The sequence below is a fragment of the Equus caballus genome, chromosome 2 (assembly GCF_041296265.1).
Source record: "Equus caballus isolate H_3958 breed thoroughbred chromosome 2, TB-T2T, whole genome shotgun sequence".
Taxonomy (NCBI): domain Eukaryota; kingdom Metazoa; phylum Chordata; class Mammalia; order Perissodactyla; family Equidae; genus Equus; species Equus caballus.
The window spans coordinates 46457136-46560767 of record NC_091685.1 but is presented as its reverse complement, the minus strand read 5'-3'; the positions used below and the strand labels follow the sequence as shown (position 1 = coordinate 46560767).

General features: G+C 57.5%; 3 protein-coding genes across 9 annotated transcripts; 2 read left to right on the top strand and 1 right to left on the bottom strand.

The window, feature by feature from the left end:
- Positions 1 to 4346: 4346 nt before the first annotated feature.
- Positions 4347 to 9043, top strand: TPRG1L (tumor protein p63 regulated 1 like). The gene is made up of 5 exons (XM_023635924.2): positions 4347 to 6362; positions 6475 to 6566; positions 6665 to 6841; positions 7703 to 7856; positions 8514 to 9043. Exons 1-5 carry the CDS (start codon positions 6156 to 6158, stop codon positions 8706 to 8708), a joined length of 825 nt encoding a protein of 274 aa, XP_023491692.1. The 5' UTR covers positions 4347 to 6155; the 3' UTR covers positions 8709 to 9043.
- A 1389-nt stretch (positions 9044 to 10432) lies between these two features.
- Positions 10433 to 38614, bottom strand: WRAP73 (WD repeat containing, antisense to TP73). The gene is given in 14 exon segments (XM_005607574.4): positions 10433 to 10690; positions 10693 to 10791; positions 11127 to 11318; positions 11875 to 12000; positions 13515 to 13620; positions 15271 to 15348; positions 15431 to 15565; positions 15911 to 15997; positions 16806 to 16909; positions 18758 to 18830; positions 31837 to 31953; positions 32718 to 32870; positions 35811 to 36147; positions 38432 to 38614. Coding segments are annotated over 13 exon segments (1539 nt in total). The 5' UTR covers positions 35880 to 36147; positions 38432 to 38614; the 3' UTR covers positions 10433 to 10490.
- TP73 (tumor protein p73) lies at positions 37079 to 102949 on the top strand. Of its 7 annotated transcripts, none has more exons than XM_070254514.1 (14): positions 37082 to 37336; positions 59647 to 59737; positions 60183 to 60303; positions 82843 to 83085; positions 95007 to 95193; positions 95551 to 95666; positions 97059 to 97168; positions 97496 to 97638; positions 97997 to 98085; positions 98858 to 98988; positions 99487 to 99635; positions 99916 to 100054; positions 100423 to 100516; positions 101755 to 102949. In XM_070254514.1, the coding sequence occupies exons 2-14, from the start codon at positions 59679 to 59681 to the stop codon at positions 102082 to 102084; spliced, it is 1911 nt and encodes a 636-aa protein (XP_070110615.1). In that variant the 5' UTR covers positions 37082 to 37336; positions 59647 to 59678; the 3' UTR covers positions 102085 to 102949. The 7 variants fall into 7 exon arrangements, with proteins under 7 accessions (XP_070110629.1, XP_070110615.1, XP_070110606.1 ...); XM_070254505.1 differs by lacking the exon at positions 37082 to 37336 and adding an exon at positions 38105 to 38569; XM_023635923.2 differs by lacking the exon at positions 37082 to 37336 and adding an exon at positions 52939 to 53483.
- The last annotated feature ends 683 nt before the right edge of the window (positions 102950 to 103632 follow it).

Sequence of the window (103632 nt, the reverse complement as noted above, 5' to 3'; positions counted from 1 at the left end):
CCCCAGACCCCTACTTCCACCAGAGACAGATGTCAAAGGTGGGACCCATTGATTCTGTAAATTGCTGAACCACAGCATCTGGAAGTTAGGATAAGGAATCCACACTTCCCAGCTGAGACTTGGCATCTTCTGCAGGAAGAGAAGATAAATAATGACTTCATCTCGGGCTTAAGTACACACAGCACTGTGCACTGTGCTCCAATTTGGAGGTCCCGTGTGGGTGACTCTGCCACCTGCTGATGGAAGTGGGAACAACCTTTCAAAAGCCCCAGGAAAGAAGTGTCTCAAACACAGGGGGACCCAGCCCAGGGAAACTTCACAGCCAGACCCGTCGCGAGCCAGCTTCCCTACCCTATGACCAAGGCGTGTGTATGGAGAGCAACGATTTCCATTTGAAACTTCTCATTGTTTGCACATATATTACCCATCTGTTAAGGGGAGGATTGTGTCCCCAAAAAGACATGCTCAAGTTCTAACCCCCAATATCGATGAATGTGGCCTTATTTGGAGATGGAGTCTTTGTAGAGGTAATCAGGCTAAGATGAGGGCATGAGGGTAGACCCTGGCCCAACACGACTGGTGACCTTATAAGAAGAGGAGACAGAGACAGGGAGAAGACAGCCATGTGATGACAAAGGCAGGGATTGGGCTGATGCAGCCACAAGCCAAGGAACGCCAAGGATGGCCTGCAACCACCAGAACCTGGAGGAGGCAAGGAAGGACTCTTCCCCAGAGCCTTGAGAGAGCATGGCCCTGGCGACACCTTGATCTTGGACTTCTGGCCTCCAGAACTGTGAAACACCAAATTTCTGTTGTTTGAAGCCCCCAGTTTGTGGTACTTTGGTATGGCAGCCCCAGGACATGAATATAGCATCAAATGCTGTGTATTGTCTAATACACACACAGTCATCTCCCTTATCACTTCTCAAATTTATGGACCTACAGATTATACCCCACATCCACTGCAGGCCCTGAAACCTGGGTCAGCATCTCACTGTCATGCCTACTCCTGCCAACATCTTGGGGACCTCAGGACCCATTCATCTACTAGTCCTGGGCCTCCGCTTGCCCAGAGTTCTTTATCCCATTCACTGAGGCATCCAGAATGCTCTCTCTCTCTCTGCGATATTTCCAATTCCAGCACCCCACTCACAGACCACAGCTTCTGGATATCCAGGTCTTTCCACCCTACAGCCATTCACTCCACCCAGGTCTCTGCTCTTCATCCCTCCATACTCTCCTAGTCACTAGTTCCTGTTAGATCTGCTGCTATCTCTAGCCAGATGGGAAGTCTGTAGTCAAGGTCCACCATGTTGACAATGTTGGGAGACACTCCTACACGTCCTGTTGGATGTGCCAGGAACACCATGCCCTGACACTTTTTCCTGGACCATTTCTCAGGCTTACGTTTGCAGAGAGAAATCTTGAGAGCGTAGGTAACATCTGTCTCTGGGACAAGGACCAAGCTTGCCCACAGGCCTGGGTTCCTGCCCTGTGTGCAGCACCCATGTAGGCACAGTGGCATCACCCCTGTGGGAGTTGCAGCTCCGGGAACCAGCACACCATGCTGACGGCTGTCCATTGGTTTTCCTGTGCATAAGAAGGTCTTTCATTTCTGACCCAGAGGTCTTGTGTCTTCTGCCAGCATCCGTGGAACTGTGGGAGGCCAGCCTGTTACCTCGAAAGTGGGGCAAAATTCCTGACCCCTCACAGTTCTTGGCAAATATTCCCTCACAGGATCTTGGCCTCTCCTTTGTCCTTTATCTCTAACCACAGCCACCCAGCAAACCCCCAGTCTAGACCAGTCCAGTTACTGGTTTCTCCCACTCCCACCAGCTGCTGGGTGGAAGGCGCCACTGCAAACCTCTCCAAGGTCTCCAGGCTGCTCAGTGATCCCCCCCCCCCACCGCCCCTACTCAGCTCCCTTGCTCATCACCACTCTTCCAAGCCACCTAGCTACCAAAATTGCCAGCTCCATCCCCGCCCCCATGAAGAAAATAGATGTCCTGAGACCTCCTCAATGCCCCCTCCCGCTGCATCCCCACCCTCACCTGTCCATACCAGCCTCACCTGTCCATACCAGCCTCACCTGTCCACACCACCTTCACCTGTCCATACCAGCCTCACCTGTCCATACCAGCCTCACCTATCCACGCCACCCTCACCTGTCCATTATCAGCCTCACCTGTCCACACCAGTCTCCTCTCTCTCCATCTTGTCCCCTGGCAGAGGGTGTCCTCCTGCCGTGAGCTAACACTGACCCCTGTGAGAGGCCCACGGGGCAGGGGACTGTGGGTGGCTTCTAGGCTCTGGTTTGCCAGCCCCGCCAGGATCTGGTTCCATTAATTGGGCCCTTGTCCTCCTGCAACTTCATTTTTGTCATTCACTCCACAGACACCCACTGAGCATCTCAAGGAGCCTGGCTGGGCAGGGGTATAAACACTGACTGAGAGCTAGTTCAGGCGGGTCCTCTCTCTCTACGTATTAGTGCATTTAAGCCTTGTGACAACCTGTGAGCTGGGTTTTATCGTCCCAATTTCTAGACACGGAAAGGGAAGCCGGAAGGTTAAGTAACCCCTTCAAGGTCAGCCACAGCTACGCAAGGATGAGCCGGAGCTGAGACCCAGAGCAGGCTGGGCCCTCAGGGACTGGTAGTCCTGTGAAAATGGCTCGGGTCCTCTTCCACCTCACCACTGCTGCCACCTCCCGGAAGCTCCTCCGGAGCACCAACGTCTCTGCTGTTGGCTTTCTACCCTCCCACCCTCAGCCTTGACCCCTGAACCTCGGTTCCCCTTCTCACGCCCTCCCCAGCTCGCTGAGATGACCCTGATCAAGGTCACCAGGAAGTCCTGCTGTCAAAGGAAACGCTGCCTTTCCCTCGTTCTCACGTTCGAGCATGTGTAAGTGTACTGTTTGTTGGTGACATGAAGCAAGCGGGGAGTGTGTCAGTGGAGGACGGGCTCTCTCCCCACGCCCCTCCTGGGAGCCCCAGCACAGGGAGCAGGGGCGGCTGCTGAGCACTGGCTCTGGGCTGAAGAAGGTCCCAGCTCTTTGTTGATGTGCCACGTTCACAAAGTGACCATCTCTCTGGGACTGTTTCCTCCTCGGTAAAGGGGGTCAGTATTGCCTCCCACCATGCACGTGTGTTTGGAGCAAAGGTAATATTTTCAACACATGTGGCACTTGGCAGAGGCTCAACGGCCAGCATCAACAACCGTGGACACCGAGATGGTTCTAACAGGGGCCAGGCAGGGTGCCGTGCACATCACAGGTATTAACGCATTTAATCCTCCCAGCAGCCACTGGAAGTAGGAACTATCACTATCTACACTAGCCATAAAAGGAAACTGAGGCACAGAGAGCTTAAGCATCCAAGTCTACCTGGGCAGGAGTAGAGCAGCCGGATTCAAGCGCAGGCAGTCGGGCTCCTGAGTGCGCACACCCAGCTGCCACCATGGATGGGCTGCTGGCTCTGCGCCGACTCCTCTCCAGGCCGAAGGGAGACTCAGGAGAGGGCTCAGTGGGCACCTCAAGCTCAAGCGCTCAGGCCGCCCCTCGGGGGCCTGATTCAGGCCCACCTGGCAGCGACTGGGCAGAGCACACTCAGCCCGGGCTTGGCTGCCTGCAAAGAGGGGCTCCCCGGCCCACAGAGGCAGCAGTCCCCGTCCCCCGAGCAGGCCGGGGGTCTAGAAGCACTCTGCTACCTGTATTTGCACAGTCACTTAGCACTCTTCAAGTTTTTTGTTTTTCCAGGAAGCAAGTGCAGAGCTATTTCAGCATCTGTGGTATTTCGGCGCCTCCCATTTCTGCTGATGTTGACATCTGAGTAGCAAGTGGCTGTTGAGGACCTACAGAGCCACAGCATTCTCCCTCGAGGCGGGTCCTGGGGAACAAAAGGCCAGGCCACCTTGAATCCTTCACAAACTGTGAGAGCACCTACGTCTGCACAACTCAGGAGAGATTTTGCTAATTGGCACAGCTGTGCCAGCCGTGAGGCTGCAGGCACGTGACAGAACTCTCCAAACCTGTTTCTTCAACAGTAGCAAGTACACGATAGCGTGCTTACATCCCTGGGCTGTTGCGAAATTCAAAGAACTATGGAAGTGTTTATAAACCCAAAGCGCCAATCACATGCAAGGGACTAGTTCCATCAAACTTTCCCAACAAGTGGTGCACACAGACACGCACACCCCAAAAGGACCCAGCACACAGAGTGAACTAGATACAGGACACACACACACACACAGCAGAATGACCCAGCATACATGGAGCAGATTATATATGATGCGGGCTTGGTGAGCCAAGGAGTCGAAAGAAAGATTTTTGGACTCTCAAGGTCTGGTGGTAGTGCTCCTTTATTCAGAGAATAGCATGGGGACAGGACCCCAGGGCAGTGAAAGGCTGCAATGTCTTGAGGGTAGGGCTAATTTTATAAGGCATGGGTACGTGACTTATTTTCTACTAGACAAAGGAAAGACGATGTAAAAAATCATTAAATGGTATCAGTGCAGGTGGGGTCTGGTTATTGCATGGCCGTATAACTTTAGACATGAATCGGGTCGTATAGATCGGCATGTAGGCCAGGACGCCTTGGGCTTCTCTTCCTGGGGCAGCCTTGATCCACATCAATATACAGGACACAGACACACACACAGTGGAATGACCCAGCACACATGGAGCGGATTATATACAGGGCACACACACGGCAGAATGGCCCGATACACACAGATCAGATTATTACATGAGAGCAAAGAACAAAACAGTGAGGGAGTCGTGGTAAATTCAATGTCTCCTGGGGAGGGTGGTCTTAAACCCGGTGTTGGAGCATGGACACACTAGGGGTGAGGCAAGAAGGAGTTCTGGGTGGGGAGCGTAAGGGGGTGGTGTGAGTAGAGGCAGCAGAAGTCCGAAGTGACCAACTGGGTGAGGATCACAGGTGCTTACATTTGGGAGGAACTGTAAACTGTCATGGATGCACAGCCCTTGGGTTCCAGGATGACGGTGCAAAGGGGATGGCGATGAGAGGGACTGTAAACTGTCATGGATGCACAGCCCTTGGGTTCCCAGGATGACAGTGCAAAGGGGATGGCGATGAGAGGGGCCTGTGGGGGCCAAGACCAGCAAGCTGAGGCCCCGTGGCAGGGATGGCAGATGCCCAGCGTGGCGCTAGCTCCTGGAGATCACTCACAGGGAGAACAGAAGCAATTCTAGTGCCCCCAAGACAAGAGCAGGGCCCGGAGACCTACCCAGAATGAATCCTGGCTCAGCCCTTGATGGAGTGATTGGGCAGGAGACCCCGCCCGGTGTCTGCGCGTCCCCTTCCTTGAAACAGGGGTCCTGGGAGCGACGCTTCCAGGGCGCAGTGAGGGCTGCCGGGACGCAGGCATTTAGCACAGCGCTGGGCCCGCCCTGGCTGCTCCACCCCTGAAGGCACCGGCCCAAGAGAGTGCCCTGCCTCGCGGCGGCTCCTCCGATCCTGGAAGCCCGCGCGGCCTCTGCCTTCGAGGGGACACTTCCGCGCGAAGCCCCGACCCCTCCAGGCTGAGGGCCGCGCCCAGGGAGAGGTCACCCCGGGGTCGTGGTCCGCGTCCAGGGGCCGTCACCCCGGGGCGGGTATCCGCGTCCATGGGGCGGTCACCTCGGGGCTAGGGTCCGCATCCAGGGGGTCGAGGCCCCTTCTCGGATGTCCGCCGCACCTCAGCAGGGACTGAAGAACAGAGGGACGTGGACGCCGTGTCGGAGGTCGGGGGTCCAGGCCGCCGCGCGCGGGAGGCGCGAGCATCCTGTTTAGCTGGCGAAGGGGCGCTCGGCTCCTGACACCCCTTCCCGCGGACCCTCCGCGTCTCCCTGGCAACCAGCCTCGTCCCCGCCCCTTCCGTCCCGTAAACAGGAAGTGGGCGTGCGCGCGGCGTGCGCTTCCTGGGCGGCGAAGGGCGGGAGCTATTGTGAACGGCGGCGAGCGGGGCCAATCGCGGAAGACGGCTGGGGAACAGCCAATCGCGAGGGCCGGCGGGCGGGGGCGGGGCCCAAGGCGGGGCTGGCGAGGCGGAGCCAATCGCGGCGGCCGCGAGGCGGGGCGGGGCCGGGCGGCGGCTACGGCGACAGCGGCCGTGTCGGGTCCAAGTCCGGGGTCGGGGTCTGCGGCTGGCGCAGCGATGCTGCAGTTACGGGACTCGGTGGACTCGGCGGGCACGAGCCCCACGGCGCTGCTGGCGGCCGGCGAGGAGGTCGGGGCGGGCGGCGACGGCGGCGCCGGCGCGGGGCGGCCGGGGGCGGGCACGCCGCTGCGACAGACGCTGTGGCCGCTCAGCGTCCACGACCCCACGCGCCGCGCCCGCGTCAAGGAGTACTTCGTGTTCCGGGTGAGGCTGGGGGCGGGGGGTGAGCGGAGGGGAAGGGGAGTGGGACAGACGGGGACGGGGAGGGGGACAGACGGGGAGGGACGCAGAGTGACCTCTGCCCTCGACCCCGCAGCCGGGCACCATCGAGCAGGCGGTGGAGGAGATCCGCATGGTTGTCCGGCCCGTGGAGGACGGCGACATCCAGGGGGTGTGGCTGCTGACCGAGTAAGCGGGGCGCGCGTCCTGCGGGGGGGAGGGCGACCCTGGCCCTGAGGCCCTGATCGCTCGCTGGCGCGGGGGTGACCCATCTCGTTCGCGGGCAGGGTTGATCACTGGAACAACGAGAAGGAGCGGCTGGTGCTCATCACCGACCAGGCGCTGCTCATCTGCAAATATGACTTCATCAGCCTGCAGTGCCAGCGGGTGGTCCGGATAGCCCTAAATGCCGTGGACACCATCTCCTACGGAGAGTTCCAGTTCCCCCCGAAATCGCTCAACAAGTGAGTGTTCAGCAGAGAGCCCAGCAGCAGAGCCTGGTAGCCGGCCTGTCTAAAGCTAGCCCCCAGGGGCTCTTGTGTCTGCCCTTAGAGAGAAACATGATGCCTCAGCTTCATAATCAATAGTTTCTTAGAGTGGAAGTGACTTCTGGGCAGCGGGTGCCTTGTAAGGAATCCTGGCACAAAGCGTAGCTGTTAGGCTTGTAGTCAGATGAATTCCAGATATACTGAAGTAGACCTGACACCGCCAGTTCACCTCCGTCACATGAAGTCCTGCTCTGGTTAGTTTTTAAAAGAAAGAAGTAACAGTCGCTTTAATTGGCAGATATCCCTGAGGGTTAACTTTGAAGATGTTTAAGGCCTAACTTTCAAGAGCTGATCTTCATTCTTTAGGGGAATTTTCTGAAATAGGAGAAACCTAGATATCAGTATAGTCAATTAAACAGTAAATTTTAGAGTTTTGGTCTAGAGATTTGAATAGGGAATTCAGGAGGCTAAGATGAGCTAAAAATTTTAACCAACAATAAAACATTCAGGAAAAAGGACTTAAAGTTATAAAACTGTCACTCATTTAGTTATCCTGTGTATAATATGTTCCTATTACCTCTTTTACTAATTGTGTGAAAATGAAGTTTAGTTTAACCAAATCAGTATATTCCGTTTGTCATGTTTAACAGTACTTAGAGCAGTTGTTGCTGGAGACTGCTGATACTGCTGAAGCCCACAAGCCCTTTTCTGTTGTGAAAGGTCGTAGGTCTTTAGCCACGGGACAGCTTGTTAACATCATACCCCGTGGGTGCCCAGGCTGGCGTGGGAGCGCTGTGGCCTGCTCTGGGGTCTGGCTCATGTCTTCTAACTCCACAGGCGAGAAGGTTTTGGGATTCGCATTCAGTGGGACAAGCAGAGCCGCCCTTCCTTCATAAACAGATGGAACCCCTGGTCTACCAATGTGCCCTACACCACCTTCATAGAGCACCCGATGGCCGGTGTGGATGAGAAGACGACCTCTCTGTGCCAAGTAAGGCAGGCCGTGACAGCAGCGCTGCGCAGTGGTGACAGAAACATAGGCCTGCACTGCCCAGTAGGGTGGGCACATGTGTCTGTTGAGCACTTGAACTGTGGCTAGTGAAACTGAGAAAATAAACTTTTAATTTTTAAAACTTTTAGTTACCTTAGATTTAAATAGCCCTGTGTGGTTAGTGGTTACTGGTCAGCATAGCTCTATAACGTGGCCCCTTGCAGCCATGATTGTCTTGCAGAAGGGCCCAGAAGGGCTTCAGGGTGACCCCAGCTTGTGCTAGAGCCAGGCAGTCCACATGCTCACCAGGAGAGGAGGCCTCCGGGCCAGTCATGAGCACGGCGCTGGGGCCTGGTGGTGGCTTCCCCACCTGCCAGCCGTGCGCTGTGGGCTGCTCACTAGTCTGGTGGTGGTGGTGAGGACTAGGTAGGTCACTATGGCAAACCCAAGGCCTGCAGGGAGCAAGGATCTGCGTGCACTGGCTGCTGCCAGTCACTGTGTGCAGAGGGGAGAGGTGACGTTTCTAGAGAGCCACAGCGAGGAGGGGAGCTGAGGGCCACCAGGCTGTGGCTGGAAGGCTGGGAGGGCTGACACGGATGAGTGGGGTCTTTCTTTGTATGCATCGCTGATTAAGCTCCATGTCTTCTCTCTTTAAAGTTGGAAAGCTTCAAAGCTCTGTTAATTCAAGCTGTCAAAAAAGCCCAGAAAGAGAGTCCCTTGCCGGGACAGGCCAACGGCGTGCTGGTCCTGGAGCGCCCCCTCCTCATCGAGACCTACGTGGGCCTGATGTCCTTCATCAACAACGAGGCCAAGCTGGGCTACTCCATGAGCAGAGGCAGAATTGGCTTTTAGACACGCACCCGGGGAGCTCCTCCTGGAGAAGGCCAGGCAGCCGCGGGGCTCCAGGGTCCGACTGGGGCAGCTCTGCGGCCGCTGCAGGCTCGGCCGCTTACCTTTAGGGATCTGAGTGCGATTAGAATAGTCAGGTGAATTATATTCTTCAACATCCAGCTGATGTGAGCTACAGACAAAAGCAAAATGCGTGTAGCTGTCACCGTGCTGGCTGGTGTCCCATTGTCCAGGACTTCAGTTCTCGTGTTCTTCCTGGAGTGTCTCCATGTGGCTTCTCGTGGTCCTTCCCACCCCAGCCTTGCAGCATGTTAATAAACGTCGTGATTCCACCAGAACACACCTGTTAGCACTTCAGCTGTGTAGTTTCTTACATCCGGGGAGGACCTCATACCCCAGTGCCTGTAGTTGCAAATATGTTTACACTTGGTGTCAAATTTTGTATTTTGAAATTTAATCCTTTTTTTTTTAAAGCTAAATACAAAAGAAGCCAGCAGACTGGTGAAGTAAGCAAGAGCCAGTCTGCCTCGTCAGCTCCGGAATGAACAGTTGCTTTTGTGTTAAATATGTTTGACCTAAAGTCACACTTTTTCTAAAATTAATCTATATTATGTTAATACTTATGGCATCTTTCCCAGGCCCGAAAAGGTTTGCAGAAAATCACTTTAGGACAGTTCATTAATTTGAGACAGTCACCTTGATAGTTCTTTGCACACAGTTTTGACAACTATATGTATTCTAAGTTTGTATTGTCATATTCGTATTTAAAGAGGGAACTGCGTGGTTTGCTTTCAAAGAATGCACTTCAAAGGAAGCATCTTAGATTCTCCTGAAGCAGCTGACACCCGCCTTGGTTACCGCAGCTCTCCGTAGAAACAGCTGTATCAGAGCCTCGCCCTGGACGTGCCTGGGCCGCCACACGCCGGGCGCGTTTCCACGTGGGGGCCCACGGCCGCGCCCCTGCACCCAGCCACAGCTACCTGGTTTGACTGGAAGCATCTGTTGATCAACCCAAGATGCTGGCTCGTGGGTTTCTTCCTCCTTTACAACTCTGGCGGGTGCAGCTCTAACTGGCATGGATGTAGTCTGAGTGCAGCAGCCTCTCCCAGTTGAAGGGCTGCCTCAGCCCCGCCTGGGCCTTGAGCCTCTGCTTTTTGTCTTGTAGTAAAGACATTAGAATTGAATGGTGGTGTTTCTTTCTTGAAATTGTAATTATTAAAGTAGGTGCAATCACCAAGAAAGTTCCCTCTTAAATGAGTGTATTTTAAAGCTTTTAACTGTTTCTGTAATAGCTTTGTAAACCTGTCAACTTGCTGTGCACGTACAGTCATGAGGATTCTAAGTGACTTACCCTGTACAGCTCTCTTTACAAAACACACCAGACAAGGTTTAGAGACGGCTGGAATCGTTCTGGGCAGCCAGCCAGGGTGGAGACACTACAACCAACTCAGCAGGTCGGGGACCCGACCCCGACCCTGCTGCCCCCTCTGTGGCACCACCTTCATGGCGCCCGGGCTCCCCGCCACACCCCAGAGCAGGCCCACGTGAAGCCCAAGCTGCGCTCCAGAAACCCTCAGTGACTGGCACGGCCGCTCTGGAGCGAGCCTGGGGGGTCGGAGGGCGCCGGCTGCTTGGGCCAGTCATGTTCCCCAAGACAGCGAATAAACTTAAACTAACCTAGAAGGGCTTCCGGTGACCCAAACCTTTCAAGAAAACAAGACTAGCTATTTTATGAATTACTGAATATTTATTTTAAGTAACAAAAATTACAGTTTTGTACCATCTCTATTTACAAAAAAGCCTTGCTGTAAAAAAATAAAAGTAAATCATTTCACGTGGACCACCACGGCTGGAGAACTTGCCCCAGAGAAGCTCCAATCCTCCCCTGCTGACACGGCCAAGGGGTCCTGCGTCCATCTCACACAGGCCGCTTACGCACAGGTCCGACCTGTGGCCGCCCAGCTGTCTGACGGCTGCACGGACCCCGCCTCAGTCTCCAGGAAACACAGGCAGAAGTGGTCCTTGCTGAGGAGGGCCAGGGAGTCCCCATTTAAATGCCAGCACAGAGAAAGCACCTGAAAGTCACCTGGAGAAAGACAGGTGGCCAGAGGGTCAAGAGTGGGAGATGTGAGGGTCCCCGGGCCAGCGAAGCCCCAGATCCCATGGGCGTGTGGGTGGGCCCAGAGTGACCTAGCTAGAGGCCCAAAGCCACCTCAGCTCCGGTGGGCCTCTGCCCAGCCTATAAAGCGTAGAGCAGCAGGCCCTGTGTCAGCTGTGCACATTGGGGCCTGGCCTTGAGGTTCACCCAGAGGCTGAAGTGACTTTCACTCTATGTTCCAGACAGTGCCCCGAACGAGCCATGGTGTGTGTCTGCTGAAAGGCGCTCGTTTGCTAGGGTTCCACCGAGGGGGCAGTGCTCACCTTCCCCGGGCACCTGCACTGACACGCAGCCTGCCGGCGACCACAGGTACACCTTGCTGCCTCCCGTGCAGATGGCCAGCCGCGGCTGCTGCGGGTCCCACTGGAAGGAGCGCACTGGGGACAGCTGCTCCAGCACCACGAAGAGCCTCAGCTTTTGTATGTCCCAGATCCAGATGGCGTTCGGGACATTGTCTGAGGACGGAGGATGCAGACAGGCCCGGGGCTCGTCACTCCTCGCTGCCTGTTTCAGCACCCCCCCTTGGGGTCTACCGCTGAAGACAGACTGAGGAGGCAGACCACGGGCATGTGGTGCAGCACTGGCCTCTGCACCAGGCTCTGTGGTGGACCTTGGTGCTCCAGTGTCTGCCAGGGGTGGACCGTCCCTACCTTAGATTTTTGGCCACACACACGTTTTGGGTTTTTTTTTATACCCTTTAAAAATGTAAAAATCCTTCTTATATAAACCAGGCCCACAGCTGCAGCTGGGCCTGGAGCCCTGTTTACCTCACACAGAGGAAGAAGAGCAGAGAGGCGGGGCACGGAGGTGGAACGGGGACCCGCTGCTGCTCTGACAAAGATGCAGCCCGACTCCTCTGCGGAGCCGCCGTGACAGAACGTCCGCCGGCAGCAGGAGGACGGGAGGCCGTGCGGAGGGCCGTCACCTGATCCTCCTCTCAGCCCGTCTGCATGCCTGGGCACCCAAGGAAACTGAGTGGACACAACACAGCATGGGCCCTCGGCCACTGACCGTTCCTCGTCGCCAGGAAGTAGCTGTCGGGACTGAAGGCCAGCGCGCCTATGCCAATTTTAGGGTTCGCTCTGTCAGCAACAGGTTTCAAAGTCTGTAAGGCAACTGGCACCGAGGTGATCTCGTCTAGAATATCAAAAGGGAGGAGACTCCGTCACAGTCTCAGCACAGGGCCTGCATGTCTAAGACCCACCATGGTCTGGGATCCGGCCCCACGGCCAGGAAGAGAGCCGCTACCCTCGTCTGCTCAGTTCAGATGGCAGGAAAAGACGACTTGACACTAAAAGCATTGGGGCAAAATTTTATCGAAAAAAGGGCTTAATGGGAACCTGGCTGTAGTGGTCAGAGGCCCACTGTAGGCCCCCTCACCGCCACGCCCTGCCCATGGGGCACGCCCCGCAGCCTCAGGAGCACAGCAGCGCCGGGCCAGCAGGGAAGGGGTAGGGACGTTCCAGAACCACCTGCCCCAGCTACGGTCTCAGCAGCGCAAACACCCTGGCATTTCTCGTCTTCTCTCCACTTCTGGCATCTATTTACAATCTGCTTCAATCTCACCTTCAATATTCTGTTTTTAGACTTTTCAGATGTAGCAAAAGCCTCATAGAGCACAGAGGATTTCTAGGGCAGTGAGGATGCTCCGTGTGGTGTTAGTGATACAAAAGTGTCAACACAGGGTCATTGGCTGTAACAAATGTCCCATCTGTGGGGATGATGACAGTTGGGGTGGGTGTGAGTGTGTCAGGGCAGGGGGCATGTGGGAACTCTCTGTACCTTCCACTCAATTTTGTTGTAAACCTAAAACTGCTCTAAAAAAAATAAAGTCTTGGGGCCAGCCCCGTGGCACGGTGGTTAAGTTCTGCACGCTCTGCTTCAGTGGCCTGGGTTCACAGGTTCACATCCTGGGCAAGGACCTACACCACTTGTCAGCCATGCTGTGGCACCGTCCCACATATAAAGTAGAGGAAGCTGGGTGCAGATGTTAGCTCAGGGCGAATCTTCCTCAGCAAAAAAAAATATAAAAAATATAAAGTCTTAAAAGAGAATAAAAACATTATAAAACCCAAAGCAGCAGGTTGTAAAATGACAATGATAAAGCTCACATAAGTAGACGCACTTCCTGTGTCCAGGGCACTCCCTGTCCCTGTGTGTTTACTGAGCCCTGTGACAGGCAGGCAACCTTCTAAGACCTCGTGGCTGTTCCTACATTTCTTCTCTCTTAAAGCTCATTTGATGCCCTAATTATGCCCCTTTTACAGGCGAGGAAACTGAAGCATGAGTAAGCTGCCACACGGCCAGGATCCAGAACCAGCTCCGAGCTCCAGTGCGAGCCCTTTACCACTGCCTGCCTCCTGACCCCTTCTGGCTCATCCACGGAAATTTTATCATTCATTAAAAAATCTGGCCCTCAGAGCACCAGCTGTCAGCTGGATTTCCAGAGCTTGTGTTCAATCCACAAAAACAGTGCCCGGGGGGTCCCTAACTGATGGGGTAAGAAAGACTCTGGCTATGAGCATCACCAGGAAGGAGAAACGAATTGAAAAAAAAAAAAAGACCATGTGAAATCTACCTGGACAAAGAGGACTCTATTTCATAAAAAAAAGAAAAGGAAAACCAGCAAATGCCCGCCCTCGGTTGCTCACATTTGCTCTCCGTGCTGGCAAGGGGGCTGGCCGCTGCTCTGGGCGGAGGGAAGGCAAGGCTGCCCAGTGCCAGGCGTGGGCTCTTCTCGGCTTCCTTATACACCACCTGGAAGACACGACAGGCCCCGCCACCGCTCAGGACCGGCCGCGAGCGCTCGGTGACAGCAAGGCCTAGCCTAAACACAAGAAGCTGCCGTTGCTGGTAGGGGACGAGGAACCGTGGCCCCCACGTACGGCTCCTCATGGGCATTCTCAGTGTGGCCCCACCCCCAGGCCTGCTCCCTAAGAAAGGAGGACGACGTCTGGTAGCTGTACGTTTACACACCGCCCACCCTCCCATCACGCGGCCGGTCCCTAGGCCAGTGAGCATGTCAGTGGTGACAAGTGACAGAGACAGGCCAAGGGAATGAGGGGGCATCTGTGACCTGAAGCCTGACAGGCAAAAGGTGAGCTGCCCAGGCTGGGTCAAAGGCTGGCAGGCCACACCAAGGCATTGAGAAAGGGCCATCATCTGCCCTACATCTTTAGAACACTCTCGGGCTGTGGGTGGAAGGGGCTGGAGCAAACCCTTCAAGGCCAGTGGGGTCAGCCCCCGCTACTCCTGCGATTCTATCCCTTGCTCGCCTGTGCCTCCGCTGGCCCTCCAGTCACCATAAGTGGACCCTATCTGACTCACAGACCCCAGATGCCCACTGGGCCCCTCCCCTCCTCTGCCCTTACTCAAACATCACAGCTCCCAGGCCACCTGCCCTCAGACCCTTCTCGCAGCCCCACTGCACGTGCTCACTCTCCTCACCCAACCTGCCATGTCCTTGACTCAGGTCTCATCTGTGGGCAAACTCACCAACGCTGGGGTGTCTGTCTGCATCCCTACTGTCCCCCCGAGGCTGGGGTTTCTGTCCATGTTCCTGCTGTCCCCCCAAGGCCGGGGTTTCTGTGTCCATGCTGTCCCCCCAAGGCTGGGGTTTCTGTGTGCCTGCTGTCCCTCTGAGGCTGGGGTTTCTGTGTCCCTGCTGTCCCCCCGAGGCCAGGGTTTCTGTGTCCCTGCTCTCCCCCCGAGGCCAGGGTTTCTGTGTCCCTGCTCTCCCCGAGGCCGGGGTTTCTGCGTCCCTGCTGTCCCCCCGAGGCCAGGGTTTCTGTGTCCATGCTGTCCCCCCGAGGCTGGGGTTTCCGTCCATGTCCCTGTTGTCCCCCTGAGGCTGGGGTTTCTGTCTGCATCCCTGCTGTCCCCCAGCACTGGGACCAGCTCATGCTGAGTGAAGGGATGCACACACCCAGCTCAGGGCCTTTGCACTTCCTGTTCCCACTGCCTGAAATACTCTTCGCCGGATCCTGCATCACTGCCTCCCGGCATCTGCCCCAGTGACCCCTCCAAGGGCAGCTGTCCCTGCCCGTCCCAGGGAGACACCCAGCCCCACCCCCACTCCCCAGGGGCAGGGGTCTGCCTGCTCTTTCCCACCATGGCCCAGAGCACAGTGCCCAGCCTGGCCACAGATACTCAGTGCCTCCAGGCAGGAGACCCTAGTTACTGTGCAGAGGCAGGAGCAGATCGGAGAATGAGCCCTCTGGGGAGGGGTGTGAAGGGGCAGGGCAAGGACACAGCATCTGATCCTTCAGGAAAGCAAAGGCCACGGGCAGAGTCCGACACAGGAAGTGTCACAGTGACAGGCTCATGGTGCTGGAGGCGCCTGGGTCACAGCAAGCAGCTTTCTACCTCCTTCCCCAAACATCCAACAGAAACACAGTCCAGACTTACTATTTTGGGATTAGTAATGGTTGCAGGATGCTCGAAGTCTGTGATCATTTTCCAAGTCACATGATTAAGGATGCGCACCTGAGGAGAGACCGTGCAGGTGAGAGCCGCCCTGGCCGGTGCTGGGCTGTGGGGTCTCTCCGCGTGCACTGCTGTTGCTCACCTTCCCATCATAGCTCCCGACTGCCAGGAACTGACTGCTGGGGCTCCAGGCCACGGACTTGATGCCCAGGGACCACTCGTAAGCACAGTACGCTGACAAGAGCCGGCCGTCCAAGGAGTACAGCAGAACCTTATACTGCAGGTGAGACATTCCAATTGGTGTGACAGGTCAGTTAACCTGGGGTGGGTAAGTGGCACAGCCCCGCCAGAGCGAGTGGGCCTCGGAGAGACAACGCGGAGTCGAGGAGGCACAGCGCCCTCCCCCGGTCGGGGACGGGGACGGGAGCTGGATGGGAGATGTGACTGAAGAGTGACAACGTTGTGGGAGAGGGGGAACCAGGGTGTGACGCTAATGACTTGCAGATGAAAGCTCTTCAAGTCAACACCTGAGAGCGAGCGTTCCGTCCCGCAGCGCAGAGCCTCAGACACACACAGGCAACGGGCTTCGGAGAGAAAGGGGCGGCTGGCTCCTTCCTCATACCTCCAGGCAGGTGTCCCACACCGCCAGCACACAGCCGTTCGGGGCCCATTCAATGCCGGCCAGGTCCTGGGTGTCCGTATCAAAGTGCTGCAAAGGGAGGTGGAGAACAGATCAAACCAAGATACTGTCTTTAACAAACATACATTTATCTTATAATTGATGTTCCTAAACGTTTAGCATCTAACTTCCCCATATAGAAATGGACAAAAACGTCCACAACTCTATCCTTCTCTGCCGTTAAAATGCTGCTGAGTGCTGAGGAGGCTCAGGGCCCGCCCGGCCCCGGTGGAGCCGGTGCCCGGCAGTCCTGGGCCTGGGCCCGCGCCTGGGGTCTGGTTGAAACGCAGCTCACGCTGAGGCCCTGCCCGACACACCACTCTCCTCTTTCCTTTTCTTGCCTAAGTCTCACCCCTTTAAGACCCAGCTCAAACAAGACCCTTCCAGGACGCTCTCCTGCCCTGGGTTGACAAGGCTTCTTCTGCGCTCTGACAGCATTCCGGAGATTTCTCTGCCTCAGCCCTGTGTCTCAGTGTTGCCCCGCCTTCAGACGTGAACCCGGCCAGGGCAGGGCATGGTGCCCAGGCCCTCGGCACCTTGAAGTCTTGCCCAGCGCAGGCACTGGGTCAGCGCTACATACAAGTTCTCTCCTCCCAACATACCAGACAAACGCAAATACCAGGAAACTGAGAAGAAAAGGAAAGTGGCTCGCATCTGAGGGCACAGTAACTTTGAATTGACTTGAAGTTACACGCAACCCCCTTGCCCTCTGGAAATACGAAATCACGTTGCTCTGCGCTATACTGAAGACCCCTTGGACTCCTAGAGCACACTGCTCCTGCAGTCCCTCCCCACTGAACAGGGTGCCTTCACTGCCAGGTGGGAGAGGATGTCTCACCCGCAGGAGCTGCCAGTCGCTGCACACAAAGACGCTCACGTAGTCTTTACAGTCCCGTCTCTCAGCCAGCGCCATGTAGCGGCCATCCCTGGTAAAGGTTATTCCTGCCGGGAAGAGGACAGGCCCAGACGTCGAGAAGCAGCCAAATGGGAGGAAGCACACTGCTCATTTTGCAGGAAAAACAAGAACAAGAAAGCAGCGGTCCAAAGAAGGGGACACACAGGGACTGGCCCGGTGGTGTAGTAGTTAAGTTTGCGTGCTCTGCTTCGGCGGCCCAGGGTTCACCGGTTCAGATCCTGGGTGTGGACCCACTCACTGCTCATCAAGCCAGGCTGTGGCAGCCTCCCACATGGCACAACCGTAAGGATTTACAACTAGGATATATCATGTACTGGGGCTTTGGGGAGAAAAACAAGAAAACAAAAAAAGGGGACACGGGACCCAGGACACAAGACCACGTGTTTCCCTAGACAAGGAATGCATGTGTTCCCACGGGAGGAAACACAGCGAGTGCGGCCTGCACCGTGGGGTGGCCGGGCTCCCACACTCACACGTCCACGATTTGCCAGGGATGTGTGAAAGATACAGTAACCTGATCCCTGATGAGTCACAAAAAACTGAAAAACGCAGCACCTCATGGAGCAGAGCGTCAGGCTCCTCGAAGGGCAGCGGCAGGGGAGACAGCTCCTCACTGCCCTTCTTACTTTTACTTTTGAATTTAATTACTTGGAAGAAGTAAATCTAACGTAAGACTCGGAAATACCCTTTCACTTCTTTCTTTTACTTTTGAATTTAATTACTTGGAAGAAGTAAATTTAACATAAGGTTTGGAAATACCCTTTGGTTGAAATGTATATTTTCCAGTTTCATATTAGCTTAAAATGCCCTCGGCCACATTTTATACTTCCTGAGTCAAAAGAACACCTGCATGATGTAACTGTTGTTTCCACTCAAGAAATGTGTCTGTCGGGGGCGGCCCAGTGGCGCAGCGGTTAAGTGCGCACGTTCTGCTTCTCGGAGGCCTGGGGTGCACTGGTTCGGATCCCGGGTGCAGACATAGCACCACTCGGTAAAAGCCCTGCTGTGGTAGGCGTCCCACGTATAAAGCAGAGGAAGATGAGCATGGATGTTAGCTCAGGGCCAGTCTTCCTCGGCAAAAAGAGGAAGATTGGTGGTAGTTAGCTCAGGGCTGATCTTCCTCAAAAAAAAAAAAAAAATGAAAGAAATGTGTCTGTCATCTGGAGGGACACTAACATTCAAACTATAAAAATAAATGTACAATTGTACTTCATTCAAACGCAAGTTTGCTGATGGCAACAAAATAATGGGAAAAACATTCAAATCAAGTCATGCTTTGTTCGTTTGTTAAATGAAAGGTCCATCACTGCGACCTCATGATTCAAGAGTGGGCGTCGGCTAGCTCTCGGGGGGCCAATTAAATTGGGCAGTGGCGCTGCGTCCCCTCTCCCAGACGGCTCAGAGGATACTTGTCACTTCTCCCTCCTCTGGGACGTCCAGGTGGGACAGGTGACTGTTTCCCCTCCACAGAGATGGCAGAGAGAGTCAACAGAAGCCTTCAGGATTTCGAGTTCAGAATTCAGTGCAGGAGGTGGGGTCCCGGGACAGACGTCACCTGCAGGGATCTGAATACCAGGTCGTCACCGGGTGCAGGGGCTCCAGGAAAGCCCCGCCTCCTCCACGTCCTTTAGACCCTCTCTAGTACCCGTGATTGTGTCAAGGGGAGTCACACGTGGAAACACCGACAGACGAAGGATGAGGGGGCTGCGACAGGCTTTAAGATCATCGGGGGAGGGTAGAGCAAAGAGTGGCTGTCAGCTGACACACTGTTGAGGCTACTTCTGCCTGTGTTTGAAATTTCCCAGGATAAAAGATCAAGAAAACCCCAAAACAACTATAAAGAAATGGCTTTCGAGTAGCTTTGACTGACTCACCCTGCTGACAAGCTTTAGGATATTTGATGTAAGAGACGGATTTTGTGCACAAGGACCAGACAGTTATCCGCAGCTGTCAGGGAAAAAAGGGAGAAGAGAAGGGAAACAGCACACATTAGCATTTTCAGAGAGAGCTGCAGCAGGAGGAGCCGTCCAGCTGCGGGGCGTCTCCGCGGCGGCCACACCCACAGCTACTGGGGCTCAACTCCGCGCTCTCGGGGTCGTGTTTGCAACACTACTTGAGTGACACAAAGTTAAATATAAGGGCATTTTAGTGCACGAACAGTTTTCATATTACAGTAAACCTAGCAAGTTATGCAGTGAGAGAAACATCCTCCTGCAGGAAAGCCACGCAGGCTGCCTGCCGGGCTCCCGCGCAGCCGAGTCCGCTACGAGTCGCGGTGGTCCCTCCCCTGCGGGCGCGTCCGGAAACGCAGGCGCAGGACGGCAGCCTCGCTGTGCCGCTGCCCCTGCAGCCCCGGTGGGCGCGCCGCCCTCCTCCCTCCCCGTGCCTCACGCAGGGGGCTGAGGGCTGACCGGCGCGCGCACACGAGGCCGGAAAAGACGGCGTCCTGACGAGGGACCAGGGCGAGCCCGCCCGGCGGACACGGACACGGACTGTGCTCAGGCGCAAGCACCCGGGCCCGGGCCTCCCGCCGCCCCCCGCGCCCGGAGGCCCGCCGCGCACCCGCCGCCATCTGCACGCGATCCGGCGGTGCACGACCAGCCCCGACCCCCTGCGGGGCCCCTGAGCGAATAACCAGCCCCGACCGCAATTTCCCAAAATTTGCTTCTGAGAGCCGTCTGCACGCCCCTCCCGCCGGCTGCGGCGGCGCTTCCCGCTCCACGGGTCCGCCAGGCGCACGGACACCGCCCCTCCGGCCCGGGAGCGGAGCCGGACCCCGCGCCGGGCGGGCTTCCCGGGCCGCGGGGTGGGGGGAGCGGAGCGTGGGTCCGCACGTGTACCCCGGGGGGATTCCTGCAAACGGGGCCATCTGTGTTTAGTTTGGGAGGATAAGCAGTGAGTTAACTGCATTTCCCCCACATCGCCTTTCTCGGAAGAGGAAAGAACCTCGGCTGTCCCACTCCTCTCCGACCGCCCCGCCGGCGCGCACCGCACCGAGGCCGCCGCTCCGGGCCGCGCTCCCGGGCGCAGAGGGCGCAGCGCGGCTGCCGCTGCACCGGCTTGATTCCCACGTCTGTCCTTCCGCGGGACGGCGGCCCAGGGCGCCCGAGGCCCCGCCCAGGAGCGCGGCCACTCTGGGGACGGCGCCTGCTTCCCTGGACCCCGGCGTCTCGGGTGACGGAGGAGAAGCGCGCAACTCCCACCCCGCCGCTCCGGGCCTTAAACCCCACCTGTGACCCTGCGACCACCGGGTCTGGCGGCCTCCTGCTGACCTTCCAAGTGTCCCTGTCGGTCACACCTGCCCTCAGGGCGGCCCTGCTGATCGGATGAGGAGCCGACAGCAGGCAGAATGCCTCGTACATTCCCCAAAACACATTGGGGTTTTCGAGAAACAGCGTCCGCGCCTTGTGCAGACAGGACCAGCGCTGGGAGGATTCTGACGGCAGAAAAAACGCACAGACAGCCCTTCAAGCCTCATCTTTACCCTCCATCCCCCGTAAAAAACAAAAATTAAAAAAAAAAGGTCTAAAAAACCAAAAAACTAACAACTGTTTATAGCTTTAAAAATCCAATAGGAACAAAAGAGTTAGTTAATAGACACCCCCGCCAGCTCTGCTAAGGGCCGCAGCACAGCCGGGGAAGCAGCTCCGGGCCGCCGGCCTCCAGCTCACCGCACAAGACGAACCCAGGGGGGCCGAGGGCTCCTGGGGCTGACCGCACCCCACCTCCATCCGCACTCCCACATGCCCCCCACCCCACATCCTTGGTCAAAGGCAGGCACAACCCTGCACAGCCAAGGCGTTCTGCTCACAGGGGATGAACCCACAGGCCTGCCGCGTAGGATTTCAGTCCTGTCCAACTCTCTTCACAAGGGTCGGTCTTTCAGGAGGACTTCACTGTATCTTTCCTGGTCATATTGCACTTCCAAGCATTTCCACATTTAGGTGTACACCGAAATGCTCATTGCAAGAGAGCATTCACTTCTGAAATGAGTTAATTTTCTCATCTCCTTTCCCATAATACTTTCACGTTTTCTTGACATAAGAAATAAGCACATTTTTATTACTATATCATTTGCTGCTGGCAAACTGGAAAACCCTAGTACCAAAGCAAAAATACTCAAAATAACCTTTTCCAACTGAGAAATTGTTTGGAAAATTAACATAAACACAGCAAATTGATGGCAGCTCATCTGAGTTCTTCGTGAGTATGAGAAAGGCTGTGTTTCCCTATTTTGTGACAAGTGGGATATGCTGAGAGAGCAAATACCTCCGTGTTCAGATGTGTAACCCTGAGGGACATTCCAGAGCCAACACAGCTCTTCTCTTGCACCAGTGCAACTAGTCAAGAGCTGATAAAACAAAACTTACAATTTAGGAATAAATTTTATAAAATATGTGCAAGACCTATACAACAAAAACATTGCTTAGAAAAATTCAGAAAGACTTAAATAAACAGAAAAATATCCCATGTTCATGGATCCACAGACTCAGTCTTGTTAAGATGGCAGTCGTCCCCAAATTGGTCTACAGAGTCAATGCAATCTCAATTTAAAAATCTTAGCAGGATATTTTTTTTAAAGAAATTGACAAATTTATTCTAAAATTGATATGGAAATGAAATGGACCCAAAAATGGCCAAAATGACTTTGAAAAAGGACAAAATTGGAAAACTCACACTGATTTGGGTTTGCAGACTTCCTAGAGTAATGAGGAGAGTGTAGCATTGATACAAAGACAGATCAAGGGAATAGGACGACGTCCAGAAATAGACCCACACACGCACAGGGCAAAGTGGAAAAAGGACAAAATGCAAAATAGGTCACACCTCTGAACTGAGGAGTTAAAGCCAGAAATTCTGGAAGAAACAGAAGAGACTCTGTGTGCTCTTGGGTGGGTGGGGAATTCTTTAAATACAAAACGCACAAATCATGGAAGAAAAAATGGATCATTAGACTCCATCAAAATGAAAACCTTCTGCTCTTTAAGACAAACCGTTAACAAAATGAAAAGCAAGCCGTAGACCAGGAGAAAATATCTGCCAAATCTGCACCTGACAGAAGACTTGTAACCAGAATATCCCTCTAAACACCTGACAGCTCAATCATGCAACAAACAACCTAATAAAGAAATGGACAGAAGATATCGTTACAAGAGAAATAATAGGCCAAAAATGGAGTCATTTGCCCCACGACAGCAAACCAAGCCTTGATTGCAGTTTCAACCTCCCCCAGGAATGTGACCTTTCTAACAGTCAATCTGAAACTTCCTGATCAGCACCAGTGAGGTCATCTGCATGATGAAACTCTGTGGTCCTTTCCCCCTAAAAGACATCTGGCCTGAAACAATCCTTTCTTTTCTTCTGCTAATGAATAACTTCCTTGCCCCTTCTGCCTATAAAAACCTTCCATTTTGTACAACTCCTGGAGAGCCCTTCTATTTGCTGGATGGGATGGTGCCCAATTCATGAATCGTTTAATAAAGCCAATGACACGTTCGAATTTACTCAGTCGCATTTTGTTTTTTAACAATATAAAGTTAAAAATTATATGATGGCAAGCGCACGAAAGATGCTTGACATCATTAGTCATAAGGAAAATGTAAATTAAAACCACAATGTAACACCATTACATAGTGGATTGACTAACAGAAGAAAGGCTGTCATCACAAGTGTTCTCGAGAAGGTGGAGCAACTGGAGCTCTCACGCGCTGGGGGGAATGCAGAATGGCAGCGCCACTTTAGGAGCCAGTGGGCAGTTTCTTAAAATGTTAACCCCCCTCCAGCAATCCTACCCCAGGTATTTACCCAAGAGAAATGAAAACACATGTCCACAGATAGACTCACATGTAAATATTCTTAACAGCTCTGTTCATAATACCCCCACACTGGAAACAGCTTGCGTGCAGATAAAAAAACGTGGTCTATCCATGCGAGGGAGATACTCAGCTATAGGGAACCAGCTGCCGATTCTCATGACAACACAGATGAATCTCAAAAACAGCATGATGCCAAGGACAGAAGCCAAATGCAGAACTCTGCATGCCATGTGGTTCCATTTATATGGAATTCTTAAAGGTAACACTATAGCGACAGGAAGCAGGTCAGTGTTGTCTGGGGCCAGAGGTGAGGAGAGGAACTGACTACAGCGTACGAGGTGCCCACTCCGGTGATGTAAATGGTCTCAGTCTTTACCGTGGTGGTGGTTATATTCGTCACAAACCACAGAACTGCACCCTGAAAGGGGGTGAATCTTATAAGATGTTTTAATTGGATTTATTGAGATATAAGAAAAAGGTTTTAAATTTGGGTGTATTTTTTTAAGCCAACCACAGGTGATTTACAACATATATATTAAAAGTTACGGATATGAAGAGGTTGAAAGTAAAGGGAGAGGAAAAGATATGCCATAAAAAGCCTAATCAAGGAAGGATGGGATTGCTATGCTAACATCCAATGAAACAGATTTCCCAATAAAAAGAACAAGACATGGAGAAGAACAGTTTATAATAAAAGGGTCAATTCAGCACGAAAATCTAACAGTTCTAAATTGGTACACAGCTAATAACACAGCCCCAAAAATACATCAAAGAGAGTGACATCAGCATCATGGTGGAGTGAGTTGTTCCCTTTGTCTCCCTTCTAAGTTACAACTAAATGGACATGCATTAACCAGCAGAGGGTTCCCTACACAGCACAATAGGGTGCCTGAGAGATCCACGCAGCCATGCATCTGAAGGTGGGTGGACTGGGCCCCTGGGAAGCAGGGGAACTAGGTGAGCGCACCCCGACCCCTCCCCGGGAGCAGTGATGCAGGCCGCGGGTCCTCACGCAGCGGCTGGAGCAACTGTAAGAGGAGGCAGGGGCAGCCTGCACACAAACACTTCTGGAGTGGTGGCCCGGTCTGCAGGAAGGGTCTGCTGTGGCACAGTGGCCCCACCCATAGGAGTGCTCCCTGCTGAGTGGTGGCAGCTCAGCCCCACCAAAGGAGCCCTGCCCACCAAGCACAACAGCTCAGCCAAACCGCCTGCCAAGGAAGAGCTGGCCTGTGCGTGAAAGAAGGCGCCCCTCCCCTCTCACCTAGCACAGCAGCTGAGCCAGTCCCTTGCTGAGCGCAGCAGTCCCACTTGCAGGACAGCGACTGGCCGGCAGAGCACAGAGGCCACACCTGCGTGTGCACGCGTGACCCACCAAGCAGCTGCGGCCAGCATGCAAACGCAGAGCAGCTGTACCTGCACAACTTCCAGCAGACGGGGCAGGATCAGAAACACAGCTCCTGCCCCCACCTCAGCAGTAGCAGGTGGAACCAAAACCTGATCCTACTACAAACATGCTGGCAAAGGGTCAGTTCATCGAACACCATGAAGAATGACAGTAACAATTCAGAGCAGGAGGAAAATGACAAGTCTCCAGAAACCAATCCTGAACTCACAGAAATTTACAATCTAAACGACAGAGAATTCAAAACACTTGTCACAAAGAAACTCAATGAGTTACAAGAAAACTCAGAAAGACAGTTCAATGAGCTCAGGAATAAAACTTATGAGCGGAAGGACTATTTCACCAAAGAGATTGAAGCTCTAAAAAAAAAAAAACAACAGAAATTCTGGATAAGAAGAACACAATTAATGAGATAAAAAATAATCTAGAATCCAAAAAAAATAGAGCTGATTCAATGGAGGACAGAATTAGTGATTTAGAGGATAGAAATCTAGAAATGCTTCAGGTAGAGAAGAAGGGAGAATTAAGGTTTTAAAAAAATGAAGAAATTCTTTGAGAACTATCCAACTCAATTAGGAAAAGCAACATAAGGATTATAGGTATTCCAGAAGGGGAGGAGAGGGAAAAAGGAGCAGAGAGCTTGTCCGAAGAAATTACAGCTGAGAACTTCCCAAACCTGGGGAAAGAATTGGACTTACAAGTATGTGAAGCCAATAGAACTCCTAATTACATCAATCCAAAAAGACCTTCTCCAAGGCATATAATATTAAAACTGCCAAAAATCAAGGACAAAGAAAGAATATTAAGGGTAGCAAGGCAGATGAAAATAACCTACAAAAGAACCCCTATCAGGCTTTCAGAGGACTTCTCAGCAGAAATCCTACATGCTAGGAGAGAACGGAATGATGTATTCGAAATAGTGAAAGACAAAAACTTTCAGCCAAGAATACTCTGTCCAGCGAAGCTACGCTTCCGATATGATGGAGTAATAAAAGGTTTCCAAGATAAACAAAAGCTGAGGGAGTTCATCACCACTAGGCCACAACATTACAAGAAACATTGAAAGGAGCCCTCCCATCTGAAACTAAAAAGCAAAGGTTTACAAAACCTTGAGCAAGGAGATAAATAGACAGGATCAGAAGATTTCAGCTCTACATCAGAATAGGTTAGTAAACACTTAATTATAACATAAAAGACAGAGGCAAGGAAAGTATCAAAAGTAACTATAAACACTTGAATTTAGTCACAAACTCACAACACAGAAAAGAACAATTTGTAACAACAATAACTCAGAAGGGGAAGAGGAAAAGGATAGAACCTGCTTAGGCTAATGGAGAAAAGAGGCTATGAAAAAATGGACTATCTCATCTGTGAGATCTTTTATATAAACCTCATGGTAACCACTAAAGAAAAAAATCATAAATAAAGAGAAAACTGAGAAAACCATCACAGAAAACCACCAAACTGAAATGGCAGTCAGAAACACAAGGGAAAAGAAATAGTGGAAATGTAGAACCACCAGGAAACAAGAGATAAAATGGCAGCATTAAGCCCTCATGTATCAATAATCACTCTAAATGTCAATGGATTGAATTCTTCAATCAAAAGACACAGAGTGGCTGAATGGATTAAAAAACAAGACCCAGCAATATACTGCCCCCAGGAAACACATCTCAGATCTAAAGACAAACAGAGGCTCAGAGTGAAGGGATGGAAGGTGATACTCCAAGCAAATGGCAAGCAAAAGAAAGCAGGTGTTGCCATACTTATATCAGACAGAGGAGATTTCAAGATAAAAACGTCAATGAGAGACAAAGAGGGTCAGTATATAATGATAAAAGGGACAAACACTTATGAATATGTATGCACCTAACACTGGAGCACCAAAGTATATAAAATCACTACTAACAAATCTAAAGGAAGAAAGTGACAGCAACAAATAATAGTAGGGGACCTCAACATGCCACCTACATCAATTGATAGGTCATCCAGACAGAGAGTCAACAAGGAAACAGTAGCCCTAAATGAAATACTATACCAGATGGACTTAATAGACATATATGGAACAATCCATCCAAAACCAGCAGAAAACACATTTTCTCAAATGCACATGGAACATTCTCAAAGACAGACCACATGCTGGGAAACAAAGCAAGCCTCAATACATTTAAGAAGACTGAAATCATATGAGGCATCTTTTCCACCCACAATGCTAAGAAACTAGAAATCAACTACAAGAAAAAGGCTGGGAAAGTTACAAACATGTGGAGACTAAACAACATGCTACTGAACAACAACTGGATCAATGAAGAAATCAAAGGAGAAATAAAAAACCACTTGGAGACAAATGAAAATGAAAACACAACACACCAACTCTTAGGGGATGCAGCAAAAGCAGTACTAAGAGGGAAATTTATAGCAACACAGGCCTACCCCAACAAATAAGAAAAATGTCAACTAAGTAATCTTAAACTACACCTAACAGAATTAGAAAAAGAAGGAAAAGAAAATCCCAAAGTCAGCAGAAGGAGGGAAATAATAAAAATCAGAGCAGAAATAAATGAAATAGAGACTAAAAAACCCAGAAACAATCAATGAAACTAAGAGCTGCTTCTTTAAGAAGATAAACAAAATTGATAAACCCTTAGCCAGACTCACTAAGAAAAAAAGAGAGAAGCTCAAATAAATAAAATTAAAAATGAAAGAGGAGAAACTACAAGAAATACAAAGGATTATAAGAAAATACTATAAAAACTATATGCCAACAAATTGGACAACCTAGAAGAAATGGATATTCTTAGAGTCACACAACCTCCCAAAATTGACTCAAGAAGAAATAGAGAATGTGAATAGACCAGTCATAAGTAAAGAGATTGAAACAGTAATCAAAACCTCCCCAAAAAAACAAAAGTCCAGGACCAGATGGCTTCTCAGGAGAATCCTACCAAACATTCAAAGAAGATTTAATACCTATCCTTCTCAAACTATTCCAAAAAGTTGAAGAAGACAGATTGAAGAAGACAGAACACTTCCTAACTCATTCTATGAGGCCAACATCACCCTGACACCAAAACCAGACAAGGACAACACAAAGAAGGAAAATTACAGGCCAGTATTGCTGATGAACATAGATGCAAAAATCCTTAACAAAATACTGACAAATTTGATACAACAATACATTAAAAGGATCATACACCACGATCAAGTGGGGTTTATACCAGGGACACAGGATGGTTCAACATCTGCATATCAATCAATGTGATACTACACCACATCAACAAAATGAGGAATAAAAATCACATGATCATCTCAATAGATGCTGAGAAAGCATTTGATGAGATCCAACATCCATTTACAATAAAAACTCTCATAAAATGGGTATAGAAAGAAAGTATCTCAACATATTATTAAACCCACATATGACAAACCCACAGCCAACATCACACTCAGTGGGGAAAAACTGAAAGCCATCCCTCTGAGAACAGGAACAAGACAAGGGTGCCCACTCTCACCATTCCTGTTCAACACAGTACTGGAGGTTTTGGCCAGAGCAATTAGGCAAGAAAAAGAAATACAAAGAATCCAAATTGGAAAGAAAAAAGTAAAACTCTATTTGCGGACAATGTGACTCTCTATATAGAAAACTCTAAAGAATCCAGCAGAAAGCTACTAGAAATAATCAACAACTACAGCAAAGTTTCAGGATACAAAATCAACTTTCAAAAATGAGTTGCATTTCTATACGCTAATAACAAACTAGTAGACAGAGAAGTCAAGAACATAATCCCACTTACAATCACAAGAAAAAGAATAAAATATCTAGGAATAAATTTAACCAAGGAGGTGAAAGACCTATACACTGAAAACTATAAGACATTATTGAAAGAAATCAAAGAATACATAAAGAAACAGAAAGATATTCCATGCTCTGATTAGAGGAATAAACATAGTTAAAATGTCCACATTACCTAAAGCAATCTACAGATTCAATGCAATCCCAATTAGAATCCCAATGACATTCTTCACGGAAATAGAACAAAGAATCCTAAAATTTACAGGGAATAACAAAAGACTCTGAATAGCCAAAGCAATCCTGAGAAACAAGAACAAAGCTGGAGATATCACAATCCCTGACTTCAAAATATACTACAAAGCTATAGTAATCAAATCAGCACAGTAATAGCACAAAAACAGACACACAGATCACTGGAACAGAATCAAAAGTCCAGAAATAAAAACACACATCTATGGACAGCTAATCTTCGACAAAGGAGCCAACAACATACAATGGAGAAAGGAAAGTCTCTTCAATAAATGGCGCTGGGAAAACTGGACAGCCACATGCAAAAGAATGATGTAGACCTCTGTCTTACACTGTACACAAAAATTAACTCAAAATGGATCAAAGACTTGAAGGTAAGACATGAAACCATAAAACTCCTACAAGAAAATATAGGCAGTATGCTCTTTCACATCGATCTTAGCAGCATCTTTTCGAATACCATGTCTTCTCAGGTAAGGGAAACAAAAGAAAAAATAGACAAATGGGACTACGTTAAAGTAAAAAGCTTCCACAAGGCAAAGGAAATCCCGAATAAAACAAAAAGACAACCCACCAACTAGGAGAAAATATTTGCAAATCATATATCTGACAAGGGGTTAATTTCCAAAATATATAAAGAACTCATACAACTCAACAACAAAAAGACAAAAAATCTGATCAAAAAATATGATATACAGATGGCCAACAGACACATGAAAAGATGTTCAACATCACTAATTATCAGGGAAATGCAAATCCAAACTACAATGAGATATCACCTCACACCCATCAGAATGGCTACAATTAACAAGACAAGAAATAACAGGTGTTGGAGAGGATGTGGAGAGAAGGGAGCTCTCATACTCTGCTGGTGGGAGTGCAAACTGGTGCAGCCACTATGGAAACCAGCATGGAGACTTCTCAAAAAATTAAACATAGAAATACCATATGCTCCAGCTATCCTACTACTGGGTGTTGATCCAAAGAACATTAAATAAACAATACAAAGATTTCTATGCACCCCTATGTTCACTGAAGCATTATTCACAATAGTCAAGATGTGGAAACAACTCAAGTGCCCATCAATTGATGAATGGATAAAGAAGATGTGATATATATATACAACAGACTACTACTCAGCCATAAAAAAGACAAAATCATTCCATTTGCAACAACATGGATGGACCTTGAGGATATTATGTTAAGTGAAATAAGCCAGACAGAGAAAGACAAACACTGTATGATTTCACTCATATGTGGAAGATAAACAAACACGTGGATAAAGAGAACAGATTAGTGGTTACCAGAGGGGAAGGGTGTTGAGGGGTGGGTGAAAGGGGTAAAGGGGCACATAGGTATGGTGACATAAAAACTAGACTATTGCTGGTGAGCATAATGCAGTCTATACAGAAACTGATAATATAATAATGTACACCTGAAATCACACAATGTTATAAACCAATATGACCTCAATAAAATTTTATAAAAAATTAAAAAACTGGCAGACCACCAGGGCAACGAAGAGGGACCAGCCCTGTTAGATCCTAACATAGAAGAAAACCCTGCTAATGTAAGCAGAGTGGTATCAGTGGACCTGCAATGGAACAGAACGAAAAACCAGAAATGATACTGTCAGTATAAAGAAGTTTAGCTCTTGATACAGGTGGTAAAGATGGATTTTACCAACAAATGTTGTTGAGAATAGATAAAAATTGACTCCTACCTCACACCACACACCATTATAAACTCCACATGAACCTACTAAAAAATTTCAACTGTGTGTGCGTGTGTGTGTGTAAAACAAGACAGGAAAGCACTCAAGCTACTAATAATTAGGGAAATGAAAATTAAGACCAAATGCAACACACTGTTTCTACTGGAGTGGCAATCACTTTAAAATCCTGACACATACGCCCTCTCCTATAACCAGGCAATCCCCCCAGGTCACATCCCGGGAGGTCATCTCGAGGTGGGTGGTAGGAGACACGCAAAATACATTCTTGGTAACGTGGGTCATAACAACACAAATGCCCAGCAGCAGTAGAATGGCTAAGTAAATCGAGGCCTGATTTTTCTTACAAGGAATGAAGGACCAGCCATACCTTCAACATGCAAGAATCTCAAAAATAATGTCGGAGAGAGAAAGAAACCCCAGAGAACACATACAGCACAGTTCATCTAAGTAAACCTTCAACAAACGCACACCAAATGGTACAGCGTCTACACACACACACTCGACCCTCAAGAAAAGGAAGGAGGGCCCAGCCCTGTGGCCAAGTGGTTGGGCTCGCACACCACTGCAGCAGCCCAGGGTTTTGCTGGTTGGGATCCTGGGCGCAGACATGGCATCGCTCATCAAGCCATGCTGAGGCGGCGTCCCACATGCCACAACTAGAAGGACCCACAACTAAAAATATCTGACTATGTACTGGGGGGCTTTGGGGAAAAAAAGGAAAAATTTTTTTACAAGTCTTTAAAAAAAAAGGAAGGAGATGATGAACACAGGCAGGATAAGGGGCCCTCTGGCTGCGGCCTGACGGGGAGCATGCTATTACTCACCGAACCGTGTCCAAAGGGCACACGGTTTCTCTTCCACGTTGACATACGGGGGACAGGAACTCCATGCCATGTGTCCATCCAGAGGCTGGAATTTGGTCCGAAGAATTATACACACCAAGACTGTTAGTAGAGGCTATATGAAAAGCTCAGATTACCTCTGAACCCTGATTGTAAGCACCTTTCAAACGCCGACACGTACAGTGCTAAGAAACCAGGCAGCCCTTCGCTGCCGGCCTCGCTGCCCAACAGCCTCTTAGCAGACGTCAGATTAAAGATGTTTGAATATCGCAGCAGCAACATGTGAAGCCACACAGCTGTCTGAAGCAGTTAATTTAGCCATCCTCTCACGGGTGGACACAGAATTTATCCCTGGCGATGACAACTTGGAAAAGCCGAGTGAGATCCTGGCCGAGAACAAACAGTGGCCCCAGTCATGCGCGCACGCTGTCACCTATGCAGAGTCTGCGGCCCCCTGAGCCGGGGGTGAGGCTACGGCAAGGCGTCCGGCAGCCCAGACCGCGGGACACGCTCAGCGGATTTAGGCCCAAATGCTGGGTTATAATACCCCCTCAAAAAAGCACATTATTAAAGCAATTCACGCATTTTTCTATATTTAAAAAAAACACTGCTGACACCAAAGATCTTATACCAAAACACCTTATATACGCCAAACTCCCTAATTTGATATATTTATGAGATATACTCATACTACCCAAGCTATCTCAGATTTCAAACGCTCATCTTCGCACTCAGAGCCCCAGCGCAGTGCCGGTGGGCCGGGCCAGCCCAGCGTTCAAAGGACCAATGAATGAAGTGGTCATCGACATCCACAGATCACACGTCTTACAGGAAAGATTTAAATTAGCTCATATTGAAGTTCATTTTCCATTGTTGAATTAAAGGAACTCTTTAATTCCTTAAAAATGTAATTTAAGATTCTTTTTAGAAACCTGCTTTATTTTTCCTTAAAACTGGGCAAAAAAGTTATATAACACCACTGATGCGCTCATAATGCTTGATGACTTAAGATACACCTCCTTCTCCATAAGTCACCCGATTCCATGCTCTCAAGCCATTTCAGGAGGAGGGGTGTAAGGAGGCACCCTCGTTTGATTAACGGGGCTTCACACTTACATGGAATTCAGTTGTGTTGAGAATGTGGCGCCCATCTGGGCTCCAACAAGAAGCCACCAGCCCAGCTGAACCCTCGTCTATTCTGCAGTGCCATTCTGGCTGTTCCAGCGACCACACCTAGACTCAGGAGAGAAACGCAGATCACAAACTAGTCATGCACTAATTAAGCTTAAAAACAACTGGATGTCAGGGCTGGCCAGGTAGTGCAGTGGTTAAGTTCACACACTCCGCTTCAGTGGCCTGGGGTTCACAGGTTTGGATCCCAGGTGCTGACCTAGCACCACTCATCAAGCCACGCTGTGGCAGGTGTCCCACATACAAAATAGAGGAAGATGGGCACGGATGTTAGCTCAGGGCCAGTCTTCCTCACACACACACAAAAAAAACCCCAAAAAACACAACTGGATGAAAACTGCAGAGGCAAAGCACAGGGTATCTTTCAAAACCTTTCACTGTTACGAAGCGCTGGTTCTAGTTTGCACCAACATATAAGCCATACCTCCTGGTGATTTCACTTTGTTGTAGTTTTAAACAGTTTACTCACTTTGCCATCCCTCAGCCCTGACTGAGCTCAGCTTAGGTCTGCAAGCAAACACCACTTCTTAGCGCTTCCCCACACGCGTGCTTCCAAGCAGCTAGACGGCCATCTGTAACACTTCGGGGATGAGTTATAGCTGCTTACAGATTAAGAATATTTAAGTGTTTTCTGGTTTTAAAAGTACTTAAACTACTAGAGAACTACTATAATTTTAGAAGAAAACTAGCTTTGAGCTGCACTGCACGGCCTTGTTTTCCAAACTAGAAGGGCACAGGAAAAGACCATTCCGTCCAGGCTGGGACCTTGGGCAGGCTCCTTGGCTCTGCCCCTGCGGGCACCGTACCTGCACTAGCCCTCGTTTATACATGGCACACAGGATGAAGAGCGAGTCGGCCGACCACTCGATGTGCTGGATCTGGTCCAGGCAGGTGTACAGCTGAAGGATCTGAAGGGTGTTCACGTCCCGGACCACTAACCGATACTGGACACAGGAAGCCTACAAATGGAAAAGACAGCCCTGATGCTCTGCTCTCTCCAGGAAGGCGGCTTTCAGGAAGTCAATGCCCCCCATTCAGGAACTGTTTCCTTCTCTCCTTTCAACATGCTTTCTATCTAGATGGTCTCATGTTTATCATCAATTATATAGCCCATTCCAAAAATGGGTTAATTAAAAGATAAAGTTGAAATATACAAACTGGGTATTAAAACTGCTATATTCCAGTACTAAGTGTTATTTTAAAGCTCTGCTTGAGTCATTTTCCACTCTAATCATATGTTAAAAACGAAACTTAAGTAGGAAATAGCACTGGGAGAAAGTTCTTATGTGAACTAACCAAATTCTCGCCTAGTTTTATCACTTGCAGACAATTTATGAGGAGTAAGAATTGAGGCCTCACATGCTGACAAGAATGACTACAGAAGCCAGAGTTCCCTTTGTACAAGGCCGAACTCTGAGCCAAACCAACAGAAAGTCAATATATGTGTTTTAACTTGTGCAAATGTAAGGACGCTTCATAATTGCTCATTTACCTACCATGAGATAATAGAAAATATATATTGGCCTCTGCTCCTGGGTGCTGACACAGGTCTCCTGGAACCCGTGCAATTTCCTGGGTGACAGGAGCATCTCTTGGTCTAATGAGGCGACTCTGGGTAGGCTCCTGGATGGGGCTGGTCACCAGAAAGACCAAGCCATAACTAGAAGCTTGGAATTTTCAGGCCCACTCCCCATTCTCTTGAGAAGGGCTGAAAATGAAGTTAATAACTGATCACACCTATGTGAGGAAGGCTCCTAAAACCCCAACAGTACGGGGTTCAGAGAGCTTCCAGGCTGGCAACACATCCACACTGGGAGAGTGATGCACCCCAGTTCCACGGGGACAGAAACGCCTGCCCTTGGGACCCTCCCAGTCCTGGCCCCATCTCTTCATCTGGCTCTTCACCAGCATCCTTAATCACACCCTTTAATAAAGTGGTAAATGTAAGCGTTTCCCTGAGTTCTGTGAGCTGCTCTAACAAATTAACTGAGCGCGAGGAGGGGGGTGTGGGAACCCCTGATTTTTAGCCAAGTTGGAGGTGGCCTGGGGACCCCATATTGAGCACCTGAAGTGAGGGGGGTAGCCTTGTGGGACTGAGCCCTTAACCTGCGGGATCTGACACAATCTCCAAGCGGACGGTGTCAGAATTGAGTTAATTTGTAGGACACCCAGCTAGTGTCATGGATAATTACTTGGTGTGGGGGAAAACTCCCCCACATTTGGTGTCAGAAGTGTTGTGAGCATGGTAGCAGTGTGAGTAAAGGAGACTCAAGGGAGGGAAAAACGGGTGGATTTTCTTACATACCTACATTAACATACTGACTATGAAAGTGTTTAAGAGATGCTGTTTTCTTAAAAATACGGTTCATGTCCATATTTGTCAATAATATCCATATCTAAGCAAATAATTTCTATGTTTGAATGTACTTAGCTACTGATTGTTAATTATATTAGTTTTAAAATCAAAAACTGATTTTTATATGTTAATTGCTTCTTTTTGGTACTTTTCAAGGTCAAACTAGATTATTAGTTTGTGTTTTATGGATTCCCATTAAATCAAAGCCACATAAGTTTTCCATAGAAAAGGGGGAGAGGGAGGGTGACTGCAGATTAGAACAAACATGTGTCACGAGGCTGATTTTTTCACACCACAGCTTTGAAAACTGCTCAGTTACAACGAATTCCTTATGAAGTGGAACATTTGTATCAACACCTGGAAAAATCACTTCAAATCTGTTGCGAGATATTAAAAATGGCAACACGGACCTACTTTCTTCAGTATTTAGGATAGAGCTTCGAAGAACACGATACCAGCAACATTATTACCAAGTGTTCACAATATCGACCAGTGTAAAAAGCAAAAAAGTACCAAAATTAAGCAAGGAAATATAACCTTTCTCTTTATAATTTGCTGGAATTTTCACAAATGACTTTTAAAAAACTAATTTGGGGGGGGCACTTTGAAAAATACACCAAGGTTTTTCGGGATGCCATTTAAACTAAAGATATTTTGCATTTTGCAGCTGAATACATTTTATGTGATTTAGAATAACACTTTCATAAAAATAAGCAGACACATAACTTGAGTTATATTTTCAAAGACCAAGAACAAAAAGAATATTAATAAAGGCTGAAACTGAAAAAGAACCATGAAGCATCAGTCAGTTAATAGACAGCAAAAGAAACTAAGTACACTTTTTATAATGCATCATTTTTTTTTCCTGAATGGCTTTCCAATGCCAATCATCTCCCACCCACCGCATCCCCTCCCCCAGATTCTGAGGATAAACACTGGTTATATTGGCATATTTCAAAACTTCAGTTTTGTGTGCAGACTAGCTCAGCGATTTAAGCAGCATTCTGCCACCCATGGAAGGAACAGCCCAAATCCCCGGAGTGCGGACAACTCTCTTTATCTAGAGATAGAACGCTACTTATTTAAACCATTTATATGGCACCTGCTAGACACCAGGGAAAACGGCTGAAAAAGACGACAGAGACTAGCTACACCATTGCACCAGTTTACAGCCAATAGAATCACGTATTTGCCTTTTTGTGACAAAACAACAACGAGCTGATATCTCCTGTGTCCTCAAGTGTGTGAAGACGGCAATGCTTTTGCTTGCCTTTGACAGATGTAAACCCAGGTGCAGGGAGGCTGGTACCTGTCCGGGTCACCTGTCTGCGGCCCGTGCCTGAGTCCCCTGCCCGGGTCCTCTGTCTGCAGCATCTGCCCAGGTCACCCGTCTGCGGCACCTGCCCGGGGAACCGGCCCAGGTCCCGTGCCCAGGTCTCCTGACCGAGCTGCCTGCACCCCGGGCCCCGCGGCCGCCCGCTGCTCCCCGACCCGGGGTCCCCGCGGAGGACCCGCCCTCGGCCCAGGCTCCGCGGGCGCTCACCAGGTACTTGCCGTCCGGGGAGAACTTGCAGAGCAGGCCGGAGAGCTTGAACACCTCGGAGAAGTTCATGGCTGCCGCCGGACCTCGCGCCCGGGACCCCAAGCCCGCAGCCCCGCGCCCCTGCACCGTGCGCGGAGCCGGGACCGCCGCAACCGCCGCCTCCGCGGCCGGAAGTGATGGAAGGCGGGAAGCGCACCGGAGCCTATCAGGGCTCCGGACGACCGCGCGGCATTGTGGGGCTTGTAGTTCGCGCTAAAGGAACCGCCCCGGTTCTTCCGACGCGGGATTCCGCGATGCTGGAGGGTGGGAGGCCTCCGGGTCCGGTCCAGATAGGTTGCTAAGGAAAGGCAGGAGGGGCGCTGAAGTTGAATTTCAGATAAACAACGAATCCTTTCTAGGATAAATGTGTTCCCAAATACTGCATGGGGCATATTTATGCTAGAGAACTACATGCTTATCTGAAATTTAAATGTAACTGGGCGTCCTGTGTACTTATGTTTATATATGTATTATACTTATATGTAAATATATTCACACATAAATATGTAATAGTTTATATACATATGTTATATTTTATACATGGTGTATAAATAAATACTCGTTTGCGTTTGTTTTTTGGCTAAACCGGGCAGCCTGCCTGCAGCGAGACCCTCCCTCACTCTCGGAGCTGCTGGCATCTGGGGGAGAACGAATCCGACCCTCACTCCGCGGGGAGAGCGCCTGGGTCGCGCGCACCCGCCGGTTCCTCGCCGCGTTCGTCTGCGCTCAGACCCGCGCGGAGCCGAGGGACCTCGCTGGGGCCCGGACCCGGCGCGCAGCCGCAGCCTGCCCTCGGCTCGGATGGGAGAGAGCACCTGCGTCCGCGCTGGCTTTGCCCATTGTGCTGTCTTCCCAGCGCGTGCCGGTCCTCTCGCCCACTCAGGACCCGTAGTCCTCTTCCTCAGCCAGCCGCCTTCCCCACGCCCCCGCTGGGCCCCCCAGCGCCTCTGCAGCCCACGAGATCGCGCGGACCCGGACACCCGCGCCCGACCCTGAGTTCTGAGAGCAGAGACCAGGCATGGGTCCTCCTCGCTTCTCCGCGCGCCCAGCCCCAGGCCTGCTCCCTGCGGACGCCTGCCAACTTCCCAGAACCAAGGGGTAGGGGATGGGTGCACCCGTACTGCTCAGCAGTGCCGGCCTTTTCTGTGCCTGGGCAGATCAAATCCTGTGTGTGATTCGTCTCTGTGTCTCCACCTCCCGCGCCTCGCAAACAGTAGGTGAGCAATAAAGGTGTGTAGAAGGCTGCCAGGCGCGCTGGGTGAGGTGTGGATTCCGTGCGGCCAGAGAACCCGGTCTGCACCAGCCGGCTCGCGCGCGGTTCCGTGGGGACACTGACTCGAAGGTCCCCCTAGCCTGGGGGCATCGGTTCGGAGGCAGATAACGGGTCCCCTGAGCAGGAGAAGGCAGCGCACCGCAGGTCCCCGTCGCCAAGAGCCGCTCGAAACTCATCCTGTGTCGGATTCTTCAGCCGAGGCCCTGCGTATGGGGTGGGTGCCCTGGAAGACCCCGCCTGCCCTACGGGGGTAGGGGGATGGCCCATGGAGCTGCAAGTGTCGCGGGCCCGAGGGAAGCCTCGGCCTCAGGCTGGTCTCTGTGCGTGGAGAGCAAGTTTTAGTGCTCGACACACGTGTCGCCGCAGACACCCGCGCGTACCTGCGAAAACGCGGAACAGAATCCAGCACCCGGGGCCAGGAGGCGGTGCTGGGGGAGGGAGTAGGGTGCGGGCTGCGACCCGGGAGTGTTTGCGTCCCGAGTTCTCCCTCGAGGCCTTCGGGCACAACCTCCGCCCTGGAAGAGAGCGGGCTGGGGCCGAGAGAATCGCGCCCGGAGGGTCCCCGCCGATCCGCAATGCTGGGCGGGGTCGAGGCGCGACCGTGACCTCAGCTCCTCCTTCTGGGCCGGCCGAGGAGTCCCGCTGGAGCCACCTGGACGCGAACGGCTCCATCTCACTCTCGGTCCTGGGGCTGCGACCCTTATCCCGGTCCCCCGTAGGCCACAGCCAGTGCGGACACTGCAGACCAGGATGGCAGCGCCACTACCATACGCGGCTCTTCTGCTGCCCTTCGGATTCCAAGCGCCCGGCGCGCGGAGTGGCCCAGCGCCGGTGGGGGTGGAGGGCATAGGACTGGGTGACGGGGAAGATGGGGCGTCTGGGGGAAAGGAAGGCGTCGGGACGCGGAGTCTGCATCTCTGACCCCCACCCCCACCCCCGCTCCCGCGCGCCCTTGCCCGCGCCCCCGAGTCGGCTGAAGGTCGCAGTCTTGTCTCGACAGTAGGACGGCCTCGCCGGGGCTCGGCAGGGGCGACGCGCGCCAAAAGACGGCGGGAAGGAAGCGGGGCGGAGCGCGCCGGCGACCCCGACTCGGACGCGGCCAGCTGCGGGGGCGGAGCGCCGGGCTGCAACCTTGGTCCCGGCCTGGCCCCGCCGCCCCGCGCTCCTCCCGCCACGCCTGAGCGGCCCGCGCTGCCTTCCCGCCCAGCGGGCTGCGGAAGGCGCTAACGCCCGCGGCCGCCCCCTTCCCCGCGGCGCCTCCCCGCCCCGCGGCCATATAACCCGCCTCGGGCCCCGCCGCCCGCCCTACCTTCCGGCCCGCGGCCGCCCAGGCGCAGCCGCCTCGCGGCCCGCGCCTGCCGCGCGCCCACGAAGGGGTTACGCGGCGAAGCTGGGGCCAGCGCCCGGCCGGCTCGGGCATCGATGCCCGGGGCTCCGACGGCACCAGGTAGGCAGCGCGGGGGCCCGGCGCGACGAGGGCCTAGGCGGGGCTGGGTTCCGCCTGCGGGGGCGGGAGTCCAGGGCAGCAGGCGCACGAGCTTGCAGCCCCGAAACAGAGAGGGGAGGCGGTGCACGAGCTAGGAGAGTGGGTGACATGAGGTCTACCCTGGAGCCAGACAGGCTACTGGAACGTGGCGTGGGGGACAGGGAGCCGGCCCAAGTTGAGCCGAGGAGGAGATGCGGAGTCCTGCCCAGCCGTGCGGCGGCCTCTGGGGCCTGGAGCAGCCTTACTGGGATTCCCAGAGGCCCTTCCTTCCACGAACCCCTCCCCACCCCAGCTTCCGAGGAACGGTTCGGAATGTGATCCCGGGAGAGGGTCTTGGGGTGCAGATGCGGGTGGAAGTTGAGAGAAGCGTTTGTCGCTGAGGAGCTCCTCCCCGCCACGGCCAACTTGCTCTGCACCCGTGAGGGCTGTACCAATCCGGAGGCATTAGCCCCCCACCCTGGCAAGGCTGCGTGAGACCCAGGTCCTCCCCTGCGCCAGGAGAACTGGGCGGGACCACTAAGCTGGACCCATGCGGTCGGTTACTAAGGAGCTAGGTTCCAGAGGTGGCTGGGAGTTGCTTGGCCAGGGGCCTGTCTCCCTGGTCTGTTTCAGGTAGAGGAACGAGGAGGCAAAGTCACTCTTTCCTGCTCCCTTCCCGCCTGGCTCTCCTTGCCTTGCTGCCACAATCCTTTCAGCCTTTGGACTGGGGGCAGCTATTATTACCTCCTTACTCAGCTTGTATTTTTGTCTGGTCCCTCAGCCGATATGCACAAAGTATGCACATGTCTACATAAATAGATGGGTGACAGGTAGACTACTGTCAACCAGCAACAGGGTTAACTTCTGACCAGAGGTCAGTTGGTCCAAATGCACCGTGGTCTGTTTAGTAAATAGCTGAACATTTGGGAGCCATTAGCGCAATGGTTTTGTTTTGTTTTGTTTTGTTTGCTGTCATTGTTGCTGTTTCTTTGTTTAGCCCTAATAATTAGCTTTCGGGGAAAATGAGTAAACTGAAATAAAATGCATTGCCCCTTTGATATTTACCAAGAGCCCAGCCACCTATCTTTTGATTTACTCATGAAAAGATGAAAAAGCATTACATCGAGAACGGAAGGACAGAGTGTCTGAAATTTTGCAACATATGAATTTATGGACTATGCATGTAATTTAAAAAATAAGATAAACAATTGGGCACCAGAAGCTGAAAAAGTAACCTCCTCGTCAGTGTGTCAGGGCTGCCCGAGGTGAGCTCCAGGGAGACCTGGCTATGGGTGCTTGTGGGATGACCCCAGGATGCTCAGCCCCATCTTGTGGTCCTCCTGGTGAAGGCTCTGGAGCCCGGCGCGGCTGTCTTCAAACTCTGAAGGGCGCCCCGTGGAAAAGGCAGTCTAGAGCAGTGATTAATGGGGTAGATTGGAAGTCAGAATGCTGGAGTTCAAATCTCCTCTTCTCCGCTGACTAGGCATGGACCTCGAGCAAGCTACTTACCCACTCTGAGCCTCAGTTTACCCATCTGTAAAGAAGGGCAATGAGAGTCCCTGACCCAGAGAGTTGGAAGAACAGTAAACAAAATGCCATATCTAAAGTGCTCAGAACAGTGCCTGGCACCCACTAAGTGGCCCGAAAGTGATGGCTGCTGGTCCCAGGTGCTGCTCCAGAGTCCAGAACCAGGAGCCATGACGGGGAGGGCGGGGCGAAGTGCAGTTCCCTGGTAGCCAGCAGGTCTCCCCAGGGGGAATGGAATGGCTGGTGGCGAGGCAGGAATGTGCCTAGGCTCAGGCGGAGCTGATGGTGTCTGTCAGGGGTACTGTAGCAAGGAGGCCTCAGTTTAGTACTTATTTATAGAGTATGCCACACCCACATCCAAGAATGAATTTATAATGTTGAACACATGCAAACGACACAGCTAAAACAGAGATGAAAAGGAGAGGCCAGGGCCTTAGCTGAATAATTCATACGTTTATTTTTCCCATAGCCTTCACAACAGCCCACTGAAGTAGGTGGTATAATTATGCCCATTTACAGATGGAGAGACTGAGCTTTCACTAGGTTATGCAACTTGCCCAGGGTTGCCCAGGTGCAAAGTGCAGGAGTAGACGCTCCGATGCAGATGGTAAAGCCAGACCAGAGCTGCTGGACAGTCCTCTTGCCATCGCCTGGCGTAAATACAGACACAGTCCCCAGACCGCCCCCCACCCCAGTACCAAGGAACGTCCAGGCTGGAAGGGCTCTTCAAGACCACCTAAGCCAGAAGTGTGGAATTCAGGGGTACTTATTTCAGCATTTCCCTTCAGTTATGAAGGTGGGCACCAAACTGCGGCAGTTTTAGCAGTACCTGACTCTCTTCCCAATAGGAATCACTGGTATTTTCGTTGTGCATGACAGTTGCTGCAGAACTTTCAGAATTTCATTGTGCTTGTCACCAGGTTGAAACGATGAGTTGTCAGACCTGCTACAAGAGGCTAGTTAGTGCATAAATAAAGAAGCAGATGCGTTACTCTGTCACAAGGTAGCTTTGAAACTGTTACGATAACTGTGTCAGTTTCCTGGGCCTGCCGTAATGAATGACCACAAACTACCTCGCTTAAAAGAGCAGAAACTTACTCTCTCACAGGCTGGAGGCTGGAAGTCCCAGACGAAGGTGTGGGCGCGGTGGTTCCCTTTGGAGGTGCTGAGGGAGGGTCCCTCCGGTGCCTCTCTCCCAGCTTCTGGTGGCTGCAGGCGATCCTTGGTGTTCCTTGGCTTGTAGACACGTCACCCCATCTCTGCCTCCGTGTTCACATGGACTTCTCTCTGTGTCTCTGTGTCGTCTCCTTTTCTCTCTCTTATAAGGATACTTGTCATTGGGTTTAGGGCCCGCTCTAATCCAGGATAATCTCACCCTTAGATCTTTGTCTTATACATCTGCAAAGGCCCTAATTCCAAATAAGGTCATGTTCTGAGGTTCTGGGTGGACATATCATTTTTGGGGGTGGGGGGTGCCATTCAACCCACTAGAATAACCATAATTCAATATAATTGGTTTCCTTTGTAATCTTTTGTATTTTGCTTTATGCATTTGGGATATTCCTCTGAGAAGGGGTCCACGACCTTCCCCAGGCTTTCAGAGAGTCATGGCACAAAAGGTGGAGAAGCTTGGTCTAAGCCACATCCCTCTTTTCTGGAAGAGGAGCGGGAGACACCCTTGCCCTGTTCCAAGCACGGCTGAGGGTGGGGGGAGATTCCTCGCTCAGCTTACTGCCTCTTCCCAGCCCCATCGCGCCTGGCCCCCACGTTCACAGCCTCTGCATCCTGCAAGACAGGCTGCTCCCAAACTCCAGCATCCCTTTCCTTGGGGACCTTTTGAGCCACCACAGCTCCCAGAGTTCAGGAGAGAGAGCAGACAAGTGGAGGGGCTGTCGGTGCTGTAGAGGTGCTTAGTTATGGGCGGGGACTTCAGCCCGGGCTGCTGGGCTGCAGGGGTCAGGGGAGGCACCCCTGAGGGAGCGAGGGAGCGGGGCAGAGAGGGAACAGCAATCAGGAGACACCAAGCAGCAGGAAGGGCTCTGCTGGGGACAGAGAGAGATGAGGCCACTAAAGGCAGGTGTCAGGGCCCCGGAGTGGACACCAGGGCCGGGCACTCGAGGGTCAGTGGCTGGGACCCTCTGTGGGCCTTAGAGATGGAATCAGATTCCCCAAAGAGCAAGCCCTAGGATGGAAGCAGCGGAGTTGCCCCAGGACAGACCTGGGAGGGTGCAGGCGTGGGGGCTTCGCAGCAAGAGCAGCGCGCTCCTGGTGCTCCCAGCTCCCGCCCCTTCTGTTCTCCCCTCTGTGTTTTGGGTGCAAGCATGAGTTATTACGGTGACAGTAGACATTCGTACGTGCCGCCTCTGATGTACCTGCTTACAGATCAGTGCTTCTGGGTGTTTACCCCCACTTAGAGGTGGGCACCTAAGCCAGAAAGTTCAGACAATGTGACTAAGATCAGAGGCAGGCATCAGTCTGGCTGCCCGCCCCCGGCACACCGGGGCAGAGCGCACAGCAGGCAGGGCCCTGGGCTGGTGGTCCAGATCCTGGCTCTTCCACAGCCTTGGTAAGTCCCAGGCTCTTCATCCTTACGGAGGGAGTTGTGGGCCCACCCGTCTGCCTCCTATGTTGTAGAGCCCATGCCCGTGAGCTCCCTCTGAGTGGCCCGTGGGGATGTACCTGAGAACCCTCGAGGGCAGACGCAAGGTGCCCAGGAAAGGCTGGTGCAGCCCATTCCTCTCCAACAGGCAGGTACGAGCGCCTGGGCGTCACCCATCCTGCCCTCCCGACAGCCAGGGTGCAGGGGCCCCGAGCAGGCAGGGCCAGGCAGGATGACCTGGACAGCCCAGGCGTCTCTCCTTTGTGATCCTGCTCAGGGTGGCTGCTTGGGGGAAGGACCTGTCCCGATGTGTCCCTGCCCAGCGCCAGCTGGCGAATCACTCCCTGAGGCCCTGGGTGCCTGTGGGGAGGGGGCAGGGGCCTCTAATTGTTCACCTGCTGCTCTGAGTGCCAGGCCCTGGGGGCTGGCACTTGGGGAAGGCTCTGGCTAATTGGGTAGGTGGCTTCTCCTGGGGGCAGCGATGCCTGGGTTGCAGTGGGTCCTTCAAAGTGGGCAGGGCAGATAGCCCCAGCCCTCCCGCCCGATTTCCTGGAATGTTAGAGGTGACTTCTGAGCTACGTTTTCTCCATTGGGCTGAAACACGGGAGCAAGACTCAGGGGTTTCTCTTTTGCAGCCTCCTGGCCTCGTGGGGCTCGCCTGGGCGGTACCCACCTGCCAGACAGAGGCTGTTCCTGTGCCCTCGGGCACTTCTTGGCTCCTTGGGGCTGTCGGGGGCACAAGCCAGTGTGGGGATGAGAAGGGCAGCCCGAGTTCCAGTGAGGGTCCTGCCTTCCTGCGAAGTGATGTGGGGGTGTGGTGGCTTGAAGAGTCTCTGGCGGCCCCGGGGAGGGGTCTCACGCAGCAGCCCCCCATGGGTGCCCTCGGGGCTACCAGAGGGAGAGGTGGACTAAACAAATCAAATTGCCCCCGGGTCACCAGGCTGCCAGTCTCTCTGAGCTCCTCGGTCAGTCGTTTGCACTATGCGCAATGCAAATTTGGAGTCAGTTCCCAGAATTACAGACCCAGGGCCGCTAGTCTTTAGTATGCAAATCCGAGCAGGAAGATTTCAGGAGCTGCGATCGGGATGCGCCGATTAAACCCTTCTCGATCTCCTTTTTACTTTCACATTCTCTGCTTCCCGCAGTCAGTCGATGACTACCGACAAAACCCTCGTAATTAAGAGTCTCCTGTCAATTTTTTTCTTTCGGAGTAAGGCATGCTCCAACTTGCTTCTGGGTTCTTAATTTTTGATCAGAGACGCTCCTTGACTAATTACTTGGCAGTAATGAGGGAGGAGAAATCAAGTTGTGAAAGTTTCCCTGAGCTTTTAGAGTGAAGCTGCAAATTAAAAAATGAGGTATTGGTAAACAGGATGCTAATTGGATTAATATGAAAATAATGAATTCTGATAAAAATAGCAAAATTGACAATTGGAAGATTGAGGTCAAGATAATTCCAAGAACACCACCGAATCTTCATCTGGTTGACGTGGTTTTTAAAAGTATTGGGATAATAGAAAGAGGCAGTTCGCTAGAGTAAAACGTGCAGGCTAAGTAATTTTCGGAAAACGCATTTTGAAACGAGACCGACTTGGTGTGCGCTGAATGTGTGTAAATCGTTCGTAATCCTGGCAGGCTGTTTGTTCAGAGTTTCGGGACAATCTGACCCAGTGTCATTTTGAGTGAGCAACAGAACCTGAGGTCACCGACTTCTTCTTTCTTTTCTCTGTTGTAGTCAAATTCCTCCGTTTCCTTAACTCCCGACAAACCCCCTTCTCAATCGACGTGATGGCAGCTGTACCCTGGGGACGGGAGCCGAGGTCTGGGGATGGCCCGGGTGGGAGCAAGACCTGCTTTGCCCTCTCGGAAACTTTTTGCACACTTTGACTTTTGTGCCGTTCGATGGCGTTTCGTTGACGAGAATCCTCGGAGGGAGAAGGTGACAGAAGTCGCCGCGGTAGGGTGGTCGACTTGGGAATCAGCCAGAAGTGGGCTCCAGGCCACCCCAGATCTGCCACTTATCTGCGTGGTCTTTCCAAGCTTGGCTTTTGTAAGATCAGGGGAAAACAACACCTTGCTGTGAGGAGAAGGTGCTGGAAGGCAGAGAGCTCTGCACACGGGGGTCCCAGGGAGCGGCCCCACTGCCCACATCCCGCTCTCCTGGAGCTGGACCATGGGGCTCATCAGGACTTACAAAGAGTCCATGGTGCCTCTCAAAGGGGATGTGCTTTGCCCTACCTTATGGTCCACCACCCCATATCCCATGCCCCTGGGCTCCTGATGTTTCAGAATTCGGATTTTTAAAAAATTTTATTTTAGAAAAGTAACACAGTACCTGAATCCTATATTTTATACACCACCAAGGGGTCTGACAGAAACACCCACCATCAAGCTCATCCTTGTTTCTGCAACAACACACACGGATATTTACCCTCACTGGAATGAGGACCATGAAGAGCCTTGCGTGCCCCCGAGAGGAGTCAGCCCCAATTGTACAGAAAGACTGGTTTTCTGGGCTTTTAGGATAAGTGACTTATTCTCTCTGTGCCTCAGTTTCCTCATCTGCAAAATGGAGATAATAGTTTTTCTCCTGGAGTTGATGTGATCATTGGATGATTAATCTATGTAAAATGCTTAAAATGGTGGCCAGGTGCATAGTAAGCCATTCCTTAGGTATAAAACATTCGCTGTGTGTTCCCTGAGATGTGTCTGCTGTTTGACTTCCAAACGTGTTTTTGGGAACTTGTCGTTGTGCAAGGAGAGGCTACTGGTAAATACTGAAGATGGAGCAAGGAAGGATAATCCACCAATGAAAGATCGGATGCGAGGATGTCTTAACTGTCCCCTCTGTGGCCCTTCCCCACCTGCCCACCTCACCTACCCTTGGCTGTAAGCCAGGCTGACCTCTGACCTCTGAGAGGCGTGTTCCCTGGTTGACTGAGCAGGACTGGGGCTGCCCCAGGAAGCCCATCAGCCTCCGAGATGACTAAGTGTTGACCGTTCATCGCACAATCTGCGCACCAGTGTGAAGCAGGGGTTTCTGCTTAGAGGCCCAGAGCGGCTTTAGCTGAACCCCGGCACAGAGAGCTCACAGACGTGTCTTTGAATGAAGGACATTTAGAGAAGGCAAAATAATGGCTCCCCAAAGGCATACACATCCTCATCCCCAGAGCCTATGGCTGTCTTATTTCACATGGTGAAAAGGACTGTGATTCAGTCAAGGACCTTGACGGAGCGATGATCCTGGAGTGGCTGGTGGGCCCAATGTCATCACAAAGGTCCTTATAAGAGGGAGGCAGGAGGGTCGGAGTCAGAGAGACCTGAGGTGGACGCAGGGGCGGAGCCGTGCGCTTTGTAGATGGGACAAGGGGCTGCCAGCCGAGGAATGTGGCGGCCTCCAGATGCTAGAAAAGGCAAGGGAGTCGATGTCGTCCCAGAGCCTCTAGAAGGAACAAGCCTGCCAACACCTTGAATTCAGCCCCGCAAGACTCATTTCGGACTTCTGACCTCCAGAACTGTAAGAGAACGAAGTTGTGTTTTTCAGCTGCCACGCGGTCCTCTGTTACAGCAGTGACAGGAAACTAGGACAAGGCTCGTGTCTGCGTGGTCGGCCATTCAGCTCTCATCCTGATGGAGACAAGCAGAGGCCTCGCCTTGTGGCTCACACCTGGGCCTCCCAGTTCAAACCCGGGCAAGCGTGTCTTCAGAAGCTTTCTAACCGTGTCTTACGGTGAATGCCCCACCCAGAGCTGCTGGCCCTTCTTTGTGTCAACTGCTCTTTGGCCAGAGGTCTGGCTGCCATCATCAGTCAAGGGCCACCCGCCCACCTTTTGTCTCTGACAGGTTGTCAGAGGCCGTGCTGGGGAAGTTTGGGGCTGTGTCTCCACCATCCCAGCTTCGAAACCCAGACACCAGCCTCCCTGAGCTCAGGCCTTTCCTCTCACTGTGGGGGAGGGGGAGCTGCCAGGGGGTCACCCCCACAGGAGCCCAGGATGGTGAGCTGCGTCCATCTAAGCTTGGGAATGGGCAGTGGGGACCCCTCCCAGAGTCACCTGGCTTCAATGGGGGACCACCTCCCAGAGGCTCGGGTCCCCGGACCTGCCTGCTGCAGCCACAGCTGCCTGAGGATGGCTTGGCAGTGCCAGGGTGGGGGCGGGGGCACCCACAGCATCCCACTGCCTTCTTTGCCTCTTTTCCAAGGATCAGGAAACACCTACCTCCCAGCACCGCACACTCGCTGTGCAGTCATAACGCCTCACACCTGCACGTGTGCATTGCCACCTTCATGCACACCATACAGGTGCATGTGCACCTGCCATCCCCCACCAGCACCCCCCCACACTGGTGCAGCCTCATTCCACGCATGCACACACGGACCGCACACAGACACGGGCTGCCCTGCAGAGACAGGTCTGCTTTCCCTGGGAGTCGGGGACCCCAAAGCTGCTTCTTGACACTTTCACAGCCACAGAGCGAGAGCCACTTTCCCCAGGTGACCGGCCCAGACGCTGGCCTCGCCCTGCCTGCCCCAGGGAGTCGAGGGGCAAGCGCCAGATGTCCCTGCCAGCATCCCTCAGAAGCGTGTGTGTGTGTGTGTGTGTGTGACATCCCTGAGGGGCGAGGGGTTCAACTCCAGTGATGGCAGCATCCAGTGGGGGATGTCATCCTGCAAAGCATCTCGCTTCCCAAGGGTTTCTTCTCAATCGCTCCCAGGAGAGGTTGGAACCACCGCAAATGGTGTTTCCCAAACTTGTGTTGTGTGCACTGCATTAGTTTTCTATCGCTGCTGTAACAAATCACCACTGATTTAGTGGCTTAAAACAACATAGATTTATTTTCTTATAGCTCTGGAGGGCGGATGGCTGAAGTGACACTCACCAGAGTGAAGTCCAGGTGCTGGCAGGGCTGCTCCGTCTGCACGCTCCAGGGGAGAATCCATTTCTTGCCTTTTCCGGCTTCTGGAGGGGCCTCATTCCTTGGCTTGTGGCCCCATCCTCCCTCTGCAAAGCCAGCAGCACCGCACCTCTCTCCTCCCTGACCTCCTGCCTCCCTCTCTGAGGGTGCCTGTTGATAAGCCGGGATGCTCCCATCTCCAGATCCTTAATTCCATCTGCAATGTCCCTTTCGCCGTGTCCACGCGGAGCTCTCAGTGCAGCTGCCATGCTGGGGGAAGGAAGGGACAGTGCACGCTGACACAGACTCGTCTCCCAAATCTGGAGGGCCCTCCTCAAAGTCCTTCTGACCAGCAGTTAAAACAGGGGCCTGGAAACTCCGCAGGTGGTATTATGGCTGCAGATTTCATAGGATTATCTGAACTTGCTCCGTGTGTGTGTGTGTGTGTGTGTGTGTGTAGACCAAAAACAATTGAATATCAGCAATTTCTTGATTGGACCTAATGTTGCAGAAGATGGGTTCTTTTCTGTTAGGAACACCTGCTCACATACGGCACGTGAAATAATATAATCTGTAGAATTTGCTACAGCCAGAGGGCAGACTGATGTTGAGGCCGGGCAACAGATTCGTGGGTTCATTGCCCCGTTTTCTCTACTTCTGTGTGTGTGTGGACATTTCTACAATGAGGAGTGCAAGAGAAGCGTGCGAACACAGGTGGAGACAGGGGCACCAATCCCGGCTCCCCGCCTCCTGCTCTGGCTCCCTGTGAGCGGGGACCTGTGCGAGTCAGTGTGCGGAGGGCCCGGCTCAGACTGAGCGCAGGCTGGGCCCACCAGCCCCAGGGCTCCCAGCCACGCTCCGCCCCGGCCTGCCCCAGGCTTCAAGCCGCTACGCGGCTGCTTCCGTGGCTCCAATGTCATCGCCTAGGAGACCGGACGCTGCTGCCACCGCGGCCACCACCAGCCTGCGGAGCCACAAGCGGAGGGCCTCCCAGCTGCCTCCCCTCCGCACCGACCCTGAGGTAGGCTCAGGTTCAGCCTGGCCCTCAGCTCTCAGGCTCGAGCGCAGGGTCCTGTCACTGCCCTCTGTGCATCGGCTCCTCAGGGCCACCCCAGGTGCAGAGCTCCCTCCCCACTGCCTCCTCTCGGGCGCCTGGGCACGGGGTGTGCTGGGGGCAGGGGCGCAGTCAGGTGGGCTGGTGGCCAGGCCAGTGAGAGGAGGCTGTGCTGGGGTCCCGGTCTGGGTTCCCCTGATGGGAGGATGGAGCTGCTGCTGCGGGGCACTCTGGAGTGCCAGCCGGCGGGGTGACTAGCATGGCCCCGGGGCACGGGGTCAGACTGGGCAGGGGCAGAAGCCACTCTAGTGCTGCCATCTCCATCCCTTGGACCGCTGGGAACTCTCCACTTCCTGCCAAGGAGGCATGGAGCAGCGCAGCTGCCATGGCCCTGCCCCGGCCGGCACTTCCAGGGGCTTGCCTGGCTGGGGGCCAGCCCACAACCCGCCAGCTTTCCCGGAACCTGCCCTGGCACTCAGCAGGCTGCCTCCAAGACATCACTGAGACCTGGGCAGCTGGAGTCCAGCTCCTCTGCCTGGGCCACCTGCCACTGCTTCGGCTTATGTGGCTGGACCCCTAAGGCCAGGGAATCCTCAGGGTTGCCTCAAACTTGAGGGAAGGGCTTGGAGTGGGGGATTCACTGTGATGAGGTCAGAGTGTGTGTGCTTGTGTATGTGTGCATGTGTGAGTGCACATGTGTAGGAGTGTGCATGTGCACACGTGCATGTATGAGCACACTGTGTGCATGTATGCACACACGTGTAGGAGTATGCATGTATGAGCACACTGTGTGCATGTATGATGCACACACATGTGTAGGAGTGTGCTGTGCGGGCATTGTATGTATGTGAGCACATGTATACATGTCTGTACACATGTGTAGGAATGTGCATGTGTGAGCTATGGTACACACATGTGTAGGAGTGGGTATGTGCATGTGTGCACGTACATGTGCAGGAGTGTGTGTGTGAGTGCACATGTGCAGGAGTGTGCATGTGTGCATGCCGTTGTTGGTGGTGAGAGGGTGAGTGGGGAACCTGAGTGACCGGCTCTCCTCCCCTTGTGATGCTGGTCAGGATGCAGCCCTCAGGGAGCTTGAGGAGAGCGGAGGGGCGAGGACTCACCGAGCGATGCCTAACTCGCAGATGTGTGTGTGGTCCCAGCAGTTACACAGGAAGCCACACTGTGTGCCCCTGAGACACCCAGGGAGCCTGCTAGATGCTTTCATACAGATCCACCCTGGTGGGAGGAGTCACCATCCCTGATCTTCAGACGGGAGGATGGAGGCCCCCAAATGTGCACACGGCTGGTCTGTGGCTGAAGGCGCCTGAAGTCGAAAGTGCATTAACTAGCGTGAGTTGGCTTGCAAGGGGGTCCCAGGGCAGGATGCACGTCCTCATCCCTTCCTGGCTCTCCTGCATCCCCAGCTCCATCCCTTTGGCCCATGGACCCGACCTCACCTGACCCTCAAGGCCTGCCTCACTGACCTCCGGCCTCTGGGTTCACCAGAGGGTGACTTTCCCCACAAAAATCCCACTGTGACCTTCCAGGAGCCGAACCGCTCCTCCCTGCCCTCAGCCCTCAGGCTCAGGTCATGGGCCTTCCTGTGGCCGAAACCTCGGGGGGCCCTGTCCACTCTCCAGCGCTATTCCTGTCCCCTCCTGACCTGAAGAGCTGTCCAGGGCCTTCCTCAGCTGAGCTCCACTCCATTGGTGCCCCCCCCACCCCTCGTCCCCCAAGCTCTCCATCAGCTTGTGAGACCCACTAATGACAAACCGCCATGGGCCTTCAAGTACTCTTGGACTGACCCTAGCCCATACCCTTTTAGGGTGCCCTTCAAACTCGGGGGTGAAGCCTGGTTTGCTTGTCTGTCCCCCAAGGGAAGGGGCTTCCCAGAGGATGGGGCTGCCTCGTGGGAAAGGGTTAGGTGGAACCCAACCAGAGTAGACTGAAACCCAGCCTTGGTACTTTTGAGCTGTGTGGCCCCAGACAAGTGGCCCGCCCTCTCTGTGCTTCTGTAAGGACATCTAGAGAGTAGAGACCCGGCAGTGCCTTCCTCCTGGGGTTGATTTGAGGATTGAGAGCAATCACTGCAGAGGATTCCAGGCTGGGGCTGGCACAGAGTGTTTGGGAACAACCGTTCAGGGCATGCTTGAAGGAGCACAAGAACTTGTCTAGGGGGAGAGAAGATTCCGGAGGACTGAGCAGGCACCTCCAACCATGGCGCGCTGGCATGTAGAAGGAGTGACATGTCCAGCATGAGGCCTTGGGACAGAAGGGGGCCTGGGAGGCAGGATTGGAGGAGACGGACAGAAAGAGCAGGGGTGCCTGGCAGCCTGGCGGGTGAGGGGTGGCATCTGGTCACGTGAGGCTCCATGGCAGTCCCCTTCCAGGTGGTCCCTGAGGTCGTGGCTCCTCCAGTGAGGGCAGCTATCTGCCCTGCCTGGGCCCGTGCCAGTCCCCTAAACACATGGTGTTGGTCCCACTTGTTCTGCATGTGCCTTGTTTCCAGAGAGCCCACTGGAGGGGCAGTGCTCTGCAGAGGAACGCGGCATGGGGGCAGGTTTTAGTCGAGCAGTGCAGGAGTGAGCCCGGCTGGGTCTGGTGGGAGGGCAGTCAGGCACGCACGGCCCCGAGGCCAGCTTGGCGCTCCTTCAGCGGAGTGCCAGTAAGGCTGGTGTCACAAACTGCTGGAGAGGCGGGAGATGTGGAGAGCGAGCGGGCCCTGGGGGCTTCCCGGGCCAGAAAAACTCCTCTGACTCAGTTCTGGCTGAGATAAGAGCCGAAGGGTCCAGAGGGATGGGGGACATGGTCCCACCTATGTCCCTCGCTGTGTTGGGAACATCAAGCGAAGCAGAAGCAGGGGGACCAGCAAAGAGGCTGCTGCAGTCACGTAGGGGGACCTGAGGGGCCTGGGACCCGCGTGGCCCTGCGTTGGGAGCACAGGGTTCTAGATAGATGTGGAGGGTGGGGTTGGATGTGGGCAGTGTGACAGAGGAGTCCAGGTTGACCAAGCTGCCGTCCACTCCTCAGCCCTCACCCGACGTGCACCCGAGCAGGAGGCTCAAACTCAGTAGCCACTCTGACCAAAAGCTTCTCTTTGTCTCCAGCCTCAAGAGACTCCCAGCCCTGTAGCCGCCCCTCCTCCCGGGTGGGTCCCCTTCCTGTCCCCCATGCTGGTCTGAACCTGCGTCACCAACACCCACACCTCTGCTCCCACCCCCCAGCTGGGGGCTCCACCCCCTCCTCCAACAGGTGGCTGGTTCTGCTGTGGAAACGCCCCGCCATGGTACAGGGGGCTCATGGCACGTCACATCTCCAAGCTCAGGGGTGCAGTGTCAGCCACCCTTGACCTGTCCCTGCTCTGTCCCCTTCCTGGGCCTAGGACCCCCACACACACCAGCATTACGCCCCTGCCCCCCCCCCCCCACTGCCCCCTTCTTAGAGGAAGTTTACCCCCTCAGGCCCCTCATGCCTCTGACTCCCCCTTGAACTCACCTGCTCCCCATTTCCTCCAGGCCCCATCTCCCACCCTGCGGCAGGGGCTTGGGTCAGGACCTCTCTTCCGCTCGACCTCCCCTCCTAGTGTCAGCCTCTGGAGCCCGAGCAGGTGTAAGTTATTTTGCCTCTGGCAGCGGGTTATCTACCACCCGCCTTGGCCGGCTCCCGGATGGCGCACTGGGTTTCCACTGCAATGGGGTGTTGGTTCTACTCATTTTGAAGGTGCCTCGTTCCTGAGGAGGCCAGTGATGGGGAGCCCTCTGCAAATGAACAGGGACAGGGCAGCGACCAGACCCGACCTCTCTGCCGTCTGCCCTGCCCTCCGCCCGCCTTGGGACCAGGCCGGGTTGATTCTTCCTCCATGCTCCCACCTGATGCTAAGAACGTCAAGCATGCGACCCTCTCCTGCTGATGGAGCTCCTACTATGTGCCTGTATCCACGCCCTGCTCAGGGCTTTTGCTTTTTCCATGCATCGTGGGAAACAGGCTCGGAACGGGCAAGCCCCCTGTCCAGGGTCACACAGCTGCAGAGCAGCAGAGGGGCCCAGGCGTGTGCTGAGCAGGGCAGAGCAGGAAACCGAGGGACAGGCACCGTGTGTCTTGGCATGACCTGCATACTGGGGCGGGGGGAGGAAGACTGTGAGCAGGTCAGCGGACGGCAGAGTGGGCCCCGGATGTGGGTAGGGCCTCGAAGAAAGAGAGGGGCAAGGGACTTCCCAGCCAGGGGCGTGGTTGGCCATGCGGGTGGGAATGCAGGCTGGGGCGCCTCCTTTGCTCGCCTGTGGGAGGACAAGCTGGGGTTAGGAGCAAGGACGCCGGAGCCTGACTGCTGGGTTTGACTCACCGCCCGACCAGCTGTGTGCCCTTGGTGGGGTGACATAACTGCTCTGCGCACGTTTCCACGACAGTCAGTGAAATGAGCCATGCTCCTCACTGGCCGTCACGGGGGTGGCAAGGCTTCGGTGTCTCTTTGTTCCGAGTGGCTGCCCGCGTGCTGCTCTACCAGGAGCCGGTCTGCGGCAACCCTCTCCCAGCAGAGGCCTGTGGGAACCCCGGGCCCTGCCGTGCTGTGAAGCTCGGTTAATGTTTTTTGCTTCCAGAAGTGCGTGAAGCCCACGTGGCCTCAGGGCTGCCACCAGACTCCCTGCCTCACGTGGGTGCTAAGCCAACCTTTAGATTCAAACAGAAACTGCCGGCAGCCTTGCAGTGCTCCAGATGGGGCCCGGGCGCTGAGGGAGGCCACCCCGTCCCTGGCCTGGCTGTGGGAAGGCGCCGTGTGCCGAGGCGGAGGCCGGTGGCCGTGAAGGGGGCTGGAGTACAGGGTAAGAGGCTGCTGGGGCTAGAAGCAGCGGGGCTGGGGGATTCCTGGGGCCGCACCCAGAGTCTGCCCCACCGCCTGCCGACGGGCCCTGGCCCGGGAGGGAGAGAGGGCAGCTTAATCGGGCACCTCCAGCTGTTTTCATATTTCACAAGTGCACCCTGCCCCAGGGTGGGGAGGCTAAATTCGTCCCTGAGTGCAGTGCTTGGTCTCGCTGGAGCAGGGCCGAGGGGGAGCAGGGTGCCATCCCCAGGTGACATAAGGCTCTTAGCCAGGCCCTCCTTGCCAGGCCCTGCAGGACCTGCTCTTTCTGCAAGAGGTCCAGGGCGCAGTGCTGGCCAGCCCTGGCTGAGGGTCCTGTCCTGACCTCACCCCGCCCCACCCCACCCTGCTTGGCGAGTGGGGACAGAGGGCGGCCCAGCGCTCCTGTGGCCACGTGGTCCAGGCCGCCAGCGGGAGGGGTGGGCGAAGATGGCCACGGCCCTCGCTCCCTGAGGAGCCTGTGTCCTGGCCTTCATTCAAGGTGGGACCCCTGGCCGGCCCCACCCTGCCGGGCGAGGGCAGACCCTGTTCTGGGGGTGGCTGGGCCAGCAGAGGCCTCTCCTTACTGAGGGCCCTGGAAGGCTGGGCTCTGGGTGTCCTGCTGGAATCGGGCTGGGCGGTGGCCAGCCCTTGGAGGAACGCCGTTTTCTAGCTGGGCTGCCTGCTTCCCTTCTCCCCCGTGTGACAGCCGTGTGACGGCCGCCTGACACTTCTGCCCAGGTAGGGGGACTTCCGGGCACTGGGCCATCCTGCAGTCCCCTGGAGACGGCACCTCGGGGGTGGTTGGAAGGGGCCATGGAGGCCTGGGCATCCGGCCTACAATGGTCTGGGTTTAGCCGTCATGTCAGGTTTCAGCCCATCCAGCTTTCCTGAAATAAAAAGTAGAATAAATGGTGGGAAGGGAACCACTGGCACAACCGCCGTGTGACTAAGAATAATGGAGACGGATCGTTGGGGTGTGGGGTGGCACGTGGAGGTCTTGGGTCTTTTCTTTGCTGAACTGAAGGAAAGCCAGTGTCCCAGAGTTTGGTGTGCTCTCCACGTTGTCCGTCCCTGCGCTCAGGCCAAATGTCGCCGCCCTGCCTGGGAGCTCTGTGGGGGGCAGTAGGAGCCCCTGTGACCAGGGCCCTGGCAGGTGGGAGGGGCTGTCCCCACAGACCAGGTGCCACTTCTGGGGGCACACAGGGACCTCAATTTACGGGAACTGGTTTTGGAGCTCTGGGCAGGGGCGGGCGGAGGGGCCAGGGGACAGGAGGGCGCTGCAATCCTGCCCGACCAACAGGGCTGTCCATGCAGGCCACACAGCTGGAGGGTCTGTGCTCTGCCGCCTGCCAGGTGATGTGGCAGGATGAGGGGGAGCCCTGACTCGGGGTCAGGTGGGCCGATGACCGCCTAGAGCAGGCCGAGTCTGGGCGGGCCTGGAAGGAGAAGGTGGGGGCGGGGGGCAGGCTGAGCACAGAGGCAGCTCCCAGCTGGGGTACAGGGGGACAGAGAGGACACGGGACAGTGCAGGGGGTCCAGGGGAGGCTGGAAGCCCTGGAAGACAAGGTCGGCGGAGGGTTGGGCGGAGCGCATGAAGCATGAGCTTCAGGTCCCTCAGGGCCTTTGACTCCCGCCGGCCTAGAGCAGAGGGGACCACGCAGGGTCAGGTCCCAGCCAGGACCCTTGGTATCTTGGGGTGAGTTCCCCAGGCCTCTGAGCCACCTGCTCATCCCCGACCTGGGCTGGTGGTTGATACGTGACCAGTGGTGTGAGAGCCAGGAGGCCCTGCCCGGGGCTCTGCCAGCACTAGCACCAGCCTGAAGAAGCAGCACAGCTCAGAGGTCCCCTGCGGCATTCGACCTCTGGTCTAGAACGTTCTATGCTGTAGGGGCTGCAGTGCATCATAGGATGTTGAGCAGCGTCCCATCCCCCATCAGCAGTAACAATTGAAAATGTCGGCAGATGTGGCCCATGGCCCCACCTGGAAACCGTTGGGTGGAACCCGTGAGTCACACCGAGAAGTCAGTGAGGCGTGGAGTTGAGTCTCCCTCAAGGGAGCTTGGGCCGAGGGCTCGGAGCTGTACCGCTCGCCCGCCCCCAGCCTGAGCTCTGCGGGTCCTGGGCCCCGGGGCACTGCAGGCGGGGAGGGCCTGTTGGGCTGCAGACCCCATCCCAGGCCCAGCTGCCAGCACCGGGGCCCTCTCTGTCCCTCCTGAGTCACAAATACTTGGGGAAATTCCTTGAGGTGAAGCAGGTTTAGGGGCCCCAGCCCACGGAGCCTTGGGGCAGGCCAGCTTCTGTCAGAATGGGGACACACACAATGCCCTTCTCAGGCTGCAGCCCAGGAAGGGCGAATGCACGCTGACTGGGAGTCAGCAATTCCACCAGAGTCAGCCCACAGACCCGTCTCGTAGTTCTCACACCCACGCGAGGCCGGCTGGACACATGCCGTGTGCTCCCGGCACGTTCCAGAAGGCGTGTTCTTTCCAGGCACCTCCATCTTCCTTGAAAAACCTACGCTGCCGACCGTGAACTTGCACCTCATGACTTCGTTATAACCTCCTGGAAGCATTTCATCAGAGGTCTCTTCCCCCTACACACACATGATTTTTTAAATGATTTGTGGCATTTGCTAAAGCAATTTCCATTTTTCAGAGAGCCTCCTTTCCATTGCGAACATGGGTCCAAATTTAAAATGCAGCTCGTTGGGGAAATTGGATAGAATTTACAGAAGGTGGTTTTGGAGTTCCTTTTTGTGTCGCCTCTGTAATCCTTGGCCAAAATGCAGCTGATGGGTGATGTCCCTGCCCTGGAGGGAAGAGGACTGGGGCCCATGGGGCCCCAGGGGTCCGGATGAGGGGCTGAGTCTCTGCACAGCACCGTCTTTGGCAAACATCAGCATTTCCTCTTCCTCATGCCCCGAGCTCCTGCTGAGCTGGCAGGTGCTCCCTGATGCCTGCAGGGACCAGGTCTGCTGCTCTGTCACTCGTGACTCGCGGCTTTGGGGGACCTGGGTTCGGTGCAACCAGCTCTTGAGAGTTTCCCAGGGAAGCTGGAATCCCACAGTGCGTGGCTTCCTGGTTCAAGTCCCACAGTACCCTCTAGGCGGCTTTCTGGACCCTTGTTTTGCCCATGAAGGACCTGAGTGGAAGCCACTAGTGGAGGCTGATGGCCATCCTCAGGTGGGCAGCTGAAGGGGCCCCACGTGGTGGGCGAGGTCAGTCTGTGTGATGCTCTGCGCCCCCCAGGGGTGCACCTCATGGTGAGTCCTCCCCGGATGCTGGTTAAAGATGCAGATGCCTGGGTCCCCAAAATGGAGCCCCTCAGGGTGGGGCCCTGGAATACCCATCTGACTGGTGTTTCTGCAGCTGGAGACCTGCTGCCGAAGTCTGGGGGTGAGCTTGGGAGGCGCATGTCCTTGCCCAGAGGAAGCCCCTTCCCGGCCCCATGCAGGCCTGCCTCCCCCTGCGGCACCCGGAGCTGCTCCTGGTGGTCGCAGCTAGGTATGTGTGCGTGGCTGAGTGTGGCCGTGGGACGGGCAGGGATGCTCAGACAGGAAGGGACGCCTTTCTTAGTTTGAGGTTCCGTGGGAAGGACGGGTGTGACGTAAGAAGACAAACGGGAGTGAAAAGTGATGTCCCCTTAAACGTACGGCTGATGCCCAGGTTCAGCACTTGGTCAGAGCCGCAATTCACTGACGAGCTGCCTGCGGGCCCTGCACGGAGGGGCGCCTGTCCACGTTCCTGCACCGACCCCGCGTGCTGAGCACTTGCACTGAGCCCGCCTCAGCTGGGGCCAGCGGGGTGTGGTCGGGCGAGCGCCTGCTGTCTCTGTCTCTGTCTCTGTGTACTTCTCTCTCTGTCTCTCCGTCTCTCTCCTTAGAGTCTGGGGGAGATGATTCTCAGGGGCAGATAATGAGCAAGGTGTTGTTGGAGAGCCATAGGAGGTAGGAGAAAGTGGGGCAGGTTGTAGGCTGGACGCCGGGACGGCCTCTGGGAAGGGGCCTTCGGGGCCTGGGGCAAGGGGACGTGTCTGCAGCCGAGGAGCGAGGAGCATGGTGTAGAGGTTTGGGGCTGGAGGAGCCCCTGGGGGCCGAGGGGGCGGGGGTGGTCTCCAGCCCAGGGCCTGGAGGCCACAGTCAGGCAGCTGGGGCTTCCCCCGAGCTTGGGGCACGGCCTGCTGGGGGCTTTAGCCTGGGAGGTGACAGGTCTGAGGTCCTGCGGGGCCAGGGTAGAGGCAGGGAGAGCCTGGGCCGGGCGCCGGGTGGTGGGTGAGCAGTGGACCAGGAGCCCCGGGTTTGGCGGTGTATTTGGGGGCAGAAGTAGCAGGACCTGCTGATGGCCTTGGAGTTTGGTGGCCCCAGCCCGCCCATCCTCCCTGCCCTCGCCAGGGCCCCGGGGACTCCGTGTCACCTAGCTTTGTGCGCTGCACTTGCTGCCTGCCAGGGAGGCTGAGGCGTCTCCGTCTGCCCGTTCTGGCGGTGAGTGCCAGGGGGGACCCCTGCTCCCTCTCTCTGCTTCCCCAGAGGGCCGGCCCTGCAGGCCTCTCCCCGAGCCACAGCCAGCCTGGCGGGGTGCAGGGCTTCTGAGACCAGCAGCCCGGGGGAAGCAGGGGAGTATGTGGAAGTGGGAGGCGCTGATTGAGGCCCTCGCCTCCCACCTCCCAGCTTTTCCTGTGGGAGGCTCTGCGGGAACCGGGGAGGAGAGGGGGCATCGGGCCCTCAGCCCCCCGGGAGATTCCCAGTGCTGACTGTCTCCTCAAATGCTGGGTGGTGGTCAGCGCTTCATTCCTTCGTATTCTGTTGCATGGGCTGACTACGATGTGTGTGTCCGTTGTTCCCTGGTGCACCTTTGGGCCGTTCCCACCTTTTGGCTATTGTGAATGGTGCTGCCACGAAAGAGACAGGATCTTGTCATTCACTTGCTGTATGATGTTAGCCAGGTTGTTTTCCATCTCTGGACTTAGATAGTCCATCAGCAAAATGAAGGGAGTGGATTAAATGGCCCGGCCTATTGAGTCTCGTGTTGGCACCCCAATAAGCGGCCCTGACTGACGCCTGCTCACCCAAAAAGAACCGGCCATGGGGAACGCGTGAGGACAGGTGTCTGCCCAGCCAGGCAGCCCGTGTTATTCTGCTTCTTACCAAGTTCACCCCATTCTGAATTACCAAGTGGCCAGCTCCATGCCCAACACTCGGCTCCACTGGGTTTTGCACAGCCCAGCCCATGATGGGAGTGACCTCCCTAGCACAGGAGGTATGCAAGTGAACACTGGCCAGCGCCTTGTTAGAACCCTTGTGGATTGTGTTGGGGTGGCAGCAACTAAGTTAATTTCCAATTCTGAGAAAACCGTTTAGTCATTCCTGCACTTGTAGCTGCACTGTGTGACCCCAGCAGGTCACTTAACCTCTCTGAGCCTCAGTCTCCTGAAAAGTGAGTGGAGTGGTCTATGAGCCTGCAAGAGAATTGGTTTGTGGTGAGTGCTTTCTAAGCTGCTTGTCTCAGGCCATCCTCGCTTGGCCCCACCTTTGCCCTTGGGCCTCCCTTCGCCCATACCCTGCCCAGCTCCTGCGGTGGCCCTCCCTGCTCGAGCCACTGCTCCAGGGATGGGCAGCATGGCACGTGGCGGCCCCGGGAGAGTGTCACAGGCCTCTGTCAGTGCCGGCCTGCCTGGGGAGAGACAAAGCGACAGATTGCGGGCGCGCCCTCCCTCCCCGACAGCCGTGGGCAGGTCCGGGCCTGCCCGCTTGGGCACTGCCAGGCGGTGGCCAAGCTGATTCCCACAGCCTTGCGCCAAGGACGCGGAGGCGGGCCCAGGGGAGACGTCACCTCCGCCTGCGTGGGGCAGTGGTCTCCCTGGCCCTCCCTCCACGGTGGGACGGCCTGGTCACTGCCCCCGAGCCTGGATCAGAAGCCAGGCTTGCCGTCTGCAAGGCCTGCTCCTGCCCACCCACCAGGGCCTCAGTTTCCCGCCTGGGAACCGGCAGGATGAAATGAGGGGGCGCATGAAGGGCGAGCGCCTGCCGGTGCTCCGGGATGTCCCCACATGGTCATCGGGGGTCGGCCCTGCCCGCCCCCCGGGATGCTGGAGGAGCACGGAGCACCCCTTCCCAAAGCACTCATGTTGCCCTTTCCTCCTGGCAGAGCCAGCTGCCGCCGGGCCGGGTGTGGGGAAGATGTCCCAGTCCACCGCCACCGACGAGGGGGCCACGTTCGAGCACCTCTGGAGCTCTCTGTGAGTATTTCCTCTGAGCAGCCCAGGCTGGCCTTGGGCTAGCCTCGGCCACCTCACCTGCCCAGCTCAGGGGCAGGGGTAGGCGAGAGGGGTAGGCAGGGGGAGCTGCTGCCTTGGGCCTTCCCCTGGGGACCTGGGGCCCAAAGTCTGAGCTGTTTCCACTGGCCAGCCTTCCAGAGGGCCAGGGCCCAGGACAGGTCCAGGGGCCAGAGCCCACATGTGGCCACAACTCCCTGGTGCTCACCCAGCCCTGGAGAGTCCAGCAGAGGAGGAGGGGGAGGCGGGAGGATGTGGGAGCTGAGGGTCAGCAGGAAGGGGCAGAGGATACAAAGGACCCAAGGACTCCTTGGGGGCAGGAGAGGTAGGCCCCCACAGGAGCCATGGCCCCACCCCGAGCTCTGGGCCAGGGCAGCCTGGGGCTGACGGCTCTGTCCCCTCTTCCCAGGGAGCCAGACAGCACCTACTTTGACCTTCCCCAGTCGAGCCGGGGGAGCCGTGAGGTGGTGGGTGGCACAGAGGCCAGCATGGATGTCTTCCACCTGCAGGGCATGACCACATCTGTCATGGTAAGTGGGGCTGCCGTTTGCGGAGGACTCAGGGTGGAGGCAGTAAATGTGGACTGTCCTGTCTTGGGACTCCACAGAACCAGAAACAGGGTCTCAGATGTACAGCTTCCTCTGTGGGTTTTGTCTGGACATTTCAAATTGCAAAGTAGAAAATGTATCGGCTCGTGGATTCAGGCATCTCTGGATCCAGGTATAGGAAGGCCTTTAGGCATGGCTGGATCTAGGTGTTCCAGTGGCTGCCTCTCTGTCTTTTGCCCTGCTTTCCCCATGGTGGCTTTGTCTTAGGCACCCTCTCCTTTTGTGGTGAAGGGTAAAGGCTCCACCAGCACCTCCCTCCCTGTGGGGCTGGACCCCTCATTGGTCTGAATGTGGTCATGTGCCCATCTCTGAGCCTCTGATCAGCCTGGGTCCCCTGGAACAGGGTCAGGATGGAATGGAGTGGAGTGGGCTCTGTGCACCACAGGGACTGAGTCATGCAGAAGACGGCCCCAAAGGAAGATCAAGATGCTGTTCCCAGAAGGAGGGGACTGGATGGGGGCATGCAGGGGCAATTGAGGCCCCCGACACCCTGCCAGCCCTGTGGGGTCTCAGGTCCTGACACACTGGACATTCCTCTTGGCAAGAAGGCAGGGCTGTGGTAACTGGGTGGCAGCTGTGTCCTGGCCTTTCTCTCTGGACAACTATTGCCAGGTCCTGGTGTGCCAGGAGGCGGGTGGCAGGTGGGACACAAGAAGGGGGTGTGAGGACCCAGCAATGCCTGCTGTCCTCAGCGCCCCCACCCTGCGGTCACCTCCTTGGGACACCCCCCGCCGGACCCCCGGGCTGCTCGGTCCCTCCTATGAGACTTGCTGCCCAGGGCTCCCTCAGGTGGGGCTCCTGGAGGGAACTTCGCTAGGCACGTGAGGGGACATGTCGGAAATGGCGGTCCCGTCGGGGCACTGGCTTTGCTGGCTCTCGGCTCAGCAGCTGTGCCGGCTGCTGGCCTCCCCCTGCACCGGGCTGAGAGCATCTCGTCTCCAGGCCGGGGGCTGGGGGGCCGGGGGTGATGGTGCTGGCAACTCTGGAGGCCAAGAGGGCACTGAGCCCGGCCCCCTCCCTACAGCACCCCCTCCAGAAGTTGGAGCCCTCACCCAGCACCCACCTGTCTGAGGCACCTTGAGCATCCAGAGAATTGTGGGCCCGTGGGGCTCGAGTCTGTGAATGAGCCAGGTGAAGCGGGGTTGAGGGGAGGCAGGAGGGTCTCCGTCTCCTCCGTTCGGTCTCCATCTCGGATGCTGGGCTGGTGCAGGACCCGCCAGCCCATGTGGGACTAGGGGAGAGCATCTGCTTGTGCAGTCACAGCCCTGAGTGGGGTGAGGGTCTGGTGGGCAGTGAGCTCCCCGTGATGTCCGCTCCTCTGAGGAGCCCCTGAGACTGGATCTGAGGCATCAGACTGCCTGGCCCTGGCCTCCTGCCTCTGCTCAGGAGACTGTCACAGTGGACACAGTCCGCCTGCATTTAGCACCTGTAATATCCCCACTTTACAGGTGGGGAAACTGAGGCAGGTGCTGGGACAGGGCTGGACAGTGTCATCCTCTCCCTTTAGAATGTTCTCTGTTCTGCCAACTGCTCCCCAGGGGCCATCAGTCCCAACCTCTCACCTTTCAGGCCCCCCTCCTGGACTTCAGTGTCCCCCACTGTCCTGAGTTGGTCTCAGCCTATGACAGTGATGCTGTTGGCTGGGAACGCCTCACCGGGGCCCAGACTACCTGCAGGAGCCGCGCTGCAGCCCGACCGGCCCTTGTGGTTCTTATTGTGGTTGCAGGACGCCCAGCAACACCCAGCGGGGAACTTTGAGGAACGAGGTTTTTACTCACAGGTCCTGGGGGCACGTGGCACACCTGGGGCCACACAGCGAGGTCGCGGGTAGAGAGAGAGAGTGCACACACGGACCTGGGGTTCTGGCTCTGTTGGGGTCGGGGTAGGGGGCCTAGGGTTTCTCGGGTTCATCTTTATTGATGGATTTAAAACATAAGAGGGAAACTAAATCTCGGAGGGAAAAGCAGAGTCGCTGGAGCCGTCAGTTATCTGGGTCGCCCAGCGCTTGCTAGAGGGGAACCTCGTGGGGCGGGCGGCCTGGCTCCCTATCTGGTTGTTTTGCTAGTAGCTGTGTCATCCAGCTGGCAACATGTTTGTTGAGATGGATACCTGTGAAATGGACACCCGGATGACCAAAAGCTTCATGTCAGGCGTTTACATTACCACCAAAAATTTAATTGTCTCAGGCTCTCACAAACTCTCTGTGGAGGGTCCGGAGCTGCTTCCAGGCTCCAGGGAGAGGATCCCTGAGTACCGTCTCTAAGAGGTCTGTCTTTGGAGTTCCGGAAGCCACTGCCCAGCTTACTTCCCCCCACCCCCCAGGGCTGAGGGCCTCGGAGACCCCACAGACCCAGGGTCCAGAGTGGGTCCTGGGCGCCGGGAGGCAGAGGGTCCAGTCCCAGGTTCCTGCAGGGTGCAATGGGCTCCCACTGGGAGGATGCCCAGTGCTGAGCATGTCTGGGCTGGGGATGGGGGTACACGTCTCTCACCAGCCGTGGGGTAATGAGGGTGGATCCTCCCACGTCTGTAGACAACAAGAGAGCTGAATCTGTCAGGTAACAACCCGCCTCCTAGTAAAAGTCATGCATGAAATACCTGAGTGCAAAGCTCAGTTCTCGGAGGTGGGAATTCCCTGGAACCACGCTGGTCTCGGCGGGGGGGTAGGGGGACCGGGCCCCCTGGCTGGGCACCATGCGGTGAGCTTGCCCGTAGGCCACCCCTAACCCTCACGCAGGTGGACAGAGCCCAGGGCCAGAGACAGAGGCTCAGAGAACATCTCGGGCAGCTGGCTGCAGAGCCCCAGTGCCCAGCTGCCTTGCACAAGGGCCTCTGCCCACTGAGTCGAGGCCTGGAGCCCGGGGTGCAGGCACGGAGGCTCCCAGAGCTGAGCTGGGCGCCCCTCCGGCCAGGAGGCAGCCCCTGGAGGAGGCTGTACTGCTGAGGGTGGGGACCTGGGCCCGGCTTGGTGGTGATGCCGGGGGGCTTCTGAGTGCCTCGTCCTCCACCCCCATGGCCACCGGCACGTCCACGTCACTCAGGGAGAGCCTCAGGCTCGGGGGCAGTGGGCTCCAGGTTCCCAGGTCCGGCCTCGGTCAAGAAAGCAGTTGTGGAGTCGAATGTTCTCAGGATCCACCAGCCCTGTGGGCCTGACTCAGGATGCAGGCCCGGGTATCAAGGCTGGCACACAGGTGCGCCCCATCGCGCACTCTCCTGCAGGTGCCCACTGTGCTCGGTGCTCGCCCTGGCCGGCTCTTTCTCTGCTGATGGGTGCCTGTCCCCCACCCCCAGGCTCTGGGCACCCCCCGCTCCCGTTACTGTTGTGGGGCTCCAGTTTAAGAAAGCTGTTCCCTCAGGGACTGGAACAGGGGGGTCAAGGAAGGACCTGACGCCCCAGGCCCACCCTGGGGGTCCTGCGGGTGGAGCTCTCACACTGGGTGGTAGCCTGGGTTCTGGTGGTCCCTGCAGACCCCTGGGGTCTCACACACACACAGGACCTCTAAAATAGGCCCCCTACCTCCTGTAAGAGGAGAGCTGAGAGAAGCCTGCCGGTCACTGGCCTCAGGAGGTCTCCCCTGGCCCTGGAGGCCCCCGCTGTCCGCTGTCCGGGAGGAGCGTGGACAGGATGCAGCCCTCCATCACGAGCGGTCGTGGTGTCGCGGCAGGCAGGGGGACCATGCCTCAGAGGCAGGAATGCTTCCCGCCCATCTCCCATCCCCGCGCTGGGCCTGGCTTTGGGCCACGGTGTCCTCTCTGAGTCTGGGTGTCTCCTGTGACAAGAGGAGGGCAGGGCTTTTCGAGGGAGCCCCTCCCAGCTCTGACGATGCGAGAAAAGGGGAGACGATGTGAGAAAAGGGGAGACAGCAGGCGTTGCCAGGCCGGCTCTCCTCCCTCCGCCACGCCTCCCCAGTCTCCCCTGCGGAGTCTGTGGGGCTCCCTCCCATTGGTCCTGCAAGGGTCTGAAACCTTCCTGCTGGTCCTGGCAGCCGGCGCCTCCCCCCTCCCTCCTTGAGCCCTTTCCCGCCTCTGCTGGCGCCTTTCTCTGACGACAGCTGTGGTGGGCAGGTGGGCCACGGGGGTGGGGGAGGGGGGAGGGTGGTGGGAGGGCTGTAGCAGGCAGGGGTGGCAGGTGGGGCTGATCCACTCCCGCCCCCACCGCCCCCTCCTCAGGTGCCCACAGTGAACTGCGCAGAGGGACAGACGCCTGGGGTTAGAAGCTGGCGACACCTGGGGCTCCAGACCCCTGTGGTCACCTAGGGCAGGCTTTCCGGCTGGGGAGGAGACATTTCTCCACAGGGCCAGGAGAAGGGAGGGCATGGTATATACACTCCCCAGAATAGGAATTATCAGGGAACGGGGCCAGCCCCCAGGAGGGGACAGGTGGGCAGAGGGAGGGAAAGGACCCTCCCTCCTTCCAAGGAGGGTCTGCAGCCCCTGGGAAGGTGGGAGTGGAGCTCAGGAGCAGGGAGTGGGCTCAGTCCCATGGTCAGCTCTGGGACCCCCAGCCCGCCCACCTCCAGGAGTGAGCCCCCACCAGCCCTTCCCTCCACAGGCGTCAGGGGGCAGGGCCTCTGGGGTGGACAGAGCGGAGCCCCAGCCAGCCACCAGGTCCCAGAACGGCCTCCGTGGGGTGGGACAGAGCCACCTGCCTATGGATGGTCGGGACGGGTGTGAGGAGTGTGGCCCTGAGCTGGCACATCACGGGTGCCTTTCTGGGGCATCGTCCCTTCCTGTGCAGGTGGGAGAAAAGAAACGTCCCACCTGGTCCCTCCCACCACAAGTCCTGCGGAAGGTGGTCTGTGAGGCGCAATCCCCGTGAGTTAGTTAGAACAGGTGCCCAGGGCCCCGTGGGGCTGCCTGGGAGGCCACCTGGAGGAAGCAGCAGGGCCGAGCGAGGAGAAGGCCCAGTTCCTGGGGACAGAGGCCCCCGTGCCCCCGTCCCTGTCCCCCGGATGGCCGGGATTTTGGATAAGTGCACAGGAAGTGGGGGACGCTCTGGCACTTTTAGAGTTGGAACCCGGCTCTCAGTCACGCTGGGCATCCCAGCCTGGCTCAGGCTCATGAGGTGGGGACAGTGCAGGCTCTCAGGCCCAGGTGTCCCGAGCCTCTTCAGGGGGCCCCACAGTGTGGGCGGGGCGTGACCCCTCTGCCCTGGACCCTCTGCCTTCAGTGCTTCCCCAGGGGCTCCCGAGAGGAGGCCTACCTGATTCTGCCTCCCGCTGGGCAGCTTCCAGACCGGGGCACACGTGTGGCCAGCTCCTCCTGGGGCCCAGCCTTGTGTCCTGCAGGCCTGAGCCCTGGAGCCCAGAGGGAGGGCAAGGCCACCTGTGGGCCATCTCTGGCCCCAGGTCCCACAGAGCCCTGGCCTCCTTCCTCCCAAGGCCTTTGCTTGACTCCCTATTCTCCTGGTGAATTAGCCGTTCCTATGTACCAGTCACCGCAAACTTGAAACAGCTCCCGGTTATTATCTCACGGTTCCTGTGGTTCAGGAGTCCTGATGTTTCCACTGGGTCCTCTGCTCAGGGTCTCACCAGGCTGCAGGCAAAGTGTCGGCCAGGACCACGGTCTTATCTGAGGCTGAGGGGCCTCTTCCAGGCTCTGTTCCTTGGCAGAATTCAGTTCCTTGCAGATGTAGAACTGAGATTTCTTCTTTCTTGGTGGCGGTTCACCGAGGGCCCACTGTTCTCAGCTCCTAGAGGCCACCCGCCATCCCCTGCCACGTGGCCCCTCCACAACCTGACAGTTTGCTCCTCAAGGCCATCAGGAGGGTGTCTCCCTGACCTCTTTGAAGGGCTCACCTAATTAGGCCAAGCCCACCTGGGTAATCTCCCTTTAGATCAACTCAAAGTCAATTGGTTCATAACCTGTGACTACACAGGTGATGTCATCACATTCGCAGCCCCGCCTACAGGAGGGGGTGTGCAGGGCATGTACCTGGGAAGCACCTTGGGATTGAGGCCCCATCCCTGGGTCTCTCCTTTGTGTTACCCTTTGCCCATCCTGGTGTCTTTCACCTCAAATTCTTCTTCCCTTTGCCCTCCCCTTTCGGCTATTTATAAAACTGGTTCAATTAAGAAGATGCCCAGCCTTCCACAGCCTCCCTGAGCCAGGCCCTATGCCCGGAGCTTCGGCTGGCGCTCTTTTCCAGCAGGTCCTCCCTTGACAGGTCAGGACACCCGGCTGCAGGACGTCGGGCACTTTGCCCACCTTCCCACAATGCCCTATGGGGGTGGGGGTTCAAACCCAGGCCCCCCTCCTCTCCAGCTGGCTCTCGTGTCCCTCCGTCCAGCCCTCCTGCCCATCCCAAGAGGCGCCCCACCCCAGGCCCTCTTTGCTGCAAGGCCCAGCCACATCCTGCAGGAACCTCGCTGAACAGCAGACCCTCCGGGATGGGCGCGGGGGCTCCCTGCCCCAGGCCTTCCCTTCTGCGAGCGTCTTGGGCAAGGAAGGCTCTCGGCTACTGCCTCTGGCCAGAACTCCCGACCTGGGCCCCGCTGCAGGCCCCCTTCCTGAGCAGCTGTGTGCCCCGCAGACCTCTCTTTTCCCCAATTATCTCATTGCGAGGGAGGGAGGCCTGTGCTTTGGGAACTACAGCCACCGCCATGCAGAGTCACGGGAGTCCAGCCCTGGTTGGCTGCGTGTGCCAGGTCATGCCTCTGGCTGCTCCCGCCAAGGTCCCTGGAGCCTGAGCTGGGGGCTCCCCACCCAGCGCCTTGGTGGGCAGCATCTGGCTGCCCGGCCCCACCCAGACTCCCCTTCCCATTAGCCGGAGGAGCGGGCGGCTGGAGCAGCGGCAGGCTCCGTGGTGGACAGCGGCCCAGCCTCCCTCTGCCTGACCCGGCTGCTCTCAGCTCCCCGGGGAGCCCGAAGGTGGTGGGAGACGTGGCAAGAGCAGGCTGAAGACGAGGACCTCGGTGACACCTTCCCGGCACCCTGGGCGCTTGTAAGCCTTTGTTGGGAGGTGGATGCAGCTGATTGGGGGGCAGGGGGGTGGTGCTTGGAAGCATCTTAGGCACGTCCACCTTCTCAGGATTTATTTGTGTGTAACTGATGCCCTGCCTGCCTCCATGGGCAATTCTGGCCTCTGCCAAGTCTGGCAAGGGCAACTTTGTGCCAAAGATGGTTAAATTAGAATGGAAATTCAGACGCCTCTGCAAAGGTGGTGGCAGTGGCCCTCGAAAAGGCCCGGGCTAGACGGGCCACCATCACAGGGACCCGGCGGTTTCGAGGGCTGTCGGTGCACTGTCATGGCTGGGGCCCCAGGAGTCTCCCTTCTGGGCCACGTCCTGTTTCTGGGGGCTCCACGCCGGCAGGGACAAGGCTGGTGGCAGCAGGGCCTGGAGCGGCTGGCTCTGGGTTCTCTGACTCCATCTGCTGCTTTGGGCCACGCCCGGGCCGCTGGTTCTGTCACCAGACTCCCTGTGGGATCTAGGGGTGCCTCTCCTCCCCGATCAGCCCTTTGGGGTGGCCCTGGTGGACCACTTACCTTCCCCAGGCAGGAGGGAGATTCACTCCACCCTGGGCGCAGGGGCTGCGGCCACCATCTCTTCCCTTTGGAGGGGGGCCCGGCCTTGCCTACTGAGGTCTCAAGGGCCCAGACTGGCCCCCTCATGCTCAGAGGTGGAAGCCTGTGGCCCCCGGGGCCTCCGGCGGGCAGTGGCTCAGGAGCAGCCTGGTGCGGCTTAATTATGGAGCCGGCCAGTGGCCCGGCGCGCTGCGCCCTCCCCTCGCAGCCTCCTTGGTGTGGTCCGACACAGCAGTGGGCAAGCTGGGGCCTGCCCTGGACTTGATGAATAGTCATGAGGAATAAAGGGGCGGGCCGCCAGTTTTGTTGTTGGATGCAGCTCGTTGACAGAACTAAGGGAGATGGAGAGATCGCAAATGCCAGCAGACAGCCCACATGTACCCGAGCATCCTCGCGCCCTGCTTCCCTAGCCGCGGCGCCTCTCTGCCTGGGCCCACCCTGCCAGGTGGCCACCTCCCTGACCCCTGACCCCCAGCCACCCAGACCCATGCCTTGCCCCGCGGCGCGCCAACTCCCCGGCGTGTGCAGACCCCCGCGCACCCACCATGCTGTGCGGCAGTGACCCCATGCAGCCCTTCACCACGGTAGGTGTGCCCCATGTGCCCTTTGGATCTATTCGGGGACCCCGTCTCTGTCCTTCTTGGGGGCCTGGTTGGGGCTTTCATCATGGTGGAGGGGTCAGAGGGGCGTTCTCTTGTCTGTCCCCCTGGTGGGGTCCCTGCTGCTGGTTAGGGTGCTGCCATTCGGGGTGCACAGAGGCAGGCAGGAGGGGCTGAGGGGCTGGGAGGAGGTCCCAGTCATAGAGGCAGACACCTGCCTGTCCTGGAGAAGCTCTGAGGACCAGCGCCCACTGGCCGGGCAGGACCAACAGCCAGGGAGGGGCAGGGGTGTCTGGTCACGGCCGGGCGGCTGCCTCTCTCTCCATGTGGGGTTTCTGATGCTGCCTGGCTTTGGGCTGGTGGCTCTGTCCTAGGCTTGGTTCTTGAGCTGCCCTGCCCTCCTCCCAGCTATCAGGAGCTCAGTGTACCCCGGAGGTTATCTTTGCTCCCAGGGCTCTGGCTGTGAGGTTGACACCACCTTCTCCCAGGCCGCGAGCATCCTCACCTGGGAATCTGCCCACTTGGTAGCAGCGACAGGAGTGTTTCGCTGGCCGAGGGCCGGCTCAGTGCAGGTCTGAGCTCCAGGTCAGGGACTTGCAGCAGGCTGGCCTCGAGGTGGAGGTGTCCTGTTGCCCCTCACGGAGGGGCAGCCAGCCTGGCAGAGGCAAAGGAAGGGACTGCAGCTTGTGCTTGGCCCCTGTGGCCTGAGCCCTGGGGACCTGGGCTCATTTCCAGACTTGCCAGGTCCCCAAGGCCAGGCAGGCACCAGGCTGCTAATTGAGCAGGTCGAGGGTGGGGCGCAGGTGATCCACGCAGGGCCCTTTCTGCTGCCAGGGAGGCAGATAGAGTGGGGGCCATTGGTACCGTGTGCCCTGTGGGAAACCCAGCAGTGGACGGAGGGACAGCATGGACAGTTGGACAGAGTCCAGGTGTCCCCAAGCTCTGCAGGCAGAGGACAGGATCTGTGGATGCCGAGCCACAGAGACCGGGGGGGTACAGTAGCCTCTGGAGACCTGCGGGCTCTCGGCAGTATGCATGCACAGGTGTGTTTAGGTGTGTGTACACACACGTGTGTTTATGTGCGTGAGGGTGTCTTCAGCATGGACATGCATGTGAATGAGAATGTGTGTGTGTGGGTGTGTGCATTGTGTATTGGGACAGGTACATGACTGGGGGTGCCTGTGGGTGTGTGTTACCAGGCAAGGCCATGGGAAGAGTGACAGTGTGCATGTGGGCCAGGAGGGGTGAAGGACGTGGGAGACCCGTCTACGTGGCCTGACCCAGGCGCTGGCTCCTCGCACTCGAGTCTGGAAACTCCATGGCATCTCCACCCCCACCCCCCCACGAACTTTTTCTCTGAAACTCAGCCCTGGGAAAGGAAGTGGCTGTCCCCGAGTGGGCCAGTGCTGGGGCGGGGAGGAGGCATCCTTCCCCCGCATCCCTCTATCTCTGACTCCTTCACCGATTCATTTATGCGCCACACACATCACTGGGCTCACACGGCAGGCCGGGGTCCCGCGGGGAGCAGCCTCGTCCCCCAGACTCTCCGTGCAGGTGGAGTGTGAGCCAGGAGGGCTGTCTCGCTGCTGCAGGGGTGTCTGGTTGTCACTTGTGGAACCCAAGACGCAGCCAGAAGGCCCCGGGTCCTGGAGGCCGGTGTCCCTGCCCAGCCAGCCGTTCAGCCCTGAGGACTCGAGGGACTGTGGTGTCACCTTTTCTTGAATGAAGTGGGTGTCGCCGTCTAAGTCAGCCCCGGCTGAGCTTCGCAGCTTTGCGGCGCCTTTCCTGGGTTGAGGGTGGGGCAGAGACCTGCTGCCCTGAGCCCTGGAGCATCGCCTCCCACGTGAGCTGTGGGCAGCAGGGAGCCGCTGGCGTCCACCTGCTGCTGCCGCCTGGGCCCTGGGGACCAGCAGTGGCCAGCCCTGCCATCGCTAGGCTTCTCTGTGGACCAAGAATGACCGTGCCCCTTCGTTTGTCTGTTGGTTCGGTCAGCGTGTCTGTCAAGCGGCGCCAATGCCCCCCAGCCTGGCCCAGGGAGAAGGCAGAGCCTCTTCCCCAGCAGGTGGGCTGTGCTGTGTCGTGCTGATTTGTGAAAGTGTCTGTGTCCTGTTTCTGTCCCAGAAGGAGAGTATTCCAGACCCACCGTATGCAAATGTTATGGGTCTGTCGCCTTCATTGTTGCTGAGTGCCCGCTGGGCCGCCTGGCCAGGAAGGAAGCGTGGGGCTGCAGATGCTGTCGGAGCACCTGGCGGGGCTTCCTGCACGACCACCTTGCTGAGCCCCGGTTCCTAGCTGAGAGCAGGATGGTGCTACCCACGATGCCTGCTGGATGCCTGCTCCTCCGGTGCTGAGCTGGGGCTCGCGGGGCCAGGCGGCTCTGATCCTGCTGGCTTAGCTGCACTCTGGGTTTGCTTTGCCAACTGTCCTTCCCCGTGAGGGCTGAACACCCACCCGCTTACTGGGGTCCTTCAGCTGCCGCCAAAGCAGGGCTCAGGGCGCATGGGGACCAGGCGCTGACTGCACAGGAAGGAGCCAAGGATGCGCTCAAGGGGCCCTTCTCAGATGACAAGCCCTCTCAGATCTGGCTTGGCCCCTGGGTCTCCCCAACTTTTCCCTGTCAGAAACCTCGCGATTTCCTCTGTACCACTCTTTCGGGTGAGTGGCTTGTGACCCCACCCAGCCTCCTCTGGGCCGTTATTTCACTGTTCGTCAGTCCAAAGATGAACAAGGGCAGCATCAGACATCTCTGGCTCTTCCTGCGCCCATCTCTGTTGATGGGGGCCCGGCCTGTCTGGGCTGCAGGGTCCTCACGAGCCGGATCCAGAGCGACTGGGCCTGCGTGGTGTGTGCTGTGCGAACCCGGTCACCTCTGTGCCAGAGCAGCGTGGCTCAGGGTCACCCTCTGGTCCTACGGACAGTGCAGCCTCTGGGCAGGAAGCGCCCCAGGTGGGAAAAGCCAATCAGAGCATCAAGATATATTTACTAAGCACCTATTACCTACAAGGGTATACAGAGCTGCAAGGGACCTGATCTCACAGGGTTCCACACGGGCCTCTGCTGCAGTGCTGAGAGCAGACCACAGGAGGGCAGGGCCGAGGCTGGGAGCCGACTGGAGGCTCCCGGAATAATCCAGGGAGAGCCGCTGGCGCCTCGGGCCAGGTGGGAACAGGGGAGGTGGAAACGGCGGTTCTGGATGGGATTTGCTGATGGGCTGGGTGTGAGGCTAGGGGTGACCTGAGGTTTGGACCTAGGTGATTGGGTGAAGGGAGGGGCCATTTATTCAGATGGGCAACTGCGGAAGGGGGATTTGGAGTGAAAAGTAAGTGTTCTGCTTCAACTGTGCTGTGTGTGAGATGCTCATCAGCCATGCGCAGGTGAGAAGGAGCAGTGGGCAGGGAGGAGAGGAGGAGCGAGAGGAAGAGGAGAAGAGGGGAGGGGGAGGGGAAGGAGGGAGAGCAGGTGAGTGTGGAGTTCCTGAAGTCACTCACGCGAGGGAGGGAGGGGGCGGGAGGGGATGTCCGGGTGAAGCAGGATGGACCTGAGGAGCATCCTGGAGCAGAGGCATCAGGGAGGTGGTGGGACGCAGGCAGATTAGAGTTTGAAGATGACCTTCGGAGTAAGGGCAGGAGAAGAATCAAAGAAAATGTCGAGGTTTTGATTTGAGCCTTGCAGGTGGGAGGGCAGGGTGGGGAGTCTGGGCCATGTTGGCTGGACCCAAGCGGCCGCTTGGACACTCTGCGGCAGGTGTCAGGCGGGCAGGAGGGCGTGGGTGGAGATGACCAGGGGAGAGTCCCAGCATGGGGGTTACTGTCAGGGTTGGGTGGGGGCTGCATGGAGGGACAGTAACCGGAGAGGAGACAGCAGGCCTGGGGCCTGACACCCGCCTCCCTGAGGCGGAGATGAACAGAGGGAGAGACACCGCACAGGAGAGGAGGGGGCAGCTTGGAAAGCCAGGGGAGGGTGCGGAGGAGACGGGGAGGGGCAGTGGGGGATCCCGCCTGAGAGGTGGGAGGCGGCGAGGACAGAAAAGAGACGGGGACCACTGGGACCCCTGCAGGAGAGGACAGAGCTGAACTGAGAGTGGCCAAGGGAGACTGGGCTGAGGAATGGGGGGGCGTCACAAGGCACCCCAACCGTGGGCTGCGAGGGCGTGAGGCTCTCCGGGGCCTGGGGAGGGACTGACTGTTCAGAAGGGAGAAACCAGAGCCTGAGTTGGAGGGATAGAGGGGACCCCATTCACCGGGCTCGCTGCACCTGCTCAGGCTCCTGCCCGCTCAGCCAGGTTCTGCGTCTACCCCGTAGTCCCAGTGCCCGCCCAGCCTGCCCCGAGGGCCAGCCGCCTCTCCCCATCCCCACGTGGATGTCTTGTGGGACCTCAGCTTACCAGCCCGAGCGGAGCTCCCACCTTCCCCGTGGGGGATGCATCCCGTCCCAGCTGGTGGGAAATCCCCTCTTCCTCCATGAGGCCGAACCCTGGAGCTATTCTTGACGCCCCCTTCCTGCAGCACCCAACACCCCAATTTATGGAGCTGTCAGTGTGACCTCCGAATGTACCAGGCCCCCATGCTGCCCTGACACAACCACAGGTCTCTCCATCACGGCCTTTGACTCGGGCCAGAGGGACCCCTGTCTGAGTGACATCCGTCCTCGGCTCACCCTCCATGGGCACCTGCCTCTTTCCCCTCCCGTGGGGAGGGCCATGCTCCTCTGACCAGAGTCCTGCACTCGCCTTGCCCCTGGCCCTTGCTTCAGCTGCAGGCCGTCTGCCCGCTGCTCTTCCCCGCCTGTCCAGGACCCTGTGGCATCGTTCCCTTCCTGAGGGGCTCTGCTAAGTGCTGCCTTTGCCTGTGGAGCCCCCTGGCCTGGGCGCCCCTGCCCAGCTGCCTGTTTTGAAGCTCCGAGCCCCCTACTCGCTCGCTTCCTGGTTTGTTTGCTGGGAGATGAGCTCGGGGAGGGCGTGGGCCTCTGCATCCTGCCTCTCCCAGTGCCTGGGACGGTGTTGAAGGAATGTGCCACCCTCACCTGCCAGGAAGCTGGTCCCGGTCACTGAGCTGGTGGGAGGGGCTGTCCCCACCAGAGCCCTGAACTGGGGAGGGAATGAGTGAACCAGGGCTCAACGATTCCCCGAGTGAGTGCGTGGCTCCCTCCGCCTGGACTGCCCTCCCCCCAGCTCTCTGCTGTTCCTCTGTCTTTGGGCCCACCCCCCGCCCCCGCTGGTCGCTTGGAGGGCCATCCACAGTGGCACACCCGTGACACCTGCCTCGCCCTCCCTGTGACCTTCGTTGCACTGGTCACAATCCAAATTCTCCTGTTCGTTCTTGTTCTCCCCAACTAGGGAGGGCAGCGACCCTGCCACGATACCTGGTGTGTGTGGGGGGGCCTGATTAGCATCTGTAGGACAGACAGACAGAGGATGCATAGATGCACACAGGATGTCAGGGCCGACACCTGGGCCAGGCTCCTGGGCTGCAGGCGGGTCCACTGCCTCCAGCGGTGCTCAGGGAGGAGGGGGAGCAGTACAAGAACGCCCCACCTTCATTCCAGGCTCTTGGCATCCTAGGAGGTCGGGCCTGGACTGGGTCCATTTCCTGTGGGTTAAATAAAGTCTGTGCCTCCCGTGGGCCACCTGGCTGCTCACAGGCAGTTCCGCAGAGCCTGGCAGGCTGCAGCCCAGAGACCCCACGGGCCCCGCGGATGCTCCATGGTCCAGGCTGCCCACCCGCGCATGTCCCAGCAGCACTGTCTGCAGGTGGAGGCGGCTCTGGGCCTCACGGTCCTGCAGACACACGCCTCGGCAGCCGAGCGGGGCTTCTGGGGGCACGTTTCTCCGGCGTGAGGTGTGGAAAGTTCCATATGGCCCTGGTGTAGGATTGGGCAAGGCCTTGCCCCAGCCCTGTGAGAGGAGAGAGTGTGTGTGCATATTTTCAGGAGGAGAGGGAGCCTTTCCCCCCCAAACACAAGTCGAATCTTGTTGGCATTTCCATCCGTTTAATCACAGACTCCAGGAGATAGTGTGGGAAATACCAGCGGGATGGAGGTCTTGCTCCGAATGGGATGGGTTCGCTCCACACTGCAGCCCGGCGTGCATGTCAGTCGCTCACCTCTGGGTGAGGTTGCAGCCAAGCCCAGACATGCCTGCAAGAGAAGATCAGGGAGTTTGAAGTTTCAGACTCTATAAAAAAATGCCTGGTCTTGGTATTCTCCTGGGAGCATGAGGGCACAGGGGGTCAGAGCAGACACCTGCCTGGGGGTAGAGAGAGAGAGACCCCAGGGAGAGGGTGCCTGGCTAGCCCTCCCCACGACGCTCCAGGCAGACTCCTCTGAGATCAGTCCCCAGGGCCTCAAAGCCGGGGCTAGTGCCCGCCCTGGACCACACAGTAGCGACAGTGGTGATAACACAGATGGGTGTCTGCCCCCTCAGAGCTCCTCTTCCAGTGGGGGGAGTCCAGTGAAGAGCAAGGTAGAACAAGGTAGCAACAAGGTAGAAGCCAGGGGCTGGGGCGCTGGGTACCGGCAGTGGGGAGTGCTGGGCTGGGCCTCACCCCAGGGGGTGAAGGAGGCAGCTCAGCAGAGATCTAGGGAGGTGTGTGTCTGGGCCCAGCAGTATCCCTGTGCTGGTCACCACAGAGGCCCTTGCCGTCAGCCCCTCTCCGATTCGGACCCACACTCTGGTCCCATGAGGAAGCCACTGCCGACACTCTTCACCCGGTTTTCCAGAGAGGGGAGCACGTGGCCAGGCCGTGGTGAAGCTGAGGCTGGGACCCCAGTCTCCTGATTCCCCTGCCAAGCCCAGGGCCTCGTGACGTGTTTCCCACAATACAAGCTTGCCGACCTGACCTGGGAGGGACAGATCTGAGCACCGTGCCTTTTGGGCTCAGCTCCAGCCCCTGGCCAGGAGGGGCCAGCCAGGCCAGGCTGCTGGAGGGGGCATCCAGGGAGGTGGGCTCTGAGCAGGCCTGGAGGCTGGAGGCGGAGTCTAGCTGGGGGGTGGGGAGGGGCTGGGGGGAGTGAGGGGAAGGCCTGGGCACCTATCATGTCAAAGGCTGCAGGGCGTGGCTGTTCCCCAGGAGAGGCCTTGTCCTGGGCCAGTGGCAGGTGCGTACAGGGGAGGGGAGCCTCGAAGACTGATTACTTGGGGCTGTGAAGGGAGAGGTGTTTGTGGGGCAGAGAGGGAGGAAGGGAGGGAGGAGAGAAGGAGGCAAGGAGGGATTTTCACTGTGAAGCCTCGGGCCCCCATGGGTCACCACCTTCCCCCTCTAGGAAGGTCACTGGCAGATTTTCCTGGGAGATGCTTTCGCGCCCCTGGTTTTCTTCGGAAAGGTTTTGGAGATGTCCTCACTCCCCATCGTCCCTCCCGCGTCTGGGGAAGGGCTGGAGGACTCTGATCTGACCAACTCAGCAGCCAGGCCTCCCCTTCTGGGCCCTCCGGGTCTTGGGAGGGGTGCTGTGTGAGACTATGTCATCCTGACCAGACCTTGAAAGAACAGTATAAACCTTACAAGCCTGAAACCTCCATTTCTGCCATAAACACAAATGAATGCAGGAGGAGCGAGCTGGCCTGCCTGTGGTTTATAAAAGACACAGACTTTAAAAAACAATTTATTTTCCATCTACACCCCAAAATCATTTGAGATGGTTTGCAAATTTTAAATGATAAACACATAAAGTAGGATTTGTATAAAATGGCGAAATCCAGCTTACAATGAAAGGACCGACCCCCTGGAGCGGGAAGGGCTGTATTCCCGGAGAATTCACCAGTGGGTGATCTGGTGTGGGGAGGTCAGAAACAGGTGCAGGGGAGACGGCCGCCTGCCCTCACGGAGAGCTGGCCTGGCCCTGGGTCACTGGCCGGGCTTGGGCCTGGCTGGCCTGGATGATGGTCGGTGCACTTAGTGGCCACTCCCACCAGGGGCTCCTGGAAGGGTTGCCTTGGGCTGGAGCTGCCTTTGAGCACAAAGTGTGCACAGAGCAGGAGTGGGCGTGGTGGGCCTGCAGGAGTGCCGGGGTCTGTTTGTGAGTTCCAGGATCTGTTTCATTCAACCCGGTTTCTGAGGGTCCAGTCCGGCAACAAGTGTGACGTGACAGGTGGGAACTGACCTCCCTGGGGCACGAGGGTCTCTTGGTTACCCCATCCCTGTGCCTGGTGCTGGGCGACCATGCCCTGAGTGAGTGAATGAGGGTCTGGGTGCCCCCTCTGCTCCTCAGCGTGGCCAGCCCGGCCTCAGTTTCCTCATCTGCAGCCCTTGTCTTGTTGGGCTTTTCTGTGGATGAGGATCCCTATGGCTGTCCTCCAAGTGTGCCTTGACTTCATCCCCACTTTGCAGAGGAGAAAACTGAGGCCTCAGGAGGTGGAATCATGCTCTGGGTCAATAGTGGGGCTGGGACTCGGCCCCTGGGTCTCCTGCCTTCAATGCCCTGCTCTGCCCTCCTGGACCGGGGAGGGCCCTCCTTCCTAATCTCCTCCTGCCCCCAGGACACGTCCTTGTGGGTGCTGCCCACCCTGGACCTGGATGGGCAGAGAGGCCTGCTCCTGAGAGTGGTGGGGTGGGCAGTAGGATGCCCAGGAGAGCCCCCCGTCCTGGGACAGCCAGCCAGGGCCTCCATCTCCTGCCACCTCTGGGGATCCCCACCCAGCTTGGCTGACAAAGGGCACTGGAGGCTTGGGCTGGGATGCCCAGCCTGTGGAGCAGGGGCCGCAGGGCAGGGCTGAGTTCAGGCTCCCGGGCAGGCAGACCAGTGGGCAGGCAGGACCCTCAGCTGCCTCGAGGGTATGGCACAGGGCCTGGCCCTGGATCTGGGAACCTGGTTCGCATGCAGCCTCTGCATCCCTAGCCCCTATTCTTTGCTAAGGTCACATCCCGGCATGCCTCCCCAGGGTGGGGCCTGGGGAGGACCAAAGGCAACAAGGTCTGGGAATGGGGCTGGAACCTCCCATTTTTGAGCCAGCACACCACCTGCTGTCCCCAGCTCGCTATCCCCAGCCAGGTGCTAACCATGAGCACATGTGTGCCTGGAAGGCCCACAGCAGATCTGCAGGGACTGGAGAGGAGGCCCCCCCAAGGCTGAGGATGTGGTGGGGTGGGGTGGGGTGGGAGCTAGAACTGGATCCCACCCAGGCTGGCCCCCTCTGGCCTCTCCCTGCCTCGGAGAATCCTCAATGCCTTGGGACTCCAGGAGTCCTGGGCAGAGGCTGGCTACCTTCCCAGAGGAGTGGGTGCCCAGACACAGTTTAGGACATCCTTCCAGGGACAGGACCTCTGCTTACTCCCTCCCCATCCGGCAGCCTCCTCCCTCTGCAGACAGATGGGTGGCCACAGCCTGAGGTCTAAGCATCCTTGTCTGTGTTCTGGGCCCTGTGTGTGAGCACGCATGTGCACGTGGCCCTGAGGGAGACAGCCCATGTGTGCCCTTGCCTGACAGAGCAGAAATAGGCCACCGTGGGATTCTGGTCCAAGAAGCGCTGACCTAGAAGCAAGCCTGGCTACCCTGTGGCAACTGAGATGTGGACCGGGGAGCACGGTGCACAGACTGCCCACGCCCTGAGGGCAGGTCTGACACCCTCCGCCCCTGCCCAGCATCCACATGGGCAGAGAGCGTCAGAATGCATGTTTGCGGAGCAAATGCACAGGGATGGTCGTGGAGGGGCCTGCCTGGTCCTCGTGGGAGAGGTTCCCAGGGCACCGTCCTGCTCTGCTGGACACACTGAGGATCTGAGAGGGGTGCGCTCTCCCAGGCTGGCCCCAACCCCCTTCCAGAGCTCCAGCCGCCGCCCAGCAGGCCTTGGGTGGGGCCTCAGAAACAGGCCCATCGGATACCTGGACGCTGGAGGCGAGGCCACCCGCTGGCTCCCTCACTCCCGCTGGCTCGCTGGGCCCTCCTTGGGTCGGGCCCAGGAGCCCTGCACGTGCATGTAGACACATGTGGGCCGCCTCGGGCCGGGCGTGTCCTAATTAGCCCACTCTCTTGGGAGTTCTTATTGAAAGCAAAACAAACCAAAAATGTCCTGGTTTTGCCCAGGTTCCTCCCTGCTGCCAAGTGGGTCTCGCCTTGGCTTCCGGGGCCGCTGGTTCTGGAGGAATCCCCCCTAAGGCTTCCGTGCAGCCGTGTTGGGCCTCTGACATGAGCCTGGCCTCTGCCCGGGGTCCAGCCTGCCTTGGTCGCAGGTGAGGCAGCTGGCAAAGCTCCCCAGCCGTTTGAGGAAAGAAATGCAAAGGACTTTCCCAGGGTCAGGAAGGAGGGCCCCTGGGGAGCCACACAGTGACCCCACACTTCCTCATCGGCGGGGTCCCCTGCTGCACTCAGAGCCACAGTGTGGGAAGCAGACGGGAGGGAAACTCTGCCGTCTCCTGGGGAAGCGAGACCAGAGAAGGGGCAGCCCCAACGGCGTCCACTCAGACAGCGTCCCCTGGGCATGAGCCGCTATGGTCCGGCTCCCTGGGGAAGAGGGAGCTTCAGAGGCACTGAAGTGGAAAACGCCACTGAGCCTGACATCTCAGAGGGCCAGCAGGAGGAGGATCCACAGAGGAGAGCGTGGACCCTCCCCCCTCACTGGCTCCCTCCGAGGGCAGGGGCGGACACTCTGTGTTGAGAGGCTGCAGGTCGTAGAGCGGCTTCTTCGCATGTCATTAGGACCCTGGCCCACACAGGCCCTGCCCGCTGGAGGCCCCGGTTCCCTCCTGCTATGGCTGCTGGGCCCAGAGATCCTATCGGCCCTGTTCCTTTTGGTTCAGTGACTAATTCCCTGGCACCTGCCTCCGATGGTAAAGAATGTGGACAAGTTAAAATCTGAACAGTGTTGTCGCGGGGCTGCCTCCTGAGCCTCCTGAACAGGGAGGCAGGAGCTATCTGCCCCACTGGCCTGGGCCGTCCTCCTGTCGGGGATGGAGCGGGGAGGGCATACCTGGAACCCCGCCTGGGCTGTCCTCGATTTTGAGGCCAGGATGGAGGCAAGCTCCCTGCAGCCCTCGGGCAGGCAGCTCAGGGCCCAACCTGGAGAGGGACTCTGGGCAGTGGGCAGGCTGGGTCTCCCTCCCCACCCCAGGGCCCACCAGGCTCTCAGCCTCTGCCGGCGGGAGGGGCAGGCTCACGTCTGGACCACATTCCTGGGCATCCGTTATACTGGGGGAGCTGTCCTGCCGCCGGACACACCTGCCTTCATCATTCATTCATTCATTCATTCATTTGTTCGTCTGCTGGTCTCCTTGTGCAGCAAACCTCTTGGGTGACCACTCCGTAATGAGAATCCCATGACACCCTGCAAAGGGAGCGCTAATTATAATAAGACGGTAATCGCAGCTGCGAGTCCTTCTTGGCCCGGTGGACACTGATTGAGGGTCCAGTCCGGCGGCGTCCAGGAGAATGGAATTTGAGCCACATATGCAATTTTGCGTTTTCTAGTAGCCACATTAAAAAAGATGAAAAGAAGCCGGTGGGAGTAATGTAGTAATTTATTTTATTTATCCCAAACTGTGCTCGTTTCAGTACATAATCACGATGAAATTGCGAATGAGATTTTATTTTAGGATCTTCTCTTGGCCCTGAGTCTTTGGAATCGGGGAGCCTTGCCGCCCACAGCACGGCTCAGCTTGCACTCGCCACGTTCCACATCTGTGGTCACTGGCTGCCGTATCGGACGGTTCCACGCGTAGGGGCGCATCCCTAACCCATAGGACGCCTGTCCTTGTAGGGCCCGCAGCCCAGCCTGGGAGACTGAAACTGCGGGCTCACACAGCATGCACCCTCGGGAGCAGCGCTGATGGTCCAGGGGGCGTGAGAAAGCGCTTGGGGGTCCCCCGCCCAGCCCCGCCCCCCACCCGGCCCAGGGATGGCTTGTTCTGTCTCCTTATCTTCTCGGGGCTGCGGCTGTGCCTTCCCACCTCCCTTCACTTCCCACCTCCCTTCACAACAGCCTGGGGCCAGGAGAGATGAGGGTGTCCCTTTCTTGTTTTATTTTAAACATGTAGCTTTACAGACTTCTCATTTACATACCACACAACTCACCTATTTTAGGTATATGGTTCAGCGGTTTTTACACTAAATTCACAGATAGATGCACCCGTCATCACCGTCAAGTTTAGAACAGTTCTGTTGCCTTAAAGGAAACCCTGCATCCCTCAGCTCTTGGCCTCCAGCCCCCTGGCCCCAGGGCCACCCGTGTCCGTCTGTCCCTGTGTCTCTAATTCTCGGGACTCTTGTAGAAATGGAGCCGCATGATGAGGAAGCTCTCGCATCAGCTTCTCTCACTCAGCACGTCCTCGCGTTTCCTCCAGGTTGTAGTGCGTGCGTATCAGGATTTCATTTCTTCTCCGTGGCAGAGTAATGAGCTCGCGCTGTAAGGACTGCAGTGTGTTCCTGCCCTCCCGTCTGACACGGGAGGGACGGCTCTGACCACTGACATCTGTGCGAGTAGCAGTTAACTTCTGGGGCTGGAGCAGGGAGGAAAGCTCCAGGAGCGCAGGGCTGTGGCGTCGGTGAGGACCCGCCGCCTGTCACCTGTCGCCTCCCTCCCTCTCGGCCCGTCCCCTGTGCTGAGCTTCTCCCAGGCTGGGCAGCCTTCAGCAGAGGATTGTCCCTACTGAGAATCCCCCTCCTCAGGCCGGGAGGGGGCTGGGGCGCTCTGAGGACCCTTGTCACGGACACACCAGGAATGTGTGCCCTCAGTGTGCTGAGCTGGAGGGGGCCCAACCCCTCGGATAGAGACCAAGACTGGGGTGCGAAAGAGGCTGAGCCGGGGTCACCCGTGGTCCTGGGAGAGACCCGGGAATGTGCTGTTTTGTTTTTCAACCTGGAGGAGGCAGGCTGTTGGCGGGGAGGGCGGTGCCCCGCTGAAGAGTGTGCAGGGCAAGGGACCCTGGTCTCGCGGCCGCCCGCCTCTGCCCTGTGTGGGGACCTGGGCCTTCTGCCCACCAGATAGAAGCCCCCAGTTCACCATCCCACCTGGGGTTCCCAGGGCCTCTGCCCCTTGGATGGTTGGTCTCCTGTGTCGTCTGCCAGACCCACCATAATACCCTGGACAAAGTCACTCCTCACCCTGTGCCTCAGTTTCCTCACCTGTAGACCGAGGATAATAGCACCTCGGGCCTGTGGAGCAGATTTTTTTGGGTGTGTATGAGGAAGACTGGCCCAGAGCTAACATCTGTGGCCATCTTCCTCTATTTTATGTGGGTCGCTGCCGCAGCATGGCTTGACGAGCGGTGCTAGGTCCATGTCTGGGGTCCGAGCCTGTCAACCCCGGCCGCTGAAGCACAGTACGAACTTAACCACTACGCCACAGGGGCCAGCCCCCCTGTGGAGCAGATTAAATTAAACCTCGGAGCCGTCCTGGCACCGAGAAAGAGCCGTTTAAGCATTTGCGGTTAGAGGCCTTTCTGGCCAATGTCAGCTATTCTGTTACCCTCTGAACCCGAACCTGCCTCCCACCTGAAGCCTCCAGACTGGGGAGGGGTCTCCCTGGCGGGCCCTGCAGGTGGGATCTGATCTGCCTGGGTCAGAGGTATGAGGCCAGCACCCCTTCCCTCCCTCGCTGGGGCCTCCCTTAACTCCTGGAGGGGGCTGATCCATCTCGGGGTCCCAGGGCCCCACAGAGGGTGACCCAGGGGACACACCCACACTGGACAGCTCAGAGTTTCTATTCCTTTGGTGTGTGGCCCTGGGGGAGAGGCCGGGTTGCCAGGGCCCATGCCTGGGGTAGGGGCAGAGAGTGTGGACCACACAGAACTCTTCCAGCAGGAGGGAAATGTGTGGGGTGGAGGAGGAGGCGGGCAGCATTCTGATGCAGATGGCGGCAGCCCTATTGAAGGGGCCCTTTGAAAGCCACTGACCTTCGGCACCCACCCCCACCCCACCACCTAGAGGGCCAGACCTACGGGCCAGATCTGGTCCCCCACGGCCTCCTGGGCATCCTCTGCACCAGAGCCCAGGGTGAACCCACTGCCTGGCTCCCTGGGGCTGGGGTCTCCCCACTTTGAGTGGTAACGGGGAGACTGGAGGCAAGGATGTCCAGGCTCCGATGCTGCCCCTGCAGAATGCAGTCGGAGCCCAGGAGAGTGTCCAGGGGCTGGGAGCTGCCCGCCCCCACAGGCAGCTCCCTCCAGGTGTGCTTGGTGGAGCCCCAGAAACCCTGGCACCAGGGAGCTTGATGGAGAGGGGAGGGCGAGGTGAATGTCAGTTTATCCCAACACAAGTAGTGACCTGTCGGGTGGGGGGGCACCGAGGGAATATTTGGGATGACTGAGCCGCTGGCCCTTTAAGGCTCCTGTAACAGGACACCTCCCGCCCGGCGCTTCCACTCTCCAGCCTGACTGTGTGTCTCCCCCTCCCTCCTCCCCCTTCCCGCGCCAGTCCCAGTTCAATTTGCTGAGCAGCACCATGGACCAGATGAGCAGCCGCGCGGCCTCGGCCAGCCCCTACACCCCGGAGCACGCCGCCAGCGTGCCCACCCACTCACCCTACGCGCAGCCCAGCTCCACCTTCGACACCATGTCGCCGGCGCCGGTCATCCCCTCCAACACCGACTACCCGGGCCCCCACCACTTTGATGTCACCTTCCAGCAGTCGAGCACGGCCAAGTCGGCCACCTGGACGGTGAGTTGCACCCCTGCTCCCAGCGGGCATCTGTGGGGCACAGGGTGTGGAGAGCGTGGCCGGGTCCCGGGCACCGAAGGTGGGTGGAGCGTGCCCAGCTGTCCGCACAGGGTTCCCGCCTGGCCTGGGAGGCCGTCCAGGAGGAGTGTCGGGCAGGAGGCGGGTCTTGGGGCTGGGCAGTCTGGGCGTACCCACTCCTCAGACCATGGCCAGAGCCGGCCAGCCTCCCTCAGGCCCCAGAGGGGATGGGCGTGGCCCCCCAGCGAGGTCCGTGGGGCAGAGGCAGACCGTCCTCCCCAAGTCTGTCTGGCTGACGGCAGTCGGTGCGTGCAGCTGGGAGCTGGGGGCTCCGGGTGAAACCCTGTCCTGGGCGGGCAAGAGGCGCGGGCTGCCTGGAGCCATCTGAGGCTGGCCCGGGGTCCCTGAGGATGCTTCCTCCAGGCATCGCGGAGTCAACAAGGAGCGTCTGGTGGTCCGAGGGTCTGGGCTTTGCCAGCAGGGTCTCTGGTCTGTCATTTCTAAGCACAGGTGTGAGACAGGGAAGCTGGGGTAGAACCTTGGTGCTATGGGCTCGGGTCGTGCCACTGCCACCGTGCCCTTGGGAGCATTCTGGCCCCCATCGGCATTTTGCCAACTTTGATAACATCCCGTGGACCCACGGCTGCTCCCTGAAAGCTAGACATCCTCATGAGTGCTTTGAGTTTGTGTTACCTCTTGAGCCCGCCCTGCAACCCACAGGGTGGAATCTGTTATTGCCCTATTTTACAGCCAAGGAAACTGAGGCATGGAGAGGGAAAGTAGCTTGCTCAGAGTTTGCGGATAGTGAGCAGGGGTTCTGGTGTGGGAAGCCGGTGGCTGGGCTCCTGCAGCTGTGTTCCTAACCACTGGGATGCTCTGTCCTTACTGCAGCTGGGAGAGCAAGGGGCTGCCAGACGTGTCTGCTGGGGCACGGTAAAGGCTGCAGGGAGGCCGAGACCCCCAGAGAGACGGCAGGCTCACCTCCGAGTGTAGGGTAGGGCACTGAGCAGGAAAGGCAGCCCCATGGGCCCTCTGGGTCTCCTGCCCCCAGCAGGAGGGGGGAGTGGGCCTTGCCCTGCGCTCGCCCCATGGACACCTGGCAGGTCCTGGCCATGGGGCAGCAGCACTTCCTCCAGGGAGCAGCAGCTCTGTGCTCACCCCTGCTCCCTAGAAATGAGACCCTGGAGCAGAGAAGCAGGGTGGCCACATCCCCACCCCACAGGAGCACTGAGCAGGTGACCCCAAGGCTCTGTCGCTTTAAGACCCCGGTCCCACGGTCCCCACTGCCCTGTGCTGGAGGTGGGGTGGAGCCTCAGGTAGCCGGTCAGGCTCTGCAGGGGCCAACTGGGGTCAGGGTTCCTGTCCACGGCCCCCTGCGGCTGTCTCTGGTTCTCGCTTGCTGTAGGCCCCTCAAGCTGCTGGCCTGTTGCTGATTAAGGCTCAGCCTGACTCCAGGGCTTCCACTGGCCGAGAGGGGCACCTGGGCCAGAGACCCCGCCCTGTCAGTGCCTGGTTTTCCTCTTTTGTGAATTTTTACTCCCATGTTCCTTCTTGGTGGTGGTGATGATAGGTTTAAATGAGATGATGCCTGTGGAGCACAGGGCTTAGCACAGTAGGAGCTGGCGTGTTGTCTTTATTATTGCCTTGGTGGGCAGAGGTGGCAATGGAGTGTCATGGAGCCTGGTCCTTCTGGATGAGTCGTTCAGCAGCAGCTGCACCTGCCAGAGGGTTCTCTTGGTTCTTTATTTCCTGTGGGGTCCTGGGCTCCCCACCCTAGCTTTGAGATCCAGCTGGGTGACCAGAAGCCAGGTCAGGAGGCCTCTGTAGCATCCCCACACTTGCGCACCTCTGGTGACAAGAGGCTCACTACTGATCCTATTCCATGTTCAGACTTGTTTCCTAAGCACTTTCTTTCCCCTCTAAGAGGGTGGGTCCCAGTCCCCCTGCACTGACGTTCTGTCATCAGGGCCTGAGCGTCTGGTCCCCTAGGAATCCTGGCGGGCACTGTGGGGGTCCTGGCTTCCTTCCTCTCCACTGTTTGAGGATGCTGGTGCAGTCTCTGCAGTGTCTGGGGAGCTTGGAGCTCCTTGGATGCTCTGAGCTGGTCCTCAGGGAAGGCTGGGAGCTGCCCCGCTGCCGGCTGCCTCCTCCACCTGGGGGCCCTCTGCCATTTTCCCGGTTCCCTCCACCACCACCTGCCAGGTGTGTGGCCTCAGGGATGAAAGGGCTCATGGCTTGGGCTCATACTTCAGGGCTGGAGTGGTCTACCCTGGCCAGCCTCTCCGGGGAGCAGGAGAAGGCTCACCTGTGCCCAGCAGCTCTGCCTCAGAGCTCCCCTCCCGCTCCCCCATGCCTGAGCAGCAGCGCCTCCCCCCCCCCCACCCCCGCCTGGGCCCTCTGATGCTCTGGATGCTCTCCTGGGGCTGCGTTGAGGAGGAGGAGCTGTTGTCATCATCCATGCTTCCCCCTCCCCAGCCCTTATCGGTGCAGGGGGTGGAGGTGGGACAAACATTGATAATGAGATTTTTGGCACCTCAGCTCTCTGGGAGCAGACCCCCTGCAGGTTCCTTTCCTTGTCCAGGGAGGAGGTGGGCAGGCAGTGGCTCGCGGTGCAGGAAGGGGACTGCCGGGCAGCCCGCCTGCTCACAGCTCGGGGGGTCTGACCGCGTGGGTGCTGCCCAGACTTGCTGTCCAGGCCCCTGCGCCATGCTGTGCGCAGCCCCGCCACGCCAGCCGGCTGGTAACTGATAGATAATTCATATTTTTCTCAAGTACAATTCCAAATTGACTGCTGCCTTCACTCCTTTCCGTGCTCAGGAAACACCCTCACCAGCCCCAAGTGTCCACAGCTGTTAAGGGGGTGTTTGGCTTCTGTCTGGCCCAGGCCCCTGCGGGTCGCCCCAGCCCTGGGTGGTTCAGCTGCCGTGACCAGCTTCCTTTGGACCTCACATCACCCGCCTGTTCTCCTTGGGCACTGAGGGTCTGGAACCCTCAGCTCACAGACCTGTGTGTGCACGCACACGTGCATGCATGCACACTCACACACCTGCAAAACCACACACTCAGGTGGACACAAAAGCAGACATGCACAGATGTGCATGCACAGCACACATACACACATGTGCACGGTGCACATGCATACACACACATGCATGCACACGTACACACATAGTTGCACACACATGCAGCCTCCTCCAGGTCGCTACCCAGGGTCTAAGGACCCCTCCCCTCCCACAGAAGGCCAGGAGGAGGTGGGTCCCAGGTCACTGAGCAGCCAGAGGAGGGATTAGTGCTCTTCCTTGAGAGAGCCTGTAAACCAGGGACCAGGGCAAGATGGGAGTTTGCCTGGCAGGGTCACTGTGCGGCCAGAGGGGCTGGAGTGCCCCCCAACATTTGCTGCTTGCCAGCATCCTGGCTGAGGCTGTCCACTTCAGGGCCCAGCTGGGCTTTGGGGAGAGATAGATCCAGTGAAAGATCACGATTTCAAATGAGGGCTGGCACCCTTGGGCACTGATGCTCTCTGGACTGGTGGGTGAGTGGAACTGGGGCAAGGACGGCAGCACCTGGTGCCTTTGTTCCTGTTCCACACCCTCCCCAGGACACTGTGGGTGTCGGAGCATGGGCAGGGCCCTCGGCAGGACCTGGCCTGGCCTTTGGGCCCTGATGGCCACTCTCATCCCGGGGCCTCCCATGGGTTGGTAATGATGGACACAGCTGGTGACAGGAGTCCTGAGGAGCAGAGAGGGGCAGTAGCCTGGTGGTGGAGGCGGGGGCCTCTGGACACTGTCCAGCCCAGCTCAGCCTCATCCTACTCTCAGGCTTGGCCTCACCAGGGAAGGGGCTGTCCTTGATGTTCAGGAGGTTTTGAGAGGGGACTCTGAGGTCAGGAAGGAAGGCTTGGTAGGTTGGAGCCCTAGCCCAGCCTGGCACCTGTGGGCACCTGGGGGCCGGGGGGCTGAGTCTTACTGCCCACGCGGGCAGCCATGGGGCGTGACGGTGAGGGTGTGCACGGTGCAGTGGCACAGCCCATCACTGGGGGCCTCTGGACCACCTGCCAGCCTGGACCTCCAGCTGCCCCCAGACCCAGGCGGGTGTGTATGTGTTCCTCCGTCCCTCCTAGGGGCAAGCTGGCCCACATGGTGTGAGCGCCGCCCCTCCTGCCCCCAGGAGGAACATGTGGAAGGTGCTACACGGGATTCCTGGGTAGAATGCGGCTGAGTCAACACTAATGGGTTCGGGAGAAAACTTTCCAGCCCCTCGGAGGTTTGCAAGCAGGAAAATAATAGTGGAGGTGCCCCAACACGATCTTGGTATCAATTGCGTTATCCTAAAAGTTTATGGAATGCATAAGTGGAATTAATACCTGTTACTGGCCCCAGAGCAATTACACGTATTTAAAGCCAAGGGAAGAGTTCTAACACTGTTTATTGTGGGGATGAAACAGGGATTATTAAGGGGAAACGAGAGCACTCAGGGAGAAATTGCGGCAATTGCTTGCATTGTGGGAAGCTCTGTGGGGCGGAGGTGAGCTTCCCGCGGTCTGGGCCTGGCTGGGGTCGGTGCCCCAGGTTCACGGCCTCAGGTGGGGTCACCTCTTCTCCCCCCATCTTCTCCAGCAGCTGGGAAGCCCCAGGGCCTGGAGGTCACAAAACTTGGCCTTAGGGACCCTTAGTCGCCAGGTCCTGGCTCGTCCAGCCTGGATGATCCCAGGGGCTTAGGGATGCCCCCAAGGCGGCCCCCGCCCCACACCCCCTGGCTTCTTGTGGGGGACACAAAGGAAAGCCCCTTGGGGACAGGAGTCAGTTCCACAGGTTTGGGGCTGTGCATGACGCATGACACAATTGGTGTTTTAGGAAGAATCGTCTATTTTCTGGGACTTGTTTACAGAACGGAGATGTGCATGGACTCTGAGCGTCTGGTTAGCAGTATTGACCGTAACATCCAGAGCTCCTCCTGGCAGGCCCCTCAGAGCACGCTGGGTGCCTGACCAAGCGTCTCCCTCCCAGCAGCCGTGTCATAGGCGCTCATGTTCTCCCCGCTTTACAGATGAGGAAACCGAGGCTCGTAGAGGTTAGGTCCCTGCTCAGAGTCACTCGTCAGCAAAGGGCAGAGTGGGGACCTCTACCCCGGCAGCCTGACCCCCAGCTTTCATCACGCAGCTTGTCGGGGGAGCAGCCTGTGCACCCCCAGGACCCCAGTGAGCCAGTGGTAAGGGGGACTGACCCCACAGAGGTCCAGGGCCTGCCCCTGGGGGAGGGAGCACCCGGGTCCCAGCGAGCTTCAATGACTGTTTGTCAATGAGTGAGTGACAGCTGCGTCCACCTTGGCTGCCTGTTTTTTGTGACAAACAAAATTCCTCAAGAATTTATAATCAGAACGCTCCCAGGCTGACCAGCCTCAGAGGTGAAGGTGGCGACGTGCTGGAGGGGCCCGGGAGGAGGCCAGCTGGGCCTGGGACCGCTCCTCCTTGCCCCGTTCCACACTCTCCCAGGCCTGCTGCCCCCACACCCCCACTTCCATTCGCCCCCTTTATAGGTGGGAAAGTGGGGACTGGAGGGGACATCCTTCCCTGGCTTCTCCTGGAGCCAGTGCTGAAGGCTCGATGCTGTCCTGGACCCTGGGCTTTGGGACTCTGGGGGAGGGTCACGGCTGAGCAGTGAGTGGGGACTGAGCTGGTTGGTTGTGGGGAAAATCCACTTTGGGATTTTTCTGAGATGCCAAGCTCAAGTCCATGGACCTCAGCCCCCAGAATTCCACTGGCCGCGACTCTGGGGGCCCTGGCACAGAGGCCTGCTGGTCCAGCCTCCTCCTAGGTGGAGAAGCCCCTCACCACATCCAGGCATTCTGTCCATTTGCCCAAGCAGTCTCAGGATGAGGGGAGGAGGATAAATCCTAGGGTGTCAGAGCTGGAATGAAAAGTGCCTGCCCTGAGGAGGTGGCAGGTCGGGCTGTGCACACAAGCTAGGGCTTGGTGGTGGTGGGGGGAGGGCTCCTGGGCTCCAACGGCCGCAGGGGCTCTGAGGGGGCAGCTCATGAGGGCAGGAAAGCGCCCGTGGAAACATGAGTGCTCTCTGGGCTTCCGTGAGGTGGAAGGAGGTTCGGGGGGAAGCACGCAGCGGCCTAAAGCCTGGGGTCCCCCTAGGATTGCACACCTGCCTCCTCCACCGCAGCCGTGCACCCCGGGGCGTGGCACCCCATCTCCCCCTCCACAGTGTCTCCGTGTGCAGGGGGGCGCCCAGCAGTGCCTCCAGGACCTTGGGGAGGATGCCCTGGCAGTGCCAGGTGCCCACCTGGCCTCAGGAACCTGGAACTCTGCAGGGTCAGACATTTAGAAGCCAGTGCCCTCCCTGCCCCAGGCACTTGGCTGGGTATTTAGAGGGTCACTGAAACTTCAATTCCATCCAACTGGAATTAAAAGCTGAAAATGACCACCTCCAAGTGCACAGGGCGGGCGGTCCCCAAGCATGCTGCGGAAGCCGCGGGCTCCTCTCCTGCTGGCCGGGAGGGGGGTTTGTTTGGCATGAAGAGACTGAAGAGACAGCACTCCTGCTTCTGGGCCAGCAGGCGTGTCCTGAACACAGTCCTGACCTGGGGATTTAGCTGCAGCATCCATGGCAGGAAGGTCAGAGGCGAGAGGGCTCCATGCTGGAGCCAAGGTGATGGCCCTCCAGAGATACCAGCCTGAGCATCTGCCACAGTTGTGGCCACAGCCTGCTCCCTCCAACTCCCCCACAGCCTCTCCCAGCCGCCCCCCCCCCCCCCCCCCCCCCCCCCCCCCCCCCCCCCGCCGCCTGCAGCTGGTGCAGCTCCCACCCCGCCTCCATCCAGGCCATCAGGAAGCCGCAGGGCGCTGGGGGAAGGAGCTGACCCTGTGCCTGCCCAAACCGGACCAGCACAGTGTCCAGAATGGTGTGCCCACAGTCAGAGGCTTCCGGGACTGTCCTGTGGGCGGAGGTGCCAGCTGACCCCAGCGCCCCACCCAGGTGGGCTCACCCTTGCAATCACGGTGGGTCAAGGCCAACAAGGTCAGGCCAGCTCAGGGACAAGTGAGGTGGGCATGTGGGTAGTGGGAGGCTCCTTCCCCCTGCAGTGGGCAGCGCTGAGCTGGTCGCCCGCACCCTCACGCCATCCCGAGCTGAGCGTTCTGTGGTCTGGCCTGCAGCCCCGCTTGCTGGGTCCTTGCCAGAGAAAGGCCAGCCGGGGGAAGACCTGCTACACCAGAGATGCCCGCCTTCTCCAGGACAGGTAGGCGCGGCTCTCTGGCTGGCAAAGTCAGACACCAAGTTCCTGGGCAGAGGAACCCATGTGTGGGCCTGGCTGAGGCTGAGTGTGCTGCTTTAGACGTGGCCACCGTTTGTGCCCGTGGAGCGGGAGGGGCAGCTGCTGGTGGGAGTTCTGGGGCTCCCTGCAAGTCCAGCCCTGCCCCCAATGACTCAGAACATGCCCTGCTCACCCCTCCATCCCCAAGGTCCTCTCCTCAGTGTCCAGAGGAGGCCCGATGTGCCTGGGTTACAGAATAAGGACAGGATGGAGGCCCAGGGATCCCCACCCTGCTGGGGCGAGTGGGCCAGAGTGAGGATGATAACAATAGGACCCGCCGGGTGCCCAACGTCGCCTCCTGGCTTCCCTGGACCCCCCTGGGCCCCTCCCCTCTTCACTGGGCCCGCCCCATCTCCCACTGTCCAGGCTTCTGGTGTGGGCCTCAGCTCCTGAGCCATTGGTGTGCAGGACCTCCACACTGCACAGCAGACTGGGCGCCTGCTGGGCTCTCTCCTGGGTCAGCTCAGTGCACATGCTGCCCACCCTCACCCCAACTTTAGCCTAGGATGGAAGCTACTGGAGGCATCCCCTGCCAGCCTGCAAATGTGTGTGGGACAGGGGGCTGCACAGGCCCAAGGCCTTGTGCTTCCAGGCCCTGAGGGTCCCAGTGCCTCCTGCTGACCGGTTGGCACCTGGCTGGAGGGTGTTGAGGGGCAGGCTGCCTAGCTCACGAGCAGTGTCCTTGCCAGCTCCAGGCTCTCCTCTCCCCACTGGGCATCTTACTCCCCGCAGCCTCTGCGGGCTCCCCAGACAGTGCTCAGGGTCACTGGGCACCTGCAGAGCGTGTTTCCACCTCTCATTCCTCCTCTGGGCTCCTGGCAAAGGGAACCCCCGCTGTCCAGCCTGCAGGGTGGTGTCAGCAGATGCATCTGTCCCCTCCTCTAGCCAGGAGCTCTCAAGGAATCACGGCAGCCTCCATGATCCAGCACATCCGCTAGGCCAGGCACTGGCTGCGGCCCTATAGGTGTCCAGGAGCTCCCTGGAGCCTCCAGCCACCCAGGCCGCCGGCCAAGGTGAAGTGTTGGGCGTGAATTTCCTTGTGTGTAGAGGCAGGCTGGGTGATTGTCACAGGTGCCCTCACCCCCACTCTAGGCTGGTGGCTTCACTGTTACCCTGTCCAGACCTCCTGACACCTCCTAGAGCCCACTCCATTCTCCCAGCAGCTCTCCACTGAGTGAGGACATGGAAAAAGGTCGAGAGGTCCCATGAGGGGCTGTAGCTGAGTGCCCCTGTGGCTTGTGTCACCCTGGAGGCCACTCTTTACCTGGAAGAAGCATAGGGGTCCCTTACTAGGGGGACTGTAAATGGGGGCTGTTGACCTGGGCTCCCTGTGAGTTTCAGGGCATCGCTCTGTGAACCCACGTGCTCTGTGTATCAGCCCTGGAGCTTTTCAAGGGTGAGAGAGGGTCTGTGGCCTTGAGGAGGTCCTCAAGGGGCTTATAACCCAAGAGAAGAGAGAAATGTGGCTCTGAACACGTGTGCGTGTGCACACACACGCACACACACAGGCTCACAAGGAAAGCAGATAAAAGTGGACTATATTAAAAAAAAAAATTTTTTAATAAAAGCCCCCACTGCTGGCCCCGTCTTCCAGAATCTGTTGTAACAGATTCACCCAAGCTGGTTAACGGTATTTGCGGTTTGCAAGATGCTACACGTCCCTGGAAAATGACAGACAAGTTATTATCAGCTCTCCACTCTCCTCCTGCCCAAACCTGTCTGTGCTGGGCACCCAGCTGCCGGGAGCGGGGCGAGGAAATTAACAGCCACCGCGCCGCGCCCGCCACCCGCTGCCCTCTCACCCACCGCCCCCGCACCAGCCCTGCCAGGCCGGGGCTCTGAGCCAGGCCGGGTCCGTCGTGGCTGGGGTGGGGGGGGTCCGAGGAGAGAAGGGGAGGGGAGGGCAGGGATGGGCATACACTGGCGTGTAGGCACACCATTTCCTGCAGACACGAAGGAATACACGCATCCCCGAGCAGGCAAGTCTAGACGGCTCTGTGTCAACAGCCGAAGATAAATAAGATTTTATCAGCTCAGAATCTGTTGAAACACATCCATCTAGCGGTTCTAGGGAAGGAGACGCGGGAGGGAGGGAGGGAGCATCTCCATGCAGCCTTTTATATGGGACAGAAGGACCCAGGAGTCCTCCTCCTTTCTCTCTGGTTTTCCTCAGCACCAAACCCCAAGGCCCAGGACCTCTGGGAGGAGGGGAAGGAGTTGGGGCGGGGGAGGGCCCACACCCTCCTGGATTCAGACCTGGCTCTTCAGTATTCCAGGGCTTCTTCATCTCCTGAAGGTCCCACCCCCACCCCCTACCCCTGGTTTGGCCACCCCAGGCTCCCCTCCTGCCCTGCAGCCCAGCAGCCACTGTGTCACTGCCAGATGGTACCGGGTGTGGGGTAACCTCAGGCATCCTTCCCTGAGGCTGCCCGACAGGGGCCAGGCTGGGCATCCGTGGGACCAACCCCTTGCCGGGGTAGGGGCTGGCAGGCTTGTGTGCCTGAAGGCCATATGAGCAGCCAGCTAGGGCAGCACTGGGCTGGGGACACCCCTGTGGGGAGTAGGGCCAGGCCCAAAGCCGGCAGCAGCCTTGCCTGGGACGCAGAGGGAGGGAGGGGTGTCCTCCTCTCTCCATCCTGAGGCCCAGGCTCCACTGGCCTCGGTGAGGACCTGCCCACTCCAGGCTGTTCTGTGTTCCCAGCCCCAGCCCAGCTCGGAGGGGTGGCTGCTGCCGCCCGCACAGTACCAGGGACAGCTCCTGGCGGCACCTCCCTGGGGCGGGGCATCCACACACACCGCCCCCAATCCCCTACCCAGACTTGCACGCTTGTCCCTGCGTTTTCCCCAGGACCTCAGGCCTGGGGAATCCAGATCCCAGGAGCACCCGCTAGGGCCCCCACCCCACCTGGGCTTCTAGAGGGGGACTTGCGCACTGTCCCGCCCAGGCTCTGCCCACCTTTGCCAAGGAAGGGGGCCCTGACACCCTGACTCCACAGAGGCAAGGCGCCCACCAGCCATCAATGCTGCTTCTCCAGCCATCAGGGGACACAGTGGACCCGTGACTGCCGGTCTGCAGAATGGGTGCGGAGTCCCCGCTGCTGCCCAGGACAGTGCCAAGGAGGCAGTCAGTGAGGCTGGGGTGGGGGGCTTGGAAGCAGTGCCCCCACTGTTTAGACCTGAAGGGGCTATCAAGCCGGAGGGGGAACTGTGGGCACCTTCGCTCCGCTGCACCTGGAACCCCGCTCCATCCCTGTAGGCGCTCACTGGTGAGCCAAGGGAGCCTCCCCGCCTTGGGATGTTGTGTTGGGGCTGCCCAGGAGTGCGCTGGCCACAGGCCCCTGCACTCCTCACCCACCCATTCCAGCCTGCCTGGGACTCGCTGTTCGCTATTCATGGACTTGGACTTGCTGAGACTATGGGAGCCTGAGGGTCCACGGTGTCCCCTGATGGCTGGAGAAGCAGCACTGGTGGCTGGTGGGGGCCTTATGTTTGTGGGGTCAGGGTGTCAGGGCGCCCTTCCTTGGCGAAGGTGGGCTGAGACCTGCTCCTTCCTGGTTCTGCCAGCAGCTCCCTGTTTCTAGTCTCAGTTTCCCCAACTGTACCATGGGGTGCAATGGGCACTCTCTGGGGCCTTGTGGCTGGGGGAAACTCCAAGTCCCCACTGTCCATGGGAAAGGGGCATGAGGTGCCCCGGATGGGTCCCCAGGAGCCAATCATTGGGAAATCGGGCAGCTTGGAAATGAGTGGGCACCCTTGTGATCACCAGCAGGGTCAACTTTGGACTCAGGAGAGCCAGCCTGGGTTTCAGGTGGGCTACCTGGGCCCCTGGGCACTGGCCCCAGAGGTCCCTGCTGGGCTCAGGAAGGGCACCATCCAGTCATGCCTGGGGCAGGGTCCTGGGCCTGGGGTACTGGGACTGCGTGGTCAGAGGGCTCCCCACCCAGTGGTCAAAACCAAGCCAGAGAGCTCAGCCCCTCAGACTCCATGTTCCAGGGAGTTTTCTCCCAAAGCTCGAGTGCATGGGGTACCCGGCGTGTCTGAAAATGACACGTTTCCTCCTCACAAATGCCAGAAAAGCCTAACTCTGGGCTTTTACAAACTGAGACTCGACCCCCCCGCCCCGACCCCGCTTCAAACCACTGCGGGCTGGGGGCTCAGCGTCCACAGCAGGGAGAGCCGGCTTGACTGGGCGGACCTGGCTCCCAGCCCCCAACCTCCATCTCAGTCTCCAGGCTCCAGCAGCTTTCCTGGCCTTTACTGTCCTCCTCCATAAGGTGGACACAATGGCACCCACCTCTCCAGCCAGTGAGATCGACAGAGAGTCTGGGCCTGGCTGCAGTGGGCTCAGGGCAACCCTCACTGTGCCCGAACAAGCCAAACACTCTGAGTGGTGCCCGGCAGTTGGGGGAGGTGCTTTGAGGGCACTTGGCGGAGGGGAGGGGCATGCATGTGGAGGCCGTCATCAGAGAGCTTGGGGAAAGGACTCCTGACTGCCAGCAGACAACCAGGCACTCCTGGAGGGGTGCACAGCTGGGGAGGGTGTGGAGTTGAAACTCCCAGCCTCAACCTGGCTCCCCCAACAGTACTCCCCGCTGTTGAAGAAACTCTACTGCCAAATCGCCAAGACGTGCCCCATCCAGATCAAGGTGTCCACCCCGCCGCCCCCGGGCACCGCCATCCGCGCCATGCCCGTCTACAAGAAGGCGGAGCACGTGACGGAGGTCGTGAAGCGCTGCCCCAACCACGAGCTGGGGCGGGACCTCAATGAAGGTGAGGGCCCCCAGCTCCCCTGCCCAGCTGTCAGGGCGCCCCAGCCGGGAAGGGGAGGGTTGGCCCAGGGCCTCCGACTGGGAGACAGCAGGGGCTGGTGGGAGGGGCTCACGGTGGGCTCAGCTTTCCCCCAGCCCCATTTCCTCCCAGCTCTGCCTGGGCCTGGGATGCTGGTGCCCACAGGAGAACTGCTGCTGGGCAGGCGACCCGAGGGCACAAGGGCTGCCAGTGGCCTGAGCCCCACCTGGGAGGTCCCCAGGACCAGACCTTCTGGTCCCAAGTGCTGCAATGCACATGGCCCAGGGGTGGCTGGACCCAGGCTGGGCACCTCTCTGAGGTGGCATCCCCTCCCGACAGGACAGTCTGCCCCAGCCAGCCACCTCATCCGCGTGGAGGGCAACAACCTCTCACAGTACGTGGACGACCCTGTTACCGGCAGGCAGAGCGTCATGGTACCCTACGAGCCCCCACAGGTAGGCCAGCCCCCCCCGCAAGCAGAGACCCCTCATGTCACTTCCATCGGCCACCCATTTGTTCCAAGTGTCTCCAAGTGCAGTCCGTGCAGGGGAGGTCCCTGCTGGTTTCTGACCACGCCCTCGGTCCTCTCTGGGCTTCAGCATCCCCAACTACCATGGGGGGTGGGCCTGATGACCTCTGAGCCTCAGCCCTGCACTTCTGTCCTCTTTTCACCTGTCCATTCCCTACTGGCTGGTCCGCCCTGGGGCTCGGGGGGATGGAGGGGCCGAGGCCTGGAGGACTGGAGTTAGCCAGGTGGAGTGGGAGGGTGAGGAAGGGAAGCAGAGAGAACTGTGGTCAGGGACATGGGGGCGCAGGCCCTGGTGGTGGGGGGAGCCGCAAGAGACGGACAGAGGCAGAGACAGCCTGAGGGTCCGACTTGGACCTAAGGGCAGCAGAAGGTTCTGGGGCTGACATGGGGGCCCAGCTGGAATGAAAAGCTGGGGTGGAAAGAAGTGGAGGGGCTGCGGGATGATGGTGGGATGGGGGCCAGGAGTGGTGGAGAGCAGGTCCCAGCTCTGGGCTCCCTGGGCTCCCAAGCACCCTTGCAAGGTCCTCTAAGAGCAGCCCTCATGTCAGCGGGCCCAGGGCCCAGGGAGGAATGTGACCAGCCTCTCCTCCTTCCCCCTGTGCAAGACCCTCACCTGCCAAAGCGGCCCAGGAAAGCAGGACTCTCCCGCCCCCTGGTGGCAGTTTTGTGAAAGGCCAGGTTTCCCCAAGCCAGTGACTGGCTTTTAGATCCTGACCCAGGGAGACTATGACAACTGCCCCTTTTGTGGTCCCAGCTGGTCAGGAGTCCTGGGTTCATGACTCAGCAAACCCCCTGGGAGATGGGCATGTGTGCTGGGGCTGGGCGTCCACCGGCACGGCTCTGGCCCCGCCCTCTGCCAGAGCAGTGCTGTGCATCCCTCTGCCCAGCAGGGCCCACAGCGTGCTAAACACACACCTGTACCCACAGAGGCCTGTGCACATGCCTGCTCAGACCCAGCCTCCAGGGCCTGACCTCCAACCTGTGTCAGGGGGCTTGGTTGGGGCAACCAGACCATAGCACTCTGCGCCCCCTGAGAGCAAGTGTGGTGCATGGTGTTCAGTGTGTTGCATAAATGGATAGATGGGTGGGTGGTGGATGGATAGATGGGTGGATGGTAGGTGGATGTGGATGGATGGGTGGATAAATGATGGGTGGAGAGATGGTACAGGACCACAGAGCAGGGCCCAGTTCCCACAAGCCTACTGAGAGCCAGCACCAAATATGAGGGATGGATGCTTTGAGGCCCAGGAGCCTCCACCTTAGTGAGTTGGAGCCTGCATGCTGACCCCACGGCCCTCTCCCTGCTTCCCGTGTGTAGGTGGGGACGGAATTCACCACCATCCTGTACAACTTCATGTGCAACAGCAGCTGTGTGGGGGGCATGAACCGGCGACCCATCCTCATCATCATCACCCTGGAGACCCGGGAGTGAGTCTGTCAGCACGTGGGCTGGGGGGCTTGGTGTGGAGACAGGAGGGCAAAGGGCACAGAGTGGTGCCGGCCCTGGACGCGAGTTTGGGGAGGCCCTGCAGGCCGTGCTGCTGGGAGGGAGGCCTCCCCTGGCTGTAGGGGCTGCCTGGGCAGGAGCTGGGCCTTGGGAGGGAGACAGGGGACCTGGTGTCCCAGAGCAGCTGGGTGCTCAGCCCTGACCCCTTGACTCATCAAGGCCAGTCTTTGGGGTCCAAAGTGGGTGGGAATGGTGGGCAGGCTGGGGTGGGCTCCAAAGCTCACTGTTCTGGCTGTGCCCCCCAACAGTGGACAGGTGCTGGGCCGCCGGTCCTTTGAGGGCCGTATCTGTGCCTGTCCTGGCCGAGACCGCAAAGCCGATGAGGACCACTACCGTGAACAGCAGGCCCTGAACGAGAGTGCCGCCAAGAATGCGGCCGCCGGCAAGCGTGGTAAGCGGGGCTCCAGGCCAGGGTGCAGAGGGCAACCCCAGAAAGTTAGAGCCAGTCCACCCCGCAGGATGGGGCTGGACCTGCCTCAGGGCCCAGGTGGAAGCTGGCAGGGCACAGCACGAGCCTGTGTCCAGGGGGACAGAGCCAGCCCCATCCATGTGTCCACCCTGGGTCCAGCTCCATCCAGCATGGGCGGCTTCCCTGGGTGCCCCTCTAAGTGGGTTATGGTCTCTGGGCTGTCCACAAGGTGCACGCACGTGAGGGCCAGCTCCTGGTGTGGCAGTGTCGCAGTGGCTGTGCCTGCCATGGCCCACCCCCTCCCCGCCTGCTCACAAAGCCCTCCCCGCCTCACCTCCAGCCTTCAAGCAGAGCCCCCCTGCCATCCCTGCCCTGGGCACCAACGTGAAGAAGAGGCGGCACGGGGACGAGGACACGTACTACATGCACGTGAGTGTTCTCTGTGGAGCACAGGCTGGGGCAGCTGGGGAGGAGACGCAGGGCCACTGGGGAGGCAGGAGAGACCACAGCCATCCTGAGAGCTGGGGCCCCGAGCTCGGCAGGCAGCAGGGCCGCAAAAGGAGAATTAGGTTACAAAGAGCCAGACCAGACAGGGCCAGGCTGCAGGGAAACCCGGATCTGCCAACTCGCGGACTCTGGGTGACACTACTCCCGACTTCAGAAGTCTTGCTGTAAACACGATGTGTGGGATGACAAGACTCCCACCGGGCAGTGCAGGAGGAATCCCACGGCCCAAAGTCTGGCGGGCCACCTCACTGTAACCCGAGTTTACACGATGGACCCGAGAGTGACCACTCCAGCTGGTGATGCAATCATCCACGTGCTTTGCTTGGACTGGTCTTGCGTTGTGTAAGCTTGTCGTTTTTTGAGTTTTTTTAGGAATGAGTCCCTCATTCTAAAAGCCTCCTATTTGTTGAGTGCCCCCCAGCACCCCGAGTGTGCTGAGCACTGGGGAGCAGAGGGGGGAAGGCGGGGGGAAGGCTCAGGGGCAGGCAGCAGTGGACAGAGGAGACCTGGCCACCTGCTCCTGGGGAACAGGAAGGAAGGAGCACAGACCCCAGCCTGCGGGGTGCCATGGGACCCCGTGAAAGGAGAGATGCTTCGCTACAAGCCCAGGGTCCCCCAGAGGCTCCCACTCGGGGTCTAGGGCCCAGAGGAGCCCCACAGGCACCTGGGCAGAGGGTCCGCCTCTCGTGCCCAGGTGCGGGGCCGGGAGAACTTTGAGATCCTGATGAAGGTCAAGGAGAGTCTGGAGCTGATGGAGCTGGTGCCCCAGCAGCTGGTCGACTCCTACCGGCAGCAGCAGCAGCAGCAGCAGCTCCTGCAGAGGCCGTGAGTGCCGCCCCCTCCCGCCCTGGGGTTTCACCCCTCCCCCCCAACTGCCTAGGGGGGAAGGGTGGGACCAGTTGCACCCAGCAGGAAAAATGCCAGCAGCACCAGAAATCCCTCCCAAAAGTACAGCCGCCCAGGACAGGCAGCAAGGACCCTGTTTGGTGTCCCCTCCTCCAGGAGGCCTTCCTTGAACCACAGCAGCCACAGCCATCACTACACTTTTCTCTCCCACCAAGGGGTCCTCCCAGATCTCTGCTGAGTGGAGGGTGAGAACGGGGTGCTCAGAGTGACGCAAGCCCACCGATGCCGATTCCGGAGGCATGAGCCGCCCCACCTCCCTCCCACCCACCGCCGGGGTCCTGAGGATGGAGGTGCTCTCTGACACCTCAGCAGGGTCAAGTTCCCCATCCCCCTGCAGCTCGGGTAGTATGTGGAGGTGACTGGAGGGAAAGAAGCTGCCTGTGCGCTAACCTACATGAGTTGTCGTTTTCTGAGCAGGAGCCCCCTGCAGTCTCCGTCCTATGGGCCTGTTCTCTCACCCATGAACAAAGCACATGGTGGCATCAGCAAGCTGCCCTCGGTCAACCAGCTGGTGGGCCAGCCTCCCCCGCACAGCTCGGCGGCCGGGCCCAACCTGGGGCCCATGGGTGAGTTGCTTGGGCAGTGACGGCCTGGGGTGGGCTGAGGAGGCCCAAAGGGTGGGCCTGGCTTGAGACACTTCTGCTCAGCTCAGGACCCACGCGTGGGGCTCCCGACAGCTGCCTCCCTCCAGCAGCTTCGGCCCACCAGCACTAGGCAAGGCCACAGCCAGTCCCCTCGGTCCATTCCTGATCTCAGGGAGGGCCACGCCTTGAGAGCTTCCGGTGGCTGGCAGAGCCCAGGATGCCTGGCCCGGCTCTCTGACACTCCGATCTGCCTCTCGCCCAGGCCCCGGGATCCTCAACAACCACGGCCATGCCCTGCCGGCCAACGGTGAGATGAACGGCAGCCACAGCTCCCAGTCCATGGTCTCGGGGTCCCACTGCACCCCACCACCCCCCTACCATGCCGACCCCAGCCTGGTCAGGTACGTGGGCTGCTGCTGGGCCCTGCCACTAACCCACTAACCTGGTAACCCCCGCCGGGTGGGTGGTCTCTGCATGCTGCCGCCTGTCCTGGTGTTTTAACCTCTCTGCCATCGCAAGAACAGACAGAGGCCAGGGAAATGTCAGGAGTGAGTATCCTACAGATGCTCGAGGCAAAACACAGAAAGCCTGAGGCTCCCTGGAGGCTGTACCCGGGGTCAGCATGTCCCCAGTGCTGTAGCCAGCAGCAGGCAGAGGTGGCCGGTGGGGTGGCCAGGAAGCGTCCTTCAGGAGGCAGTCCCCACCCAGGTAGCCGCACAGCCGGTACTTAGAAGCTAATGCTCCTTTATTTCCCAAATTCTCTCTGCAGTTTTTTAACAGGATTGGGGTGTCCAAACTGCATCGAGTATTTCACCTCCCAAGGGTTACAGAACATTTACCACCTGCAGAACCTAACGATAGAGGTAACTGCCCGGCCAGCCCTCTGCCTGCCCCACAGACCCAGCGTGCGCAGGGCCCGGTCCGGAGGGCAAAGAGCTCTCCCTTCTTTCTGGGGCAGCTGCTGTCTCTGGTTCTCGCCTGTGTGAGGGGGGGCTGGGAAATTTGGAAAACCCTCCTTCCCACGAGCGAGACCAACTGTATCCTCACATCTAACTCCTGCGCTGAAGTCAGCTCACAAGCTGTCAGCAAGTTCAGTTGCACAGGCAGTGGGCTGGATGGGCCTCCCACCCAGGCCCCCCACAGCCGGACCGCTCCTTTGGACTTGAGTCTTCTCTCATGCCCTTTCTGGCACCCAGAATCTCTGGCACCCAGTGACCAGGCTGCCTTTGATTTGGGGGGGGGGGGGGGGCGGTGCTTCCAAGGCGCAAAGAATTGTGGGAGGCAAAGACCAGGAGGGTCTCAGAGCTGGTCTAGTTCAGTGCCATTTGCACAGGGAAAAACTGAGGCCCAAAGAAGATGAGACACACCTCACTCGCTGTACACATACTACTGAACCTCCTGGGTTGAGGGTGTGGGGCTAGCAGCATGCTGGGCATCATGACCAGAGAGCCACAGCTCATCTTCAGGTTAAACAGGAACGCGGGCAGTGTGTCCCCCCTAAACAGGGCCACAGGCAAGAGATGCTGGTTTGTCAGAGGACATGGGGCCAGTGGCTCAGAAGGTAGCCGTGTCTGTGTGTCTGCTACTGTCCCCATCCCTGGTGACCCCTGCTTGGCTAGCTCAGTGCTAACCCCTGCCTCACCAGCACGACGTGTGGGCTTGGTGTGTGTGTGGAGTGGGGAGAGCAACAGGAGCCACGATGGTCTGCTCTGGTCCCAAGGGGCAGACCAGGGGGTGGCCCCACCCTGAGGCTGGGAGGCAGGCGGCCCTCCATCTGTCAGTCTGACTGTGATCAGGGACCCAGGTTCACCCCTACACATACACACACGTCACTTCTTAGCTCTCTGGCCACCTCTGGCTGGGGCCCCAAGAATGGGATGTGGCAAGATCACTGCACATAAGGTGGGTCCAGTGCTGCCCATCCTTCTAGGCCCTTCAGAGCTGCATGGCCCTCCGGGTCAGGGGCTCCTCGGCCACCCTCACAATCAGCTCTGCAGGAGCCGGGTGAGCCCGCAGACTGACATCCCTGGTGGGAGGGGGAGAAGCAGGGCCGGAAGCTCAGCCCTCTAATGGGGCGGCTGGGCGCCCACTGCTCTTGCAGGACCTCGGGGCCCTGAAGATCCCGGACCAGTACCGGATGACCATCTGGAGGGGTCTGCAGGACCTGAAGCAGGGCCACGACTACGGGGCGCAGCAGCTGATCCGCTCCAGCAGCAACGCCTCCACCATCTCCATCGGCAGCTCCGGGGAGCTGCAGAGGCAGCGGGTCATGGAGGCTGTGCACTTCCGCGTGCGCCACACCATCACCATCCCCAACCGCGGTGGTCCAGGCGGGGGCTCTGGGCCTGACGAGTGGGCAGACTTCGGTTTCGACCTCCCAGACTGCAAGTCCCGAAAACAGTCCATCAAAGAGGAGTTCACGGAGAGCTAGATCAACTGAGGGGGGTGGGGACAGCGCAGGCCGGGGGGCCCTGCCTGCTGGCTTCTGGAGGAGTCCACCTGACCTGGTGCACAGAGCAGAGCATGAGCACTTGTGGCCTGGAGTCCCAAGAAGCCTTGCTTTATCTCCTCCTTTTTGTCAGACTGCCCTGGGAGGCAGGACCTCTGGGTTGTACCCAGGAAAAGGCAAGGTCCAGCCCTGCAGCCTGCCTTCACCAGCCCCAGGAGATGCCTCTGGCCAGCGCAGCCAGCCAGCCAGTGGGAATGGCCCATGAGGGTGCCTGGAGCTGCACTGAGGGCGTGCTCTGAGGGCCAGCATCCTCTGGGATGGGCCTCACTCCTTGGCCTAATCTTTAGGGACTCTGCTGCTCCCAAGCGAGATCCCTCGAAATAAAGGGTCGCCTTTGCTGATGGACTGCCAAAAAGTATTTTTCATTGTCTTTTGGGTCTGAGTAGCAATGAGTGGCTCGTGATTGTATCCAAAACACAGTTCTTTTCCGGTCACTGCTCCAGACTGTGTCTCAGGATGGGTCCCTCTGCTGGACTTGAGGGTCAGTCTATTCCTCACACACTTGACCACTAGTTCAAACCCCACTGCAGCTACCTTCCACTTCCTGCCCAAAGTGAACAGCAGAGTTTCACTAGAATTGGAGAAGACTGGAGAGGAGGTTACCAGGGGCACGGCCCTTCCCAGGAGGTGAGGAAGCTTCTGGTCAGTCGATACAGCCAAAACCCATGCCAACACTGCTGGCCACAGTCGCTGCTCTTCAGTGACCCTCTCAGCGTCAACATGGACAGCATGCTCCTCAGACTACTGGAAATTGTCAATATTTGATAAAATCATACCCTTTTCTACATGGTGGGTCAGCTTTTTTTTAACTCATCCTCAACCTGGTGGTCTTCCAGAGTCCAACCTGGTGGCCTTCTTGGCCTCCCAGGTGGATGGCAACAACCCAGGCTAAGAAAGCTGAGGAGTAAACCAGGTGGGGGTCCAAACCGAGTGAGGGACCATCGCTTGTTCCTGGGTGGCTGGTTGGGAATGAAGCCCAGAGCAAGAGGCCGCCGAGGAAGTGCAGGGCACGTGCGTCCGCACCACCGCTCTTGGCTGGGAGGCTCTCCGGCTGGAGCAGCTCCCATGTCCCCTGGCTACTTTTGCAGTGGGGGTAGGGCAGTGGACTGCTTTCTCGGGGCCACAGGGAGAGCCCCTCCCAGGTGGAGGGAGCAGGTGGCAGGAAGGCCCACGCCTTGGGCTCAGGGGCTGGGCTCTGTGCTGGCAGAGGCCCTCGTGTGTTCACGGGGACAGCACTGCGGCAGGTGGGGGGGTCCAGTGCTTCGTGAGGCACCCCAAGGAGGCAGTGGGCTTTGGGGAGACAGCTTTCGCACGCCCAGCTTTTGTAGTGATGGGGCCATTTAAGTCTGCATGGAACCTTCGGAGCCTTTGCAGCCAGAGAATTGAATCCCAGAGCCCGGCTGCAGAGCGGGAACAAGACTACAGAGAAATGTGGGTGTGGGGCATGAAGCCAACCCCATTCCAGGCAGC

Excerpts from the sequence above, each read along its gene's own strand:
- TP73 (XM_070254505.1), top strand. The coding sequence starts at position 38,545 with ATGCCCGGGGCTCCGACGGCACCAG. Across the intron at positions 59,738-60,182 it reads GAGCACCTCTGGAGCTCTCT|GGAGCCAGACAGCACCTACT; the intron begins GTGAGTATTTCC and ends CCCTCTTCCCAG. Across the intron at positions 100,055-100,422 it reads GCCGACCCCAGCCTGGTCAG|TTTTTTAACAGGATTGGGGT; the intron begins GTACGTGGGCTG and ends TTCTCTCTGCAG.
- TPRG1L (XM_023635924.2), top strand. The coding sequence starts at position 6,156 with ATGCTGCAGTTACGGGACTCGGTGGACTCGGCGGGCACGAGCCCCACG. Across the intron at positions 6,567-6,664 it reads GGGGTGTGGCTGCTGACCGA|GGTTGATCACTGGAACAACG; the intron begins GTAAGCGGGGCG and ends GTTCGCGGGCAG. Across the intron at positions 6,842-7,702 it reads CCCCCGAAATCGCTCAACAA|GCGAGAAGGTTTTGGGATTC; the intron begins GTGAGTGTTCAG and ends CTAACTCCACAG.